This window comes from Oncorhynchus gorbuscha, linkage group LG01 (assembly GCF_021184085.1).
Source record: "Oncorhynchus gorbuscha isolate QuinsamMale2020 ecotype Even-year linkage group LG01, OgorEven_v1.0, whole genome shotgun sequence".
In the NCBI taxonomy this organism is placed as follows: Eukaryota; Metazoa; Chordata; class Actinopteri; order Salmoniformes; family Salmonidae; genus Oncorhynchus; species Oncorhynchus gorbuscha.
Genome location: NC_060173.1, coordinates 51,213,048 through 51,357,226, shown reverse-complemented (window position 1 = coordinate 51,357,226; position 144,179 = coordinate 51,213,048). Strand labels below are relative to the sequence as shown.

The following is a 144,179-nucleotide window of genomic DNA, read 5'->3' as shown; positions in this document are numbered from 1 at the left end:
TTCCTGTAAAGCTTAGATACGATCTAATGTTAAATACTGTTGAAGTAATATGGCTACAGGTTCATTTGCCTTACCTAAAGCTCATTCTTGTGGGAAGCTACTATAGACCACCAGACCACTAACAGTCAGTATCTGGATAATATGTGTGAAATGCTTGATAATGTATGTGATATCAACAGAAAAGTATATTTTCTGGGTGATTTAAATATTGACTGGCTATCATCAAGCTGCCCACACAAGAATTTAAAAAACGTATAGCTTATAGGGAAGGGCACTCAACAAGCACAGCACTTAGCCCCCATCATCATTTTATCATCAATTTCTTTCAGCCAATCATCAGTCATTTGTGTGTCTTGTTAGACTACAGTGCAGCATTTGACATTATCAATCATAGACTGCTGCTGGAAAAATGTATGTGTTATGGCTTTACACCCCCTGCTATAATGTGAATAAAGAGTTACTTGTCGAACAGAACACAGAGGGTGTTCTTTAATGGAAGCCTCTCAAACATAATCCAGGTAGAATCAGGAATTCCCCAGGGTAGCTGTTTAGGCCCCTTGCCTTTTACATTTTTTACTAACAACATGCCACTGACTTTGAGTAAAGCCAGAGTGTCTATGTATGCAGATGACTCAACACTATACAGGTCAGCTACTACAGCGACTGAAATGACTGCAACACTTAACATAGAGCTTCAGTTAGTTGAAAGGTGGGTGGCAAGGAATAAGTTTACCCTAAATATTTCTAAAACTAAAAGCATTGTACTTGGGACAAAACATTCACAAAACCTTAAACCTCAACTAAATCTTGTAATAAATAATGTGGAAATTAAGCAAATTGAGATGACTAAACTGCTTGGATTAACCCTAGATTGTAAACTGTCACGGTCAAAACATATTGATACAGTAGTAGCTAAGATGGGGAGCAGTCTGTCCATAATAAAGCTGTGCTCTGCCTTCTTAACATTATCAACAAGGCAGGTCCTACAGGCCCTACTGTTCAGTCGTGTGGTCAGGAGCCACAAAAAAGGACTTAGGAAAATTGCAATTGTATCAGAACAGGGCAGCACAGTTGGCCCTTGGATGTACACAGAGAGCTAATAATAATAATAATATGCATGTCAGTCTCTCCTGGCTCAAAGTGGAGGAGAGATCGACTTCATCACTACTTGTATTTATGAGATGTATTGACATGTTGAATGCACCGAGCTGTCTGTCTAAACTACTGGCACACAGCTCGGAAACCCATGCCAGAACAGACTATGGGAGGCGCACAGTCCTACATAGAGCCATGACTACATGGAACTCTATTCCACATCAAGTAACTGATGCAAGCAGTAAAATTAGATTTAAAAACAGATACAACAAATACCTTATGGAACAGCGTGACTGGGAAGCAACACAAACATAGGCACAGGCACATGCATAACACACACTATACAGACACATACACATGGATTTAGCACTTTAGATACAGTTGAAGTCGGAAGTTTACATACACTTAGGTTGGAGTCATTAAAACTAGTTTTTCAACCACCCAACAAATGTTTTTTGTTGACAAACTATAGTTTTGGCAAGTCTGTTAGGACATCTACTTTGTGCATGAAACAAGGAATTTTTACAACAATTGTTTACAGACAGATTATTAGACTGTGCCTTTAAACAGCTTGGAAAATTCCAGAAAATGTTGTCATGGCTTTAGAAGCTTCTGATAATTTAATTGACATAATGTGAGTCAATTGGAGGTGTACCTGTGGATGGATTTCAAGGCCTACCATCGAACCCAGTGCCTCTTTGCTTGACATCATGGGAAAATCAAAAGAAATCAGCTAAGACCTCAGAAAAAAATTGTAGACCTCCACAAGTCGTTCATCCTTGGGAGCAATTTCCAAACGCCTGAAGGTACCACGTTCATCTGTACAAACTAAAGTACACAAGTATAAACACTATGGGACCACACAACCGTCATACAGCTTAGTAAGGAGACGTGTTCTGTCTCCTAGAGATGAATGTACTTTGGTGTGAAAAGTGCAAATCAATCCCAAAACAACATCAAAGGACCTTGTAAAGATGCTGGAGGAAACAGGTACAAAAGTATCTATATCCACAGTAAAACGAGTCCTATATTGACATAACCTGAAAGGCAGCTCAGCAAGGGAGAAGCCATTGCTCAAAAACCACCATAAAAACGGCAGATTTTTTATTTATTTTTTTATTTCACTTTTATTTAACCAGGTAGGCTAGTTGAGAACACCTTTATTTAACCAGGTAGGCTAGTTGAGAACAAGTTCTCATTTGCTACTGCGACCTGGCCAAGATAAAGCGTAGCAATTCGACACATACAACAACAGAGTTACATATGGAATAAACAAAACATACAGTCAATAATACAGTAGAACAAAAGAAAACAAAAAGTCTATATACAGTGAGTGCAAATGAGGTAAGTTAAGGAAATAAATAGGCCATGGTGGCAAAGTAATTACAATATAGCAATTAAACACTGGAATGGTAGATCGGCAGAAGATGAATGTGCAGGTAGAGATACTGGGGTGCAAATAAATAAAAAATACCAGTATGGGGATGAGGTAGGTAGATAGATGGGCTGTTTACAGATAGGCTAAGTACAGGTGCAGTAATCTGTAAACTGCTCTGACAGCTGGTGCTTAAAGCTAGTGAAGGAGATGTGAGTCTCCAGCTTCAGAGATTTTTGCAATTCGTTCCAGTCATGGGCAGCAGAGAACTGGAAGGAAAGATGACCAAAGGAGGAATTGGCTTTGGGGGTGACCAGTGAGATATACCTGCTGGAGCGCGTGCTACGAGTGGGTGCTGCTATGGTGACTAGTGAGCTGAGATAAGGTGGCGCTTTACCTAGCAGAGACTTGTAGATAACCTGTAGCCAGTGGGTTTAGCGACGAGTATGAAGCGAGGGCCAACCAACGAGAGCGTACAGGTCGCAATGGTGGGTAGTGTATGGGGCTTTGGTGACAAAACTGATGGCACTGTGATAGACTGCATCCAGTTTGTTGAGTAGAGTGCTGGAGGCTATTTTATAGATGACATCACCGAAGTCGAGGATCGGTAGGATGGTCAGTTTTACGAGGGTATGTTTGGCAGCATGAGTGAAGGATGCTTTTTTGAGATATAGGAAGCCGATTCTAGTTTTCATTTTGGATTGGAGATGCTTAATGTGAGTCTGGAAGGAGAGTTTACAGTCTAACCAGACACCCAGGTATTTGTAGTTGTCCACGTATTCTAAGTCAGAGCCGTTCAGAGTAGTGATGCTGGACGGGCGAGCAGGTGCGGGCAGCGATCGATTGAAAAGCATGCATTTAGTTTTACTTGCGTTTAAGAGCAGTTGGAGGCCACGGAAGGAGAGTTGTATGGCATTGAAGCTCGTCTGGAGGTTAGTTAACACAGTGTCCAAGGAGGGGCCAGAAGTATACAGAATGGTGTCATCTGCGTAGAGGTGGATCAGAGAATCACCAGCAGCAAGAGCAACGGTTTGCAACTGCACATGGGGACAAAGATTGTACTTTTTGGAGAAATGTCCTCTGGTCTGATGAAACAGAAAATGGAACTGTTTGGCCATAATGACCATTGTTATGTTTGGAGGAAAAGGCGGGAAAGCCCTGAGCTCAATCCCATAGAACATTTGTGGTCAGAACTGAAAAAGTGTGTGCGAGTGAGGAGGCCTACAAACCTGACTCAGTTACACCAGCTCTGTCAGGAGGAATGGGTCAAAATTCACCCAACTTATTGTGGGAAGCTTGTGGAAGGCTACCCAAAATATTTGACCCAAGTTAAACAATTTTAAGGCAATGCTACTAAATATTAATTGAGTGTATGTAAACTTCTGACCCACTGGGAATGTGATGAAAGAAATAAAAGCTGACATAAATCATTCTCTCTACAATTATTCTGACATTTCACATTCTTAAAATAAAGTGGTGATCCTAACTAACCTAAGACAGGGACTCTTTACTCTGATTAAATGTCAGGAATTGTGAAAAACTGAGTTTAAATGTATTTGGCTAAGGTGTATGTTAACGTCCGACTTCAACTGTATGTGGTAGTGATAGAGTAGGGGCCTGAGGGCACACAGTGTGTTGTGAAATCTGTGAATGTATTGTAATGTTTCTAAAATTGTATAAACTGCCTAAATTTTGCTGTACCCCAGGAAGAGTATCCTTGGCAGCAGCTCATGGGGATCCATAATAAATACAAATAAAAATACATTTATGAGCTTAAATAAAAGATCCCAAAAATGTTCCGTACGCACAAAAAGCATATTACTCTCAAATGTTGTGCACAAATTTGTTTACATGCCTCTTAGTGAGCATTTCTCCTTTGCCAAGATAATCCTTTCCACCTGGCAGGTGTGGCATATCAAGAAGCTGATTTAACAGCAGGATCATTATACCTTGTGTTGAGAACAATAAAAGGCCACTAAAATATACATTTTTTTCACACAAAACAATGGCACAGATGTCTCAAGTTTTGAGGGAGCGTGGAATTGGCATGCTGACTGCAGAACAGAATTGCATTTTATCGATGGCAATTTGAATGCACAGAGATACCGTGACAAGATTCTGAGGCCCATTGTTGTGCAATTCATCCGCCACCATCAACTCAAGTTTCAACATGATAATGCACGGCCCCATGTCACAAGGATCTGTACACAATTCCTGGAAGCTGAAAATGTCCCTGTTCTTCCACGGCCTGCATACTCACCAGACATGCCACCCATTGAGCATGTTGCAAATGATAGTCACACCAGATACTGGATGGTTTTCTGATCCACTCTCCTGCCTTGATTGTTTTTTTAAGGTATCTGTGACCAACAGATACATATGTGTATTTCCAGTCATGTGAAATCCATAGATTCGGCCGAATTTATTTATTTCAATTGACTTGTATGAACTGTAACTCAGTACAATGTTTTAAATTGTTGCATGTTCCATTTATATTTTTGTTCAGTGTAAATAAGCATCAAGCAGTGTGTCTTGCACCCATTATACAGAGATTGCCAGTTTACAGAAAAGTACATGGTGCAGTGACGTGTCCTATAACGAGCATTGGTAGTAAATATGATAGGCTAATGATAAAGAAAATCTATACTTGCTTGTAGGTTTCTCACTTATGGGTGGCACAAATTGGGATATGGGGGAGGGGAATGGGAAGGGTACAGTATATGCAAAGTAAATACTGTGTTATTACCATAGTTTTAAAAAACAGTGTTTTTCAGACATTACTATAGTATTTACTGTATTCTACAGTATACTACGGTGCACATGCTTGAGGGATACTACAGTTTGTTATAGTATTCTACAGTATACTACAGTTAACTACATAATTCTATAGTAAGTACTGTAGTATTCTATAGTAAACTAGTATTTTTTCATGTGGGTGGTCATAGAGTTTAATTTCAATTACAAATATTCACATAGGCAATCACTTGGTGAAGACTATAGGACAAAAATCAATTGAATGCAACAACCATGTCTCTGTCACTAACAAACATGCTACTGGCTTCTCTCAAATTAACTTGAAAGGCACGTGGGAAATATGCAAATAAGTCTTTACACCCTGTTAAAACAACACCCAAAAACCTTTTTAGAGGTAAATCTTTTTGCCACCTAAAAGGAACAAAATGATTTTGTCACACTGGAGGTAACCTAAGAAGGTATGTATTTGTTCCTGTCCCCTAAGGTACACTATTGTCTCTTTTAAGGTACGAACCGCAAGAGTACAGTTAAGTACCTATAACTAAAAGGTACAAAGGGCATACCTTACAGGGTACCACTACAGTGACAAGTGTTTGTACCCCTTTAAGAACTAAAATAAACCTTTATTTCTGAGTGTATGTACTGTATCCAGGTTGTAATGAAAATGTGTAGGCAATGTTTATCCAATCAATTGGCTTGACAGTCAAAGAGTTGGAGAAACGCTACTACATGTAGAGCAGACGAGGATTGAAACGTTGGAGATCATGTTGTACTGTACACTTTCCTGTCATCCTTTGCCATAACTTTAAACATTGTTCGTCATTGGAGCGCCATCCAAACCACAGTCCATGAGATCACCCACAGAAATGGCTCTAGTCTAATACTAACAGCAGCTTCTATAAGGATGTTGGGTTACTTCCCAAACGGTACCCTATTCCCTATATAGTACACTATGTTTGACAATGTCCAAGGCTCTGGTCAAAAGTAAGACGCTATGTTGGGACTAGGGTGCCATTTGGGACTCATACTTAGCGTCTGTAAAGCAGTGCTGCTTATTGGCAGAAGAGGCCATATCCCTCACCACAGCTGGGGGTGCTTAGCATAGAACAAATGTAGTCTTAGGCTTGCTCCGGTAACACTCTTATATTTCCCCCATAAAATTGTATCATTCCTGGATTATATATTCCATGTTCAGAAAACGTTTTACCAGAGACTTTCTCGGACTGTGAATGTTAATAAATGTGAATAGTAGGATACGCAGAAAGCAATACTGCGGTTGGGCTGTGTTTATCGAGCATGGCAGTGGGTTAAGTGCTGAAATCATCTGTCGGAGACCCAGCCACCATAACCACGCAACCATATGAGTCCCAAATGTAGTTTTATAATGAGTACTGGATAGTTAGGTCTGGCTACCGAGTCATTCCAGCTCAAAAAGCACAAGACGATTTCGACACCCACCATCTACAATTTCTGTAGATGAAAAGAGATAAGCATTCCAGCAACATTTTGTTGAAAGTTGATGCACCTAAATTAGCTATTTCAATTTGTTGGATTCATGTAACGTTCAATAAATATAGTACCCAACTTGGACCAAGCGTCTTCTTAACAATGATTTTAATAAATTGTCAAAAGCCACTCACAGACCCCCCAAAACCAAGTATCAGTTCTCTATGTTTGACAAGTAATATGAAGCTGTGGCATAGTGTATTGTTTATTTGTATTTATTTTGGATCCACATACTCTTCCTGAGGTCCAGCAAAATTAAGGAAGTTATACAATTTTAAAAACATTTGTAGCGTAGACGGTTGGTTTAATAATAACATGGAGTTACAAAACAAGAGTTCCGGCAAGATTGAGAATCTGTCAACAACAACCAGAATAGTGGTAAAACCATCAGAAATGGGGAGATCCATAAGAAAGTCTATGGACAGATGTGACCAAGGGCGCTGAGGGAAGTGGAAGTAGTTTACCTGCTGTAGTATGCCGGGAAGATTTGGATTGTGTACATACCGAACATGAGTTGACATAGTGGGCGACGTCCTACGCCAAGGTGGGCCACCAGTATTTATCGGAGAGGAACTGGATGGTGCAGGTGATACCTGGGTGTCTAGGGGCAAGGGATGTGTGTGCCCAGGTCAACAACCAATCTCTCATCTCCTTGGGGACGTAGATGCGCTCTGGAGGGCAGGTGGCAGGAGCTAGTTCTCTCCAGAGCCTGCAGATGTCCACATCTATGTCCCAAAACATGGGACCAACGATACGTGAGGACCGCTTGATTGGCTGGAGGACACTCCCAGGACACTCCACCGATGTGTAACCACAAGGTGCGGGAAAGCAGGTGCTCCAGCATCCTGGTTCCCAGGCGGTGAGTCTCATCCTTGACCAGGAGATGGTGGGGTTATGGAGTTGATGTCACGGGAGGCTGAGGATGACTTTGTATATGGGTGCGGTGATGAAGAGAAGGCGTTCCTAGTGCTTGGGTCCCACATTGAAGGTGAGTGGTGCTTTGACATGAGTAATTGTGGTGGATCCCAATGGTCGCATATCCAGAGCTTGGACAGGAAAGGGAGAGGAGAACGGGTATGAAGTTAAGTTCAGGTAGGAGGCGAGGACCTGAACGATGAAGATCCCAGCGGCGCCGGAGTCCACTAGAGCTGTAGAGACAGATGGGACAGCCAGCGAAATTGAAGCCAGAAAGGGTTTGGTGGAAAGTGATGGAATACTCACGCCTACCCTGGGAGATGGAAGGTCACAGGGCCAACCCTCTGTTCTAGGGCCACCCCTCTGTTCTAGTGGTTAGGGCGCACCGGGCACCGCTGAAGCTGGTGTTCCTCCTGGCCGCAATAGGAACAGCTGTCTCCGAGAGTACCAGCTGTCTCCGGTGACAAGGAGAGGTGCGTGGCCCCTACCTCCACAGGTTCAGGCTCTGCCTCAGGACAGCCAAAGGAGAGGCGAGGTGGACACCAGCGCTCCCGAAGAAAAATAAAAAGTCACTCATCTCCCGCTCTGCCCTCTGGAGGATGGTTGGGTTCCTTTCATAGGAACCCAACTCATCCTCTCCTCTCTCCCAGACGGCCGTAGCCCACTCCAACGCCTGTCCAATCAGCAGGGAAATGACCGTAGCAACCTTGGACCTCTCGGGGGTGGGGGCTCCCGCCTGATAGGTGAAATAGAGGGCGCACTGGAGTAGAAAGCCACAGCATTTCGAAAGAGTACCGTCATACTTCTCGGAAGGGAAAGTCAGGCATCGCTGACCTGGGCGGACGGCTGGGTAGGCTGGGGGACTGGCTCACTGTGACGACCCGTGGTAGGAGGCCCTCCGTCAGAGGTATTGAGAACTTTGCTGGTGGTGTCCAGGTGTGCCTCATGATGGGGCGCAGGTGTGCATAATGAGGGTTGCCAGGTGTGTGTCATAATGGGTTGCCAGAGCCGAGTGCATTTTCGTTGCAACAATAGCCTTTGTTCATTATGAAAATCAATTGTGTGGTAATCGTCACAATTCAAGCCAGTCCTCCATGAAAGCAATTCAGTTTGTCCTGATAATGTATACTGGCCATTGCGGTGGGCTTGGTGTGGGGTTTGGGGTGTTTCGTGGGTAGCTTTTGACCATTTATTTGGATTGTTAAGAAGAGCTTTGGTCCAAATCTGATGTTGGGTACTATATTTATTGAATATTATATGAATCCCATAAATTAAAATGGCCAATTTGGGTGCAGTAAATTAGCTTAATGTCTCAGAGTTAATATTGTCTTTCAACAAAAATAACGTTGCAGGAATGATTATATTATCGGTTTCTAAATACAGAAACCCATTTCAGAAGAATCTGAGATTGTGGGTGTCATGGCTTGCTGAAATGAAACGACCCGACTGTTGTTTGTTCTAAGTAGGGGCTATTAGCACTACATGGTCCAATGAAATAGACCGTTATTGCACTGTGAGATTATAATGAACTAAGATATGCATTTATGGGCCTATTAATATGCACAAATACAGGATAAGCGACAACGCCTACTCCACACACAGTCCCCTAACGTACTCCCCGTTCACCCATGGTTACGTAAACTCCAACTCTGTCACGAAGTTTGAGTTCATTTGACAGTAATAATTGTCTGCATGATGAGTGCACTTTGGATATGGCTTTGGATTCATTTAGAGATGCCCGTTAGAGCATACGATAGCATGACGTTTAGCTTAGCAGCCAGCCTGGTCGCCCGTGTGTTATTCCTGCCCGTTTCTATTAATTATGTACGACTGGGCATCTGACCTTGGTTTCGGAAGAGAACATAAATCATTTCATCTTCAAACGAAAAGAAAGTCTAATAGCAATTAAAGGGGGAGTGTTAATTACATATTCACTTTCATCCCTGATCACACAGTCTAGCCTCAATGCTGCTGGCTCCCTCTTGTTGGATAAAATTATATCGAAACGATATCAAGTGTCCTGCGCAATAAATGTTGAAAGTCTAGATGCATTTTTGTTATATTTACTGTCCATATTTCGTCTGGACAAATTGTGGGTAATAGTGCAGAAAACAAAGCTCGTCAGAAAAACATTTCCCTTATGCTTGTTCACTTACAGTGCCTTTTTACTGACAAAGAGCAATACTCACATACAACAATTCAAAGTGGTTTACTTTGGAACTGTTCACTGTGTAACTACACTATTTAGTTTATAACATATTTATAAGCGTTTGCTCACCCATTTATCATTGCTTTGTTAGAGCAGCAGGACACACACACACACGCACACACACACACACACACACACACACACACACACACACACACACACACACACACACACACACACACACACACACACACACACACACACACACACACACACACACACACACACACACACACACACACACACACACACACACACACACTTTCTACAGATGTCTCACTATACAGCCCTACTAGAGCAGGGCATCCGGACCTGTGTTGAATGCTGTTCGAATTTCTGCAGTCTGGGGGAGCAAAGAAATGTCCCCCTCCTCTCGTATTGGCTTGTTGTCTTTGTGTATGAAAGAGATTTACATTGAGATGGTAACGTAAACTGCCATGTTCTATCACGGAGCAGCAAATCGGGACAGCTGAGGGGGTACTGATGCTCGCTCACAGACCGGGATACGGATCAGCAGCACAGGAGTATATGGAATTATGTACACCATCGCCCACTTTACTAGAGGAAGCCAGAAACACACAGGAACATTTAAAACAAATATGGGCTTGGAAAGAAATAAACAAGATAAAATGTGTAGACTTATAAAAACACCAGGTGAAAATTGTATCGGTTTCTAGAGGTGATGTGAGGCTGCATGTGAAATGTATGTATGTATGTATGTATGTATGTATGTATGTATGTATGTATGTATGTATGTATGTATGTATGTATGTATGTATGTATGTATGTATGTATGTATGTATGTATGTATGTATGTATGTATGTATGTATGTATGTATGTATGTATGTATGTATGTATGTATGTATGTATGTATGTATGTATGTATGTATGTATGTATGTATGTATGTATGTATGTATGTATGTATGTATGTATGTATGTATGTATGTATGTATGTATGTATGTATGTATGTATGTATGTATGTATGTATGTATGTATGTATGTATGTATGTATGTATGTATGTATGTATGTATGTATGTATGTATGTATGTATGTATGTATGTATGTATGTATGTATGTATGTATGTATGTATGTATGTATGTATGTATGTATGTATGTATGTATGTATGTATGTATGAGAGAGAGAGAGAGAGAGAGAGAGAGAGAGAGAGAGAGAGAGAGAGAGAGAGAGAGAGAGAGAGAGAGAGAGAGAGAGAGAGAGAGAGAGAGAGAGAGAGAGAGAGAGAGAGAGAGAGGATTTGAAATGGTCTATGAAGCTATTTCATGTGATGACTCTTGGTCACTTGTTAATAACCAAAAAGCCAAACAGTCAAAGTCCATATACATGAGCAGGTGACTTAGTTGTACTATCTGTTTATATGTACTTTATTAACAAAAGCTGTATGAACAACCTGTGATATAATAGAGTGTTTTGTACCAAAGTCAAGTGAGTTGCTGTTATCTGTCTTTAATGTGCAATGATGTCCTTAGACTATGTCCATTGGCTGTACGTAAGTTACTGATTGTGACAGCGTTTACAGGTCCCATTCCCAGAAACACAACCATTCCATTTAACACACGGCATGGGCCAACTAACAAACCGGGCTGTTTAATGTTTTATTGCAGGTGTCAAGTCAGGTCATGAGGGTTGTCACATGCATATCAGACAGTGGGTGTTTTTTTCTTCTCCCAGGGCTCGATAATTGGAGAAGGAATAGGCTACTGTAAAACATTTTCCAAAAATCCAGACTTGTCAAATGTTTACTGTGTTAATGAAAATATCTTTTCTGTTAAGGTTTTTACTGTACTTGGATGCCAAGCCGTAGTTACTCATTAAAAGTCATTATTACCGTATCTAGCATTCAAAAGAATACCCCACAGTCAGTTACTGTAAGCAGTTAGAGCAACAATCCAGAAGCCGAAATGCAATTCAGTCACTGTGTTGGCATTGATGCCGAGAGGAGAGCCAAGGAAACATATCATTCGCAATGTTAGAAGGAAGGAAAGAGAGGGAAGCGAGGACCTTGTATTCGGGGTTGAAAACCTTTGTTCAGAGGTTGGTTCTGGGGGGACAGTACTAAGTGGAGGAGACATGTTGTGGTGGTCTTTCAATGGTGAGGAGCCCTGAGGACAGACTGCCAAGGGAAGGAGAAGTCTACACAACACCGCACTGAAAATGTGTTATAGTTCCTCGCTGTCAAAATTGGCTTTGTTTTTGGAATTTTCAATGCTCTCTGATTCTTAGCAACCTGGGAATGTCATATGCGGTAAAAGGGGGTTACTGTGATGTGCTATTAAGCCACCCCTTACACGCTCCCCAAACCGGACGCGTCGCATGTGCGAGCATTGCAAAATAAATGTACACATACAGTTGAAGTCGGGAGTTTACATAAACCTTAGCCAACTACATTTAAACTCAGTGTTTCACAATTCCTGACATTTAATCCTAGTAAATATTCCCTGTCTTAGGTCAGTTAGGATCACCACTTCTGCTTTTAATTATGTGAAACGTCATTATAATAGTAGAGAGAATGATTTATTTCATCTTAAATTTCTTTCATCACATTCCCAGTGGGTCAGAAGTTTACATACACTCAATTACTATTTGGTAGCATTGCATTTAAATTGTTTAACTTGGATCAAATGTTTTGGGTAGCCTTCCACAAGCTTCCCACAATAAGTTGGGTGAATTTTGGCCCATTCCTCCTGACAGAGCTGGTGTAACCGAATCAGGTTTGTAGGCGTCCTTGCTCGCACACGCTTTTTCAGTTCTGCCCACACATTTTCTACAGGATTGAGGTCAGGGCATTGTGATGGCCACTCCAATACCTTGACTTTGTTGTCCTTAAGCCATTTTGCCACAACTTTGGAAGTATGTTTGGGGTCATCATCCAGTGTATGTATGTAAACTTCCGACTTCAACTGTACATGTTATTCAATCATTGTACGTGTGACAATGAGCATCTGTGTTGCCAGGTGCTAAAATAGGAGTTGCTTCTAAACTCAGCAAAAAAATAAATGTTCCCTCACTGTCAGCTGCGTTTATTTTCAGCAAATTTAACATGTGTAAATATATGAATGAACATAACAAGATTCAACAACTGAGACATAAACTGAACAAATTCCACAGACATGGAATAATGTGTCCCTGAACAAGGGGGGGGTTCAAAATCAAAAGTAACAGTCAGTATCTGGTGTGGCCACCAGCTGCATTAAGTACTGCAGTGCATCTCCTCCTCATGGACTACACCAGATTTGCAAGTTCTTGCTGTGAGATGTTACCCCACTCTTCCACCAAGGCACCTGCAAGTCCCCAGACATTTCACCGTCCGATCCAACAGGTCCCAGACATGCTCAATGGGATTGAGATGTGGGCTCTTCGCTGGCCATGGCAGAACACTGATGTTCGGATTCACATTTATCGTCGAATGAGTGAGCGTTAAACCGAGGCCTGTCAATGAGTCAATGGTCAGCTAAGAAAAACAAGGAGCACGGAAAACCATGCTGGTTGACTTGACAAGACGAACTGGCAACAGACAAACTGGGAACACCGGAAAAAATACCCAAGGACTAATGGGGAAAACGGGTGACACCTGGAGGTGGGTGGAGACAATCACAAATACAGGCGAAACAGATCAGGGCGTGACAACCACATGGCCACTGATTCGCTGCTACTGTTATTGTGACTATAATAGTAGCAGTGTAGAATGCCCAAAGTCACTACTGTAGTAGTCTTAGTATTAATAGTTAATGTAGTAGCTGTAGGACTGAAGCAGTAGAAATTGTAGAAGTTTCGTACGAGGAGCAAAAATAACAACTGAGGGAGTTTGACTTGAGAGCTGAGGATGTCCTAATATGGATCGTGTCACGTTCTGACCTTTATTTCCTTTGTTTTGTCATTATTTAGTATGGTCAGGGCGTGAGTTGGGTGGGCAGTCTATGTTTGTTTTTCTATGTTTTGGGGTATTTCTATGTTTCGGCCTAGTATGGTTCTCAATCAGAGGCAGGTGTCATTAGCTGTTTCTGATTGAGAATCATACTTAGGTAGCCTGGGTTTCACTGTGTGTTTGTGGGTGATTGTTCCTTCTCTGTGTTTTCACCAGATAGGACTGTTTAGGTTTTTGCACATTTATTGTTTTGTTAGTTATTTCATGTATAATTCCTTTATTAGAGAACATGAATAACCACCACGCTGCATTTTGGTCCGCTTCTCCTTCACCACAGGAAAACCCTTACAGATCGTGTATCTTTGATCTGCACAAACTGATCCATAAAACACAACTCACAAATATGTGAGAAAACTCACAAATGCAAAGCAAGTCACAAACGTAATTCAATTCACAAATACGGAAAATGTAGGTCACAAAGGTAATCTGTGGAGTCACAAATGTTGTCACATTCACAAAAACATATGACCATATGACTGTCTTAAATTGATTTGCTCGTCATCATTTTTATTTGTTTTGTGAAACTATATGGCCATGTGATTTTTATAAAAAAATTGCATTCTATGGATTATATTTGCATTTTATAGTTACATTTTAATAGAAACCTCTGTCCATAGTCATTCCTAACGTAGCTCTAGTCTTTTGACATCTGGCTCGAAATGCTGTTTCCAAAACAGTTTTGAATGTTCGAAACAGCGTTTCGAGCCGGATGTCAAAACACTAGCACTACAGTTTCAAGTGTGAATGTCGAGCGTAACATCCTTAGAAAGTAGTCTTCTGCCATTAGCCTAAATATTGGGGGTATTTCCCCCTAAATAAGTTATTAGAGCGTTTATGTCCAGTCTCAAACCTGAGACTAATTAGTGCACATTTCACCATTGGTTTGACAGCCAATTAAAATATGTATATTTATTTAGTACTACTTGGGTCCATGGTGATATGGTCGCCATATTTGGACCCAGAGGGATTTTAATTGCTAATATACACTTAAACATCAACACTGCATTAATATGAACATTTCTGTGGTCACAGTGTTTGGTCAGGGTCAGTAGAGGGTAAAACGTAGCTAAAAAATGGACAGCAAACTCTTTAATTGTTGTGTTGATGTTTTTATCTCTTTAAAAGTTTCGTTTTGAAAGGGTGACTGAAGAAAATCACTGCAAGTCCCTTTTGAAAAATACTTTACATAGCAATGGCAGTATATGTGTGTTCTTGCTCCTCTAATTGAAATGACTGGACTTCTGTAAAACGTGTACCTTCATTTCTTAACAGTTTGATAATGTACTGGAAATGAAAAACAAAGGGGATGATGGACACCACTCAGCAGACAAAATATTTAGAAAACTTTTACAGTGGAACTTACTTTTACCATCATGGAACTCTATGAGAATAAAAGGAGGAACTAATTGATTTAAAAACAAACGGCCATGCGTTTTGGCTTGGTATAGGCCTTTGTCAGGGTGTAAAGGTTTGAATGCCCTCATGGGGGCTCTATAAATCACCTTTGAGCCACCAAACTCAACTCTGGACCTCGAAGCCAGTTCCACTGCGTTTTTTAATTGTTGAAAAAATATATACTATGCTGCAATATTTGAGCAGGATCCCAATTTCAAACTCTCCAAAAAAGTGTTTAAAAATCTAAAAGCTGGCAATAATGGGTACTGACTGGGAAATTATGTTATGTAGTTTCGTGCAATAGCCCTCTGTGACTTTGAAGAATTTGTCTCTGAAAACTGTGATTCCTAAAAGATGTGTCTGGAGATTTGGTCAGCAGATTTGTCAAAAATCCTAAAATAATCAAGAATGAGCAGGGTCAACTATACCCCTTATTCATGTTCTCATTACATGTACTGCAACAAGACCACTCATGGTCTGTAAGGTTCTCTACTTTTGATTCAAACAAACAATATTGGAATCACCACGCTCACAACCATTAACCGTCAACTCCATCTGCCTGATAGATTAACATAGAATATGCATTTAGGTTCAAATATGTTACATTTAATTAGGTTATAGAGTCATAAAGCAACTGAGGACAAACTGAATTGCTACTGTGTATACCACTTGAATTAAGAAAAATGTCATTTCTGTCATCTCCGTAGAAACATTAACTCCGTCCGATTGCTGTCTAGCAACTCCGTCAGAGTGCTGAAAGATCTAATACCTCTTGGGGATTTTCAAATCAATCATTTTCCACATTTTACAATTGTTTGTATTCAACTTACATTTGAGTAAAAAATATGTCTGTTTTGAGTATCTGTTGTCAACTCATCTCAATATTCTTTTGTCAAACTAAACACTCTTCAACATATGCCTAAACAATATAACTAGTTGCTGTGCTAGAGCTAATGGATCATGTTTGCTTTATACATTTTATTTTATGTTCAACATCTAGGAAAACATGCCAAAACGCTAACAACATTTTCCCTGGAGTATTTAATAGTGTTGTAAAACAAAACCAAAAATCAGTTTGGAGATTAGTGTTACATATCTGAATAATCAAATGTTGAATGAGTCAACTTGATGGACGATAATTGTAAATGTAAATGCCTTATGGTGTCTGATGGAGTTGACCTAAATCCAGTTAGTTGCATTTTAGGATAAAATAGAGGTTATCCATTTACACGGTGTGACAGCTGATACTTTGGTCTCTCAAAATGTGACAAATATTGTTCATATTTAGACAAATACTTGTCCGCCTTTCAAAAATCCCTAAGCTCTAAAACAGCAACATTTTCTGTGTAAAATATCCTGAGTTTTGCATCAAAGAGCCATGTGAGAGGTGTTTAAGCACGCAGTCAAGAAAAGGTTTAGGAGTGTGGTAGGAACCTTTTAAAAGTGGTAGGAACTTATATCTGTTCCAGAGCTTGTAATGGAATACAACAAGAAAATGGGTTGGGACTTGAAATTGAGCTCAGGTGCATCCTGTTTCCATTGATCAGCCTTGAGATGTTTCTACAACTTGATTGGAGTCCACCTGTGGTAAATTCAATTGATTGGACATGATTTGGAAAGACACACACCTGTCTATATAAGGTCTCACAGTTGACAGTGCATGTCAGAGCAAAAACCAAGACATGATGTCGAAGGAATTGTCTGTAGAGCTCCGAGTCAGGATTGTGTCAAGAAATCTGGGGAAGGGTAGCAAAAAATGTCTGCAGCATTGAAGGTCCCCAAGAACATGGCATCCATCATTCGTAAATGGAAGATGTTTGGAAACACCAAGACTCTTCCTAGAGCTGGCCACCCGGCCAAACTGAGCAATCGGGGGAGAAGGACTATGGTCAGGGAGGTGACCAAGAACCCGATGGTCACTCTGACAGAGCTCCAGAGTTCCTCTGTGGAGATGGGAGAACCTTCCAGAAGGACAACCATCTCCTGCAGCACTCCACCAATCAGACCTTAATGGTAGTGGCCAGACTGAAGCCACTCCTCAGTAAAAGGCACATGACAGCCCGCTTGGAGTTTGCCAAAAGGCACACAAAGGACTCAGACCATGAGAAACAAGATTCTTTGGTCTGATGAAACCAATATTGAACTGTTTGGCTTGAATGCCAAGTGTCACGCCACAGAAACCTGGTAACATACCTACGGTGAAGCATGGTGGTGGCAGCATCATGCTGTGGGGATGTTTTTCTGCGGCAGGAACTGGGATGAACGAAGCAAACGAAGCAAAGTACAGAGAGATCGTTGATGAAAACCTGCACCAGAGCGCTCAGGACCTCAGACTAGGGTGAAGGTTCACCTTCCAATAGCACAATGACCCTAAGCACAGAGCCAAGATAACACAGAAGTGGCTTTGGGACAAGTCTCTGAATGTCCTTGAGTGGCCCAGCCAGAGCCCCGGACTTAAAATAGCTGTGCAGCGACGCTCCCCATCCAACCTGACAGTTTGAGAGGATCTGCAGAGAACAATGGGAGAAACTCATCAAATACAGGTGTGCCAAGCTTGTAGTGTCATACCCAAGAAGATTTGAGGCTGTAATCGCTGCCAAAGGTGCTTCAACAAAGTACTGAGTAAAGGGTCTGAATACTTATGTAAATGTTATATTTCTGTTATTTTTTTTATATATTTGCAAACATAAAAAAAATGTTGCTTCTTCATTGTGGGATAATTTTATGTAGATTGATGATGGGGGAAAAAAAACTCAATATATTTTAAAATAAGACTAATGTAACGAATGTGGAAAAAGATGAGGGGTCTGAATACTTTCCGAATGCGCTGTATATCTACAGTGACAGGAAGAGGGGAGCCAAGAGTGCGCACCAGGGTGTGGGGACTGATTTGAAAGCAGGTGAAGTTTAAAGGGCGCAAGAGAGGGTGTGTGGCGTGCCTCCGGAGTAGATGCAGGGCAAAGAGTGGGAGATGTGTAGAAACCTCCTTTGGGTGCTCTGCAGAATGGAGCCGTGCTTCCAGAAGTTCCATGACATGTTGTAGGCTAAATGCAAACACTAAAGTGACCGTGTGAAATATGCATTTGTCATACAAATATTGTATTGTTTCTGATCAGTTGTGTTTTATATCTTCATCTGATTCTATCTAATACTTGTTGCATTCACTGAATTGTTGTCAAAATAGGCTAATATTTCTACATTTTGTGTCAGGCATGGTCTATACTAAATCTTATTGAGAAAGGTTACTTACATTTGGAAAGTCTCTGAATAGTTGTTTTCATTTTTACATTGTTACAGAAGTAAGAATTGTTCACTTCAATAAAATAGCTTACGTTGTGTGGGTTTTGAAATACTTTCTGAATAAAACATTTTGAATTAATTATATTTATTTACATGTAAATAATATTTACAGTATAATATGTTATACTTGGTACATTTTGAGTGTGTCTTTTAGTCAAATTTACTACAATTTAATTTGAAATACTCTACATTTTTTGTTGTGTTAAACGTTTTCGATAGTGAGTGTCTACACAACCGAAGACAAAATCGGTGTTATTCCTATTAACATGAATGTGGTGTCGTTACATAAGAGGTTGTGTTCTGTAAACGTAAGTTAATTTGTAATTCTCATTTGTTTTTGAGCTATGTGTGAGACAATGAGCTTTATCTTGAAAATACTCAGTAATCTACAGCAGCATTCTGGAATTCTATTGGGGTCTCAATGGTTGAAATTGCATATAATCATATATTCTAATTAGATATCTAACTCAATACTTGACTGTCAAATTATCACCCAAGGTTGATGTATACAACAGAATAGACGACGAGACCAAAACCCTCATTACTCTTCGAGCAGCAAATGAGGAGTTGTTTACAGGGAAGGGGAATGCTGCAGAGCTGGGCTGGGAGTAAGTGGTGGAACGATATGGAAGTCTATCCTAACCACAACAAATGAAACTTTTAATGTAATAACTAATAAATAATGGATAAGTACTATAGTAAATGTATGAAACTGGTATGGGTCATGGAAATGTTTAATGTAATTGTAACGTCATTGTTTTTATCTTCTAAACTTTTTTTCTCTAATATTGGTTCAATTAATAAAATACGGAAACTAACTATGGTTTCCACAGAAAGTTAGAATGTTAAAACTTAAAATGTTATGCATGCCAACTTGAAAAAATGCTCAAACAATATCATATTGATATTGTCTTGTTATTGACCCTCATGATGGGGCTTGAAAACCCCCCCTACTGTAACAGGGACAAAACAGGGAGTGGCCAATGCTGAGACCTGGTTAAAACGAATGCACGAGGCAATTGGGGAAAGGGCCTCTATTTCACCACCTGTCCTGATTGCCTCGTGCAATGTAGTCCCCCACCTCAGCAGCAAAAGAGGTAAACCAGCCCCCTCCCGGCTCTCCACCCCAGGCAGATCCCAGCAAACCCTCCCCATGTCACTCCATCTACCACAGTGCAGCACAACGAAGCATCAGCTGATGCAGACAGCCCCAGCACCTCAACCACCAAGCGCACGCATGAAGTCTACAGAATGTACACCCTTAAGTTTAGGGAGAGTGAAAGGGATGAGGCCACGGCTAGAGTCCCACACAGAGAGGCTCCATGGTGTCCTTGACAAAATTGCAGATAAAGTCAAATGTAATGTAGTTTAATGTCATTATGTTCTGTTTACAGTCCTGTAAGCGCACACACACACACACACACACACACACACACACACACACACACACACACACACACACACACACACACACACACACACACACACACACACACACACACACACACACACACACACACACACACACACAACTGCCTACATACATATGAAATATTATAACAAAATAGATTTCATACAATTGTTAATAACTCAAATTAAAGTGTCTGTCTGTGTAATTTTTTACATGTTTAAACATCCAAGCTAGTTTCTTTATACTTTCTATGAATTCATGTTTTGCAAAAGTGCCTAAAAGTGTTACCCATGGAGAAGACTCAATACCACCGAATGAACAATAGTAGGTTATCGAAATTAATTTAGAGTAATACATTTTATACACCTTACAGAATGAGGCTCCATGGTAAAGCAAAAACTACAGCTTGATGAAACGGGTAACTTATGAAAACAAGTAACTTTAAAGCAGTGGTTTCCAGGTTGATCTGTGGGGCCATGGTGGGTACAAGCTTTAATTCCAACCAGCAACCCACATCTCTGGGTGGGTACAAGCTTTCATTCCAACCAGCAACTCACATCTCTGGGTGGGTACAAGCTTTCATTCCAACCGGCAACTCACATCTCTGGGTGGGTACAAGCTTTCATTCCAGCCAGCAACTCACATCTCTGGGTGGGTACAAGCTTTCATTCCAACCAGCAACTCACATCTCTGGGTGGGTACAAGCTTTCATTCCCACCAGAAACTCACATCTCTGGGTGGGTACAAGCTTTCATTCCCACCAGCAACTCACATCTCTGGGTGGGTACAAGCTTTCATTCCCACCAGCAACTCACATCTTTGGGTGGGTACAAGCTTTCATTCCAACCAGCAACTCACATCTCTGGGTGGGTACAAGCTTTCATTCAAACCAGCAACTCACATCTCTGGGTGGGTACAAGCTTTCATTCCCACCAGCAACTCACATCTCTGGGTGGGTACAAGCTTTCATTCCCACCAGCAACTCACATCTTTGGGTGGGCACAAGCTTTCATTCCAACCAGCAACTCACATCTCTGGGTGGGTACAAGCTTTCATTCAAACCAGCAACTCACATCTCTGGGTGGGTACAAGCTTTCATTCCAACCAGCAACTCACATCTCTGGGTGGGTACAAGCTTTCATTCCAACCAGCAACTCACATCTCTGATTCAACAACTTAAAGTCTAGGTGAATCTGGTGTGTGACGGACTGGTTGGATTGAAAGCTTGGACCCACACTCAATTTGTTTTAGAGGTATCGTGTATCAGAAATTTCAGGAGAACACAGGTAGTTTACGCAAATAACACATTTTTCTTGAAAAATAGTTTTTATTGTAGAAACAATTCAATGAGAAACAATGATAAAGAATAACAAGAAAAATTGATAGATTACTCCTGAGCCCTACACTACGAATGTAGTTTTAGGACTTAGCGAGGTAACTTTGGTCAACTAAGTTCACACACTCCTTCATTCCCGTCAAGCCACCTGGTGCATAGGGCAGCTACAAAGGCACTCCATTTCTGTCTGTCTCTGGCCATTTTCTCCAGGGCCCAGCCCTGCTGATGTTGATGAAGCTCGTCTCGATTGTACTCCGCCACGTTGTTTTGGGCATCTCCAACTTACATCTGCCCTCTGGAGTCCAATAGACAGCTATTCTTAGGGTAGACTATACTTTCTCAGGATGTGTCCAATCCATCTCCATTGGCATCTCTTGAAACACCGCTTCCCATTCATTTTCAATGGAACGGCGGGGGACCTTTGGCCTGCGCGAAGGAGGCGGTGAAAAAGTTAAGACTTTCCCAACTTTATGCAAATCACCAGCAGCGACCGCTGGGTGATGACCAATCATAGCAGCGTACATGTGGTTAAAAATACACTGCATTCAATTTGATAATGTTATACTTTCATTTAATACATTTAGTTTTTCACCTGTTTTCATTAGAGGAACTTGGCAGGAGAAAGTGGAAGAACCTCAGGGACACTTTAGTCAAGGAAAGAAATAAGGTGTGGGAGTTGAGAAGGAGTGTGGCCAGGGCAGTGCAACACCGGTCTGTGAACGTTCGATTTCAATAATTTGCTATGGACTCGCGCTAGTGTTCCAGTTTAACCAACATTCTTAAGCTGTTTTTCAGCCTTGGGTGAATTTTGACTCGTTCTATTGTCCAGCCTATAGATAGCCAGAGCAAATTTACTAAAACACTTGAATGTCCATTGAGAAATCACAACAACTATACCAGTTAGCTAAGCTAAGAATGACGAGAATAATCAAGTCAATAAACGTTGGGGAGTTAGATAGCCTATAGTTAATATACTGGCAAGTTTGATGTATAACTACTAATGTTAGGTAGCTAGCTAACATACCGGTACATACTGCTGTAATGATATGCTATGTGGTTCGTAAGGACAGCGTAACTAACAAATTGGAAGCCAACATAACGTGTAAGGTAACTAATTTGAAAAGTCATTACTTTATTACATTGAGTAGCAAGCTCACCCTTGGTCGTTAGGGCAAATCTGGTCTGTAATAGGGGGGTTTACACCTAGCTCGGCTATTAGACTATTCTTTAGTAAAGGTTGAATAGTCTATTGTTCAGCTATTAGCCCTCCTCCCCAACTTGCAATAAATTGCTGTTCCCAGCTCATTCCTTTCCCTCTTCCATGCGTCATCATTCTCAGTGGCTCGCTTGTGGGCATGCTGGCAGGATATGGCAGCATCTTTGGTTGTGGCTCAAGAATTCTGCATACAGTAGCACATTTGTATGAAGGTGTGGTTATTCACAGGCAAATTGTTATATGCTATGGAGGTGCGTTTGTGTCTTTTTGTCGAGAGCAAAACCTTTATTATTTTCAATCAAAAATCATTGTTATGAAAGCAACCTACGAAGATGGCCTCTCAGGTGAGCAGCTCTGGGCTGTTTGACATATCCTAAAAATGACATCTGCTGCTTTAGATCGAAAGGTCATATCTCAGTTATTGTTTTCATATCTATAAAAAAAAGCTGTTTTCTTTACTTTCAGAGAGCGAGCTGATCAAGGGGTCAAAACATGTAGATATTGCCAGATGTTCACTGTGTGAGGAACAGGCCGTGGAAGCTTTATTGCTGGCTTTATTGTGTCCATAACCAGAGGTAATTAAACTGTTCTGTGTTCTTTTTCTCCATCTCTGCCTGTTTTGTTGTACATGGAAAAAAAACTTTAAAACCCTTAAACCCTTAAGATGTCAGCTGCTAATTTTCAGATTTACACCACATAAACACAGTCATTTTCACTGCACTATCTGTTGCTGCCAAGTCCTGATTTCCCTGGAGGTTAGCCTTGCAATAACCAGACACATAGCCCTGTCACGTCCTGGCCATAGAGAGGCTTTTATTCTCTATTTTGCTTAGGCCAGGGTGTGACTAGGGTGGGCATTCTATGTTCCTTTTTCTATGGTTTGTATTTCTTTGTTTTTGGCCGGGTATGGTTCTCAATCAGGGACAGCTGTCTGTTGTTGTCTCTGATTGAGAACCATACATAGGTAGCTCTTGCCCACATGGGTTTTGTGGGTAGTTGCTTTCTGTTTTGTACCTGACGGAGCTGTTTCTGTTGCTCTTTTTGTTACTGTGTATTTAGTGTTCAATTTAATAAATGACGAACACGTACCACGCTGCACTTTGGTCCTCACCTTCTTCCACCAATGGCCGTTACAAGCCCTCTATATTTAAATGTTTCAGGTACACTCCAATAGGTGTCTGCGTCACATACAGTATCTTCTATTGTTTCTGTTTTTCAGCATAAAGTACTCTGTAGCCACTTAGTGCGGACACCAGGTGAGACCACTCACACACACAATAACAGTCTCTCTTCTTCACTTCATCCCTCTCCCCCTTCTCCCTAAATCCTCTAGGTTATATCAGCTGTTTTGGTGAACCCCTCCCGCATCTGAACTGGCTGACAGAAGGCACAGCATGATCATAGGAGAGATGTCATTTTGTCGGGTCAACAGGAAGTATTATTAAAGAGATGTTTTTCATTGAAATACAGAGATGTAGTAGTCCCAGAGTTAATGATCCAAGGTCAGTTTTGCATTTCATCTTCTTATTTATGATGACTGACCATGATAAAATAAAAAAAACAAGGCTCTCTATCCATCTGTCACTCGTCTGCAGGTATGTTTTGATGTGAGAGGATGCCAGTCCGGTCAACGCCACCTCTCCCGCTCTTAAGATAACCATCGGGCCAACTGGGGGCCCAAGGCTGGTTAGGCGACACCGCAATTGCGATGAACTGAGAGAATATTAGGGTAGCACTGTAATTCATGAATCATATGCTGTCTGCCGCTGTTCTTACCTCTTTCCCTTTGTCTTCTACACCTCTCTCCCCACCTCGTTTTATAATGCACACCATATGTGCATTGAAGTACAGATTGAACTTGTATTTATAATATATTACAATTACCATAATTATAATGCATATGTATTTACAACACCTGGATAATGAACCTCTTTCAATAAAGCGTTTCACATTCTCCACAAGGTTGAAATGAAGTATCTCATTGAAATACTATCCTGTGTCCGCAGATGAAGGGAGTTATATATGCATATTTTTTTCTGTATATATGAATTACAACACTGTTGAAGTGTATATTTGTAATACATACATGCAGACACAGCATCATTCAAATAATGGAGTTTGATATGACTGAAAAATAATGTCTCAGACTCTCATACCTGAACCGCAAGTTTACTTGCCAGGGAAGATTACATGATCAGTGAATATAATCAATGTACAGGCTACAATGTGGGAATCTCATGCGTGGTAATAACTACAGTACATGTGTATATAGGACTTGCATCCTTGGCACAATAAAGTTATTATATTCTACTCTTTCAACAGGCTTCATTTATTCCATTCAGACTTGGAAGTTGATACAACTATGATAGCTGAGGTTCATAGGTTCTGAACTAATATTCATACCAATCTAACGTTTTAGGGTCCATACACAGACACGCTACACATCCATAGGCATACAGTTATTTGTATCCTCCAGCACACAATAAGTAAATAGTTAGCTAGCTATGTTACTTCAGCTGCATTGCAAGGCAAGCTTACACTATTGTACATTAAATTTGCAGTAACGTAAGCTAACCCCATTCCGTACAAGTGTGCGCAACCAAGGGGCCTCCCTTTTATTCTTTGTCCCCAATGCTCTCCTCCTCTGTTCCACGGGTGATGTGGAGGTAAACCCAGGCCCTGCATGTCCCCAGGCATCCTCATTCGTCGACTTCTGTGATCGAAAAAGCCTTGGTTTCATGCATGTCAACATCAAAGGCTCCTCCCTAAGTTTGTTTTACTCACTGCTTTAGCACACTCTGCTAACCCTGATGTCCTTGCCGTGTCTGAATCCTGGCTTAGGAAGGCCACCAAAAATTCTGAGATTTCCATACCCAACTATAACATTTTGGGTCAAGATAGAACTGCCAAAGGGGGAGTAGTTGCAGTCTACTGCAGAGATAGCCTGCAAAGTAATGTCATACTTTCCAGGTCCATACCCAAACAGTTCGAACTACTAATTTTTTTAATTACTCTCTCCAGAAATAAGTCTCTCACTGTTGCCGCCTGCTACCGACCCCCCTCAGCTCCCAGCTGTGCCCTGGACACCATTTGTGAATTGATCTTCTGTTAGCTGACCTAAACTGGGATATGCTTAACACCCTGGCAGTCCTACAATCTAAGCTAGATGCCCTCAATCTCACACAAATCATCAAGGAACCCACCAGGTACAACCCTAAATCTGTAAACAAGGGCACCCTCATAGACGCCATCCTGACCAACTGGCCCTCCAAATACACGGCCGTTGTCTTCAACCAGAACATCAGCGATCACTGCCTCATTGCCTGTATCCGCTACGGATCCGCAGTCAAACGACCACCCCTCATCACTGTCAAACACTCTCTAAAACACTTCTGCGAGCAAGCCTTTCTAATCGACCTGGCCCGGGTATCCTGGAAGGATATTGACCTCATCCCTTCAGTTGAGGATGCCTGGTCATTCTTTAAAAGTAACTTCCTCACCATTTTAGATAAGCATGCTCCGTTCAAAAAATGCAGAACTAAGAACAGATATATCCCTTGGTTCACTCCAGACCTGACTGCCCTCGACCAGCACAAAAACATCCTGTGGCGGACTGCAATAGCATCGAATAGTCCCCGCGACATGCAACTGCTCAGGGAAGTCAGTCAGGAAAGCCAGCTTCTTCAGGCAGAAATTTGCATCCTGTAGCTCTAACTCCAAAAAGTTCTGGGACACTGTAAAGTCCATGGAGAACAAGAGCACCTCCTCAAAGCTGCCCACTGCACTGAGGCTAGGTAACACGGTCACCACCGATAAATCCATGATTATCGAAAACTTCAACAAGCATTTCTCAACGGCTGGCCATGCCTTCCTCCTGGCTACTCCAACCTCGGCCAACAGCCCCCCCCCCCCGCAGCTACTGCCCAAGCCTCTCCAGGTTCTCCTTTACCCAAATCCAGGTAGCAGATGTTCTGCAAGAGCTGCAAAACCTTCAAACTCAGTGCCTCTTTGCTTGACATCATGGAAAAATCCAAAGAAATCAGCCAAGAACTCAGAAAAAAAAATTGTAGACCTCCGCAATTTCCAAACGCCTGAAGGTACCACGTTCATCTGTACAAACTAAAGTACGCAAATATAAACACCATGAGACCACGCAGCTGTCATACCGCTCAGGAAGAAGACGCGTTCTGTCTCCTAGAGATGAACGTACTTTGGTGCAAAAAGTGCAAATCAATCGCAGAATAACAGCTACGGACCTTGTGAAGATGCTGGAGGAAACAGGGGACAAACATTGTACTTTTTGGAGAAATGTCCTCTGGTCTGATGAAACAAAGATAGAACTGTTTGGCCATAATAACCATTGTTATGTTTGGAGGAAAAAGGGGGATGCTTGCAAGCCGAAGAACACCATCCCAACCTTGAAGCACGGGGTTGGCAGCATCATGTTGTGGGGGTGTTTTGCTGCAGGAGGGATTGGTGCACTTCGCAAAATAGATGGCATCATGAGGAAGGAAAATTATGTGGAAAATTATGTGGATATATTGAAGCAACATCTCAAGACATCATTCAGGAAGTTTAAGCTTGGTCGCAAATGGATCTTCCTAACAGTCCCCAAGCATACTTCCAAAGTTGTGGCAAAATGGCTTAAGGACAACAAAGTCAAGGTATTGGAGTGGCCATCACAAAGCCCTGACCTCAATCCTATAGAACATTTGTGGGCAGAACTGAAAAAGCGTATGTGAGCAAGGAGGCCTAGAAACCTGACTCAGTTACACCAGCTCTGTCAGGAGGAATGGGCCAAAATTCACCCAACTTATCTTGGGAAGCTTGTGGAAGGCTACCCAAAACGTTTGACCGAAGTTAAACTATTTAAAGGCAATGCTACCAAATACTAATTGAGTGTATGTAAACGTCTGACACACTGGGAATGTGATGAAAAAAATAAAAGCTGAAATAAATAATTCTCTCTACAATTTTTCTGACATTTCACATTCCTAAAATAAAGCGGTGATCCTAACTGACCTATGACAGCGAAGTGTTACTGTGATTAAATGTCAGGAATTGTGAAAGCTGATTTTAAATGTATTTTGCTAAGGTGTATGTAAACTTCCGACTTCAACTGTATATTATGTAATATTTCAATATGATATGAATTATGTAGTGCTCATTACTTTAGACAAATTCATGCACTTAAAAAAGACACATTTGTATTTAGAATAGTTACAGTCATTTACATACTGATGTTACAAAAAAACATCCTACCAATATGCATCAGTAACCCTAACCCTATATTTAATGTTTTTAAAATACAATCAAGTATCTGGCAATATCTGTTAGACTACAGATTGCAGCTGTTAACCTTCAACCAAATGAAGAAGCAGCATACCCAAAAATGTGTTTTTAAATGGCAAGAGCACATACTTTAGAATTTCATCTAACTTGACACATTTCAGATTCAAAGTGATATCTGACAGAAAGAAGATTCCCAACTGTGATGATTTAACTGGGTAGTCAAAAAAAAGTCTGCGACAGAAGTGAACTGATTATATACAGTGGGGCAAAAAAGTATTTAGTCAGCCACCAGATACAAGCCTGGTGCAGGTCTACAATTTTGTTTCTGGTGTCCATTGACAGCTCTTTGGTCTTGGCCATAGTGGAGTTTGGAGTGTGACTGTTTGAGGTTGTGGAGATGTGTCTTTTATACTGATAACAAGTTCAAACAGGTGCCATAAAATACAGGTAACGAGTGGAGGACAGAGGGGCCTCTTAAAGAATAAGTTACAGGTCTGTGAGAGCCAGAAATCTTGCTTGTTTGTAGTTGACCAAATAATTATTTTCCACCATAATTTGCAAATAAATTCATAAAAAATCGTACAATGTGATTTTCTGGATTTTTTTCTTCTCATTTTGTCTGTCATAGTTGAAGTGTACCTATGATGAACATTACAGGCCTCTCTCATCTTTTTAAGTGGGAGAACTTGCACAATTGGTGGTTGACTAAATACTTTTTTGCCCCACTGTACAACATAGAGATCCCCTTTAATCAAAATTATATTTCTAACTAAACCTATACTGTCTTTGCTTTAGATGCAATTGTCACCAGTGACAACGTTGATGCAGAATCTGACTACATATATTTCCTTGTATTTACTTACTGGACGTGTAACATGTTGTGGAATAGAACCATCAAGGTGAAAAAAATAATCACTTTAGGTTAAGAAATGTCACTACAACCATCAGAGGTCATATGTTCCAACTCTGATATCCGTGCCATATGAAAGTGTGGACTTTTAACATTTTTAAAATTTGACCTAAGAAGTTTACAAAAGGAAAACCGAAGATAGTATCAAGGTGACCGTGCTGTTTCACATCATCACTTAGATGTATAAGGCCTTATGCTGCCCCCCCCAAGCAAAAAGGCAGTAACTGCTCATAGAGTGAAACTGAGAAAAATGTCTTCAGAGTTTTTAAATTGTCGAGCCAAATGCATTCTAAGTAGATCATTGTAGATGTAATTATCTATTGCCTTACTATGAGTACATTTTTAAAATTCAAGTTGACCCTGACCTCTGACATGACCTTTGACCCTTTAACAGCAGTTACTGCCTTCTTCCTTGGCATGATATGTTATAAGTTGCAGGCTAATACCAAAGCAAAGAGCAGTATCAGCCATTTTCATTTGTTAGTTTACTATACCTCTCATGTATGCTATTAATACAAGAGCAGTGCAATGTCTGACAATGTAACAGAGTTGAAACTGCATCCTTTGTGTGTCTTCCACTAAGATACCAGTTGCATTTACATAGAGATGTATGTCCTGCGTCAGTCACATTACATACTGTGTTTGACAAGTAGCCCATGTCTTGTTATAAGAATAAATGTGAAAAGCAGCACTGCAATTGTTTTAATTACATGTAATGATTACCTGTCTTGTAATATATAATGATGGAACATAGTATTACGTAGGGTAATACAACTATATAAAATGACCATGAGATGGCTAATAAAAACATTTAGTTGTATTTTTTAAAATTAATTAAATAAATAACAGCGTTATGAATACATTTTAAACATATTTACATGTTCCTATTCATAAGAGGACACAAATGACATTAAGCTACAATTGATAAAATCAGTGCTCTTCCATATTACTCCTCATCGTCAGCAATGCTGTTCACAGCCAAGTCATTCCAGAACTGCCTTCGATTTGCAGGCATCAGAGGACACATCTTGGTGATTATGTCCATCTTCTTGTACTCTTCTATCCCTCTATCCTGTGTATGTTATGCAGGTGAATGAGGACCCAAAAGCGACTTGGCGAAAACAGAGTCTTTATTCCAGTAAAGGAAATATGCAATACTCCTAGACAAATCGGAGCGGTAAACAAAGCATAAAAAACAATTCCACTCGTAATGACGAGGACAGACTGGAGACTCGACCATAAACTGTAGGTTGCCTCGGGAAGGCACTGACCGTAGCAGACTCAGACACCTGCTCACCACGCAGCATCTGAGGGAAACACGACACGACAGGGCGAGACAAAGACACAGCACGGTGAACAATATACAAGGATCCGACAGGACAGAAACGGAAGACAAGGGGAGAAATAGGGACTCTAATCAGAGGGCAAGATACGGAACAGGTGTGAAAAGATTAGATGATTGATTAGGGGAATGGGAACAGCTGGGAGCAGGAACGGAACGATAGAGAGAAGAGAGAGAGGGAGGGAGAGAGAAAAAAAGGGAACAAACCTAAAAAGACCAGCAGGGGGAAAACGAACAGAAGGGAAAGCAAAATGACAAGACAATATAAGACAAAACATGACAGTACCCCCCCACTCACCGAGCGCCTCCTGGCGCTCTCGAGGAGGAACACTGGCGGTAACGGAGGAAATCATAGATCACAAACGGTCCAGCACGTCCCGAGAAAGAACCCAACTCCTCTCCTCAGGACCGTAATGGAAAACGATAAAAAGGGAAACTAGGGTACTACTCTAAAAAAAAAATGAGACACGGGTAGAGAACTGAAAGCTTTAGAGCAAACAGGACCAAACAGGCCAGGAGAGTAACAACTAGGGACAGACTGAGACACAGCAAGGGCAGGAACAAGACCAGGAGAGATGCGGTGGCAGGGAACAGACTGAGACCCAGCAAGACCAGGAGCAGAAGCAGAAAAAAAATTACCAGACTTCTTCTGCGCGCAGTCCGAACACGCAGCCACGAAACGGCGCGTGTCACGCTCCTGAGTAGGCCACCAAAAGCGCTGGCGAATAGAAGCAAGAGTACCTCGAACGCCGGGATGGCCAGCTAACTTGGCAGAGTGAGCCCACTGAAGAACAGCCAGACGAGTAGAAACAGGAACGAAAAGAAGGTTACTAGGACAAGCGCGCGGCGGCGCAGTGTGCGTGAGTGCTTGCTTAACCTGTCTTTCAATTCCCCAGACTGTCAACCCGACAACACGCCCAACAGGAAGGATCCCTCGGGATCGATAGAAGCCACAGAAGAACTAAAGAGACGGGATAAAGCATGAGGCTTGGTGTTCTTAGTACCCGGGCAATAAGAAATAACGAACTCGAAACGAGCGAAAAACAACGCCCAACGAGCATGACGCGCATTCAGTCGTTTGGCAGAACGGATGTACTCAAGGTTCCTTTGGTCAGTCCAAACGACAAAAGGAACGGTCGCCCTCCAACCACTGTCGCCATTTGCCTAGGGCTAAACGGATGGCGAGCAGTTCGCGGTTAGCCACATCATAGTTACGTTCCGACGGTGACAGGCGATGAGAAAAATACGCACAAGGGTGGACCCCATCGTCAGTATCGGAGCGCTGGGACAGAATGGCTCCCACGCCCACCCCCGACGCGTCAACCTCAACAATAAACGGTTTAGTGACGTCAGGTGCAACAAGGATAGGAGCGGATGCAAAACGCTTCTTGAAGAGATCAGAACAACAATCATACAACCGGTGAGGAGGAAGGGAGTTGGTTCTGGACCGACTGAAGACCGTGCGCAGACCATGATATTCCTCCGGCACTCCTGTCAAATCACCAGGTTCCTCCTGAGAAGAGGGGACAGAACAAACAGGAGAAATAGCAGACATTAAACACTTCACATGACAAGAAACGTTCCAGGAAAGGATAGAATTACTAGACCAATCAAAAGAAGGATTATGACACACTAGCCAGGGATGACCCAAAACAACAGGTGTAAAAGGTGAACAAAAAATCAAAAAAGAAATGGTCTCACTATGGTTACCAGATACAGTGAGGGTTAAAGGTAGTGTTTCACATAATATACTGGGGAGAGGACTACCATCCAAGGCGAACATGACCGTGGGCTCCCTAACTGTCTGAGAGGAATGTCATGTTCCCGAGCCCAGGCTTCGTCCATAAAACAGCCCTCCGCCCCAGAGTCTATTAATGCACTGCAGGAAGCTGCCGATCCGGTCCAGCGTAGATGGACCGGTAAGGTAGTACAGGTACTTGACGGAGAGGACCGTCTAGTAGCGCTTATCAGTCGCCCTCCGCTTACTGATGAGCTCTGGCCTTTAACTGGACATGAAATGACAAAATGACCAGCGGAACCGCAATAGAGACAGAGGCGGTTGGTGATTCTCCGTTCCCTCTCCTTAGTCGAAATGCGAATACCCCCCAGCTGCATGGGCTCAACACCAGAGTCAGTGGGGAAAGATGGTAGTGTCGGAGAGAGGGGAGACAGTTAACGCGAGCTCTCTTCTATGAGCTCGGTGACGAAGGTCTACCCGTCGTTCAATGCGAATAGCGAGTTCAATCAAAGAATCCACGCTGGATGGAACCTCCCGAGAGAGAATCTCATCCTTAACCTTAGCGTGGAGTCCCTCCAGAAAACGAGCGAGCAACGCCTGCTCGTTCCAGTTACTGGAGGCAGCCAGAGTGCGAAACTCTATAGAGTAATCCGTTATGGATCGATTACCTTGACATAGGGAAGACAGGGACCAGGAAGCTTCTTTCCCAAAAACTGAACGATCAAAAACCCTTATCATCTCCTCTTTAAAGTTCAGATAATCGTTAGTGCACTCAGCGCTTGCCTCCCAGATAGCTGTGCCCCACTGCCGAGCCCGACCAGTAAGGAGTGATATGACGTAGGCAATCCGAGCTCTCTCTCTTGAGTATGTGTTGGGTTGGAGAGAGAACACTATATCACACTGGGTGAGAAAGGAGCGGCACTCAGTGGGCTGCCCAGAATAACATGGTGGGTTATTAACCCTAGGTTCCGGAGGCTCGGAAGACCCGGAAGTAGCTGGTGGCACGAGACGAAGACTCTGATACTGTCCTGAGAGGTCGGAGACCTGAGCGGCCAGGGTCTCAACGGCATGCCGAGCAGCTGACAATTCCTGCTCGTGTCTGCCGAGCATCGCTCCCTGGAACTCGAGAGTAGAGTAGAGAGAATCCATAGTCGCTGGGTCCATTCTTGGTCGGATCCTTCTGTTATGCAGGTGAATGAGGACCCAAAAGCGACTTGGCGAAAACAGAGTCTTTATTCCAGTAAAGGAAATATGCAATACTCCTAGACAAATCGGAGCGGTAAACAAAGCATAAAAAACAATTCCACTCGTAATGACGAGGACAGACTGGAGACTCGACCATAAACTGTAGGTTGCCTCGGGAAGGCACTGACCGTAGCAGACTCAGACACCTGCTCACCACGCAGCATCTGAGGGAAACACGACACGACAGGGCGAGACAAAGACACAGCACGGTGAACAATATACAAGGATCCGACAGGACAGAAACGGAAGACAAGGGGAGAAATAGGGACTCTAATCAGAGGGCAAGATACGGAACAGGTGTGAAAAGATTAGATGATTGATTAGGGGAATGGGAACAGCTGGGAGCAGGAACGGAACGATAGAGAGAAGAGAGAGAGGGAGGGAGAGAGAAAAAAAGGGAACGAACCTAAAAAGACCAGCAGGGGGAAAACGAACAGAAGGGAAAGCAAAATGACAAGACAATATAAGACAAAACATGACAGTGTATGTAGTGTCGAAGGTGTCTCTAGAGTGACTTTCTTCATGATGAAGTCAAGCTCTGTGAAGTCCTTTTTTTCATGGGAGACTTTGTAGAAGAGGCTCCTGGATCCACACTTCAACTGGATCTCAGCCATCTCTGCCAGCTTTGGTGCTGCTGCCTTCTTCAGCTTGACGATGGAAAGTCCAGCTTTCCATGCCAGGATGTTTTCCTTTTTCATTTCGACCACCTCCACCTTGCCTGCATTGGAAGTAGCGAATGGTGGAAACTGTCTGCACTCATGAAGGTGTGTCCTGGCTCGAAGAACTTGAGGGTGATGTCCTCCATCAAAGTTGAGTTAGCATTGACAACGCTCACCAGTGATGTTAGGAGGCACCAGTTTTTGTTTTGAGAAGTGCAGTTATTCACCCAATACACTGCATGCTTGACATCTCTCTCCCTCTCTCCCTAAGATAAAGCAATCTTCTCTGCCTTCCGACCAGCTGTTCCTTCCTGCCATACCACTGAGATAGTTTTCTTCTTCTTTTGAGACTTCTTTCCAATGGTGGCGAATGTCTCGTGATAGGCAACGATTCTTCTTGTGAACAATGCTGTTTTCACACCTGGCATGCGAGGGAGCATGATGACTTTTTGCATAACGTTCCTCACAGACCAGTCCTCAAGCCAATCATTCTGTCTGCCCTGCAGTCTTCTTCAGGTCCTCATATTTCCTACATTGCATGCAGTTGGGGTTGGGGATGATGAATTCAGGTGCTGCATGGCTGTTGTCTTGGCAGGCTTGTGTTCCCATGGCCTCATTCTCCCTGTGCTCCATCTTCAGATGATGACCCTGCACCAAACAGAGCTCGCACTCCTCCTCTAAATGCTTCACAAAGCTGATGTTCCTTCCCTTTACCGCTTGGGGTAGGTTTCGTAACCGCAGCTGGCATCTTTGTTCTTCTCCTTGTAGTCATTATGCATGAACCGAATATTGACGTCATTAGATGCGATGTGGGTCATGCTCTTGTCTGTAGTGGCTGATTTGGGGTTGGAACGACTCAATGTGTTGCAGGATTGGATTCATGTTCAATTTGCTCGCTGAAGCTTTCTTTCCCCTCTGATCCTTTGGTGGTGATTGACTTGGCCATCATTGTGACAATCAGCCTGTCATTTTTGGGATGGTAGCCCAATGTTGTCAGAAAAACACTTTGCACACCTGTTGTGCGGAACCGCTCTGGTTTGGAGACGGTACAGAATCAACCTGCTGCGTCGACTGTCAGTGCCAACAGCAATATTTTTCATGTCCTCTTCTCCTTATACTTCATCTCCCGATACTTTTCCCATATTTCCTTTTGTCTAACCTCTGAAATATTCTGAGCACATTGCCTCTTGCATTTGGGACCACGTGGCTTACCCATTGGTGGAATCTTGGATTTGTTGTTTGATAGGTTGTCTGGAGTTGTGTCTACGGGCTCAGCTGCCACTTGTACTGGAACATCCAACTCTGAAGGTCATCATCATTGGCAATTTATTTCTCATCTGATAGACTGATGTCTAAGGAGTCAGAGACCACCCACTGGTTCTCTACTTATTCAAATAGTGTTGACACTGTGACTTCAGTTAAAGGGGGTAGATCAGGAATCTTTGTTGGAATGTAGCCTTCAAACTCAACTGAAATAAATAGAGCAAATAATCAGGGACATGCATCCTAATGATTCTAATCTGTCATGGGTGATAATAATGAATACTGACATTTTGTGGTGTGCAAACATATGATCATAATCATTTTCAGTTATTCTATAATATAGGATATAATCCATGTTGATTTTATCTTGTGCAAACATTATCATATTAATTTTCACTGTCATAACTCAGTTCATCTATAAATATCATACCTGCTCCCAAAAATTCTCTTACATTTTCATCTTTATTTACAAATACAAAAACATTGCATGGATGGACATTGACAGGAATGAAACCTAGTATTGACGTGGTTGTACTGTACTAATACACTCTCACATGGCAACTTTGATCCGCATAGATACTAATCATCTACACTGCAGGGATTGGTGGAAGTCATGCAAAAATGTTTTTCTGCATTCATATGTAAAGATGGCACTGATGCAGACACATTGAGCACACGTTTGGCATGTCAAAGCTTGTTGTACTAATTACATATGCCACCAACAAAGGTGATGGATACAATTTGGGATTTTAACTTTCCTGACCGTGACAGTCATGCAATACTGGAATATAAAAGAAAGCCAGAAACCCTGAACATGTGAGTAGAGATATTATTGAGCTAGCAATGCTGTGTGTGCGCTCATCCCGAAAACAAGTGTGCGTGGCTTTTGACAATTCAGTATGGGGTGCCCGTCCAACTGACCGTCAGCTGGCTAGAGATCGTGTGTGTGTGTGGTGTAACTTTACGGATTCAAATAACCCATTGAATGTCAGAATACAACTATGAGGATTATATTAATTCTAGGTATAATAGATGGAAGCTAGTATAAACTGTTGATAATTTCTTATGGGAACATGTAGCACAAATCTATTGCTTCATGCTAATGCTAGCTAGGTAGGTTTTGACGTTTTGCCTAGGTTGCTGTCACTGGCTAGAAATCGTGTGTATGGTGTACTGATTCAAAGAAACCATCAGATGAAATTTCAGAATATAATTCATTATATGGGTAATAGATTGAAGTTAGCATCAATTGCAGATCTCTTATGAGAGTAGGCAGCATTGTTGGTGTTGGATCCTGTGTTTTACATTATAGGCATTACCATATTGTAATGACCCGACTAGATCATAAAGGAACAATTGTCCAGACAGAGGCTTGAGTTTACGAATTGACGGTTTATTACACCAACTTTACACAGGCTACTGTTTGGGCCGTAGCACACGCCAAATAGATGACACAAGCCAATCGTGACCTTCTCTTGTGAAGCCCAGACGTAAGAGAGAGAGAACAAAAGCTGAACCTGGTCTTAACTTCCAATGCTCCACCCCCCTGCCCAACCCCCCTCCACGCCACTCCACCAACCACCAGGATGCCCGGCATCAGAACATTCCAGGCATTCCCGTGATTGGCAGATAGCAGGTTGATTGACAGGTTGGACCCCGCGAACACCGTGTACTGGTCAGTACAACACAACCACCTCCTAGCCTAACACATAACACACAGCTGTCTGTGCGGGTCGCTACAATATATATGATTGAATATTATCTGCTGTTGGCTTGTGTGGATGTATGTATGTGTTATGCAACATAGCTGACTTGAAACATTGTTAAAAGTTTCAAGGCCATGGGCCTTTCTCATGATGGAAAAATACAGAAGACAGGTGGTCCTTCTGTAGCTCAGTTGGTAGAGCATGGCGCTTGTAACGCCAGGGTAGTGGGTTCGATCCCCGGGACCACCCATACGTAGAATGTATGCACACATGACTGTAAGTCGCTTTGGATAAAAGCGTCTGCTAAATGGCATATATTATTATTATAGGAACTGTGCAATGAGTTGGGAGGGGGCACATTCAGAGCGTGGGGTTGCAGAACAAGTGGTCTTTTGTTAGATAACAGGAGCCAGGTGCGAGATAACGGTATGAGCGCATGGATGTTCTTCACAGCAACAGTTACATCTATCAACAGAAGCGCCAAGAGGCGGGGACCCGCCTGAGCGCCTGCAAAAGGCTGAGCAAGTTTAAACCAAGCCCAGTCTCTACTCTGACAGGCCGGCTCGGAAGCCGGAACTACTACTGTCACCAGGGTATATTATAATATCTTTGTCAGGAACAAGTCAGTTCTCTGTTTTGCCCTGCGAGGTGGGACAGAGAGCCCGTATATACAAAAATTGCATTTACCACTTATTTCTTAGCTAATAAAAAATACATAGTATACAATCGGTGACTCAGTGTCATATTTATCCTGATATCAGATTCGAATTGACGCAACTCTAACATTAGTCTATGCTCGCTAGCTAGTTAGCTAGCTTAGCTTGCTAGCTAATTCATTTTGATGTCAGATCTACTTAGCTAGCTAGTTCTTAGCAGTGTCTGGATGTCAGCGTTTCAGAGCAAGTTCAACCATCATTTCCCCCTGGGAATGCTGTGCCATGGTGTTGTATTCCTAGATTAGCAAGGTATGTGTGTGTAGCTGTCAGTCAGTGTCATACAGGTTCGATTGCATCACTATCAGAATAAAATGATAAGATGCAAAGGTAAAACGCAGTAACTGCAGCCAAGGGCAGGTTGAAACCAAGCTAAAAGGCAGTAAGTTCAGTTACTGCCATTTACCTTGGTTTCACAGTAACTTTTTGCAGTTACTGCTAATATGACCCCCATTGTCTCCAAAACACAATACAGTAGAGACAGGATACTTGTCCACATGATTAAGCATGCATTTAATGTAACAAAAGTGACAACTCACTTTTCGACCAAATGAGCAGTTACTGCCTTTTCGCTTGGGAGGGCAGTATGTATAAGGACATACACATTGTATACCAAATTCTTATCCCCATAGAGCTGGCAAAGTGCTCTACAAAAGACACCAGCAAAGTCTTTAGCAGTCACACATCTGAACACAGGGAATGACAAGGAAGATTTGATATTGCAACTGAAAGGAGCATGAAATAATTGTACACCGGTGCACTCAAAACATTGTAAAGCACAACTGGCCCAGTGTATAACAAAAAGTGTCTGAATTCTGTAGCCTTCCACCTGTGTCTTTCAGCAACAGCCGTAGGCTTTATCAGAGGAGGTATAGCTTTTTAGAGAAAGTCGATTCTGAGACTTTACCTTGAAAATGCAAACCATATGCTGTACATTTATCACACCCAGCAGAGCCCATGTGTGACTTGATGCCTTTGATGAAAGTCTGTGCAGGGACATCACCCGTTACCTAACTAATTGTGATGAACAGTTGTTTCCCTTTAAACATAAAGCCAGAGTGTAATTGTTTTGCTTCTTCCACTAAATCTTTTAGATACACTGCCAATGAATTTGGTTTCTTAATGTTAAATCCTTGCATTAGTCCCAATAAGGGCCACAGCTGCATAGAATAACTTTTGAAAAGAGGAAGCCCATCAAAATTGAGTTGTAATTTCAACATGTACCTATTTGGGAGTTTCTGCCAAAGTTTGACAAGTGTGCCAAGATAGAGAATAGCAAAGTTTTTAAAAAGTGCCACCAGCAACCCTGTTAACACTTTAGCCTGTTGGTATTGAGGAGGGTCCTTGCATCTTTTGGCAAGGTTAGATGATGGAACCTCAGAATCGAAAGCAGGGCTGTTAACGCAACTAATGTTATGAGAAACAGCATTATTTTCAACATGAAGTGTAGACTGCTCTTGTTGGAATGAGGTCAGAAATCTTGATACGTTTGCAGTATACCTTCACCGGATGTTTGAAATCGCACTATATTCTGTAAACTTCTCAGTCATTTCTGACAAATGTCAGCTCTAAAACACACATTGATGAACTGAATTACTAAAGGAAAGTGACTTGCATTCATTCTTAGGAACCTTAATCACCTTTGTTGGCTGAATAGCTGGCTGGCTGCAGGAGGAAGAGCTGGGGCTCCTGTTGGAATTAGCTGGCAGGTTAGAGAGACAGAGCAGAGATTTGTAGGTGTCAATGTGACTGCATTTACTAAAACTGTCTGAATGATGTCTGTGAGTATAACAGAACTCATAATGGCAGGCAAAATCCTGAGTTGAAATCAAAACAGGAAGTCAGAAATCTGACCTTGTATGTATTCACCAATGAAATCCCCTTGTGATATGAATGATGTTGCACTGCCTAGGGGTTCCACTAGATGTCAACATTTACATTTAACATTTAAGTCATTTAGCAGACGCTCTTATCCAGAGCGACTTACAAATTGGTGCATTCACCTTATGACATCCAGTGGAACAACCACTTTACAATAGTGCATCTAAATATTTTAAGGGGGGGGGGGGTGAGAAGGATTACTTTATCCTATCCTAGGTATTCCTTAAAGAGGTGGGGTTTCAGGTGTCTCCGGAAGGTGGTGATTGACTCCGCTGTCCTGGCGTCGTGAGGGAGTTTGTTCCACCATTGGGGAGCCAGAGCAGCGGACAGTTTTGACTGAGCTGAGCGGGAACTGTACTTCCTCAGTGGTAGGGAGGCGAGCAGGCCAGAGGTGGATGAACGCAGTGCCCTTATTTGGGTGTAGGGCCTGATCAGAGCCTGGAGGTACTGAGGTGCCGTTCCCCTCACAGCTCCGTAGGCAAGCACCATGGTCTTGTAGCGGATGCGAGCTTCAACTGGAAGCCAGTGGAGAGAGCGGAGGAGCGGGGTGACGTGAGAGAACTTGGGAAGGTTGAACACTAGACGGGCTGCGGCGTTCTACCATCAATAGAAATTATAATGAGGCTTCTATGTTGTTGTGGGAGTGAATGATAGCAGAATATATCAGATGTCCATCAAGCAGCCATTTTGTGAGGCACTTTTCCCTCGTGGTAGTCACTTGCGTTCCGTTGCTCACGAAGAAAGAATTCTCCAGTTGGAACTTTATTGAAGCTATATGTTAACATTCAAAAACTTCTGTCATTTTCAGGGAACACTCACCTTGATTAATCAGAAGGAGTTTGTTAGCAGTTTGCTGTAAGTTAACAACAATATCTGATTGCTGATTATGAAACTGACCTAAACGTGTTAGAAATCCCTTAACGTTAGTCGTTGCATGTGTCGATAACCTACTCAGTCCTATAAATTAACGTTAGGCTACTGTTAACCTGCCTTTTCATACTGTTAACTTACGCGGCAGTAAAATACATTTAATTTACTTTTCTGCAGAATATTACAAAAATTATCCAGTTACTTAATGACCAAATTGGATAAGAAATAGTATTTTCCATTGGAAGATTAACGTTATATTGTAAACACAATCACACAACCACAGAAACACATAACATGAACGCACCCTGATTTCCCAATCATTTTACCAGATCATTTAGCAAACGTTACCACAAAACAAAATATCATAAATAGATGACCTTTAACGTTAGAACTGTCACAAAATATCATAAATAGATGACCTTTAACGTTAGAACTGTCACAAAATAACAATAATTAGATGGCCTGCTCTTTCGTTTCCATCTTAACAAAAGGGGCGTCTAATTATTGTTATTTTGTGACGGTTCTAACGTCAGAATACATCCGCACATACCCACATACTGTGCTTTCTATGTTCTCTGTGTGCTGTGTTTTTATCTTCCAGTTCCTTATATTTGAAGATTTATTATTTAGCTACTTATCCTTTATTCTAATGCTTTATCTATTTATAAAATACTATAAATAGAAAGTTGAATACTCATTATTTTACCACATTCCCTATCTGGAATAATATAGTGTTGTTGCAGTTTATTTAATTAGTTTATTGTTTTCCTATATATTTTTTTCTATTACAATTCCTACCATGGATGGTATTCCATTATTCAATTCCTCTATGGAATATTTAGAATAGCCATGGAGTAGTCTTGTAACATTTGGTTATTAATATATAGTTTATCGACTACAAGAGCTTCACGTTTCACTTTTAATCTATTCTCCATGATGAGTGGGTACAAAACTTTGTATGGTACTGCAATTCCCTTCTGGAAATGACCACTCATGCCTATTTTCGTGCCAGCGAGTCTTTTACCCAGGCTTTTAACCATTATTTTATCTATAAAGAATGCAAATTTGGCAACGATTGGGTGCTCATCTCTGTCCTATACGGTGTACACGTTCAAATTGGATTTTGTCGAAAACATCGCCTGGGATCTGAGCACTGTAAGAAAGAATTCTTTCACCACGATTTCAGGATTTTCGCCATTTTCTTTGATACCAGCAAGTACCAGATTTTCTCTCATAGATCTATTCTGTATGTCAAAGTAAGGCTTGTCTTAAAAACATGTTCTCCCTTATTAAGTTCATTAATACATGAGTGGTAAGTCATTACTGATGATGGTGGCTGATTTCCTTACGTGAACTGTAACTCAATAAAAAAAATTAAATTGTTGCGTTTATATTTTTGTTCAGTATACATGATAATATTAAATTGTCTTTATATTTCACAAAAATGTAGGTCCCAACACATAATAATATGAAAGTTAATTCTGACAGTGTGTAACTCTAAAATGTTGTATTCTATACCCATTTCAAGAGAAACAAGTTATAAATGTGTTTGATAAGATGAAAGATTCTCTCAGGGAACCCTATTTACATTTTAGGGGACCACACATGGGCCCCAGACCCCTGTACTACGAACCTCTCTCCCTGCTTGCAACAATGCTTCCTCTCTCTGTATCTCCTTTGTCTCCCTCATTATAGCTTGACTCAATACTCACTGTAAAGAAAATGTATTTTGTTTGAGAACCAATTTCTGCCCATCTTTTGATTATAGCTAGCTTAATTTAAGTAAACTGTTCCTGCTGAGGTCGGGCTCCGTTCAACGCTAGATTATATATATATAACCTTATCCTTCTAGCCAGATATAACTAGCTACTTGGCTAACAACCACAGACCTTGAGCTACCTAGCTAGACATCTGATTGAAATATCAGCACCTATTTACCAGTTGTAAATTCATTCTCCGAGAGTCAGGTTTTTGGGGGGGTTGAGGGGGATGTCTGTTGACACAGAAGGCATCGAGGTATGTTCATAAAATGTTTTCCATTGGACAGAGTGGCGAGTGAATGCGCCGTTAACTAGGCAAATCCGGAGGAGCAGGCAAACATAACAAGCATATGTGAATAATTTATGATTCCACTCGTTCGCAGAGGTAGGCGCGATTACAACTCAGATCAAGAAGCCTTCTGACCATTAATCAGCGCTGGGAACGCAATAATAAGTGGGTAAACGATAAATAAATGAATAAATAAATAAGAAAGGTGAGTAAACGCTATTTCCCAAATAAAAAGGTGAGTAAACAGCATTTACCCTCTACTACTACATCCCTGGATAGGTCTGACAAAACCATTCATAAACATGAATATCCTGCCAGGCAGGCTAGAATCTACATTTGCCCTGTATTTTAGCTATCAGTCAGTTCTGTACCTGCCTGGCTGAGTGGCAGTGTGGGTGGAATGAGCGAGCTTGCCAGACAACCAGAGCGCGAACCACTTGAGGAAATAAAACACTGTAGTCTGCCTGGATAGGATCCGCTCATGCAAGTGAACTAGCAACAATCCTTAATCTCCCTTTATGCAATTTGGATATGACTTGGTAGTACCCAACTCACTAAAAACAGTCAAAGGTCACGTGATGGAAAATGTTATGTTGGTGGTTTTCTATTTACCAATTTCTATTTTCTGTGTTTGTGCTTTTCTATAAAACAAATTTCTGTGTTCATGCAAGTGACTGATTGAATGAATCCTCACACCCAGAACCTTGTTTAGAGAAAGGGATATCTTAGTTTCAAGGTCTCAGCTTAGAGAGAAGAAGTCTCCTGAGGTATTGGTCTGTAACATGCATGACCCAGTATTGGTCGGTCACATGAATGAAGCAAACGTTAATTATTAATCATTTATGAATATGCTATATCATGCAAATATGATTTGTCTGCAGTATATAAGAGAACTAACGGGACTGCCCCGTTAGAGCTTCTGACAGATGTTCACTATAGTGCATTAAGGCTTCTTCTTTGGACTTTATATGGGGGTTGGCAACCAACTTTATGGTGCATTACCACCACCAACTGTACTGGAGTGTGGACCTCAGTTCAAAAGAGGCCTTTCTACTGACTCTGAAAAACACCAAAAGAAAGATGCCTTAGGCATGCTGCAGAAGAAGGAGGCATGAGGACTGCAGATGTGGCCAGGGCAATAAATTGCAATGTCCGTACTGTGAAACGCCTACGACAGCGCTACAGGGAGACAGGATGGACAGCTGATTGTCCTTTCAATGGCAGACCACGTGTAACAACACATGCAGTCCATGAGGAGGAGATGCACTGCAGTACTTAATGCAGCTGGTAGCCACACCAGATACTTATTGATTTTGACCCCCCCCCTTTGTTCAGGGACACATTATTCCATTTCTGTTAGTCACATGTCTGTGGAACTTGTTCAGTTTGTCTCAGTTGTTGAATCTTGTTATGTTCATACAAATATTTACACATGTTAAGTTTGCTGAAAATGCAGTTGACAGTGAGAGGATGTTTCTTTTTTTACTGAGTTTATATATGTGCCCAGCCCGGGAAAAAAAACATTATTCAAATAATAATTGTGCCATTACACAATTCAGTGCGTAAAACCTACCGCATAGACCTATTACGCACAGCAGAAAAGCATTTTAAGCACAGTTTTGAGATGTCTTTACTTAAATCAAACAAATTCGAGTAATCACCTTTTTTTGAGTGTTGACAGTGTTATTATGCATACTGGATGGACTGGTTACATTATGCTACACTCCAAACATTCTATCCATGAGTCTGGGAAAGAATGTATAGGCCTAGGCCATGCTGTTGGTGCATTGATTGTGCTTACAGAGTTACAATTAATAGTGAATTTGTATGAATTTGATTTTGAATAGCCAAGTAATAGGGCATATTTGACCTTTTCATAATTAATAGGCTGCCAAATGACCTAGAATATCTCACCACCGTGCGTTTTCATCTCCTCGCTCTCCTCTGGAGTGTGCAGGGAGAGGGGCTGTCAACAGTTTAATGACATATGTTTCATTGTGAAAACATGCTACTATCGATGTTCCCTAACAGATTTCACTTGGTTTCTCAAATTAAGTACTGGGTAGTTGCAGGACCAGGGTTGGAAAGCCCATGCCATACAGAGTTTGGGTGAAATATCACCTGTGCGGAATATCACCTGTCGCGCAACTAGAGGCTGCATGATCCTCAAATAGTGGTTGATGCATGTTGTGAAATAAGTGTGTTCTTATAAGCCCAGACATTTCTTTATGCCGTGTGAAAGCAGAGTTTTGATGGCTGCAATTAAAAAGAGGAGGATGGCAGCTGCTACTATATTTATTTCTCAGCTGCTAACATTAAGCACATCCTCTGCTATAAAACCGTATTAAAAAATGAACCACAGAAAGGAGCCTCGAGTGCATACGGATGCCATCATTTTCCCCCAGCTCCTGTTCCTGCCTATTTAATAATTGTACATACTAGTAAAGACGAGATTAAATTGAGAATAAAATAATGGCATGGGACTTATAATCATATCTTGTCTGCTAAATTAACTAGTCTACATCCTATGGCATGGCGCATAGCCAGTTTATTTATATTCTCTTCTTCTGAAATACATTTTCTTCATATGTGACACGTTACAGGAAACTAGGCGTATACCACTACTTCACATGAGAGCCTTTTGAATGTAAACTCTTTCTTTTAAATCAAAATACATTTTTTGGGGCAGAAATGCCTTCTCGAACATGTGAACTTTCATGTACCTTGATAACAAACGTATGTCTTCTGTAAATACTGTCTTCTGTAAATACGAATAAAATTGTTAAATTACAAGTCTAGTTGGTTTAGCCACAGAAATAGTCAGCAACCTTACCGCGAGCCATGATTGTCAGTGGAATTTGAGTATGACAGCTAAAGAGATGGAGAAAACATCTGTCTCAGGATTGCGTCTTCAAACTAAAGGCAACCATGACATCTGACAGGAGACGAGTCCATCCATGCTGTATATGGTTAAGATGGTCTAGCTAGCTACATTTTCAGATGTTACACATTTCTAATTGACATTGCTAGCTAACGTTACGTGTATTATCTTATTATGTGTATCTCAGAGCCATTTGAGATACCCCAAATTAACCTGAAGTCAACAATCCGATTAAAGTCAATATTAATCATCCGTGAGTCATTTAGGATTTAACTATTTATCATCAATCATGAAAGAATACAAACAGTTGTTATGCAATCTATAATCCCCATTAGTTTGATATTAAAGTCGATCAGTTAGCAAACAATGACTTTTCTCATTTCACCCTATCAATTGTCTTCATGTGTACTTATAATTAATTTCATTACATATTAACCATATCGATTGTATAATTGGCCTATGAGGATCCGTAGGGCCATGATCATTGACAATTCACATTACACAATATGTTTGAAGCGTGCGCTCCAAGCCACGCTCCGCGGTAATAACGATAAGCAATAACAGATGGCCCACTCCCCCGATCGATAGTTCAGATGAAAGGTAACAGAGTCGGTGGATTTACGCGGATTCATGGACGCACAGAACTTCTGGATCAGACGGAGTTAAGCAAGAGAAAGCAGTGAGATCAGGCGATGGCAATTTCCTCCTTTTATGGAGTTGTGATCTGTCGGACATTTCCACCTGACCTAATTAAAGCTCCTCTGGCCCAGCTGAGTAAATGGCAGTGAATTAAAGGATTATTCCACCAACTCCATGGGCCTTTTCTACACTGATCATACACAAGTCACAAACTAGCATGAAAAAGTAAATCATGTCTAGAAAATAACCATGACACGAATACACAATCTAGTGGGCTAAATGTGGGACATTCAGAGTCAGTGAGGGTCAGCGTTTACAATCAACACCACAGCCCGCGTTTGGCTGGTTAGCAGTGCTAATCCTCTTATGAGAGTCTCACTTTCAATACTATACATTTAGCATATTCATTCTCAGTTTACACAGCATGTTTCAAGTTGTGGACTTTATATCTGTGGAGAAGAAGGAGACCGACGTTGTGCCTTCATCATGGGTCCAGGATGGCATGAGCTACTGGCCCCCTTTATATATCCACAGAACGGTGCACAAGGGCAGTGAAACGGAAAGCACCTGGGTTTGTTTGATGTGAACGTCAGATACACTAGAGGTGAGTTAATGTTATATTTGCAGTCAACTACTTATAACTGACGTCAACCTCCTGAGACAACAACATGTATCTGCAATCTAAACACAATACATTAATATTCCCTTACAGACACATATGAAGAGGCTCGCCGTAGGCATCCTATGGCTGTGGTCCGATCTGATCTTCAGACTGAGGAGGAGGATGACCGCCCCGTATATATGAAGAGAAAAGGAAGGTATACTGTAACAACTATATAACAAATATGATTAAAAAAATATATATACTTTTCTCAGTGGATGGCCTAAATATCCAGCATATGTTTACTTCACTTGTCATTCTTATGAGTTCAATAACCTTATATTTTTACCAGGTAAGTTGACTGAGAACACATTCTCATTTACAGCAACGACCTGGGGAATAGTTACAGGGGATGAATGAGCCAATTGTAAACTAGGGATTATTAGGTGACGGTGAGGGGCCAGATTGGGAATTTAGTGAGGACACCAGGGTTAACACCCTAACAATAAGTGCCATGGGACAGGAAACCCATTTAACATCCCATCTGAAAAACAGCACCCTACACAGGGTAATGTCCCCAATGGCACTTATTTGTCCCCAATTGGGATATTTTTTAGACCAGAGGAAAGAGTGCCTCCTACTGGCCCTCCAACACCACTTCCAGCAGCATCTGGTCTGCCATCCAGGGACTAACCAGGACCAACCCTGCTTAGCTTCAGAAGCAAGCTAGCGGTGGTATGCTGCTGCTAATGTACCTGGAATTTCAGATAGGCCAACAAGGATTGAGCTAAACAGAACTGTGTTCTGTTTTGTATTTTTGCAGCAATTCTTCGTGAGATCTTAACCTTCATAGAAATGATTAAGCAACAGCAAAAGCTGGTTTTGCTGCAGATGCAAAAGCTCCAGGCAAACAGATCAACCCTGGATGAGGTTCCAGATCTGACAGACCTTTGACTTCCAATGTCCTTGCTGGAAGGGTTGAGGAGAGTTGAGGGCCAACTTTCAGATCAAGACATAAAAAAGAACCTGGTATGACAAGATATCATTTTGTATTGCTGAAAAGTAATCAACCAATCCACAATCTGACCCAAGATACCATTTCAGCTTTCTTCAAATTAGTATTACATTCATCATATACAAGTTTAGTTTTTTCAGTCCGTCCATGTATTTGGTACTGTCTTGAGGGATTACCACTAAGGAGAATCTTTGGAGAATCCTCTCAAATCTCCTTTCAAATGGCCTGGCCATGAAAATGAGTTGGAGAGGGGCCAATGGGGAAACAGGCTTTTGAACTTCTTGCCTTAAAAAGTATTGTTATCGGTAAGTTTGCATGGGGCAGAGAGGCATAATGTCACAGAAGTGATTAATTAAATAAAACAGGCAAGCATGTCAATTTGATTGTCAGCAGGGAAGTTCATTATCACAACACAGTTTTCAAGGCAGGAAGAATATAATGAAATGGAAATATTTCACAAAAACCCATTGATAAAACAATTTTGTAGGGATAGGAGAGTTGCATATACTATGAGTCATATTTCAGGCTGTATCTCAATAAGTGTTTTATTTTCTCTCTAGCTGATATTTACAAAGGTGATGTGTGTCGCAGACATTCTGAAGTTCCCGATGTGGAGATAAATCCATCCACTGACTGACATGGATGGAGAAAAAGGAGAGAGCGAGTGAGAAGTGACCAGACCTTGGAGGAGTGATGGAGAAAACTGAATGCCTACCAGAGCTTAAATATAAAGAAAGCTTAAATAGACAAAAGACATCAAACTACTTCTCATGGTTTCTGTGATCAAAATTTTTAAATTAACATTTAAATATAATTATTTGAGTCTTTCCTGTTTAAGTAGTATTTTAGTATTTTGATACTTTGCACAAGGCAATTGATCAGCATGAAACACTTTGGATGGGTATAATTTGTACGTATAAAATGTATAATAGTAATATTTAAAATTACTAAATCGGGTAATTTTGTATACATTTATTTAAATTTGCATCGGCAGAAAGAAACGACCCGATGTACTTCTATAACCTTACAAATATTGTCACTTGTTTGCTTTCTTGAGTAAGGCAGCTCCAAAATGCAGGTGTTTCAGCCTAGCTCATTGCTCTCTGTGGTGATGGGGCAGCCAGTGGAAAACACAGAGCGTAGGGGTTGGTAATGTTCTCTAGTTGTGCCGTGATTGGCTCAGTGTTCTGTCAGTCATGGGGACACTACGTCACTGCAAATTCTACTGGGAGAGCTCGAAAATTCAAGCATCTTGGCTGCTGCCATAGAATTACATTAGTAGTGCCGATCAAAGAAGGCTCAAGGTCATTGGCCATGGATAAAATGACATCAAATCACGTTACATCAAAATCTAGACAAGCAGTCATAATCGAGAATGAAGTCATCAATCTACTAGCAAATCCTTTTCAAACCTTGTCATATGAAGAGAAATTATAGATAAAACGTATCGGTGCTCATCGGCCATTGGACATTACACAACAAGTTGGAAATCGCAAATTCAACAATGAGTGGTTTTGTAGGAATCAGTGGCTAACTGCTGTTTTGGAGACATGTAATCTAATCAAATGTTATTAATCACATGCACCGAATACAACAGGTTACCTTAGAGTGAAATGCTGAGTACAACAGGTGTAGTAGACCTTACAGTGAAATGCTTATATATGAGCCCCTAACCAACAACGCAGTTTAAAAAAAATACAGATAAGAATAAGAGATAAAAGTAAAAATTAATTAAAGAGAAGCAGTAAAATATGATAGTGTTGATGTGAGCCATGACGAGCCTTTCAAAGCACTTCATGGCTACAGACGTGAGTGCTGCGGGTCGGTAGTCATTTAAGCAGGTTACTTTAGTGTTCTTGGGCACAGGGACTATGGTGGTCTGCTTAAAACATGTTGGCATTACAGACTCGGACAGGGAGACGTTGAAAATGTCAGTGAAAACACTTGCCAGTTGGTCAGTGCATGCTCACAGTACATGTCCTGGTTATCCTTTTGGCCCGGCGGCCTTGTGAATGTTGAGCAGTTTTAAGGTCTTACTCACATCGGCTGCGGAGAGCGTGATCACAGAGTCTTCTAGAACAGTTGGTGCTCTCATGCCATTTTCAGTGTTATTTTCCTCGAAACGAGCATAAAAGTAATTTAGCTCGTCTGGTAGGCTCGCGTCACTGGGCAGCTCTCAGCTGTGCTTCCCTTTGTAGTCTGTAATAGTTCCCAAGCCCTGCCACATCTGACAAGCGTCAGAGCCGCTGTAGTACGATTCTATCTTGTATGTCTGGCGGTGTAGCAGCTCTCGTGAGAGAGGCGTGGCTCCAGACCTTGGGCCCTCATTAGGCCTTATGAAGGGATATAATGCATCATTAATAATTGAACAGTCATCTCCTGTGACATGGTCTCGCTTTGATGAGCCAAGTTCTACCTTTGGCGTGGCATGTTACACTTGTTCTTCATAGTTTTTTCTGGTCACATTAGCACAGTAGTGAAGCCGAGTTTCAATGGAGTCAGTTCCTGAATGGATACTTGTCTTGACAGTGACAAACCAAAACAACATTCCATTAAAAGATGTGCTCCCTTTATTACAGTATATGCATGCTATACAATGTCATTTATTTTTTAAATATATATATATTTTTAAACAGTTTCACTGCAGATATTGTGTTTTACGTTCCATTTACGTTTCTTAGTAGCAAATACAATGTTTGAGATCCAAGGCGAGATTGTAAAATACAATATGATCAATTTCAAAGAACTTTGTTGCCAGATAAACCTACTTCAGGAGTCGTCTTCCGCTCCAAACAGTAACCTATTTTATTAACTCCTCTGAACTAGGGAGGTTTAATTAGATCATGTAATCAAATACCTTGACAATATACTGTTTGTGCCACAAACTCATTATACAAATTCTTATCTGAAAGTAACAGAGCACAATAGTCATTTCTAATATATTAACAACTGGTTAAATTGGCAGCTGACAAGATGTAAAATAGGCCGTCAGTGAAAACTTTGACAAACTGACTGATTTAAAATGATGAAGGAACTGACCAACAAGCTGTTCATTTCCAACACCTACAGTGTGTTGGGAGCCTGACACTTTAGAAGGTAGACTCGGTGAAACTATGTTGCAACGAGCAGCACCTCAGATATTGAGATGAGCACGATGCTGGACTATACAGCCACACAGTTTCTGCACATGTGCACAGGTTCACTTCAGGTTGTTCACAGTGTGGTAGCCAGGGCACCAAAACAGTGGAGAAGTTGAGCCTTGCGCTTCAACGCTGTTTACGTTCTGCTGCTACGTCATATCGCTGAGTCTACCTTTAAAGTGTTCTTGGTTCATTATCTGTCACTTTGAATTTAATTTCTAGCACCCACAGTGTTAGGAGCCTAACACTTTAAAAACAGCTCTTGATTCATTATGGGTAACTTTGTAAAGTTCCAACACCCACTGACTTTTTAACACTTGGTTGAATGATGGTCCCATATGTACACTGTGGGTGTTAAAAACACTAAGGAGATTTTGGTACTAATTCATGAATGCTTCCATCATGTACATTATTTTAGCTTACCAGCTTGTCCTCGAATTTTGGTGTTTTGTACTCTGAGAATGGAAGTTCTGAAATGACTAACGGAAATTCCGTTCATGCTCAGATTTTTTGGTAGACAGTCAAGGCGTGTTTTGGGATATAGGGACTGATTTCATCAACCCTTCCTTTGTCTGTGTTTTTAAGTCTCAGGCTGAAGCAAAAGCTCACTGCGACTACCCCAGTACCTGTGCACCAGTGGAGGCTGCTGAAGGGATGACGACTCATAATAATGTCCAGAACAGAGTCAAACACATGTTTAATACCATTCCATTTACTCCAATCCAGACAATACTATGAGGCAACCTCCCCGCAGCAGCCTCCACTGCTGAGCACCCAACCTCTCTGCTCTGGCTCTTCCTATACAAAGCTCTCTTCCATGTTGGAGCACAGCAGGAAAGAGTCCACCAGTCTGGGCTTGATCAGCTGCTGGTGGTCGGCGGCTTCAATGCTGTCTGGACACCCTGCCGCCAGCCTCCTCAGGGCAGCCTGCAAAGCACAAGGAGAGGAATGGATCAGTGAAGACACTCAACACCTATTCCAATGACTGCACTATAGCACATGACATAGCATAAAATAAGATTGATCATTATAAATACACAGGTAACTGACAAAATGAGCGTTGGGCCTCCACGAGCAGCCAGAACAGCTTCAATGCACTTTGGCATAGATTTTACAAGTGTCTGGAACTCTATTGGTGTTCTTCCACGAGAAATTTGATAATTTGTTGTTTTGTTGATGGTGGTAGAAAACGCTGTCTCGGGCACTTCTCCAGAACCTCGAATAAGTGTTCAATTGGGTTGAGGTCTGGTGACTGAGACACACAACCTTTAAACCCACTATGCTCTTTTAAGACCCCTCTTTTAAAGTCACAGATCTCTTCTTCTAGCCATGGTAGCCAAAATAAATGACATATTTATACATGGCACCTTCTGTAGCTCAGTTGGTAGAGCATGGCGCTTGTAACGCCAGGGTAGTGGGTTTGATTCCCGGGACCACCCATACGTAGAATGTATGCACACATGACTGTAAGTCGCTTTGGATAAAAGCGTCCGCTAAATGGCATATATTATTATTATTATATTACTTAATTGCTCAATTAACTCAGGAACCACACCGGTGTGGAAGCACCTGCTTTCAATATACTTTGTATCCATCATTTACTCAAGTGTTTCCTTTATTTTGACAGTTACCTGTAGGTCAATAGACTATAGAACTAGATATGGCTGATTCGCAGATATACAGTGCCTTCTGAAAGTATTCAGACCCCTTGACTTTTTCCACATTTTATTATGTTACAGCCTTGTTCTAAAATGGATTAAATAAAAGAAAAAACATCAGCAATCTACACAATACCCCATAATGACAAAGCAAAAACTGGTTCAGAAATTTTGGAAAATATATATTTTTAAAAAACAACGTATTTACATAAGTATTCAGACACTTTGCTATGAGATTCGAAATTGAGCTCAGGTGCATCCCATTTCTATTGATCATCCTTGATGTTTCTACAACTTGATTGGAGTCCACCTGTGGTAACATACATTATTTGGAAAGGCACACACACACCTGTCTATATAAAGTCATGTCAGAGCAAAAACCAAGCCAAAAGGTCGAAGGAATGGTCCTTAGTGCTCTGAGACAGGATTGTGTTGAGGCACAGATCTGGGGAAGGGTACCAAAACTGAGCAATCAGGGAAGAAGGGTCTTGGTCAGGGAGGTGACCAAGAACCCAATGGTCATTCTGACAGAGCTCTAGAGTTCTTATGTCGAGATGGGAGCACTCAACCAATCAGGTATTTATGGTAGAGCGGCCAAACGGGTTAGGGTTAGCCAATCCTTAGTGAAAATGCACATGACAGCCTGGTTGGAGTTTGCCAAAAGGCACCCAATAGGCTGACCACACCGCGAGCGCTGCAAAATAAATTTAGAAATTCATCTTATTCAATTATTGCATCCACACTGCTCGCGCGCGCCAACAAGTGTCTGTGTTTGCAAAGGGCTAAAATAGAAATGGGTTCTATTTCTGATGCAGATCGCGCTGCAAGTCCTGCCTCTCCCATCTCATTGGTTTGTAGAAGCAGGTACCCACGTGCCATCTCCTCATTGGTTATACCCACGTGGGTGACTGAAGACGAATGAGGTCAGTGGCGGTAATGCACCTAATTTATGAACGTTGCCAATCGCAATATAATGTCAAGAGAAGAAAAAGCCTGGAAGGTTGAGAGTGACTAGAAACAATTCGGTTGACCATTTTATGTGTTGACTAATTGTAGGAGTACCTTGGGCATTTCAGGTAAAATAACAACTCAAAGTTTATATCACAGGACAAATTAGCTAGCAACAGCAAGCTAGCTAAATAGGACAAATTAGCTAGCAAGTGCAAGCTAACTAGCTAAATTGCCATACATGTTTAATGCTTTTCGACCTGTCCCCAAATTAATGTCATTGGTTCAGAGTTTGTTTTGATATTTTAATCTGCATGTCGTGATCGCGTTTGGTGTGGGGGAACAAAATACATTTATGCACGATGGTGCACATGCGCAGCCGGTTTGGGTTTCGTGTAAAGACTCTCAGACCATGAGAAACAAAATTCTCTCATAAAACCAAGATTCTTTGGCCTGAATGCTAAGTGTCACGTCTGGAGGAAACCTGACACCTGACACCATCCCTGCATCATGCTGTGGGGATGTTTTTCAGGGACTGGGAGACTAGTCGGGCTTGAGGCAAAGATTGAACGGAGCAAAGTACAGAGAGATCCTTGATGAAAATCTGCTCCAGTGCGCTCAGGACCTCAGACTAGGGTGAAGGTTCACCTTCCAACAGGACAATGACCCTAAGCACACAGCCAAGACAACGCAGGAGTGGCTTCAGGACAAGTCCTTGAGTAGCCCAGGCAGAGCCCGGACTTGCCCCCGATCTAACATCTCTGGACAGACCTGAAAATAGCTGTGTAGCAACGCTCCCCATCCAAACTGACAGAGCTTGAGAGCATCTGCAGAGATGGGAGAGACTCCCCAAATACAGGTGTGCCAAGCTTTTACCGTCATACTGAGTAAAGGGTCTGAATACCTGTGTAAATGTGATATTAGCAAACCCGTTTTTTTGCTTTGTCATTATGGGGTATTGTGTGTAGATTGATGAGGGGAAAGGCTGTAACCTAACAAAATGTGGAAAATGTCAAGGGGTCTGAATATTTCCGAAGACACTGTAAATACTTCAGCTACTTGCTGATGGGCTGAGGATTGACTGACTCTGCAGTGCATGACTGCTTCAGTATTCTGCATTAAAACAGAGGCATGGCAGTATGAAACAAAATTACAGTTCTGCAGCAGGGGAATACCACATATTTCCATTTCAGATAACAACATTATCTCTGAAAGCCAACCCTCTTTGAAGGCTGGTTCAAGACCTACAATATCTCAATTTTACCCCTGGCAATAATGATTTAAAAAATTTGCCTATTAAATTGACTTGATTACAGCAAACACTGTAAAACAGTGAAGGAGAGAGCCATCCATCAGTCTTAATTAAGGCTATGACTCTTATACACAGATCTAAAGAGTTCTTTATCTAGCCTGTGATCTGGCCAATTATGAGCAGGATGACTGAATGATAAAGGATGAACAGGAATATGTATGATATGTGCCTATTTAAGCATACCCGGCTACATAGTGGGATCTCCTTATAATGAGAAGACTGGTTCAGATGCAAGGACTGCAGTGTCTTTCAACTTTGCCCCATGGACATCAACCTCTCATTACTTACATCTAAGTAATTAGCTACACTTATGCACTATGCCCTGGAAAGATATTACTTCAGAGTGCTGTACAGGTATATGGGAAATATACATAGCAGATGCTTTAAAAATGTACATAAAATACACATTCAAACACATTCTCAGGAATATCACTATTGTACACAGACAATCATACTAACATATACTCAAAGATCTAGTACATACCAGACATGCAACCAGTACAGAGTCGCTGTTGTTCCTCTCTGCTGGTGAGCGACACAGTTCGATTAGTCGAGGAACAGCTGGAGAAATGAAAGACCATGGTTAGTTTAGCATGGTTAGTTTGTGTTGCTGATTGATCCACATAAAGTTCCTTTGATTACTGTGATTTACGGTTGGATTCAATCCATATCGCCGAAGATCCGCGGTATAGCGCAATTCAAATTTAAGGTAATTTCCGATTGAGCGTTTATCCTTAATGCAGTCTCCACAAACATTACTTGGGGCCCCACAAGGGTGGGTACTCAGTCCCCTCCTGTACTCCCTGTTCACCCATGACTGTGTGGCCATGCACGCCTCCAACTCAATCATCAAATTTGCAGACAACACACACAACAGTAGTGGGCTTGATTACCAACAACCACGAGCCTACAGGGAGGTGGTGAGGGCACTCGGAGTGTAGTGTCAGGAAAGCAACCGCTCACTAAACAAAACAAAGGAGATGATTGTGGACTTCAGGAAACAGCAGAGGGAGCACCCCCCTATCCACATTGACGGGACAGTAGTGGAGAAGGTGAAAAGCTTCAAGTTTCTCAGTGTACACATCAGACAAACTGAAATGGTCCACCCACACAGACAGTGTGGTGAAGAAGGTGCAACAGCACTTCTTCAACCTCAGGAGGCTGAAGAAATGTGGCTTGTCATCTAAAAACCTGAAACATTTACAGATGCACAATTGAGAGCATCCTGTCGGGCTGCATCACCGCCTGGTACGGCAACTGCACCGCCCTCAACCACAAGGCTCTCCAGAGGGTGGTGCGGTCTGCACAACGCATCAGCGGGGGCAGTCCTTCTGTAGCTCAGTTGGTAGAGCATGGCGCTTGTAACGCCAGGGTAGTGGGTTCGATTCCTGGGATCACCCATACGTAGAATGTATGCACACATGACTGTAAGTCGCTTTGGATAAAAGCGTCTGCTAAATGGCATATATTATTATTATTATTATTATAACTACCTGCCCTCCAGGACACCTACAGCACTATATGTCACAGGAAGGCCATAAAGATCATCAAGGACAACAACCACCCAAGCCACTGCCTGTTCACCCTGCTACGATCTTGAAGGCTAGATCAGTACAGCTGCATCAAAGCTGGGACCGAGAGACTGGAAAAACAGCTTTTATCCTAAGGTCATCAGACTGTTAAACAGCAATCACTAACATTGAGTGGCTGCTGCCTACATACAGACTCAAATCATTAGCCACTTTAATAAATGGATCACTAGGCACTTTAAATAATGACACTTTAACAATGTTTACATATTGTAGCAGGTTCAATGGTGTGAGGTGTCCACATCACCAAGTTCAATAACCAAACACCCAAGGAGCACAACGAGAATGCAAAATTTGGTGTTTGGCACAGTGGGGAAAAGGGGGGAATTCACCAACCATTTCACAGTCCACAATCCGTTTTCGTTGTCCGTTCCATTCTCCAGGGGTAATCCTAAAACTCGGGTCCTCAGCCAAACTGGTTGGGTACACAGTGGGGGTAATCAGACAGATAGTTGTCTCTTCTCACACCCTCTCCCATTCTCTGCCCCTTTGTGCAGGCCGCTCCGTCCTTTATCCCCAAGCACTCCCTGGGTTAATGAAGTCCATACAAAGCTCGGGGGTGGAGCAAGCAAGCAAGGTATCTCCTTTCAATCAGCACTCCTCCCCCCAGATCCGGGATGGAGGGGCGGTCCAACTCCCTAGAGCATCCCTTCTGGAGAGGGCATCGGCATGTTCATGGGCAGCAGCTGATCAGTGTACGACAGAGAAAGCAAAGGGCTGTAAGGATAGGAACCAGAGGGTGTTCTTATTCCGTAACATCCTAACTAGGGTGAAGTGCCGTCCCAATAGGTAATATTTCAGCGTCACCAGGTGCCCACTTGATCGCTAGACATTCTTTCTCCACAGTGGAATATATTTGTTCCCACGGCAACAACTTCCGGCTAATGTACATGACTGTGTGGCACTGTGATAGACTGCATCCAGTTTGCTGAGTAGAGTGTTGGAAGCAATTTTGTAGATGACATCGCCGAAGTCGAGGATCGGTAGGATAGTCAGTTTTACTAGGGTAAGCTTGGCAGCGTGAGTGAAGGAGGCTTTGTTGCGGAACAGAAAGCTGACTCTTGATTTGATTTTCGATTGGAGATGTTTGATGTGGGTCTGGAAGGAGAGTTTGCAGTCTAGCCAGACACCTAGGTACTTATAGATGTCCACATATTCAAGGTCGGAACCATCCAGGGTGGTGATGCTAGTCGGGCATGCGGGTGCAGGCAGCGATCGGTTGAAAAGCATGCATTTGGTTTTACTCGCGTTTAAGAGCAGTTGGAGGCCACGGAAGGAGTGCTGTATGGCGTTGAAGCTCGTTTGGAGGTTAGATAGCACAGTGTCCAATGACGGACCGAAAGTATATAGAATGGTGTCGTCTGCGTAGAGGTGGATCAGGGAATCGCCCGCAGCAAGAGCAACATCATTGATATACACAGAGAAAAGAGTCGGCCCGAGAATTGAACCCTGTGGCACCCCCATAGCGACTGCCAGAGGACCGGACAGCATGCCCTCCGATTTGACACACTGCAGACGGTCCCCAGCCATTCGATTAATTCATAAATTCGGGGCATGGCTTGGGCGTCAAACTTTGAGAGTTCTTTCTAAAAATCAGTTTGAGTTACCTTTCTAAAATCATTACAGAAGCAAATGGTGCCGTCTGGTTTCAGCACCAACACTATGGGGCTGCACCACTCACTATTCGATTATATCAACTTTTAACATTGTTTTTACCTCGGTCTTAACAGCCTCTCTCCTTGCTTCCGGTATGTGGTAAGGTCTCAACTTCACCTTTTTCCCGGGTTCGGGGATGATGCTTTGCTTTACCAGATTGGTGTGTTCTGGTTCACTGGAGAACACATCCTGGTTCCGGCCGACCAACTCCCTCAACTCGTGCTTCTGTGCTTGGTTCAGCTGCTCACACAGTGGCACATCCCCCGGCTTGGTCTATGTGGTAGCCTTCTTCGGGGAAATAGAGTACATCACATGCATTCCATTTCTTTAGCAAATTCACATGGTAAATCTGGGTCAGATATCTACGTCCCCGCTGTCTGACCCTATAGTTAACTTCACCCACCTTCTCAAGGACTTCGTATGGCCTGTTCTATTGGGCCATAAACTTACATTCTGAGGTGGGGATCAACAACAACTCTGTCTCCTGGCTGGAAGTCCCTTCATTGTGCCCCTCTGTTGTACACCCGCACTTGGGCCTCCTGGGCCCTGCAGCGTGTGTTCCTATACCAGGGGCCACAGGGTTGCCATCCGGTTTCTCATGTCCTCCACGTGCTCCACCATGGTTCGGTGGGGCGACGGTTGCTGTTCCCAGGCTTCTTTAGTCACGTCCGGCAGTCCTCGGGCTCGTCTCCCATACAGGAGTTCGAAGGGAGAGAATCCTGTTGAAGCTTGGGGCACTTCTTGGCTCGAGAACATCAGGTGGGGAAGCAGCTGGTCCCAATTCTTTATGTTTGCCTCCATCACCTTGTTTTGCATCTGCTTCAGGGTTCGATTGAATTGTTCCACCAACCCATCGGTCTGCTGGTGATACACTGAGGTGAGCAACTGGGTTATTTTCATTAGTTTGCATAGAACCTTCATGATTCGCGACATGAACATGGTGCCCTGGTCGGTCAATATCTCATCGGGAATGCCTACTCGGGAGAACAGCATAACCAATTTACGTGCGATTCCCTTGGTGGCCATGGTGCGCAGGTGAATGGCTTCCGGGTAACTGGTGGCATATTCCAGAATCACTAGGATGTATTGGTGCCTTCGGTTGCTCTTGGTTAGAGGTCCCACGAGATCCATTGCGATCCTGCTGAAAATGGACTGAAATAATGGGTAGGGGGATTAAGGGGCATCAAATGGGGTTTAGGCACCACCTTCTGGCACTCTGGGCAACTGCGGCAGTAATCTTCCATTGCTCTCTTCACCCCCAGCCAGTAAAATCGTGCCTTGAACCTGTTTAAGGTTTTTTCCACCCCAAGGTGATCCCCAAGAAAGTGGGAGAGCGCCAACTGCAGGACAGATGGTACAAAGGGACGGGGTACCAACAACAACGCCATACATTCGTCATTCTTCTTCACAACCTGATATAGCAACAACGGGGGTAGGTGATTTGAATTACCCCCTCCATGTGCTTTCCATCCACCATGGTCACCTGCTAAAGAGCACTGGCCAAGTTGGGATCCTTCAGTTGGGCCGTGCCGAACCGCTAGAGAAGTGGGCTCTGGCGCCACCTCATGGTCCATCGGGAACATGTCTTCTAGACTCGCCACCTCACCCTCCAGTCTGGCTTCACCCGAGACGCCCTCTGAGAGGGGTTCTGTTGAAGCCTGGGGGTCCACTTCCTGGAATCCACACATCTGGGCATCCGTCCTTCTGGCATCCTTCCCACCTCTCCGACTTCTGGTTCCCTCAGTTCCTCACGTCTCCGGACATACTGGTCCACGGTTGGTCGAACATCGGGAAATCCCTCTCGGTAAGGCCCGGCACAGGCAGGTTTGGGACGATTCCCACTGGCCCCGTGTGTTGTCCCTTTGTCATTGTCCCTGAGGCCGAAGGACATTTCTTGCTGTCCAGGAAGGGCGTTGTCTCGGGGAGCTGGCTGTTGTTGATCCCCCCAACCTTGGTCGGGGTCCCAGCGTGGTCCTCCACTCCTTCAGGCGAGTGGAGGGTTCCGCCTTCCGTGATTGTCCGCTGTGCAGGAACTCCAAAGCCACCTGTTGTCCTTTCAACAGTTCCACCAGCTGATCTGGGCTCTGCGGGTTAGCTAGGTTTTCTAACTTTTTAGCTTCGAACAGGAGAGAGCATAGAAATGTATCTATGACCTCTTTCTCAATGGGCGTGAGCATCAGTGATTCAGCAGCTAGCCAGCTCCTGGCCAGTCTAATTTGATCATGCATTTACGATCGGGGGAATGCTGTAGCATCATATGCCCAATCATGGAATCTTTGTGCACTGCTAATCAGGGTGTAACCATACCGGCGCAGGATTTCCTTTTTCAGCCCCTCGTAATGCGTCTCCTGGTCAGCTGTCAGATCCTGATAGGTCTTCAGTGCCACGCCTAACTGGAAGGATGATAGCAGACTGGCCCGTTGCTCATGGGGCCATTTCTCCCTATCCGCCGTCCTCTCGAAGGCTTGGAGATAAGCCTCAATGTCATCAAATTTAGTATAAACCTACTGGGTTTGGAACGAGAGACTGCTGCGCCTCTTCTCACACTCTTCTCACACTCTTCTCACACTCTTCTCACACTCTTCATAACATACTTGACCCTCTCCATTCTCTGCCCTTTTGTGCAGGCAGCTACCTCTTTTATCCCCAAGCAGTCCCTGGCTTAATGAACCACAGGCTCGCCTCGTTGGGGCATGAAGTCCATACACGGCTCGGGGGTGGAGCCAGTGGGCTGCAAGGTATCTCCCTTCAATCACCAATCCCCTCACCTCTCCCTGCAGTCTGCCACAATATCTTACATTACTCATCTCATATGTATATACTGTATCTTATAACATCTATTGCATCTTGCCTATGCCGCTCGGCCATCGCTCATCCATATATTTATATGTACATAATCTTATTTCATCTCTTTAGATTTGTGTAGTTGTTGTGGAATTGTTCGATTACTTGTTAGATACTGCTGCACTGTCGGAACTAGAAACACAACCATTTCGCTACACTCACATTAACATCTGCTAAACATGTGTATGTGACCAATAAAATGTGATTTGATTTGCTTTGATTTTAAATTTCAGTCATGCAGATCTTCCACAATATGGATTGAATCGAGCCCTTAAGAGAGCCAAAAAAGGCTTGAAAGGTAAGAATTTTGTCTAGTAAAATCAGTCCCTATAAATAGATATCCCCCTAGACCGAACTTCTGTTGCGAGTTGGACACATATGCGTTCATCACACCAAAATGTCTCAAAAGTGGGGTCATCCCAGTCGAGATCTTGAGTGCAACTAAAAGCAAAAGGCCAAAAGAGTGGTCTAAATGCTATACGCTTAGGTGGCAGAGAAGCCAATGGCCTATGAAGTAGCGTAGCCTCTTCTGTAGCCTGTCAACTATGTGTCTGTTTATCCCTGTTCTCTCCTCTCTGCACAGACCACACAAACGCTCCACACCGCGTGGCCGCGGCCACCCTAATCTGGTGGTCCCAGCGCGCACGACCCACGTGGAGTTCCAGGTCTCCGGTAGCCTCTGGAACTGCCAATCTGCGGTCAACAAGGCAGAGTTCATCTCAGCCTATGCCTCCCTCCAGTCCCTCGACTTCTTGGCACTGACGGAAACATGGATCACCACAGACAACACTGCTACTCCTACTGCTCTCTCTTCGTCCGCCCACGTGTTCTCGCACACCCCGAGAGCTTCTGGTCAGCGGGGTGGTGGCACCGGGATCCTCATCTCTCCCAAGTGGTCATTCTCTCTTTCTCCCCTTACCCATCTGTCTATCGCCTCCATTGAATTCCATGCTGTCACAGTTACCAGCCCTTTCAAGCTTAACATCCTTATCATTTATCGCCCTCCAGGTTCCCTTGGAGAGTTCATCAATGAGCTTGATGCCTTGATAAGCTCCTTTCCTGAGGACGGCTCACCTCTCACAGTTCTGGGCGACTTTAACCTCCCCACGTCTACCTTTGACTCATTCCTCTCTGCCTCCTTCTTTCCACTCCTCTCCTCTTTGACCTCACCCTCTCACCTTCCCCCTACTCACAAGGCAGGCAATACGCTCGACCTCATCTTTACTAGATGCTGTTCTTCCACTAACCTCATTGCAACTCCCCTCCAAGTCTCCGACCACTACCTTGTATCCTTTTCCCTCTTGCTCTCATCCAACACCTCCCACACTGCCCCTACTCGGATGGTATCGCGCCGTCCCAACCTTCGCTCTCTCTCCCCCGCTACTCTCTCCTCTTCCATCCTATCATCTCTTCCCTCCGCTCAAACCTTCTCCAACCTATCTCCTGATTCTGCCTCCTCAACCCTCCTCTCCTCCCTCTCTGCATCCTTTGACTCTCTATGTCCCCTATCCTCCAGGCCGGCTCGGTCCTCCCCTCCCGCTCCGTGGCTCGATGACTCATTGCGAGCTCACAGAACAGGGCTCCGGGCAGCCGAGCGGAAATGGAGGAAAACTCGCCTCCCTGCGGACCTGGCATCCTTTCACTCCCTCCTCTCTACATTTTCCTCCTCTGTCTCTGCTGCTAAAGCCACTTTCTACCACGCTAAATTCCAAGCATCTGCCTCTAACCCTAGGAAGCTCTTTGCCACCTTCTCCTCCCTCCTGAATCCTCCTCCCCCCCTCCCTCTCTGCAGATGACTTCGTCAACCATTTTGAAAAGAAGGTCGACGACATCCGATCCTCGTTTGCTAAGTCAAACGACACCGCTGGTTCTGCTCACACTGCCCTACCCTGTGCTCTGACCTCTTTCTCCCCTCTCTCTCCAGATGAAATCTTGCGTCTTGTGACGGCCGGCCGCCCAACAACCTGCCCGCTTGACCCTATCCCCTCCCCTCCTCTCTTCTCCAGACCATTTCTGGAGACCTTCTCCCTTACCTCACCTCGCTCATCAACTCATCCCTGACCGCTGGCTACGTCCCTTCCGTCTTCAAGAGAGCGAGAGTTGCACCCCTTCTGAAAAAACCTACACTCGATCCCTCCGATGTCAACAATTACAGACCAGTATCCCTTCTTTCTTTTCTCTCCAAAACTCTTGAACGTGCCGTCCTTGGCCAGCTCTCCCGCTATCTCTCTCTGAATGACCTTCTTGATCCAAATCAGTCAGGTTTCAAGACTAGTCATTCAACTGAGACTGCTCTCCTCTGTATCACGGAGGCGCTCCGCACTGCTAAAGCTAACTCTCCTCTGCTCTCATCCTTCTAGATCTATCGGCTGCCTTCGATACTGTGAACCATCAGATCCTCCTCTCCACCCTCTCCGAGTTGGGCATCTCCGGCGCGGCCCACGCTTGGATTGCGTCCTACCTGACAGGTCGCTCCTACCAGGTGGCGTGGCGAGAATCTGTCTCCTCACCGCGCGCTCTCACCACTGGTGTCCCCCAGGGCTCTGTTCTAGGCCCTCTCCTATTCTCGCTATACACCAAGTCACTTGGCTCTGTCATAACCTCACATGGTCTCTCCTATCATTGCTATGCAGACGACACACAACTAATCTTCTCCTTTCCTCCTTCTGATGACCAGGTGGCGAATCGCATCTCTGCATGTCTGGCAGACATATCAGTGTGGATGACGGATCACCACCTCAAGCTGAACCTCGGCAAGACGGAGCTGCTCTTCCTCCCGGGGAAGGACTGCCCGTTCCATGATCTCGCCATCACGGTTGACAACTCCATTGTGTCCTCCTCCCAGAGCGCTAAGAACCTTGGCGTGATCCTGGACAACACCCTGTCGTTCTCAACCAACATCAAGGCGGTGGCCCGTTCCTGTAGGTTCATGCTCTACAACATCCGCAGAGTACGACCCTGCCTCACACAGGAAGCGACGCAGGTCCTAATCCAGGCACATGTCATCTCCCGTCTGGATTACTGCAACTCGCTGTTGGCTGGGCTCCCTGCCTGTGCCATTAAACCCCTTCAGCTCATCCAGAACGCCGCAGCCCGTCTGGTGTTCATCCTTCCCAAGTTCTCTCACGTCACCCCGCTCCTCCGTTCTCTCCACTGGCTTCCAGTTGAAGCTCGCATCCGCTACAAGACCATGGTGCTTGCCTACGGAGCTGTGAGGGGAACGGCACCTCAGTACCTCCAGGCTCTGATCAGGCCCTACACCCAAATAAGGGCACTGCGTTCATCCACCTCTGGCCTGCTCGCCTCCCTACCACTGAGGAAGTACAGTTCCCGCTCAGCCCAGTCAAAACTGTTCGCTGCTCTGGCTCCCCAATGGTGGAACAAACTCCCTCACGACGCCAGGACAGCGGAGTCAATCACCACCTTCCGGAGACACCTGAAACCCCACCTCTTTAAGGAATACCTAGGATAGGATAAGTAATCCCTCTCACCCCCCCCTTTAAGATTTAGATGCACTATTGTAAAGTGACTGTTCCACTGGATGTTATAAGGTGAATGCACCAATTTGTAAGTCGCTCTGGATAAGAGCGTCTGCTAAATGACTTAAATGTAATGTAAATGTAAGTTGCCTCTAGACACTAATCTTGAATAGGTTTAGCATTTTCCCCACTAATTGTGAAATTTACAATTGGGGGAGGGGAAGCTAATCCTAGATCTGTACCTAGGGGAAACTTGACGCCAGAGCAATGGCCTATACCTTGCAGCTGGATGGCTGTTTGGGCCACGTCCGGGTCTCTGCTCAGACGGGCCAGTGTGACAGCGGCTTTCTGCTGGACCCGCTCGCACGCCGCGCCCTCCGATGGACTGGAGGAGGATGGCTTCTCGCCCAGCAGCTGGAGCAGTCTCTCAATACCTAGCAAACAACAGACACGCTATCAGAGGACGTAGACACACAACACAGACAGTCAGAGGCCATAGACCAGGGATCATCAACTAAATTAAACCGCGGGAAGATTGTTTTCCTTGAGCGGATGGTCGGGGGGCATGAACATAATTACAAATCATTTGTAGACTGCAAATTGACCGCAAGAAGCCCAAACAGATATAATGTTTGACTAAAACATAATAATTTCAGACCTTGTTTACATTTGTATACGATCCCATCTCTATTATGCATAGTAATACTTGGGAACAGATTTCTTAAATTAAAATAACTTGAAGCTGATTTCCTGGGATTTTTACAGTATTTTATATCCAACAATAAAATCAAATAAATGTATACATTTTTTGGGGCTCAGAAAACTCGGGGGCCCTGCCGTAGACCATGCCCGCTACTGGCCGTTCTCCCGCCATAGGCAAGGCCAAAAATTGCAGCCCTCCTATACCCTGCAAATCTAGAATAGTCCCAGTAAGCATAATTATGTTGAAAAGATGTTTAACATATATATATATATATATACACTTAACCAAAATATAAACGCAACATGCAACAATTTCAACGATTTTACCGAGTGACAGTTCATACCTGTATAAGGAAATTATTAAATTCATTAGGCCCTAATCTATGGATTTCACATGACTGGGCAGGGGCGCAAACATGGGTGTTAATAATTTTTGGGGGGGAATTCGTTTTTCCCTACAAAAGGGTTTTATTACAGACAGAAACACTCCTCAGTTTCATCAACTGTCCGATTGGCTGGTCGCAGATGGTCCCGCAGGTGAAAAAGGTGTGGAGGTCCTTGGCTGACGTGGTTACACATGGTCTGCGGTTGTGAAGCCGGTTGGACGTACTGCCAAATTCTCTCAAACAACGTTTGAGGCAGCTTATGGTAGGGAAATGAACATGCAATTCTCTGGTAACAGCTCTGGTGGACTTTCCTGCAGTCAGCGTGCCAATTGCAAGCTCCCTCAAAACTTGAGAGTGGCACAGCGGTCTAAGGCACTGCATCTCAGTGCTAGAGGGGTCACTACAGACCCTGGTTTGATTACAGGCTGTATCATAACCAGCCGTGATTGGGGAGTCCCGTAGGGTGGCACACAATTGGCCCAGCGTCGTCCGTGTTAGGGTTTGGCCGGGGTAGACCGTCATTGTAAATAAGAATTTGTTCTTAACTGACTTGCCTAGTTAAATAAAGGTAAAATAAATATTAAAAACTGACATTGGGTTGTGTAACAAAACTGCACATTTTAGAATGGCCTTTTGTCCCCAGCACAAGGTGCACCTGTGTAATGAGCATGCTGTTTAATCAGCTTCTTGATATGCCACACCTGTCAGGTGGATGGGTTATCTTGGCAAAGGAGAAATGCTCACTAATAGGGATGTAAACAAATTTGTGCACAAAATGTGAGAGAAATATGCTTTTTGTGCATATAGAACATTTCTGGGATCTTTGTTGCGTTTACATGTTGCGTTAATATTTTTGTTCATTATATTTTCCAGACGTTGAAGTTAGGTTAATTTTAAGTTCTAAACAAAAGGTGAAAACACATGTTTTCCAGACATTGAAAATACGTATTTTCCGGATGTTGAAAACAGGTTCATTTTTCAGTTCTGAATGAAAGTTGAAAATACGTCATTTATAGATGTATTTTTTGGACCAAATCAAGACCGGTCCAGACCGGACCAAATCTGAACCAAACATTGACGTGTATGTTTGGGCCAAAAAAATTATGTCTGGACAGGACCAAAAAAAGATGTCGCCGTCAGCCTGTGTTTACTGGGGTGTAGCCTACAGTGTCAGCCTGCTACGGAATTGTATAAATGCCCATCCATATGGTAGGGTTACCGTTTGTAAAACAGGCATTGCATTGCCTTATTTATTCCTGATTTCTGGGACTAATCAATTTGGCTATTTAAACTCTGAATATCAGCTACCCAACTTTATCATTAATTATCCTGAGCTTATTTGCAATGTGTTTACACAGAGGGAAATGCAGAAGTATTTTATTTTTCGCTATGAAACTACTGATTCATGACAATTTAGCCCACAAGTTGAAACTCCTAGACAGCAGTTGTGAGTATCTTTATTGTCCATTCCATATTGTCCATTTGACTTTGACCTGTTTGTGCACTATTTAGGTTATTTGATCGGAGAAACGTGCATGTAAGAAAAAAGTGTGCACTGCTTATCACAGGGCAGTATCAGAAAGACCAAATGCCACTGGTTGAGAAAAATTGTTTTGGGGCAGAGTTATGTGAGAGTTTTATGTGTTGTTACAGGTGCGTCGTTTGTCAATTAACTTGGAAAATAACGCCCTCGTCAATCTGCCACCCTAGGCGGCCGCCTAATCCTGCCTCATGGGCGGGCGGGCCCTGCAGTAAGAGGACGTAGACACAGAACACACAGAATATGAGAAAATAGACAAACGCAGAGGCAAGGGCTCAATAGAAAACAAACAAGAACAGGTTCGACGACAAAACTAATAGGGCTGAAGAAGCGGTCGACATGATCAAAATGTGGGTTTACGTTGCCATCTTGAGGATTATAACTGCAATACAATGGATGGGTTCTTTCCCCTTTAGCTGTCCTGTGGGATTCTGTCATTTATCTGCAATACTTTTGATAGCATTCTTTGATATTAATCCATTTCTCCATCATGACCAGTAAACACACGTGTGGAGATGTCAATTGTGAAGTCATCCTCATTCAGTGCCTTCCTGTATTATACTAATGCTCAAATGTTTATTTTACTCTACTGGGCCATTTACTTTATGTTCATATTCTTATATTTGATTATTTCTTATTGTTGAGAAGGAACCTGCAAGTAAACATTCCACTGAACTGTATATACCATGTGTATTCTGGACATAACACTAATAAAACTTGAAATTTGTAAGTCGCTCTGGATAAGAGCGTCTGCTAAATGACTTAAAAGTAATGTAATGTAAATGAAACTTGAGATATCAAATACTGTTAAAAATGTGTTTTATTTGCATACCCTTCTCTTGTAGGACTTCAGATGAAGACTGCTCCAAAACAGAGAGGTTTGCCAAGATGGTCACCACCTGAAAAAGGACCACAGTCAACAGGGCATGTTATACCAGAGATTTGACCACGCTCAACACATTTTAGCTATGGATCAGTGTGTCCTCTACCTGGTCTTTAGAGTAGGGAGTATCCACTCTTTGGCGGTCTTTGCAGGACTGGAGGAGGATGTGGATGGCGTTGAGCTGGAGAAGGATCTCACAGGCCATGCTGTCGAAGAAAGTGATGTTGGCAAGGGCAGCAGACGCCAGGAGGAAGACCTCGCCACAGGAGGCACTCTCGCACAACTCTGGAAGAAACGCATGCACGCGTTTATCTCCGGAAATCACCTCGACCTCATCTTGACCTTACATTCATAGCTCCGTCGATGAATTTGAGAGTGGTCACATTTCTGCAGCCCCACCCCAGGACAAAGTTAGCTGCCGTTCTCTTGTTTTTCGTATTAAAGAGTGGGCCTTTAAAGTGTTTCCGAACGAATAATGATCCAGCTCAAGGACCTTTGGCAATATATCAAAGCCCTGAAGTACAGCAGCCATGCACTCACTGATGAGGGCGGTGACGATGTCCTGCATGCTCTCTAAGAAGCTGCCCAGGTGCTGGGTGGAGGTGTGGTGGGGCGAGGTGATCTGGGCCACCACGGCCGCTGCCTCTGCCCTCGCCGCCTCAGCACTGTTCCCGTCGGTCAGGATGTCCGCCAGGCACAGGATCCCATCCACCTAGAGTATAGAAGGATTGACACGTTGCACATTCTGTTATGTCAAATCATCTCGTGACATAAGGGTGACACGACAACTTGGCAACTGGTTCAATGACATCCAACCAGTGGTGGGAAAAGTACCCCATTGTCATACTTGAGTAAAAGTAATAGAAAATAACTTGCGTAAAAGCTCAAATATACTTAAGTATCAAAAGTACAAGTATAAATAATTTCAAATTCCTTATATTAAGAACCAGGTGGCGCCATTGTTTTTGTTTATTGTTTTTTTAATGGATGCACAGAGGCACACTCCAACACTCAGACATAATTTACAAATGAAGCATGTGTGTTTAGAGAGTCCGCCAGATGGCAGTAGGGATGACCAGGGAAGTTCTCTTGATAAGCATGTGAATTGCACCATTTTCCGGTCCTGCTAAGCATTCAACATTTTTGGCAGTCAAGGAAAATGTATGGAGTAAAAAGTATATGATTTTCTTTAGGAATTTAGTCAAGTAAAGGTTACTTCAGTTGACAGAGCATGTCAGAACAAAAACAAAGCCATGAGGTTGAAGGAATTGTCCATAGAGCTCAGAGACAGGATTGTGTTGAGGCCCTGATCTGGGGAAAGGTACCAAAAAATGTCTGCAGCATTGAAGGTCACCAAAAACACAGTGGCATTCATCATTCTTATATGGAAGAAGTTTGGAACCACCAAGACTCTTCCTAGATCTGGCCGCCCAGTCAAACTGAGCAATCGGGCGAGAAGGGTGTTGGTCAGGGAGGTGACCACGAACCCAATGGTCATTCTGGCAGAGCTCCAGAGTTCCTCTGTGGAGATGGAGAACCTTCCAGAAGGACAGCAATCTCTGCAGAACTCCACCAATCAGGTCTTTATGGTAGATTGGCCATACTGAAGCCACTCCTCAGTAAAAGGCACATGACAGCCTGCTTGGAGTTTTCCAAAAGGCGCCTAAAGGACTCTCCGACAATGAGAAACAAGATTATCTGGTCTGATGAAACCAAGATTGAACTCTTTGGCTTGAATGCAAAGTGTCACGTCTGGATGAAACCTGGCACCATCCCTACGGTGAAGCATGGTGGTGGCAGTTTCATGCTGTGGGGATGTTTTTCAGCATTAACGACTGGTAGACTAGTCATAATCGAGGGAAAGATGAACAAAGCAAAGTACAGAGAGATCCTTCATGAAAACCTGCTCCAGAGCGCTCAGGACCTCAGACTAACCATCCAACAGGACAATGACCCTAAGCACACAGCCAAGACAACGCACAAGTTGTTTCGAGATAAGTCTCTGAATGTCCTTGAGTGGCCCATCTAGAGCCCGGACTTGAACCAGATCGAACACCTCTGGAGAGACTGGAAAATAGCTGTGCAGCGACGCTCCCCATCCACCCTGACAGAGCTTGAGAGGATTTGCAGTGAAGAACAGGCGAAACTCCCCAAATACAGGTGTGCCAAGCTTATAGCATCATATCCAAGAAGACTCAAGACTGTAATCGCTGCCAAAGGTATGTCAAGGAAGTACTAATTTAAGGGTCTGAATACTTATGTAAATGTGATAGTTAAGTTTTTTGTTTTATATAATATAATAATATATATAATATATATAATAATTATATACATTTGCAAAAATGTCTAAAAACCTGTTTTTCTTTGCAGTTATGGGGTATTGTGTGTAGATTGATGAGGAAAAAACAATATTTATTTTTAGAATAAAGCTGTAACGTAACATAATTTGGAAAAAGTCAAGGGGTCTGAATACTTTCTGAATGCACTGTACATGCATTTGGCCTTGTTTCGACGACGGAGGTCATTAGAATAATATCCAGCATGCTTTGAAAGTATTAATGTTTCCATTTTGGTCACTTAGCTGACACTCTTGTCATAACATAGCGCCATCAGACTTCTGATACCAATGTAGGGTGAAAAGGGGAATTGCAGTGAAAAAAATGGTATAGAAAAGTATTTTGAACATACAAATTACAGGTCTCAAAAAGTTTCAAACGTATCTTGTCACAACATACATTGGATTCTAGTTCATTCAGGTGAAATACAAATGACAAAATACTCAAAAGTAACATACATATTTCAAATATATGTAACATAAATACTGCCCACCTCTGGCCATGTACAGAGCCACATATGATGTAACAAGCCCCGAGCAGGCGCCTTTGATTAACCAAAGAATCCCTTTATAGTAGTTGTATTTTTAGGCGGTCCAGACAGATTGTTAAGTGTCGGGGTCAACCTGGGTGAGACTTATTAGCTCTGCCGATAAAGCCATCACAATTAAACAACACCACTCCAAGCTGACTCCGGTTGTCAGTCGAACAGTGTTTCCTCCAACACATTGGTGTGGCTGAAATCCGGGTTAAGTGAGCAGTGGGATAAGAAGTAGGCGGCCAGGCAGGTCATGTTTTGGATGAGGCGTGACTCGCCCTTCTCATCTACCCGAGCCAAGAAACCTAATTCGGGGAGAAAAGGGGGTGAACAAAAATAAGATGGTGGCCATACCACCTGGCGACGCAGTGGTGTAAAATTAATTTAAAGTACTACGTACATTTTTTTATTATTGGTATCAGTAATTCAATTGACTATTTATATTTTTTTGCCAACTTTTACTTCACTACATTCCTGACACCTGAAAGTACTTGTTACATTTTGAATGCTTAGCAGAACAGACAAATCGTCCAATTCACACACTTATCAAGGGAAAACCCTTGGTCAAACCTACTGCCTCTGATCTGTCAGATTCACTAAATACAAATGCTTCATTTGTAAATGGTGTCTAAGTGTTGGAGTGTGCCCCCGGCTATCTGTAATAAAACATAATAAAAACGGTGCCGTCTAGTTTGCTTAATATAAGGAATTTGAAAGGATTTGTACTTTTACTTTTGATACTTAAGTATATTTGATCAATTACATTTACTTTTGATACTTAAGTATATTTCAAACCAAATACTTCTAGACTTTTACTCAAGTAGTATTTTACTGGATGACTTTCGCTTCAGCCATTTTCTATAAAGGTATCTTTACTTTTACTCAAGTATGTAAATGTGTTACTTTTTCCACCACTGCTGGAAGGGAGACCGCCTGGGAATACCAGGTGCCGTAAGTTCCTCCCCAAAATGTCTGGATGTTTTTGCCCTGCTTTTATCTTAATTCTGATTGTACGTTGTTTAAGATGCCCGAGGGTTGTGGGTGGGTATGTGTATGTATGCGTGTGTGTTGTGTGGTGGGGATAGGCAAACTAAGAGACATACATAACATGTTTGTGTGTGTGTGTGTGTGAGAGAGTGCACATAAACACAAGGAATTTGAGTCAAATGAGGAGTGTCTGTCTATACAGTGAACTTTGTCATCCAGGTTTGGAAATAAAATCTTTATCCACATGGTGGCAATGTTGTACAGACAACTCTGGTACACTTCCCACTGCTACACTAAACCATTTTGACCTTGTGTCTTTGAGCAGTGGTGCCAGTGACCTAGCATATATTAATTAGTGCCCAAATATACTATGGATGTAATTTTAAAATGTTTAATTCATATTAGCACAAGATGTTACCTTAAAACAAATAACATGTACAACTCAGCCTTTTGAAGGATTTGAAAGTCTAGTCTGTACGAGTAGCGAGCAAATGACAACACAGGGCACGCAAACAGAAAAACATTGAAGTAATTGGCACTTTTTGCTTTTATGTCTCAGCTTGAGTAGAATCGTTTGAGGGAGCTCATACAATCTATCCCTCATAGATTCACCTGTCAGTCCTTTCCTGAAGACCATCACTGTGAGCTTCATGATAGGGCAACTCCATATTTCTGGCTCCTAATTCGTCACCAGTGTGCCAACATAGCCCATTGAAGCGGAACAATCCACCTCTAACTCCCGTCTTCCTCAGCAATATTCTGCACTGAGATTAACTTCTCATTCATATTTTGCACCCCGGGTCTACTCCGGGTCTTTTCCTACAATTGTTTCTCATCGTATGGAAGAAGACACTCACATGGCTTGATTTATGGCAGTTTTGTAGCCTAATAACAAATGTCTACTACCTACTTTTTGAAAGGGGCATATATAATAACTTTGTTCTGAAGTTAAGCTGCCCAAAAAATATGTACTTTTTGTCAGTGTGGATTTTGTCTCCGAATGCAGTAGACACTCAACCAAGCTCCACGACCATGGAGGTTAAACTTCATCGTGATCATTTGTGATATCTTAGGGCTCTATTCAATATGTATCACTGAAGCATTGCAGATTGCGCAGGGTTTACCAAAGGAATGCAGTCTCCGCTGACGCGGAAACATTGCCTTTAAATTTCAATCAAGCTGTAACACTGAACTTCCACGAACTGAATAGAGCCCTTACTGTTTTAACCACCTGCCCCAGCAGATGTAAACAAACAGTTTCCAACCAATGAGATAAAAAGGTGGGAATCAGTCTCTTTCCTCCATCACCCGGCAACTGCGACAGGTGTGGTTGTCTCGGTTCGTAGCATCAACTTCAGCAACAGTTCCCCCCTGGAGGCATTGGATCTAATCTGGGGCCCATTGTCGTTCTTGTTCTGTCTGGCGTTTCTACACCTGACTGCCTCCGTTCTCCAAGCTGCTCTTTGAGCAAACACAGACGCCAGTGTGGCATCATTAATCAGGGAATGGGATTGTATTTGTCTTTCATGGCTGCCACTGGGTTGAGATACTTTGTGTTTTTTGTGTATTCTCAAAAGGAGGGGGAGGGGGAACACAGAAAATACTGTTTATATAGGTCGAAAAGCACGAGAACTTGCAGGCGTGCACACTATGCATTCAAACACACACACACCACACGCACATCAACTGTGTCTCGGTCCAGTGGTCTCTTACCAACCTAAAATTCTTACTTGCAGAGCAAATTGAAACGCAACGTTACATAAATCAATCTGCAAAGAGCCAATGGTGAGCAGCGAAATAAACGCTCCTTTGTACGGTGTCTGTGAGCTCCTGATCAGCGAGCATCGCTCACATGGCCAAGTCTCCCGCTACTATCATTGTTAGCATGTTTTCACCTGTGAAAATAAACTTGCGCCCCTGTGAAAATAAGCCATGCCTGTGTGAGGCCTACAGTCCCAGTGTGTATTAGTGGAGCATTATACCTGCCCACAGGGAGACTAAACATCTCCCACCAAAGCTCTCACTCCAGCAGACCAATGGAAAGAAGTCTGTGTTTGTCTGTCTCTCAGCCTGTCTGGTCTGCCTTTCTGCCTATCCTCTGCTGCTTATTAGTACAAACATTTTAGTGTATGGATGTACAGAACCAGTCAAATGTTTGGACGCGCCTTATTCAAGGGTTTTTCTTTATTTTTTACTATTTTAGAGTGATGGAGTGAGATGGTTTAGGATGAGTTGGACCGCAGAGTCAAGGAAAAGCAGCCAACAAGTGCTCAGCATTTGTGGGAACTCCTTCAAGACTGTCGGAAAAGCATTCCAGGTGAAGCTGGTTGAGAGAATGCAAAGAGTGTGCAAAGCTGTCATCAAGGCCTAGGTGTGTCCAGACTTATGACTGGTACTGTATGTGTGTCAGTTTGTATCTGCATCCATACGTTTCTGTGTAAATCCTTTTGTTTGTGTATCTGACACCAGTAGTGGTGTCCAACCACACCCCCAACCAGCACCTGGGCAGCTTTCTGGAGTGCATGCAGGACATATTCCACTGCCCACATCTGTGAGTACCAACCTCTGAATGTGTGTGTGCGCTAGTGTCTACATGTTTAAACGCTGCACTACAGTACCTCCTCTAGCTGGTTGATGCCCTCCTCCACGCAACATATGGAGGCCACCGTCCTCAGGGCATGTGCGTAGAGGTCGCTGAAGCAGTCCTGCCGGCAGATCTTAAACAGGGCCACCACAGCGCCCTCCTGTGGACAGACAAAAACAACACCATTAGCATCATTAGCATCGCAAACAATGCTTAGTGCTAAACAAGCTAGCCTGAGCTTATGTTAAACGAGGGTTTGATATGTTCAAGGGTCCGAGCACAAGGTTTTGACATGCTTCCTATAATGGTTGTTTATGTCGTTTGCATTGCAGATTAGGGTAAGCAAACATAAGCAGTCCGGTCATTTCCACATGCAGCCATTTCCTCTCACAAAAACACTTGCTGGCAGAATTCTATTCACCATGGAGATTGATAGAATTACCTGCAAGACAAGGCCCTGTAACTACCACCATTATCCTAATAAGGCCCATTATAGGAGGTGGTGGTATGTCTCATGCACAGATAGGGCCACACAGCCAAGCCTGGAGTGGCTAATCGTCCTGCCCCTACACCCTAAACACTCTTACCTTCTCTGCCCACGCAATACATTCCCTAGAAAACCAAACATTTTAGCCAATCGCCAAGCAGCATTCTTCATTCAATCTTCCACCCATTCTGAAGAGCGAAACTCCAAAACAAGTTATTATTTGTCAATCTAATGGAGGAGGGCTGTAATCGTTTCATCACTTTTCTGTGACGCAGTTGTTGATGTGAGCCCTCAGAGGTTTAATGCATTTTTTTTCAATTGAATTGAACCTTTAGTTGACCAGGTAGTCCCATGTGATGAATAAAAAAAGTTTTGAGGAGAAGAAAGAGGTTTACCCATTTGCTTTATATTTAAATATCACATTATACAACTCAATGGCATTCTGACGTGTGTTTGTGAGAGTGGATTCAGAAAGAAAAAGGCATTACAGTAGACCTACCACACATGCAAGTGTATGAAGTATAGCACGAGACTAACTCATGAAACAGCTGATGATACATTTATGATGTAAAGCCTGCATGGCCTTTCGCCTTTGAAGGAGTTGAAAAAGAGTGAACTCCATCTAAATCAATCAAGGAAATGGTGCCTCTCCAACACAAGATTTGAATGAATCCATGATTCATCCACGATTTATCCATGAAGCTGCCTTTGACATGTTAACATATGGTTTGTCTCTGGGAAGCCTAATGATACATTTTAGCGAATAGAGACAGAAAGAGAGAGAGATAGATAGATAGATTTCACGCCCCTAATGATAAATTTTAGCGAATAGAGACAGAAAGAGAGAGAGATAGATAGATAGATAGATAGATAGATAGATAGATAGATAGATAGATAGATAGATAGATAGATTTCACGCCCCAGCTCTTTCTTTGTTTCAAACGGCTGCAGGAGAGCCAAGATGTAGATTTGTGGAATCTGCAGACATGGCCGACATTTAGATCCATATACTGTACATAATCACAGAAGGTAAACAGCAAGACAGTGAACTCCCATTAAATCATGATGTGGTCTTACTTCTTCTTCCTGTGACACTCCAATGTACAGTACCAGTCAAAAGTTTGGACACAGCTATTCAATCAAGGGTTTTTCTTTATTTTAAAAATATTCTACATTGTAGACCAATAGTGAAGACATCAAGACTATGAAATAACACATATGGAATCATGTAGTAATCAAAATATATTTGAGATTTTTCAAAGTAGCCACCCTTTGTCATGTATTGTATTGTCATGTCTTGTCCCTGTGCTTTCTCTTCTCTTCGTTTCCCCCTGCTGGTCTTATTAGGTTTCTTTCTCTCTCTCTATTCCTCTCTCTCTCTATCGTTCCGTTCCTGCTCCCAGCTGTTCCTCATTCTCCTAACGACCTCGTTTACTCTTTCACACCTGTCCCCTATTTTGCCCTCTGATTAAGTCTCTATTTCTCTCTCTGTTTCTGCTTCTGTCCTTGTCGGATTCTTGTTTGCTGTTTGCTGTTTGCTGTTTGCTGTTTGCTGTTTGCTGTTTGCAGTTTGCTGTTTGCTTTGCTTTTGTTCCGTCCAGTTGTATTCTGCCTCGTCACCAGATACTACGTGTGAGCAGGTGTCTCTATCCTCTACGGCCCGCGCCTACCCGAAGGGACCTGCAGTCTGTTGCCGCTAGCCCTGCAACTCTCCTCAACAACTAGAAGGGGGACTCTCCTGTTAAACTAGAGGATTTGTGTTTTCCCTGTTTGGACTTCCCCTGTAATGATTGAGGATTTATGTTTTCCCTGTTTGGACATTAAAAGACTCTGTTTCCGTTATATCGCTTTTGGGTCCTCACTCACCTGCATAACACCCTTTGCCTTGATGACAGTTTTGCACACTCTTGGCATTCTCTCAACCAGCTTCACTTGGAATAATTTTCCAATAATGGTAACTCTAATGAACTTATCCTCTGCAGCAGAGGTAACTCCGGGTCTCCTTTCCTGTGGCGTTCCTCGTGAGAGCCAGTTTCATCATAGAGCTTGATGATTTTTGCAACTGCACTTGAAGAAACTTTCAAAGTTCTTGAAATGTTCAGGATTGACTGACCTTCATGTCTTAAAGTAATGGTGGAATGTCATTTCTCTTTTCTTATTTAAGCTGTATTTTACGAAATAGGGCTATCTTCTGTATACCACCCCTAACTTGTCATAACAACTGATTGGCTCAAACGCATTAAGAAGGAAAGAAATTCCACAAACAAACTTTTAACAAGTCACACCTGTTAATTTAAATGAATTCCAGGTGACTACCTCATGAAGTTGGTTGAGAGAATGCCAAGAGTGTGCAAAGCTGTCATCAAGGCAAAGAGTATCTACTTTGAAGAAGCACAAATATAAAATATATTTTGATTTGTTTAACACTCTTTTGGTTACTACATGATTCCATCTGTGTTATTTCATAGTTTTGATGGTTTCACTATTATTCTACAATGTAGAAAAAAGTACAAATAAAGAAAAACCCTGGAATGACTAAATGTGTCCAAACTTCTGACTGGTACTGTATATGCACCAAAACACAGCTCTGTCTATTCTCCTCATACTAAATCAAATGTCTTTCTTTCATGGCTCAATTCATATTTAGGCTAAGGGCCAGACTCATGCGTGAGTCTGGCAAGGAAGCAGGGTGTGCATTGACATGAGTGAGCGCTGCCTGTATATACTGTGCAGAATGAGCAGACCTAGAATACATAATGGATTGGTGGGAGGATTTAAACAACGGTGATTGAAACACCAACAGACAATTAATTATACAGTAACATACTCCAGACAGACAGGCTGGGCTTCGCACACACCCTCATCTCATGGAGTCAAGTTAGCTCCCTGGACACCTGATTGGGTTCCAGTACACTCACCGGACCTGCTGCATCCAGCTTCTCATCTCGCCACTGCCAGACTTTATCGCAGACCGTTCTGCAGCACATCATAGACTAAAAGCACATCTATCAACAGTTCCAGGAAAGCAGGGGGACAGAGGGGAGAGGAAATAGATGGCAAATGGCAGATATTCAACAGCTAAAAAGAAGGGGGATGTCAGCGCTACCAAGGCACAAAGATGACAGAGGAGCTTGACCATCCACCTGGGAGACAAAGGCTTTCGAAAGAAAGCCGAGTAATTACATTCAGATGCCAACAGATGTTTTTATTCATTAGCCCCATTGGCAGCCATGATTTCTTAACCAGCCTTCTGAGGGTTCTCAGAGTGGAGAGAGATGCTGTATGGGGGAAGGTAGCGCGGAGTGATAGGTAAAACAGTGGCAGGGAGGCGGTGTGATCAATGCCCAGTCCTAATGGTAACTGACACTATTGATCTCATCTGGCAATGAGGGAGGTGTGTGTGTATGAGTGTGTGTGTGTGGGGGGGGAGGGGGGCTCAGTCTCCCACCCGGAAAATTCTTATCAAGAGCATCCTGGAAGCGTCTGGTTGGCTAATGGCCACATGGACATAGTGTCTGGCCTGTCCACTCTTATCTCCTGGAGCAAATTACTCTTTAGCTATAGAGCTTATTATGGTGGATGGGTGCCTAATCCCAAATCAATCCCTAGCCCCTTTACGACCTGCAAGGAAGAGTGAACAGGGACATACAGGGGCCCAGGGATCTGTTTTGGATTGGGCCAAGGGTTCATGTGGAAGGATGGGGAAGTTGATGGCTGAGAGAGGTGGGACTGTGTTAACATGGGGATGTAGCAGGGCCATGTTCATTTGGCACCAAACAGAAGAAAACAGACTGAGACAGGGAGGGACTACTTGCACTTGTCCAATAAGAAACGCTCTATTTCTGTTGCATAATGTTTTTGGGGGGGGGAATCTGTTGCGTGTCCTAATGAAAATGACCTAGACCATCATCCCCTCCCATAATGGTCTTCCTGTGTGTATGCAGACACAAGGGTGCGTCTGCCTGAGGGGTGTGTCTCACCTTGGCGATGATTCTGCAGAGCTGCGGGCCGTCCTGGGTGAGGGAAAGCAGGTTGCTGATGGCACTGCCGATGGTGTACACACTGTCTGATGACTCAATCTGCCTGATCAGGATCTGGAGAGGACCCCGGGACCGACACACACACACACACACACACACACACACACACACACACACACACACACACACACACACACACACACACACACACACACACACACACACACACACACACACACACACACACACACACACACACACACACGGAAGTCACTGGGATTGACATCTCTTTTCAGCAAGTGGGAAGCAGCAAGTTCAATTTCAATGAAAGGAGGAAGTTTTGGAAGATCAATAGTAGCACTAATTAATGACTGTATTGTGGATCGCACTGTGGTTAAGTTTATATGCTATATTATATACAACAAACTCAGCGTCATTTCATTATCTGAATACAGGTTTCATTTTCTATTGAACTCAGTACGCAATTCCTTATTACCAGTTCATACTCCACACTATTGTGATCATTCAAGTAGAGGCGAAAGTCTAAACCAGCGATGCAGGAATGATGTAATCCCATATTAGACTTGGTAAATGTTTACCTTTGTATTCACCCTTCCTGAACTGTTCTGGTTTGTTTTTAGTCTCTATAACAATACATCAGGGAGACTAACGAGCTCGCCAGGAATGGGTCTGATTGTGGAGTGTTTGTGTGAGTGGCTATCTATCAACCACGTCAAGAATGAGTAAGGCATGAACACATCATTGTCCTTTTCTGTCCGTCAACGGTACAAGTCAAGTCAACTATTCTCTGACAAATTAGTTTATGGTTTTTTTTTTTTTTGTCGGACAGTCGTTCGTTGTCATTCATCCGGCAACAGATGACTTCTATTGAGTAAGCATTGGCTCCATTCGAAATTCTAGGAATCTAAATCCCAGTGTGCCAATGGCCTAAGTAGGTCAAAAGAGAATTCTGGGTGTAGTCAAAGCCTCATACCTGGATCTCATTGGCCAGGGCCATGTCAATCATGTGGCTGAACGAATCGCTGACATCAGTGAGGATCTCGTGAATGGCCTCCCTCATGGACTTCAGGAAGAATTCATCCTCGGTATGAAGGCATCTGGAGAAGAGAGGGCAATGGTTTGGGTAAACCTTGAACATAAACACTTATTTAGCTACTGTGTTCAAATGTGTACGACAATATTCAGAGGTCATTAAGAGTTTTTGTGTGAATGTTTTACCTCTCTGTTATGGTGGTCAGCTCCATGCACTTCTCAAGCAAAGACTTCTCATACTGCACTCAAAGAGGAGAGACACATTTCAAGTTCCAATAAGACAAACACACATTAGACACAGACAGTAGAACACTCACACGCACACATAGACAATACACACACACATGCACACACAGACAGTAAAACACGCACACACAGACAGTAAAACACCCACACACAGACAGTACAAACATACACACACAAAGCCGAAGCTAATGCAATTCTCCAGTCACGGCGGATGATCAGCTATATGTAACAGAAGCGGAACCTTCACATCATCATTTTAAAATGGATGAAGTGAGTGTACTCCGTATCATACGTTGCAAGTGTGATTCCACTCGACGGGAAACCTGCATGAACTGCTTTAGGGTAAGGGCCATCAGTGGTGGCTAATTCGTGTCTTCAGCAGCCCGTCCAAGATGGAACCAGACGGGTGGCTCTCAGAGACTCATTTTAATATCATTTTTGTCTGAATTTCGCTCTGGGCATGAATAGCGTATGGGACCTATAATAGGGACTATTTACATGCGGCAAATGTACAAGAGAGTATTCCGGAAGTCTTTATTCATTTGTCCCTCTGGTGTTACTGACTAAGAGCCAAGCAAATGCAAATACAGTAGAATCACACAGACAGAAGATGGAAGCGCGTAGTTATGGGTCAACAATACTCCTTTTGTGTCAAACGAGTGAGTGAAGGAAGTAGCTAAACTCCTTTAAAAAAAAGCCGGTTCTCATCCCCCCCAGAAGAAGGCCACCCACTGGGCACACACTGGATGAATCAATGTTGTTTCCACGTCATTGCAATTAAATGAAATTGAACCAACGTGGAATAGACAATGGGCAGTGCCACAAACACCGAACCTTCTCTCTAGAGTTTTAGACCACCCCTCCATCCTCCACTTGCTCAACCAGCCCAGTCCACCCCTCCTCCATCCTCACCTTCTGCATCTCTGCGGGGGTGTTGCGAGCGGTGCTATACTCATGCACCAGCGAGCGCACGTGGCAGTTTGCCCGGACGGCGGTGCTGTGGACCCGCTGCCAGCGGCCCTTCTCCAGCCGCTGGAACATCTTGCCCAGCTCGGTGCTGACCACCAGCGCCCGCCGCAACAGCGTCTGCAGGTTGTTGCGGGCCACGTGGTCCCCTGTGGCCACGATGAGTTCGCCCTGGGTGTCCTCCTCCACGCCGATGGGCTTGGCCTGCAGCACGCACATGCACTCCACCTCCGTCATGTGACGCAGGTCCTCCATCCAGCGCTGCACCGAGTCCACCTGGAGCGAGTGCATCCTGCTGCATGCACACACGTACGTACAGGCACACACAAGCACAAACAGGTAATGTGAGTATGGACCAGTGGTCACCAACCTTTTCTGAGTCAAGATCACTTTCTGAGTCAAAATGCAAGTCGAGATCTACCTCTTTGATTTTCTTTTACATGACTTTAAAAAAATGTAAGCCTATGCAACATTAACCAATTAAAAACTGTTCTGTGCCATTGAGGTTTGTGCAGTAGGCTATAGGCCCAATACATTATCACTTTATATTGACTATGCTTGAATTGCCCTGCCAATGTTGTTATTCTGCGACCATTTAGAAATTAAATGTAAAAAAATGTAGGTATATGATCGCACTGGTAATAGATCATTTGTTATATTTCTTGTGTAGCACAGCTAAGTGAGCATAAGAATTGACGTTTTGTTTATGGGCTGATGGCCTACATCTGATGGTTAGTCTGAGCAGAGGAGCAGCGGTGAGGCTGCCTCTCACCCGACTCGCTGCCCCTCCGCCCTCCGTCCCTCCGCTGAGAAAAGGGGACGCGGTCTTCCAGCTGATTGCGAAATTAAAGTTGCTCTGCCTCATGCACCAATTCATGTTGTTACTCCAATGACCAGAGAAAGTGAGATATTCCTCGCTATTAAAAAAGCCACAAGCCACGAATAATAACATAGCAAGCTTATCGGAACACTTTGCTCTACTTATTCATTGCAGCTGCAGTGCTGGTTGTAGCGTGTGGAAGTAGGGAGAATGTGCATTTTATGGTTTATAAAGATGTTGAACAAAGTGTTGAAATTGTTGAGTAAGAACTTGAAGTTACACATAAAAACAGCAGCTCTTTGCTGTATTCGCTGAGTCTCTCTCTTGTCGTGGTTTTACATGTTTTGAAATCTCACAGTATCGACTTTGCTGTGCGTTTGAGGGTTCTTTTTACAGTCTACGGCTCGAGGAAACTGTGCAGACACAGCGATCTGAGCTATCTGATTGGCCAGCGGTAGGCCTTTAGGTGCATTTGATTTGCTCCCTGGGCCTGCCGGGTAGGCGGAGTTCCACTTCCAGACACATGAAATGGTTTGAAATGCGAACATTTTGTTTTGCCGGCTCCAGGGCTGCTGAATCAAGTGCACCTACCTCCAACAGACGAATACAAAAAAAGGCTTTATTGGGTTTTTTACAAAAAAAATGGTGATCGACTAGGAATACCTTGGTTCGTGACCAGTGGTTTAGAGCATGCACATCTACTTTTGGTAGTCATGATAGAGATAGTATCACATATTTGTAACTTGTCCCAATATTGCTACTCCAATGAAACAAGCATACTCGGATATCCTCACACAGGTACGGGCCGAGACGGTTCAAATCTAGGTGTGTTTTTGTTTTCGAAACTTTAGCCTAGCCATAACCTTAACCACTTGCTAGCATGCCTAAACCTAACCTTTCCCTAACATGCCTAAACTTAACCTGGTGCGCTTGCATTTACTGTAAAAAAAAAAAGTGTCACGCCCTGACCTTAGTATTCTTTGTTTTCTTTATTATTTTGGTTAGGTCAGGGTGTGACATGGGTGATGTATGTTTTTTTTGTTCCTGTCTAGGGGTTTTGTATGTCTATGGGTGTTTACTAGTCTAAGTGTTATGTATGTCTATGGTTGCTTAGATTGGTTCTCAAATAGAGGCAGCTGTTTATCGTTGTCTCTGATTGGGAACCATTTTTAGGCAGCCATATTCTTTGGGTATTTCATGGGTTATTATCTATGTCTATGTGTTAGTTGCCTGTGTCAGCACTATATTTAGCTTCACGCTCATTTTGTTGTTTTGTATAGTTTGTTTAATGTTCGTCTTCATTAATAAATTGTTAAGGGATTTTTAATCAATAATGACTAATTATGTATACATTTCAATCAGGACTGACTAATCAGAATACTATTATGTTACTGTATAGATGTATGAATTTTCTTTTAATCCTAGTACTGAATATAATGTGTGTAATTATAATCAAGAATTAGAACAATGACTGTCTGTTCCTTGGTAGGAACGAATGAACTTATCGTCAGACTGGCTAGAATGCTTATCTACACAGGGAGGCTTTGGCCTGGTCATAAATTATCTATACTGTGGGGGTAGATGTAGGAAGGCTTGAGAACTATACTGCCATTGTACCGGAGTGGAGGAGGGACGAGACAGTTTGAAACCTAATGATGTCATTTTCAGTTTATAACCTGTTGTAAATTGTATCATGTTCAGTACTCTCGAGAATAAACGCTAGTGCTTGATTTTGAGACTGGTCTCCGCCCATTTTATGCAAATAAGTTCCTTACAAATCCTTAGAAATGGGCTGAGTGTATTAATTTAATTGGGTATTAAACATATAGGAATTTAATTCCTCTAACATAAATAGAAGATGTATTCATATCCTGCTGCGCCTTGGTCTCCTCCGTACAACAAACGTGACAGAATAACCCACCATAAAAGGACCAAGCAGCGTGATAAGGAGGAACAGCGCTTTGTGGAATCATGGACTCGGGATGAAATACTGGACGGTAAAACATCCTGGACCTGGGAGGAGGTAATGGCAGGGGACAAGACCATGCCATGGAAGTAGGTGGAGAGAGCACAGGAGGAACGGCGACGATATATGGGTACACGGCTAGCACGGAAGCTCGAGAGGCAGCCCCAATAAAAAAATTTTGGGGGCACACGAGGAGATTAGCTAAGTCAGGTAGGAGACCTGAGCCAACTCCTCGTGCTTACCGTGGTGCTTACCGTGGGGGGCGTGTAAATGGTCAGGCACCGTGTTATGCAGAGATGCGCACGGTGTCTCCAGTGCGCATTTCTAGCCCGGTGGACTCTATTCCAGCTCCTCGCATTTGCCGGGCTAGAATGGGCATCCAGCCAGGAAGGAGGGTGCCGGCTCAGCGCTCCTGGTCTCCAGTATACCTCCATGGACCAGGATATCCTGTGCCGGCTCTGCGTACTGTGAATCTGCACAGCCCAGTGCATCCTGTGCCAGCGCCCTGCATTTGCAGGGCAAGTATAAACATCCAGCCATGATGGGTTGTGTCAGCTCTACACTCCAGACCTCCAGTGCGCCTCCACAGTCCAGTAGATCCTGTGCCTGCTCCCCACACTCACCCTGAGGTGCGTGTCCCCAGCCCAGAACCACCAGTGCCAACACCACACACCAGGCCTCCAGTGCGTCTCCAGAGCCCTGTACGCCCTGTTCCTCCTCCCTGCACTCACCCTGAGGTGCGTGTCCTCACCCCGGTACCACCAGTGCCGGCACCACGCACCAGGCCTCCAGTGCGTCTTCAGGGTCCAGTACTCCCTGTGCCTGCTCCTCGCACTCGCCCTGAGGTGCGTGTCCCCAGCCCGGTACCACCAGTGCCGGCACCATGGCCTATAGTGCACCTCGCCAGTCCAGAGTGTCCGGCGACAGTACCCAGTCCAGAGCGTCCGGCAAGAGTACCCAGCCCAGAGAGTCCGGCGATGGTCTACAGACCGGAACCTCCTACGACGGGCCGCAGAGCGGAACCTCCTACGACGGGCCGCAGAGCGGAACCTCCTACGACGGGCCGCAGAGCGGAACCACCTACGACGGGCCGCAGAGCGGAACCTCCTACGACGGGCCGCAGACCGGAACATCCTACGACGGGCCGCAGAGCGGAACCTCCTACGACGGGCCGCAGAGCGGAACCTCCTACGACGGGCCGCAGAGCGGAACCTCCTACGACGGGCCGCAGAGCGGGACCTCCTACGACGGGCCGCAGACCGGAACATCCTACGACGGGCCGCAGAGCGGAACCTCCTACGACGGGCCGCAGACCGGAACCTCCTATGACGGGCCGCAGACCGGAACCTACACCGACGGGCCGCAGACCGGAACCTACCACTACGGGTCGCAGTCCGGAACCTACCACGACGGGTCGCGCACCGGAACCTCCTATGACAGGCCGCAGACCGGAACCTACCACGACGGGCCGCAGACCGGAACCTACCACTACGGGCCGCAGTCCGGAACCTACCATGACGGGTCGCAGTCCGGAACCTACCACGACGGGTCGCAGTCCGGAACCTACCACGATGGGTCGCAGTCCGGAACCTACTACGACGGGTTACAGTCCGGATCCGCCAGAGTCTCCCTCCAGTCCGGATCCGCCAGAATCTCCCTCCAATCCAGAGGCGCCACTCACTCCAGACTCAGTCCAGTGGCGTCCTCTAGACCCTGTCTAGGGGTTTTGTATGTCTATGGGTGTTTACTAGTCTAGGTGTTATGTATGTCTATGGTTGCCTAGATTGGTTCTCAATTAGAGGCAGCTGTTTATCGTTGTCTCTGATTGGGAACCCTATTTAGGTAGCCATATTCCTTGGGTATTTCGTGGGTTATTGTCTATGTCTATGTATTAGTTGCCTGTGTCAGCACTATATTTAGCTTCACGCTCATTTTGTTGTTTTGTATAGTTTGTTTAGTGTTCGTCTTCATTAATAAATAGAGGATGTATTCCTATTACACTGCGCCTTGGTCTCCTCCGTACAACGAACGTGACAAAAAGGCTATTACGAATCGGAATCAGACAATATTTATGTTTCTTGTGAGACGGAGTTGATTCTTCCATATCCATACAAAATATATAGACTGATTGCCCATGAAATGAGATCTCGTCAATGCTGCCCTAGCCTTTAGTTGATATCCCCAAGAGCAGCCAAGTTTTCAAATCAAATACCCAGGGATCTCAGAATCAATAGTGTGGGAGCGAGGTCAAATACCCACCAATAACTGGTGGTGTTAGGACTCGTTAGTCAAACCTATTATTTCACCTCGGTGGAGAGACTGCATTATCCACTGGGTCGAAAAAAACAAACAAAAACCACTGAGCACACACTGGTTAAATCGATGAAATTACGTTGAACCAATGTGGAATAGACGTTGAATTGACGTCTGTGCCCAGTGGGTTCTTTCTCTTCAGGCTTATTGAACCTAATGAACGTGGGCTTACTGGAGGCTTTCAGAGGGGTTTCTCCGGATGAGTGAAATCAACCCAGTGTTAAGGAGGCTGAGAGGTTGATCGCTACAACGCCCTCCGCTGCTTTGAGTAAACAAGAGGGTGGAGGTTCACCAATCTGTATTCTACGCCAAGCTTTCCCAAACCCGGTCCTCAGCTTGATGATGAGTTCATTGAATCAGCTGTCTAGTGCTAGGTGAAAAACCAAAACGTGCAGCTCTTGGGGTCCCCAGGACTGAGTTTAGGAGATGCAGTTCTACACGAAACTCTAGACTATCTGGCATTCATGGTAAATACTGAGTCAATGAGTTAATCTGGATATTGCATCAGGGTTAGGGTTGCAAAGGGAGGGTATATTACTGGAAACTTTCGAAGCTTACGTATATTTCAAGGATTTTATGTAATCTATCACAACACATCTATAGTGGCCCTTTTGGGTACTTCAGATTTGTACAAGTGTCTAATTATCTCTGGCCCTCTGTGGCCTTTTATCACATGGTTTATATTTAGAACAATGTTTTACATCTTTGTCATTCCATTTTTTTTCTTTCATGTTGAAATAATATTATTAAATTATTTCATATATTCATATATGTGATGAGGCTCAAACAAAAGTCATTGCAGCCAAGATTATAATAAATTGTCCCAAGTAGAGGTTTGCGGCACTAATTCCAAAAATAGTCAAGGTAAAAATATATCCACAGGGACAACGCGCAGGATATCAAAGTTATATGCGTAGTATTTTGATTTATTTAGAGCCAGCACATAAATACCCAAGACGAAGTCGAAATGTTGGGTGTAATGTATAATGCCATAGTTCACGTCAAACTCATTCCACGGAGGGCCGAGTGTCTTGCGGGGTTTTCGCTCCACCCTTGTACTTGATTGATTAATTAAGGTCACAAATTAGTACGGAATTACCCTCACCTGGTTGTCTTGGTCTTAATTGAAAGGAAAAAACTCAAATCCACATACACTCAGCCCTCCGTGGAATGAGTTTGACACCCATGTCATAGTTGATTAGATGCTGTCATGTTCTGACCTTTATTTCCTGTGTTTTGTATTTAGTTAGTATGGTCAGGGCGTGAGTTGGGTGGGCAGTCTATGTTTGTTTTTCTAGGTTTTGGGAATTTCTATGTTTCGGCCTAGTATGGTTCTCAATCAGAGGCAGGTGTCATTTAGTTGTCTCTGATTGAGAATCATACTTAGGTAGCCTGGGTTTCACTGTGTGTTTGTGGGTGATTGTTTCTGTCTCTGTGATTGCACCAGATAGGACTGTTTTAGGTTTTCTCACGTTTGTTGTTTTTGTTAGTTATCTCATGTGTAGTTTCTTTATATATTAAAGAACATGAATAACCACCATGCTGCTTTTTGGTCCGCTTCTCTTTCACCAGAAAACCCTTACAGATGCTTTAATAATTTATACTTGAATAACGTTTTAAAAATGTATCCATATAGCATTTTATATCTATGTCCAAATTGACCATGAGTTTCTAGTAGATAGACCATATGGTTCAAGAGAAAATAGCCTAATCAATTAAACACGTTCAGAGAGTGCCTTAGATTCTCTTTTAATTACCAAAATTACGGAAGATTCGGTAACTTTGGTAAAATACCGGAAGCTTTACATCTTGTGTTGACAAAGATCTCTAATAATACCCCAAGCTCATTGGGTGTTTGGGTGCTAAAAGGAAGCATCATTGTGTGCGAACTTTAAACAAACAAAAATCCAATTTGAATAGTCAAAGCCTGCCTTTGAGACAAATGTAGAGCTGAGTCACTGTGGGACCATGGTGATGATGGATGATGATGATGTATGTCTATTGTCTGGTATCATGAATTTTATTGACCCATAGGAACAAACACTGCCTGTATTCTGTCTTTACGCACGTATCGAGTTTCAGCTTTTAACACAGAGCTGGGTAAACATTGTCGTGCCATTGAGAAGGCACGGTTCCAATCGAGAGTATTTTCAGTATCAGTCACTATGAGTGTGCCTGTTTACTAAAGAAAACCATCCATTTGTTTTATGAGGTCAGCAGTGGTGTGGTATCTGATTCCACCAAACTATTGTCTGATGTAGACGGAAATGAGTCATCATTCAATGACACATAATTGAATATACCCCCTTTTGGAATATCTACATTTCGATTGAGTTAATGGTTAAAATAACTATACTCAACTATAAACAAGTGTCATGTTTTCATTATCACTACAGAATGGCAACGTTGTTGTAAATACAAGTGTACGTATTCTCCCTTTTTCTACATGTTTCTCCCTTTTTCTCTCTCTCTCTCTCACACACACACACACACACACACACACACACACACACACACACACACACACACACACACACACACACACACACACACACACACACACACACACACACACACACACACACACACACACACACACACACACACACACACACACACACACACACACACAATCAAATCCTAACTCTTGCACTTTGGGAATTGACATCGTCCTCCGCCCTGTCACTCGTCTCCTCGGTGGGGTGACGTGGGGATGCATTATGGGAAGCTGTAGGCAGAGATTTCCGACATCATCCATAATGATGAGGTTCACCGGTTCAAATAGCTATCCCACAAACCCACTCACTTTGGAGAGGAGATATGCTCTCATTTGCTTCCTAATGAAGAGAGGTGCTACTCCCAAGGTCAAAGGTCACACTCTCAAAAGGTGCCATGTGATTGATTTCCTCAATTGGGAGAGACATGACGAAAATAGGCCCAGCTCTTGAGGAAAAGAGGAGCAGCTCTAACTCTCTCAACTCAAGAGCTGGGCCTTGTCTCTCGGACATGTAAAAGGCAAAAATAAAATGCTTCCTTTGAAGGCCCAGATAGAGTTGCTGATGCCGATAGTGTCCCTAGACAATTAGCACCGGAGAGCTGTGTGTGTGTGCGTCCACATTCTAATGGTTTGATGGTGCCCCCACCTTCATGCTGCAGAGACACGACACAGCCATGGTTGCTGGAAACTGCACCCCACCAGGTCACCCCGGCAATCAGATGGGCAGCACTCCTGCAGCCCCCCTGGACCCCCCCTCTCGACAGAGTGGACGCTAATTAGTAATGTGTCACGGGTGACAGGGAGATTGGAAGGGTCAGGGGATTTAATTGCCTGCCATTTGTTTCACAAGCCCTGCAGAGATGCCCTCGCAACATTTTACCAGGTGAACATGACTCAATGGTGTTTTTTAAAAATGACTAAAACAGGAAAATGGCCATGTTTGGATTTCTCCCGCAATATCATGCCATGCTTACATCTTATGCTGGCAATGATCATCTTTAAAGTTTACTGACTGAAATCGCTGTTTTCATTAAACACTATGAGGGACATTTCTCTATCTGTAAAAAGGTCCTCTCAACATGACCATAGCATTTGAAATAAATCACTGAATCTAAAATGGATTGGAGTAGAAAAGCTGGTGATTGTGTCACATGCAACACATTTTCCAGCTGATGTATTTAAATCTGCATTTAAATAATTGCCACCTTCTTACATTGTAAAAAACAAATAGCAAGGAGCTATCATTCCCGCTACAATATTGTGATTATCATCATGATCTGAAGCGAGTTGTTCTAAGGTTCAGACAGAAAATGCACAGTCTGGGAATTTGCTTTTAAAACCCACTTGGCGCACATAGACACAGTACAAGTCCAGATCATTTCGTAATTTAAAAAACTAGAGGTTCCAGAATTACATGAATGTATACACACAAAACCTCCAGTAAAATGACCCTACCTTCGCTGAAGCAAATCATAGTAATAATAGGTGTGTTTTCCAAAAGGGAGTGAAAAAGCACACTCCAGTTTGCGGGAGATGACAAATATTTACATAGGGGGCCAGGGATCGTGGCTGTGTTATCACAGACCGGGGACTGTGAAGATGAGGCGTCCCTCTCCGCCTCTGGAGGCTGGGGGGACAAGGGAGAGTCGTTTACACAGTGGTTGGAGTGTAAACACACTCGAGGCACAGTGACAGAAATACAGAGCCGGCTCCCGGAGCCTGGAAAACTATGGGCTGAGATACATGGAGACATGATGTATGTTCGTGGGATTGGGCAGTGAGGAGGTGGGGTTATGTTACAGCCTGAATTTAAAATGGATTAAACGGAGATTTTGTGTCACTGGCCTTCACACAATACCCCATAATCTTAAAGTGTTTTTAGGAAAAGCTGAAATGTATTCAACCCCTTTGTTATGGCAAGCCTAAATAAGTTCAGGAGAAAAGATGTGCTTAACAAGTCACATAATGCATTGCAAGGACTCTGTGTGCAATAATAGTGTTTAGCATGATTTTTTAATGACTACCTCATCTCTGTATCCCACACATACAATTATCTGTAAGGAACCTCAGTCAAGCAGTGAATTTCAAAAACTGATTCAACCACAAAGACCAGGGAGGTTTTCCAATGCCTCACAAAGAAGGGCACCTATTGGTGGATGGAAGAAATATATCACTTTGAACATGGTGAGGTAATTAATTACACTATGGATAGGGTATCAATTCACCCAGTCTCTGCAAAGATATAGGCGTCATTCCTAACTCAATTGCCGGAGAGGAAGGAAACCGCTCAGGGATTTCACCATGAGGCCAATGGTGACTTTAAAAGTTACAGAGTTTAATGGCTGTGATAGGAGAAAACTGAGGAGGGATCAACAACATTGTAGTTACTCCACAATACTAACTTTGATGACAGAGTGAAAAGAAGGAAGCCTGTACAGAATAAATATATTCCAAAACATGCATCCTGTTTGCAATGAGGCACTAAAGTAAAACTGCAAAAGAAATTGGTAAAGAAATGGGGATTCTAGCATGTATTGACTCAGGGGTGTGAATACCTATGTATATTTATGAGATATTCCTGTATTTCATTTTCAATAAATGTGCAAACATTTCTAAAAACATGTTTTCACTTTGTCATTATGGGGTATTGTGTGTAGATGGGTGGGAAAGAAATCTATTTCATCCATTTTGAATTCAGGCTGTAACACAACAAAATGTGGAATAGGTCAAGAAGTACGAATACTTTCTGAAGGCACTGTACATAAACATTAAAATATTTAACGGTTACATTTATTATCAGTGCTACTTTGAAAATGACATTCTTAAATGCTAAATTGAAATGTTAAAATGAGAAATGCATTTAGGGCCCTCTAAAGGCTAGGACCGGCCCTGTCTGTGTGTGTGTGTCAATGCCCTGTATGAGCCTCTGAGAATGATGCCACAGAGCATAGTACCGGCTAATAGGGCCCAAATGAATCGCGGATAGTAAATAAGCTCCATCATTCCTCCCTGGTTCCATTTGCGCTATAATTGATGTTAATGTGTCCATTGCGTCTGACAACACAATCACAACATACTGTACATTAGAGTAGCGCCATTAAGTTACACGAAGCCCAAAAAATTAATATAGACCATTTCACAGTAGAATAGGCCTTGACTGTGAGCTTTATTCCTAATCTTTATGACTGTGATAGACAGAAATAACAGTGTAATATTATATCATTCGGATTCTGCACACAGAGCATGTCTCGGCACAATGAGCTGAAGAGAAAAGAAAATTGGAGAAATGTATTTCGCACAATGAATTGCGGAGGTGGAAAGGAACTAGCAGTTATAAATAGAGGACAGCAGTCATTTCCAGTGTAGTTCGTAGGCGGACTATACTATCTAGGGCCCCAGTAAGAAAAATTACGTTGACGACAGGTGCATTTTAGGTGCTGAATTAAAAGGTGAAAAGTGTTGCGCTCCACTTTCTGGAGGACCGAGTTTTGAAATCAGTGAAATTAGAGTATGATAGCTAAAACACTTGTCTCTGGATTACATCTTCAATCTAAGGGCAACTATGGCATCCGTGACAGGAAGAAGCGTCCAACCATGATGTATGTGGGTAAGATAGTCTAGCTTGCTATATTTTCAGATATTACACATTTCTAATTTTGACGTAGTCTTTTCCTTTCAAGTTAAAGGGTACTGTTACCTAGCTAGCTAACATTAGCTGGCTTTCTAGCTAACTTTACGTGTATGATCTTATTATATGTATCTCAGAGCCATTTGCTTGGTTAGATATGGCCTAATGTTAGTTAGCTAACATTGAACCTGGTTGGTTAGCTACCTGCAGATTCATGCAGGGTAGTAATGTCATGAGTTGGGATTATGGTTCATTGTTTAGCTAGCTAGCTACATGTCTTAACAAAAGACTCCACTATGCAAGTAACCATTTCGGTGTGTTCGTATATTCAGTCTGGCCATCTACTCCGATTTCAGAGCACTCTCATCTGAGTGTGCCAGAGCGCAGAATAACTGATGAACGAATGAACGTCCATTAAATATGGCCGGTGTCAGTAAACTTCGGCAAAAAATCATAATTAAATTGTTGCCAGCAGCACAGGTACAGTCACCAACGCTCTGGGTAACATAAAAACAGCCTAACCAGCTGTTAGGGTGAGTAAAATGGGCAGAATGAGATGTTCTCTAATTTGTGTCTGGAAGTAGCTAGCAAGCTAGTGAATTAGCCAGTTAGCTTGGGTGCTTGACTGCCGTTTCATAACGCTCGAATCAACCCTACTCTTGGCCAGAGTGTCCAGTGTTACGCCCGAGAGCAAAATACTCTGAATTTACAAACGGACAATCTGACAACACAGTTGCAGTCACCAACGCTTTGGATAACATAAAAACAGTCTAACCAGCTCTGCGAGGACGAGTAATGTTCAGTGAGATGTTCTCTCATTTGTGTTTGGAAGTAGAAAGCAAGTTAGTCAGTTAGCTTGGGTGCTTGACTGCTGCTGTTGGTACAGAACGATTGGATCAACCCTTAAAGAGATGGTTTGGGCTAAAAATTAAGAAGAACAATACTGAATGGTTGTAGACAAAGAAGAGCTCTCCAGTTGGTACCAAAACATTCAGAGGCCATTTTCTCAAAAGTGAGGTTACAAATGTAGCAACTTTCAAAGCAGAATTACTTTCCCATTGTTCCTCACATTCAGTGTATGACATACCTTTTTGTAGATTTGTGTCTCTGCTTTATTCCAATGTTTTAAAAAAACACAATTTCAAATGTTGCTACATGAGACTGAATCAAGGCATGATGTTCAATATATTCCAATTTACAGAATAAACCAACAGGCCACATCAACGGTTACAAATCTGAACAAACAATAGATGTTTGTTTTTTTGTTGTTGTTTTTTTAACCTTTAATTTACCTTTATATAACCAGGCAAGTCAGTTAAGAACTAATTCTTATTTTCAATTACGGCCTAGGAACAGTGGGTTAACTGCCTGTTCAGGGGCAGAACAACAGATTTGTACCTTGTCAGCTCGGGGATTCGAACTTGCAACCTTTCGGTTACTAGTCCAACGCTCTAACCGCTACCCTGCCGCCCAATGTCTAGGCAATGTTTCACAAGTTTGAACATCACATTACAATACGGCACAGTTTAGTACAGTAAAGCACAGTATGGTACAGGAGAGTCAAGTTTTATTCAGTAGAGTACCGTACGGTACAGTACAGAATAGTTTCATTTAGTGGAGAAGAGTAATAATAATAATAATAATAATATATGCCATTTAGCAGACGCTTTTATCCAAAGCGACTTACAGGCATGCGTGCATACATTCTACGTATGGGTGGTCCCGGGGATCGAACCCACTACCCTGGCGTTACAAGCGCCATGCTCTACCAACTGAGCTACACAGGAGTCCACTACAGTACAGTAGAGTTGAATTAAGTAGAGTACAGTACAGTAGAGTGCATTAGAGTAAAGTAGGGTACAATAAATACAGTACACTATACTTTGCTTTGCTTTATTTTACTATGCTCTACTGTATTGTACTGCACTATACTCTACTGTACTATACTCTACTTTCATTTACTGTACAGTGTGCCGTAATGTGAGGTACTGTGCTGTCCAAACTTGAAATATAGATATCTATGTAAGACTGGTTCAGATTTGGTCCAGACTGGACTGTTTGGGCTAAATCAAGACCAGACTGGACCAAATCTCAACCAAACACACAAAAAAAGGCAGGTGTATAAAATATATTTTTATTTCACCTTTATTTAACCAGGTAGGCTAGTTGAGAACAAGTTCTCATTTGCAACTGCGACCTGGCCAAGATAAAGCATAGCAGTGTGAACAGACAACACAGAGTTACACATGGAGTAAACAATTAACAAGTCAATAACACAGTAGAAAAAAAAGAGAATCTATATACATTGTGTGCAAAAGGCATGAGTAGGTAGGTGAATAATTACACTTTTGCAGATGAACACTGGAGTGATAAATGATCAGATGGTAATGTACAGGTAGAGATATTGGTGTGCAAAAGAGCAGAAAAGTAAATAAATGAAAACAGTATGGGGATGAGGTAGGTAAAATTGGGTGGGCTATTTACCAATAGACTATGTACAGCTGCAGCGATCGGTTAGCTGCTCAGATAGCAGATGTTTGAAGTTGGTGAGGGAGATAAAAGTCTCCAACTTCAGTGATTTTTGCAATTAGTTCCAGTCACAGGCAGCAGAGAACTGGAACGAAAGGCGGCCAAATTAGGTGTTGGCTTTAGGGATGATCAGTGAGATACACCTGCTGGAGCGCGTGCTACAGGTGGGTGTTGCTCTTTGGGATAGTGTAGCCTACTAGCCTTCCTCTTGATAGCTAACCTACGAAATGTGCAATGCATATAACAAGGAACATACAGTATAACAGCAGCCACGTCAATAATCAAACCATTCCCCTTATGTTTGAGATGTTAACTATCTCTCACCACTCTGCGTAAAGTGTCAGATTTCTCCAAAGTGGAATCCTTAAAATAGGCAATGCGGGTTCTTCTTTCAGCTTCCTCGCTAAAAGCAGTGCTTCTTGGCAATCGTCACAAGCTTAACTTGCGCTGAGGCCCATATACGGTGACAGGGATGCATCAATGTCTCAGGACAACCCATCAGATGCAGAGAGAGAGAGAGAGAGAGAGAGAGAGAGAGAGAGATCAACCTCGAGACTAAACTTTTTTCATTTCATTGCACCCTGAGTCTGTGTTTTGAGAGCTAAATATAGCACTGCCCGGTGCTAGCATAGCATTAGCATGTTGCTAGCATTCTCTCTGGTGTGACTGATGCGCTGTTGGTGTGTCACGCAATTGCATCACAGAGACAAACTTTCAGGCAGGCACAGAGAGAAAAACACATTCAACTGTCAACGCCAGTGCTACGCTATTTATAGTTGCGACTATGTGTATGTATCACTATATTTCAGTGCTTGGGTGCTTTCGTCGATAAGCGCTGTATGGTAAACAGACGAGTAAAGCCCAGCGGTGTTGGGAGGACCACCTGTCTTCGATCAAGCGCGGCGCGAATTATCGGGCAGGAGGAACTCGCATTGCAAGCACCAAGCTCTATGGGAGCCACATGGGACCATACAAATACAATCCCCAATTGTGAAACCTCCGCCTGGTACGTTACAGAAACTCAGTGATGCATTGGGCTGTGTAACTCTTCAAATGTCTTTGGAGACGGAATTCAATTGATAAGCGGCTAGTTTGGCTGTGCTGTGGGAATCACAACCGGGGCAGCGAAGGTATGGCAATTGGAAGGTTCCAACCCCAAGTAAGGGCAATCGACCAGGAGCCAGAGGCAAACGCTCTTAGACTTCTCAGCAAAAGATTTCTACTTAGGTCTCCAATAAGAAAACCTCTATTGTAGCATGTGAACCCACATGTGCTTCAATGTCTGGTTTGCATGAATGGCATAATATAATGTCTGGTTTGCATGAATGACACCATATAATGTCTGGCACCACATATGAATATTATGCAGATACCACAAGAGAACCACATTCAGACAGTCCGAGGGAAAATGTAGGCTGAATGAGCTGTGAGATTTTGAAGAGCAGGTCAATGATGCTTTGGAGAAGCAGAGGAAACGGAAACAAGGAGACTCTTGTCCCACACAAATAAATAAACATGTATACAAAATGTAGTAAGCAAGAATGCTAAAGTATTCTTATTGGGTTCTGAACATTAAATACACATGAATGGAAAATCGTGCACTACATTGGCAGGTAGCCCAGTGGTTAGAGCGTTGGGCCAGTAATCAAACGGTTGCTGGATTGTATCCCAGAGCTGACGAGGTAAAAATCTGTCGTTTTGCCCATGAACAAGGCAGTTAACTCACTGTTCCCCGGTAGGCCGTCATTGTAAATAAGAATTTGTTCTTAACTGACTTGCCTAGTTAAATAAAGGTTACATTTGAAAAATGTAATTACATTTGACAAACAGCCTTTGCCACAATAGCAGTGCTTGAGCTGGGAGGTTCCAAATGAATACCAAAAAAAATGTCTAGTCTTTCCTGTTTATGATAGCATTGTAGAATGGAACGGTATGAGTGATAAGAGAAGGGATGAAGAATCCACTTTGGTAACACTTTATTTGGATAGTCCATCTGTAGATGCTCTACAGACTATCAGTAACATTTCAACTAACTATCTACTAACCCTAGCCCTAACCTTAACCCTTATCCTAACCCTAAACTAAACCCTTACCCTAACCCTTTCTCTAAACCTAACCCTAAGCGTAACCTTAGCAACAATTGCTTTTCAACAGATACACGATATATATACAAAAGTATGTGGACACCCCTTCAAATGATTGGCAGGTGTATAGAATCGAGCACACAGCCATGCACTCTCCATAGACAAACATTGGCAGTTGAATTACCTTACTGAACAGCTCAGCCGTAAAGTGGTCGGCCACACAAGCTCACAGAACGGGACCGCTGAGTGCTGAAGCACGTTCAAATCGGCTTCAGCACTCACTACCGACTTCCAAGCCACCTCTGGAAGCAACGTCAGCATAATAATTGTTTGTTGGGAGCTTCATTAAATGTGTTTCCATGGCAAGCAGTCGCACACAAGCCTAAGATCACCATGCGCAATGCCAAGCGTCGGCTGGAGTGGTGTAAAGCTTGTCGCCATTGGGCTCTGAAGCAATGGAAATGCTTTCTTAGGAGTGATGAATCAACCTTCACCATCTGTCAGTCCAACGGACGAATCTGGGTTTGGCGGATGCCAGGAGAACCTTACCTGCCCCAATGCATAGCACCAACTGTAAAGTTTGGTGGAGAAGGAATAATGGTCTGGGGCTGTTTTCCATGGTTCGGGCTAGGCCCAGTGAAGGGAAATCTTAATGCTACAGCATACAATGACATTCTAGGCGATTCTGTGCTTACAACTTTGTGGCAACAGTTTGAGGAAGGCCCTTTCCTGTTTCAGCATGACAATGCTCCCGTGCACAAAGCAAGGTCCATACAGAAATGTTTTTTTTTCGAAATCGGTGTGGATGAACTGAACTGTCATGCACAAAGCCCTGAACCCAAGCCCATCGAACACCTTCGGGATGTTCCAACATCTAGTGGAAAGCCATCCCAGAAGAGTGGAGGCTGTTAAAGCATCAAAGGGGGGACCAACTCCATAGCCCATGATTTTGGAGTGAGATGTTCGACAAGCAGGTCCCCAGATACTTTTGATCATGTAGTGTAGTTTGTTGATAGATGCTCTACAGATGGTCATACTAACCAACTTTATCTCGGTGCAGAGCCGAACCATATACATACCGACTGTCTAAATAGTCAGGAAAACAATACTTTCCTGTGGATATTTTGTCAAAACTTTAGAGCAGCTGAAGGATAAACTGCACAGACAAGCACCAAAGTTCAAAGGTCATTTTATTTAACAGTCTGGCTTCTAAGGAACATTTACACGATTTTGCATACAAATGTTTCAGGCTGTATTAGAGTTGCAAAGGGAGGGTATTACTGGGAACTTTCAAAGTGTGCTTTTCCCTTTGGATATATATTTTTACATGGACTCTTTTTAGAATTAGCACCGCAAACATCTACTTGGAACAATTTATTATAATCTTCCCTGCAAGGACTTTTGTTTGAGCCTTATCAAATGTCAAATATTAAATAATAAAATAAGATGATTATAATGTCAAAAATACAATATAACCATCAACTTAGTGAATGCCATTGGTGTTTAATATGAAGGAGTTTTCAGCATGAAATATCATTTTTTTACACACATTTATTTGACTTGTTTGTTGTCAATGTGCTGGTGGCAGTTTGTAAAGAAAACATCTATAGTTGGAAGACTTGCAGAGTAAATTGAAAATAATAGTTCATTAGATGCTTTTTTCATTAATTAGGCAATTAGGCAATTTTCTCTTGAACCATATTGTCTATCTACTAGAAACTCATGGACAATATGGATACCATTTATGAATTTGAAAAAAAGTGAGTTATTCAAGAATAAATTATTAAAGTTACGATAGATTGCAATAGATTTTCCTTTAATTACCAACATTACTGAAGATTACGGTAACTTTGGTAAACTACTGGTAGCTTTGCAACCCTAGGCTGTATATACCAATTAATTAGCCTGCTGTGCTTTGATGATCGAGGTTGTCGCATACACTCCTCCTGAAGTAGCACATGGGATAAAAATGCCCTGGCCCGAGACTAAGAGACGGTGATTGGGATCTGAGGTATGAGGCAGACATCTGACTTCCAGATGCTTCCATCAGCGCAAAGCAGACTGACAGCTCTAAAGTGCAGTCCAAGAATGGGCTCCACACACACACACACACACACACACACACACACACACACACACACACACACACACACACACACACACACACACACACACACACACACACACACACACACACACACACACACACACACACACACACACACAAACACACAGTAGGACTATGCACGCTAGCACACATAACATCATCTGTAAAAGAGCACACACACACATCTGGCTGATTATGAAACTGCTGGTCTCCTGGCTGCAGTGCATGACATGGCCTCTTTCAGGCTTGAACCTAAGGCAGAAGGTGACCAACCAATCAGTTTGCATGCAGGGATAGTGTCCTCTGTTACCTTATAGAGTCTATTTCAGTGTATGTCTATGTAGATGTTTTTGTGATATCTGCATATGTGTATGTTCTTTTTTTATTCCCATGTGTATGCGATTAATTTGAATCTGATTGAAAAGTAAGTGTGTGAGAACATGTCCCGTGCATTCCTGACTGTCTGTATGTGAGTGCCATATGTTGGAATCTTCAGAATACGAAACAGTCCTCGCAGTGCATTTGAATGTATTTGCGTGCATGGAGGTCTAATCCTAGACTGTGTGTGTGTGTGTGTGTGTGTGTGTGTGTGTGTGTGTGTGTGTGTGTGTGTGTGTGTGTGTGTGTGTGTGTGTGTGTGTGTGTGTGTGTGTGTGTGTGTGTGTGTGTGTGTGTGTGTGTGTTTTGGCAACTCAGAGACACATCCCACTCTAACAGTTGCAGGGTGGTGATGCGTTCGCTCTCAAACCCAGGCAAAGACTGCATAATGACACCATATATCCCATGTGTTTTTAGACCCATTTACAGATCTGAATCTGAGGTTATTTTATTACCAGTATTACTACTATTAGTAGCAACAGTGTACACAACATTATTGTGCCTTTGTGTAGCCTATATGTGTGTGTTATTGTGCATGTGTGTGTTTGTATTTGTGTACTCATGCGTAGGTTCTTGCGCTGTTGAATGTGTGTGCAGCCGTGTGTGTGTTGGTGTGTGTCTCAAGAGACTGATGCGAGGCTGACAGTCCCATAGATACAGACAAAGCATATTATGTCATATGTGCACCATGCGAGTCATGTGCACTTACCTCATTGGAGATGATGAAACAGAGCTACTGTGTCTGGAGCTCTGAGGAGTGGCCATTCTGGAGCTCTGAGGAGTGGCCATTCTGGAGCTCTGAGGAGTGGCCATTCTGGAGCTCTGAGGACTGGCCATTCTGGAGCTCTGAGGACTAGCCATTCTGGAGCTCTGAGGAGTGGCCATTCTGGAGCTCTGAGGACTAGCCATTCTGGAGCTCTGAGGACTAGCCATTCTGGAGCTCTGAGGACTAGCCATTCTGGAGCTCTGAGGACTAGCCATTCTGGAGCTCTGAGGACTAGCCATTCTACCTGTGTCCATACCACTTCAGCACAGCACCTGCAATAAACAACATTAGATTATTATTAGACCATCCAAAGTCACACATTGCTATTTTCTATCAATTTCACCATTTGGTAGAGTAAGTAATACACAATTTATTGCATTTTATTCCACTTGAACACGAATTGATACTTTATTAGAATCCTAAATCGAACATTTTAAAAGAAGGACCTGAACATTTTACATAATCATACACAGACAGATGCACACACGCGCTGACGCACACACACACACACACACACACACACACACACACACACACACACACACACACACACACACACACACACACACACACACACACACACACACACACACACACACACACACACACACACACACGGCCTCTTTGGCTGTGTCGTTTCCACGGCACCGTACCCACTACAATCTCTCCTTATTGATCTGCATCCAAGCCTACTATTCTTTTTTTTTACCAGAGTAATTCAATTATCAATAAAGCCCCCGTTTTAAATAGCTATAGGCCCCGGTGTGCCAGTGGAATAATATTTCTTATCTTCTAATTTATTGGCTGGCTGCCAGCCAGTAACTCTCCACTTTGAACCCAGGCAAGGGAGCTGAAGTTCTTAAGTGCCTGCAATTTTATTCTGCATTTTTATTGATGTATCCCATTTAGATTAGTCCATTTTTAAAACCCGCTGTGGCATAAGGGGGAGGGGGGGGGGTCCCATATTATAATCCATTTAGTTAATGGCATCCTGCTGTGGAATGATTACAGATTACAGATGTCATGTTTACTGTAGGACTTTGATCAGCACATAGCTACATATGAGACTCATAGTCAACTTCTCTGGCCCAGTGACTTGGAACAGGGTTAGCCACCGTGGTTTGGCTTATGAAATGGTGAGTGTTGTTGAATCAATAGATGTGAATAACCCCTTTTATACCACTTATTTCATTCCCGACAGTCACAAATGAACATGCACAGCTCCCCTGGTATTCTTTAAAAGTGGGTGAAATTGCAAACATAAAATTTGTGCATAAGTGTGCCCAATTTGAATAGGGGCTGTTGAACAATTGTTGCCATTATGCTGCTCAGTGGCAGAGTCCCACCTGTTTGCATGTTATTTTGGCATTAATAAGTGTCACATATCAGTTTGCGTAACGTAAACTATCAAAATAAAGAAAGTCGCACACTCCATGTATAAACTCCCAGCAATTGAATGGGTATTTACCAGCGTTTCGGCATCACTGTGAGGAAGGCACAGTTTATTCACCGTTAGTTAGAACCTCCACACAATTTTTTTCTTCTGGGTGTGCGCCAGCTCATGTTTTTTTAATCTACATATCAGTTTGCAAACAATGTAAAAACATTTTTTTTAAATTAAAAAGCCGCATACAAACAAGGTCTCTTTTTTGCTTTCTTGGTTAAGGCAGCTCCAAAATGCAGGTGTTTCAGCCTAGCTCAGTGCTTTCTGTGGTGGTGGGGCAGCCAGCGGAAAATACGAAGTTTAGGGGTTGGTAATGTTCTCTAGTTGCGTCTTGATTGGCTCAGTGTTCTGTCACTCATAGACACTACGTCACCGTAAATTGTAAGGGTAGAGCTAAAATATTCAAGCCTCTTGGGTGCTGCCATAGACTTCCATTAGAAGTGCCCATCCAACAAGGCTCAAGGTCATTGATCACAGATAAAAGTACATCAAATCACGTTATATCTACCTTAGCTTTGATTGGACTGATTATGTCAACATCCTACTTTCAAAGTCTTAGCTAGCAAGCGAAACAAGGAGTCATCATCATGCATCAAGTCAGCAATCTACTGGGAAATCCTTTTCAATCCTTGTCATATGAAGATAAATAATAAATAAAACGTATTGGTGCTCATCGGCCACTGGACATAAACATTACACAACAAGTTGGAAATCGCAAATTCAACAACGAGTGCTAGGGCGCCACTGCAGCCCAAGGTTCGATCCCAGGCTATGTCACAGCCGCCCGTGACCGAGAGACCCATGGGACAGCGAGCAATTGGCCTAGCGTCGTCCGGGTTAGGGGAGGGTTTGGCTGGCCGGGATGTCCTTGTCTCATCGTGCTCTAGTGACTCCTTGTGGCGGGCCGGTCGGTCGTCAGTTTGACAGTGCTTCCTCCGACACATTGGTGCGGCTGGCTTTCAGGTTAAGCGAGCAGTGTGTCAAGAAGCAGTGTGGCTTGGCTCTTGACCTTCGCCGAGTCCGTAGGCGAATTGCAGCAATGAGACAAGATTGTAACTACCTATTGGATATCACACTAAAAGGTTCAATACAACTGGGAACTCAGATCAAATTAGCTCTGACTGGGAAAATACAGATATTTTTGGAGGAATGGTCATCCAACTCTGAATTCCAAGTAGGGATTTGGGCCTCTTTCTAGAGCCTACAAGTACATTTCAAAAGTGTTGAACAACTAGTTATATTGACTACGTCCGTCCTAGCTCGCTCATTAATGTCTTAATCGAAATTACGGATCGCCTCTTATCCGCTCTTTGTCCCCTTATGCCATAGTTTGTAAATCTCAATTGTCAGTAGAAACTACATTTGTTCAAACAAGTCAGCCATATCAGCTATATTTTTATTAAAGGCTGTAAATGAGTCTGAATGAACTGTTTCGCTGACAGACAAGGCTCCGCTGACAGCGAGGTGTAGCAGTGGTAAGGTGTTGGGACTGCTGTTGGGACTCTGCTGTTGGGACAGATTAATGTAGGCCCTAACAGTTTGTCGGCACGGTTTGTCACCATTATAGTGCAATTAATGTATTGTTTCGTGTTGTATAGTTGCTTTGCTGGCATTCATCAACGAAACATTTTATTACCCCACCAAGGATTACATGCTAAAATCGCCATTGTAGAGAGAGAGAGAGAGAGAGAGAGAGAGAGAGAGGTGAGTACTGTTTCACTGCAGTCTTGGCACAGCAAGTACAGTACAGAGAGGGCAAATCTGATATCATCACCAACCAGGATTTTATCCAACATTTTGTGAGTAAAGTACATGTCAGATTAAAAATGTATCAAAGTTATTTTTATCTGCACTATGTCATCACGCACAGCCTTTTATCCACAACAAGTCAGTTTGATGGAAACACCTCTGGTGGGAAAATGCACATATTGTTTTTAAGCACATTTTAATACATTTTAATACTATGAAGGGTGAGATTGTTGCAGCTGTTGGTAGATATCATCCCCTTTGTTTTGATAGGAGGCCAGAAAACCGTCACAGAGGTCAGAGGTGATTGTAAGAGAGGGGTTGTCCAATGGGCGGAGAGGTTTGTTGATGATCGAGAAGAGCAGTCTTGGGTTTCCTTGTTCATTCCTTATGATGTTGGAGAAATAGGCAGATTTGGTTGTGGCAAGTAAGTCCTTGTGGTCTTGGTAGGCCTCCTTATGGACAATAAGCCCTGTCCGTGTGTAGAGCCATTCTAGTCGTCGTCCTATGGCTTTCATGGCACGCAGCTCAGGAGGGTACAATGGCGCTGGGATGTTGACGGAGACCACCCTTGTTTTAAGGGGAGCCAGAGCATCCAGGTGGGAGGAGAGCTCAATGTTATAATGAGCCACCAGGTCAGTCACTGAGGATACATGAGGTTCAGGGGTGTCATGTGATTGCATATCCAAGCTGTGTTAATCCTTTTTATATTTCTCGAGGTGTTGGTGCACTTGTTGGCTTGGGCATGGGGGCGGGCACACTGAACAGTATGGCCTCATGGTCAGATATGGATTTGTCCAGACCTGACAGGTTGGAGGGAGCCATGCCTGTTGTGCACACAAGGACAAGTACATGGCCTCTGTCATGGGTGGGGAAGTTTACATGCTATGTAGAGTTGAAGCAATCCAAAAGGGCAGTAAAGTCTCCGGCAAAGCACATCCTTCAGAGTCCACATGAATGTTAAAGTCCCCTAACAATAGTTTGGCAGGACACAGGGAGCTCAGCTAACTCAGAAAGAAAGACTGGAGAGGTTTTAGGTGGCCGGTAGATGAGGACTATAAGCAGTGGTTGAGGGACAGATATTGTACAGGCTATATGTTCAAAAGAGGTTGCCTGGAGTACATGTGTGACTTTGACCTTCGAGTCAGACCAATGAAGGACAGCAAGCCGACCTCTACGACCCAGAGCACAAGGTTTGACAAGGTAACCGTAGCCAGGTGGTGTTGCTTGGTTAAGCAGGTAATAGTCATTAGGTTGTTGCCATGTCTCTGTTGGGCACAGAACATCAACACATTCGTCCACAATAATGCCACTGACGAGTAGGGCTTTGTTGTTCAGGGATGAGTATTAAAAAGAACAAAACTGGCAGGTGACTGGCGAGTGGAGTGGGCTAGGATGAATGGGCTTTTGGGCAATGTTCTTAAATTGTTGCGGTCAATACTACAACATTCAGCTGCGAGAGGAGCAAGAGAGGGAGGCATACAGTTCTGTGTGGACTCTTTTGGCTTATTAATGGATTTCTAAACGCCTCATCATCTTGGATGTTTGAGTTTTTTCCGCAAGGATTCCAAAGTGGAGGAAGTACATTTCTGAGCTCCTTACTAAGGGTTTGTTCTATCCTTTTGAGACTAAGATGGAATCCACTTGAGTAAAATATGTGAGTGTCTCCCATTCCTGTACTTTGTGGTCCTTTGTAGTCCTCCAGGAGATAAGGTGAATAACTTCAATGCAGGTATTCATTGAAGGAATTCAAAAGAAAACAAATCAGCTGGCTAGCTAGACTTTGTTGATAGGAAAAAGTCACGCTTCGTATCCGGTTTCGACGTCGAGATTCAAAATTACTAGATTAAAATCCTTAAGAGTCAATCTAATGAACATGATGAAAAAAATACCCATCGAATCCACCGCATCCGCCTGGCGTCATTCCGCATCTGTGGTGGAAAGTGGCATAGCTATGGCGCTGTTTGTCAAACCTGGAAATGCCCCGAAAATTCTTCTTCTCACAAAATTGTCTGTAGTGTCCAAACGGTTTGGCCTACTAACTCGCCTGAAGGTAACCCAGACAAATTAATGGGAGCGTGGAAGCATTTTTTGTGGCAACAAAAATAAGGAGATAAATATGTTATATATATAAATATTTCCTGAGCTTATTCCTTATTTTAAAAAATGCCATTTGGGACATTGTGAGAAAGATTGGGGCTGCTGGCAAAGGGTCTTCCTGTGAAGCGACGTCGGGGATGGGGTTTTCTGAGGCCGGGAGAGCCGAGTGAGACTCATTCCGGTTTTCTTTGGCAGTGTTCAGAGTCCGGATTATCCCTGGTTGGCTCTGGAGGGTTTTCAGAATGTGAGTCAAATGACATCAGTCCGTGGCAGCCTAAGTCCCCAGCTTTGTATTTATAAGGGGTGAGTGAAGCATTTGTGGATAATACGCCTTTGACGGAGCTGTGTCGTAGGACGGCAGATCACCTGGGGGTGGATTGGCTGTCTTCTCCCCCGCTGTTACGAATCCCTTTTGGCCCGACAGTCTAGGGGGGATGGTAATGAGACCCGTAACATAACTCATGCAAATTATTATTGTGACAAAGTAAAAGTGTGAACGAAATAACCACGACAACAGAAATCTACCGTCAAACTCTAGGTTTATTTATAAACACACGGTAATGGGGGGAGCAGGAAAAGGGGCTGAGCTGGACCCAAGGAAAGAAACAATAAGTATTCAAAAACACCCCTAAGCTAGACTAGCCTACTTTAACAACAGCTAACTAACTAACCAAAAATACAGTGGGTGGTGGTCCGCCCAGTTCTAACTAGTGTATTTAACAAAGTTCACCTACGGGTAGTGTATGCCCATGGGCGACTTGTCTTGGTTTCCCCCTTTTCCCACCAGCAATCAAACACAAACACCATAAACAAAAACAATACTCACAGGTGATGACAAAGTGCTATGAGGTGCTTAAACAAAAGAGAGGTTAAGACATAAAGCGAGAGTGAAACACAGAGACCTACAGACATGGCATTTACAGAGAGATTGAGCTGAGCTTTGAGCTGAGCTGAGCTGAGCTAAACTGAACAAACAAATGATGGGGTTTTTAAACCATGGGGAAGGAACTGTGATAGGTCAGGAAATAGGAGGAGGTGTGTCTTCTGATTGATGATTGATTGTTGACTGATTGGGGAGTGATGGTTTTCACCTGTGAGGGGAGAAGGAGAGAAAAGAAACACACACACAGGATACACACACACACAGGATAACTGTATCCGTAACACCCGCAGTGGAATTACTCCAGGAATTAGAGGTCGTTTTTTACCGTCTTGGTGCTTCTGGGCAGCGGTGGACGTCTTGGCACAGACACCATTCTGGGTCGAAGGAGTGTGGGATGAAAGCAGATCCCCCCCCGCAGCGCAGGGGAAGAAGCAGACCTCGCGACCATAGGTGGAGGCTGGGGGCTTGTTCTTGGGGGCCTACTCCCCATGCATTTAGAGTGACAGCAGTGCTACCAAGTGGCTCGTCAATGGGGGAAAGTTGCCAATTTGTCAGTGTGGGTCGGGTATCAGAATGGCTGTACCACAAAACATTGTTTCTACCCAAGGTTCCTCTCTGTTCAGGGGTATCAAGAGTGCGGTATTGTCCAGATGTGGGCATAATAAACAGTTTCTTCCCCACATTTGTCAATAGTGGTGGATATTTTAAAAAACATGAGAGAAAAAAACAAAGGATCCCAGTCCTCAGAGCAGCATTCTGCAGCCTTCAGGAGATAATGTATGGGAGACTGGCAGCGTGCTCCGTCCAGTGGCGTTTCACCATGGCTGATGAGGACAGTGACAAGGGGGTACAGTCTGCAGATCGCTGTGCTCCTCTTTTTTTGTGGCGTTATTACGTCAATGATCTCCGAGGTCATAGCGCCTGTCTTAAGAGAGGTGGTCCCTGGTGTCAAAAGTACAGAGCAGTTGGTACAGCCAGTAATTCTTAATTCCCAACAGCGAAGGAATATTGCGTCCCATCCTGGACTTCAAAATGCTCACACTTCGCAGGCTATTGCAGTCGGTGGGTGTGGCGTATGACTTCCTGGTTCTGCCTTTAAGGCTCACCCTACTGCCCTGCACCTTTTCTATGGTTGTGGAGATGGCTTTGGCACCTGTGCAGTGCGAGGGGGGATCAGCATATTGGCCTATCTGGATGATTAGCTGAACATAGCAGAGTCGAGGGAACAGGTTCAGCTCCACACTGCCAAGCTGGTTTCCCATTTTCAGTCTCTGGGGTTCATAATTAATTCAAAGAAAAGTTGTTTGACTCCGGCTCAGCGCATTCAGTTTGTAGGGCGCTGCATTTAAATTATCTAGAGCTAATAAAAGTGTTTTTTTTAGAGCTGATGCTTTTCCTTCTGATGTTGGATGGACAGCATATTGGCCTATCTGGATGATAAGGTACTACAATAGGATGGTGGTGGCTCATATGGAGCAGTGCTTATTTTTTAATATTTTTTTTACCTTTATTTAACCAGGCAAGTCAATTAAGAACAACTTCTTATTTTCACTGACGGCCTAGGAACAGTGGGTTAACTGCCTGTTCAGGGGCAGACCGACAGATTTGTACCTTGTCAGCTCAGGGGTTTAAACTCACAACCTTCCAGTTACTAGTCCAACGCTCTAACCACTAGGCTACCCTGCCGCCCAGTATGTCTAACGTATCTTCCCGGATCTCTCAACGTGGGTGCGGATCTACCTTTCTAGGGGGGATCCTAGCTCTACGCAGTGGAAACTGCAACCCTCGGTGGTTGCCCAGACATAGGACCGTTTCAGCAGAGTCGACGTAGATCTTTAAGTATCACGAGAAAACTTGCATTGTCGTCTGTTTTTCTCAATGAGCGATCTGGCTGGGCTCTCTGTTGGGAACCGATATTTTGGAGTATCAGTGGCCTCGGACCCTGCGCTATGATTTTCCCCCGGTGGTCCTGATTCAAGCCACCGTGGAGAAGGTCCGCCAGGAGAGTCTGTTATTGAATCTTGTGGCTCCTTGTTGCCCCAGACAACCCTGGTTCCCGGAGATTATCCACCTGTTGGGCGGGGACCCTTGAAGGGTTCCGTGTCATCGGCGCATGGGAGAGTTTGGCACCCACAACCACAGATCTCTGTGGGGTTGGGCCCTGAAAAGGTTGAATTTGACGGATAGTGATTACGACTATGCAGTCGGGCTTCTGCGCCCTCTACGAGAAGGTTATGTGCATAAGTGGCACATGTTTGAGGTTCTTTGGTGGACATTTTGATGTTCTTGCATTAACTTTTTGAGCTGGGCCTTTCTTTTCCCACATTAAAGGTTTATATGGCAGCCACCTCGGCGTGTCATGAAGAGATTGACGACTCTACCCTGGGGTCTCATCCCCTGGTGGTGCGGTTCCTGAAAGGTTGTGTCGGCTCAGACCAGTGTCTAAGCCTATGGCACTGACCTCAGGGACCTGACTTTGGTCCTGGACACTGTGTGAGCCTCCGTTTGAACCATTGGAGTCTGTGGACCTGAAGGTCCTTTCCTACAAGACTACTACGCTAATGGCCTTGGCGTCGGCCAAGCTCGTTGGGGATCTCCACAAGCTAGTAGTACACCCTTCCTGTTTGGAGTTCTCACATGGGGTAGGGTGCTTTCCAAGCAGCGTCGTTCCTATTGGATTGTGACATATATCACCCTGGCATACGACAGCAAATGACAAGGGTTGCCTAGCGGTGTGTGGTAAACCTTAATCCACTAGGGGTGTGGCTGCATCTTCGACATAGTTCAGGGGCATGATGATTGGTGATATGTGTGATGCAGCGAGTTGGGGTTCCTCACATACCTTTGTGAGGTTTTATTGCTTGGATGTAACTGCTCCAGGTGAGGCTCATAGGGTTCTTATGGCAGTGTGCAGGAGGAGCATTTATTCGGGTTAGCAGTGTTCCCTGTGGATTTGAGCCTTGGGCTGTCTTGGGGTGCGGCAACGCATGAAGTGAGCATTATCAGGATTACCACAGTTTGCTGTGGGTTTGAGCCTTGGGCTGCCTGGGAGTGCCTGAGTACACCGTTTCCAGGTTACTGTAGGTTCCCGTGGGTTTGAGCCTCGGCCTGCCTAGTTCATCGATTGGTCGATAATATGCAGCCGAGATTGGGTTCTTCACCAAGTCACGACAAGGGTTCTGTTTTGGACTTGCGGTTCCTTGCGATACGTGTTCTGACATGTCAGGCTCGCAAGGTAAGTATTGTTTTCGGAACCATGAGGTCTATGGACTGTCAGTGCGCATAGCAGAGTTGCAGCAGGTTCTGATTCCATATATGGGCTCTGACAGTTCAGGCCTCATGAGGCGCTGACAGCTCAGGCTTCTCGGGTAAGTTAAGCACATTGTTACTCCTGAACCTATTTAGGCTTGCTATAATAAAGGGATTGAATACTTGACTCGAGACATTTCAGCTTTTCATTTTGAATGAATTTGTACAAATTTCAAAAAACAGAATTCCACTTTGACATTATGGGGTATTGTGTGTAGACCAGTGACACGGAATCTCAATGTAATCAATTTTAAATTCAGGCTACAACACAACAAAATGAGGAAAAAGTCAAGCAAGGGGTGTGAATACATTCTGAAGGCACTGTAGTTGCTCCGCTACCATCTAGAAGGCAGAGACAGTACAGTACCCTGCCCTGAACCTTAGAGAATGCTGGCATATGTACTGTACATACTGTATTTTATTCATGACTCATCCTATATAACGTCTGCTGTTCACACCTTTTCTATTCATATACTGTCCATACTGTCTATACACACATCATTCACACAAATATATATTTATAATCCGGACTGACATTGCTCGTTATGATATGTCTTACTTTCTTGTTCTTTTTTAAAAATGTTATTGTGGATTATGCGTGTATTGTTTTGTATTGCTAGATATTGCTGCATTGTTGGAGCTAGAAACATAAGCATTTCGCTACACCTGCGATAACATCTAAAAAAAAAACGTTGTACTGCGCACGACCAATAAACTGTGATTTGATTTGTGACTTGCACAACATGGTACTATTAGAACACGTCAAAGCTCTGACATCTTGGTATTTTACTGACTTGAAATTATAGTGCTGCTGAGGTATTTTCCTAACGTTCCTCAGAAACCATGTCTCAGTGTTATTTTCAAGTCTAAAAGGAAATCTGAGTGTCCAAATGGCTTCCTGCCCGTGCCATGGAGAATGTGGTCGGCTCAGGTGCAGAAACAAAGGACACTTCTGTTTTAGCCGTGTCACATATGGGGTAGAATAACAACCGCCTAGCGGTTTGTGTGTCTAAGGGCTGCTGAGGGAAATCACTCAGGTGTGCACTTTCATTTATTGCGGCACTTGCAGTTTGTGTGTGTGTGTGTGTGGGTGTGTGTGTGTGCGCGCGCGTGTGTGTGTTGTCTTATGTGGTATCCATCTCCAGCGTGTATTGTCAGCCCCTGCACTGTGCATGAGATCCATCTCGCTAATTCACCACAAAATATTCAATTCCTTAACCGCATGGGGTAGCAAACCATGTGACATACATTGCACTAAAGGTTTATGCTGATTACTATGAAAGTCCTGAATGTCGGCCATTTAAAAACTGAGCTACCGTACAATTAGCAGAGTCACTGAGACACCACACAGTCGTTGCTATTTTCCTTTATTTGGTGTAAGATACTGCAAACAGTTCCAGACAAACATGTCATTGTCTGCAGGCCTCAATGTCTGTGGTCTTAATAATTGCAGAGTCACAGTTAGCAATACATTTTCAGGACTTTTCAATGCTTTGTGGGGGAACATTAAGCCCATTTCAGTCTTTACGTGAAACCACTGCCTGTATTCAGCAATTGGGTCCACAAGCCAAAAACATAAAGCAAAATACAGCCCTATAGAGCTCCTCATTAGTTTGCCAGAGGAAGTAAAATAGCATATAACAAAAGAAAAATCGGGATACTATGCAGTTTAAGAAGGAAAAGCCCACTTACCATCTAATAAAAAGCTTAAAGTTCAGAGTGGTGCGAGACAAATTCCTCAAACCAATCCCACAGCTCTGTTTTCCCTTGGGAGAGTGGGTTCCCAGGAAGTAACTAACTAGCGCAGCCATCTGACCTCCCTGGCCTTTAAATAGACATGATATGCCCCGTATGGGCGACTAGACGGCATAGTGTCCTACCAGTCCTCTAATTGAGCTATGAGAGGAGGTTCACAGGAGGAGACTGTGGTCACAACCTCAGCTACGAGGCTGTCATCGGGAGGGGAAGGCCTGGGAAGGATGGGTAGGATGGCTGGGTGGGTGGTGGGAACATGACGGCACTTTGCTCTGCTCTGGCATTCCAGTCCCACACACAGTGGGCTGTCTCAATGTGGGCCCTGTCCTCTCAGACCCACAGGGCAGCACTAAAAGTGCCTGTTCACAGTGACTGAAGCAGCGAACAAAAGCTATAGGCATGCTAGCAACAAATGATAGTTATGCTGGAAGAGACTACGGTACCATGCAACCCATGGTGATATAAACACCAGCATGGTGGGCACGGGAGGAGACAGTGTTAAAAGAAACAAACCGGTATATCAAAAATGCTGCTAGCTACACCATAGGTGGCTAAGCAGATTGACACCAAATAGTCAAGGACCAAATAATCAGTGGGCTAGTTGGCACACTGAACAATCTGCCCTAGGTTTAAAAATATTGCAAAGATCAACAGGTTCTTTCCAGAATCCAAAATCCCCTCTAGCTGATATCTCAAGAGAGTCTAAAAGTAGATCATTCCCCAGATAACAGTGGTATTTTTGGTTTGAGTTAGCTTTTTCCCAAACTAGCGGTCGCCTTATTTCAAAATGGGGTTACGAGAGAAACTGAAATAAAATGTAAAGAAATTCATAGAACCGGGGATATGTCAGTAATAAACAGAGCAGTTCTGTTTTCTTCCTACAAATGTGGCTCTACCTTTTGAACAGTTTAAGCTACAAAATATTATAACCCTGTCACTGGAAGATCAAACTGTTTTGCTCTACAATGCCCACAAGCCGCATAGGAGTCAGAGTGGACAAAACCAGGCACTAAATCAGACTGGGGGAAAAAAGAACATCGTCAATGATAACTTTATTTTCTACACAGAAGATCATACATAATTATTGCCTGATGATCTTCTGAACTTCCCGATACCTTTCTGATTGATTTCAGTCACTTCAAACCATACTTCCTTCAGATTGAAATACTGTCAAAAGTTCTGTCAGACTGATTTGTAATAGACTGTCATAGTCCATTGGCCATTGATTACATCACTTTTTTTTACATGGTGGGGTAGTTAGTTTATCAAGTTGGGGTCACGGGCCAAAGCGTTTGAGAACCCCCTGAGTTAGCTTATGGCTTGCCAATGCTAACAGAGGGGGGAAATTACTAGTTACTTACTTTAGGCCAATGGACTGCGGTAACTGCTGGTAAGTTTTAAACACACGTGTATGAAATCACTGAGCATAACTATTAAGCCATCTAACATCTATTCAAACTACAGGATCTAGGCACTCATGTTCTCCTGCACATTTATCACATCTAGGAATCTCCATCCTACACACTGCTGCCACATGACCATAAGCTTTACACCTAAAACACTGTAATGGATTCAGGACAAACACACAAGTGATAACTGACTTTATCTGTTAAAGACTGCATCAAAACTCAATAGTACAGACAGTGTCTTCTCTGTTTCACCACGCTCCCCACTGGGTCTGCGTCGCACCAATTGGCGGGCGTCACAGACACCGGGAATCTTCAACTTCAGTTGATCCTCCTCAACACTTAATGCCACCCCAGTTATCACTCCTTTTAACGGCGCCCTGCTCCGGAGAGGAAAGCAAGTCACAGTTCTTGTCCCCAGTCACGTGGTGTGGTGCACGCTCCCTCTGGACAGCAGAAATGCAAAAAATCTACACGATTCCACTTCAAGTCACTTTCACCAACCCAACATTCCCCAACCTGCTTTCCACCCAACCTGACACCACATATGGATATGCCAGAAGACAAGGATCCATTCTCTCCAAAAAAATCTAACTTCTACTGGGCCAGAATCATGTTTGTCATCATCAGGAAGAGGCTCAAACTCAGCGGTCTTCACCGGACTTGCCACCGCAGTTAATTCATCCTCACTCTCGTTTACATTCAATTTCCTTCTGTTGCTCTTCCAAAAGTTCTGTGTCATCCACCACTCCATATTCACTCAAAACATGTTCCACTTTTCTCCTTTTTTTCTGTCCACCATCTTCTTCTTCATCAGATCTTCCAGAAGGCTTGTGGATTCCCTCATTCCATATTTACTTCTAAAATGTTCCACGTTTCTCCTTTTTTCCTGTCCGCCATCTTAACTTTAAAGAGAAAGTACCACAATATATCAGAAGTCTGATTCACTGAGGACAAGTTTAACTTTTTTTGTTGAAATACTTCTCCATTCGTCGAGCAAGGGAGAACTGTGAGGCTTCATATTAAGAAAAGAAAAGCTTTGATGTTGTTGGAGCTCAACTCTGGTAGAGCTGGGGTGGCAGCCCGTTGACACAAGCAGAGAACATACAGTGCATTCGGAAAGTATTCAGACCCCTTTCCACATTTGGTTACGTTACAGCCTTATTCTAAAATGGATTACATCATTTATTTTGCTCATCAATCTACACACAATACCCCATAATGACAAAGCAAGAAATGTTTGCAAATGTATTCAAAATAAAAAACAGATACCTTATTTACATAAGTATTCAGACCCTTTGCTATGAGACTCGAAATTGAGCTCAGCTGCATCCTGTTTCCATTGATCATCCTTGATGTTTCTACAACTTTTTTAGAGTCCACCTGTGGTAAATTCAATTGATTGAACATGATTTGGAAAGGCACACACCTGTCTATTTAAGTTCCCACACTTGACAGTGCATGTCAGAGCAAAAACCAAGCCATGAGGTCGAAGGAGTTGTCCGTAGAACTCCGAGGCATGATTGTGTTGAGGCACAAATCTGGGTAAGGATACAAAACATTTCTGCAGGTCCCCAAGAACACAGTGGCCTCCATCATTCTTGAAATGGAAGAAGTTTGGAACCACCAAGACTCTTCCTAGAGCTAACTGGGCCAAACTGAGCAATCGGGGGAGAAGGGCATTGGTCAGGGAGGTGACCAAGAACCTGATGGTCACTCTCCAGAGTTCCTCTGTGGAGATGGGAGAACCTTCTAGAAGGACAACCATCTCTGCAGAACTTGACCAATCAGGCCTTTATGGTAGAGTGGCCAGACAGAAGCCACTCCTCAGCAAAAGGCACATGACAGCCCGCTTGGAGTTTGCCAAAATGCACCTATGGACTCTCAGAACATGAGAAACAAGATTTTCTGGTCTGATGAAACCAAGATTGAACTCTTTGGCCTGAATGCAAAGTGTCATGTCTGGAGGAAACCTGGTACCATCGACTACGGTGAAGCATGATGGTGGCAGCATCATAATCTAGGGATGTTTTTCAGAGGTTAGGGTCTGGGAGACGAGTCAGGATCGAGGGAAAGATGAATGGAGCAAAGTACAGAGAGATCCTTGATGAAAAATACTTCAAATATGTTCAAACCCCAATTTGCACCACTTCTGTTGAATCACCCATATACTACAATTATGTGCCCTGTCCTGACATTCTTCTCTTCCTCCTCCTATTCTCTCCTGTCCCTCTTTCTCTTTATCCCCCTCTTTATTTTCCCTCTTCTGTCCTCCCTTTCTCTTCTGCTCTGTTTATTTCCTCCCTACTTCTATCTCTCCTCCCCCATATCATCCCCTCCTCTCTCTTTCGCTCTTTCCCACATCCCTCTATCCACAAGTCTCCCTCGGAGAGAGAGAGAGCACACTGAGAGTTGGCCTCTACCTGGCTCTGGATGACCCCCCCCTCGCCGACCTTCCCCTCCCCTACCTTCTCTGCTATGGAGATGGAACTCTCCGAGTAGGAGAGCCTAATTAGCCCTGACACTCCTGTATAGTGACTCACTTTGCACAGGACGCATCCTCCCTCCCTCCCTCCCTTCCCCTCCCCTCCTCCCTCGCATGTCCCCTTAGCTCCACAGCTCTTTCAACCTACAAAACAGGAAGCAGCGACTTTCGATAACAGCAACTTCAACAAAAAACCTGGACCCCCCCCCCAATCACCTCCCCCAATGCATTCTCCCGCCCACTCCTTCCCAGCATCGCTCCGTGCGCCTCAGCCTCTTACATCTACAACGCTCCTGAACTCTATCCGTCAGCATCCCCAGGCAGGCAGAGGCATCTCTCAGGAAGACGTCAAACGTTCTACACCTTTTTGTGTCATTAGCTGCACAGTGAGACTGCCTGTGGAAATGGTTAGTGCTATAGGTCCTAAACTATAATAACTACCGTATCGAGTTATTCTTTGATAGCGATAAGGGGATTTTTTAAAGTGCACTTGCAAGACCATATAATAGGCACTTGGTGAAAATACAGTGCACATGAGATAAAGAGGTTCTAACCCAGCGTTTTCCCAATTGGTCATGGGGACCCCAAGCACTACACAGTAGATTCAAATGATCAACTCACCATTAAGCTTTAATTATTTTAATCAGCTGTTTAGTGCGAGGGTAAAAAACGAAATGTGCACCCTTTGGGATCCCCAGGAACGCTGTGCCAACCCTTTACATGAATTAGGTGTGCTTGCTGAAGGCAAATGATTTGTATTATTATAATTTGATTTATTCAGAAGAAGAAGAACAAATTCACCATCAGCAGCCTCGCGGCTGTGCCGCAGTCACTAGTAATACCAATACTATTACATTAACTACCACTACTACCACCACCACTACTGTCACAGTCCCCACTACTTCCCCTACTAGCCCACTATAACAACTCTTGAACTGTTCGAGCTCGAGACACCAAACCAACTTTCACATGTTTAAGCTATCTGTTCGTATCGAATCAATCAATCAACCTTTCCCTCTACCTACTTTTTCAACTATAATTAGTCACCACCATTACTACGGCAGACACTATCACTACTATTTCTTATTTCAAATCTGTAAATATTTTAAAACAAGCTAGCAAGCACACCACATCTTCAGGAAATGTACTTCTCTAGTTCTAAATTCTTTTCAAGTAGACCATATTTGAATATTGTCAAATATATCATAAACCCTTAGTTGTCAGGTAAAGTTTTCAATTGAATGGAGTGTATCTCCTCGTGCACCGGAAAAGCACTGTTTACGTGAAGCTAAGCTGACTGCGGGAGCTGTCAGTGCTTTCCGTGGAAGGTCCCTTACTCTGTTTGACTGCTCTGTCTGAAATGATTGAGTGGCACTTTGAAGGCTATATTATTTTGACAGGCCAACTTAAAGGCCTCATGTGGGCGATGGGAGAATTAATAAAACATGGCAGTGTTGCTATTTCAACAAAAGCCAAGTTTAGACCAACTGTAATATAAATAGGGAGACATGTTGAATGCACACAGTGGATTGTTCACTTCCTGGATTTCACATTGCACACCATTTTAATAGAAAACTGAGAAATGAAGTGTCAGAGAACTTTTCAAAATACAACTTTATTTACTTTACTGTTCTTTAGCAGGTTTATTTGACAGGGACAATGCTCGTTAATCAACATTTACGTAAATGTGCCAAGGTTAGCCAGCTGTCAAATTTGAACGGTAGTCTTTGGACAGGAAGGTAAAAGTACTTCCTGTTGTTTGGAAAGAGTGATTTTAAATATTTGTTGTTTAGTGTGTTTGAGAACGACCCTCAAAGTTACGTTTATATGAGTAGAATAGTGCAGAGCAACAACACAAAAAATCCCGGTTGCACTTTAAGCTACCTCTTAGACCGACAGTGCATTCGGAAAGTATTCAGTCCCCTTGACTTTTTCTACATTTTGTTACTTTACAGCCTTATTATTAAATTGATTAAATTGTTATTTTTCCTGATCGATCTACACACAATACCCCATAATTACAAAGCAAAAACATATTTTTAGAAATAAATAAAATATTACATTTACATAAGTGTTCAGAACCTTTACTCAGTACTTTGTTGAAGCACCTTTGGCAGCGATTACATTCTTGAGACTTCTTGAATATGGTAATCGGAATATCCAGTAGGTCATAAGATCCATTTTAGAGTAAAGCTGTAACATAACAAAATGTGGGAGGTCAAGGTGTCTGAATACTTTCCGAATGCACTTCATATATAGGTATGGATAAAGTGACTAGGCAACAGGATAGATAATAAACGGTAGAAGCAGATTATGTGATGAGTCATTTTTGTTGTTGTTGCAAAAACAGTCAATGCAGATAGTTAAATAGTTAACAGATAGCTACCCGGACTAACTATTTAGCAATCTTATGGCTTGGGGATAAAAGCTGTTCAGGATCCTGTTGGTTCCAGAAGTTGTGCTTCGGGTACCGCTTGCCGTGCAGTAGCAGAGAGAACAGTCCATGACTTGGGTGTCTGGAGTCTACTATAATAAACAGGAAGCAGCGCAGGTCCTAATCCAGGCTCTTGTCATCCCCCATCTAGACTACTGCAACTCTCTGTGGGCTGGGCTCCCCGCTTATGCCATCAAATCCCTGCAATTTAGCGAGAATGTTGCAGCCCGCCTGATGTTCAACCTTCATGAGTTCTCCCATGTCACCGCTTCTTCACACATTCAACCCTCCTATGACAGGAAACCTTTGATACATTTGAAAAGGTTATCATAACATGTGCTACAAAGAACGCAGTCTACCTATTTAAACACCCTTAAGGCCTGGCCTATGTGTGCAAAATGCGCAGGGCACTCAAGACACGCATATCTGAACATAGGAGTAGTATCAGAAACCAAGATCCCAAAAGTCTAGTCACTATGCACTTAATGAGGTGGCAGATAGCCTAGTGGTTAGAGCGTTGAGCCAGTAACCGAAAGGTTGCTAGATTGAATCCCCGAGCTGACAAGGTAAAAATCTGTTGTTCTGCTCCTGTACAAAGCAATGTTACTAGGCCGTCATTGTTCTTGTATTTGTTCTTAACTGACTTGCCTATTTAAATAAAGGTTAAATAACTTTTTTTTTTTTATGTTGCCTCATTAAAGTACATGGGTATCGAGCATGTCAAAGTCCCGAGGAGAGGAGGGGGACATCATTAGATATTCCGATTGGAAACCATGTCGCCAAAAGGACAAAATGAGGACTTATTCTAAAATGTATTAAATAAATTCTTCTCCTCAGCAATCTACACATAATACCCCATAATGACAAAGCACATTTTTTGCTAATTTATTACAAATAAAAACTGAAATATTACATATACATAAGTATTCAGACCCTTTACTCAGTACTTTGTTGAAGCACCTTTGGCAGCGATTACAGCATCAAGTCTTCTTGGGTAGGACGCTACAAGCTTGGCACACCTGTATTTGGGGAGTTTACAATTCTTCTCTGCAGATCCTCTGAAGCGCTGTCAGGTTGGATGGGGAGCATTACTGCACAGCTATTTTTGATGTTCCATCGGGTTCAATCAATTTAATTTACCACAGGTGGACTCCAATCAAGTTGTAGAAACATCTAAAGGATGATCAATGGAAATAGGATGCACCTGTGCTCAATTGCGAGTCTAATAGCAAAGGGTCTGAATACTTATCTAAATAAGGTATTTCTGTTTATTATTTTTTATACATTTGCTAAAAAAAATGACTGTTTTTCGCTTTGTCATTATGGGGTATTGTGTGTAGATTGCTGAGGATCATTTTTTTAAAATCCATTTTAGAATAAGGCTGTAATGTAACAAAATGTGGAAAAAGTCAAGGTTGTCTGAATACTTTTCCCGAAGGCACTGTATAAATTATTGTTTTTGTGCTGCCCCTTTTTTACTTAAATATGTTTATACAACGGGTGGGTCTAATCCTAAATGTTGATTGGTTAAAACTGAATTCCAGCCCGTGTCTATACCACATGTTACCACCGGCTATATCTATGATGTTAAAATTACTATTTATTCTGTTCCATCTGACTGCGCAATCCACTGTTTCATTAGCCCAGCCAAGCAATTTATAAACTAGATCTCCACTATAAAAAGCATCTAGACATTATTTCACAATTCTTTTAGACTAACATTCAGTTTTCAACAAAGGAGATTTGCACAAAACGTGTTTTTCTCACCGACATTTGCAACATTGTTTCAATATTCAAATTCGGTCTCCAGCTGTCCCATAGTAATGAACGAGTCAGGACGAGACAGACAGACAGATGGACGGACGGACGGACGGACGGACGGACGGACGGACGGACGGACGGACGGACGGACGGACGGACGGACGGACGGACGGACGGACGGACGGACGGACGGACGGACGGACGGACGGACGGACGGACGGACGGACGGACGGACAGACAGACAGACAGACAGACAGACAGACAGACAGACAGACAGACAGACAGACAGACAGACAGACAGACAGACAGACAGACAGACAGACAGACAGACAGACAGACAGACAGACAGACAGACAGACAGACAGACAGACAGACAGACATGCAGGCAGCGTTTCTCAGCCAGTCGAAATCATGAATCAGCTGGCAATTTTATGGATATACACAAAAAAAATGTAAATTGAAGAAAGGTCAAACAAAACCAAGTGCAGCTAGTTTGCAGTCTTTCCATGTTCAGTTTGAAGTGACTGTGTTACTGTAGCTGTGATGTTGGCTAGCTCCTCTGAACAACAGTGTCCTGACAAGTGAGCACATTTTCTATGCCAGGCGAAATCGCACCTCATTAGCTCATATGTTATGGATGCATCCAAATAAATGTCACTAGAAAACAGCTTAAACAAACGCAAATGCAGCTACTGTTCTGTTATTCTGGCCGACTGTAAGTTAGTCGTAGTTGTCTAGCTAGCAAGCAAGGGATAAGAACGTTGCCAGCCAGTATGGCAATGGAACATTTAGAACGAACGACTGGGTCGTGTCCATAGATACAGAACAAAGACTGAACGACTGGGTCGGGTCCATAGATACAGAACAATAAAGAACGAACGGCAGGATCGTGTCAATAGATAGAGAACAAAAAGACTGAACGATTGGGTAAGGGTCTCTAGCAACCGAACCGATAGGATGAACGACCAGCCGGCTTGGCTAGCAACCCTAGATTTGTGCCGGGACTATGTATTGTGGAAAAATGAACAAGTATGAATAAATTCATCAAAGTAACGTTTTTAATGAAAATATGTCAATCATTATTTGAATATGTTAGTAACTCATTTAAAAGTGATAATGCCCTCAAAGCTGACGTTTTGAGGATACAATGGCAGGGTTTGCCGGCCGAACGACTTCGTCTCGGGCCTAACACCCGTGCCAATATATCCTCCAAACACCGGCCTCTCGGCCGAATTGGTGCTTGTTTTAGGTCTATAAACATGAGTGTGGTACACTTCCGGTGAAGTAACCTGACAAAGATCATTGTAGGATCGAAACTCTGTTTGTTTATTAAATAAAGGTACACGGTGGAGATCATTAGGCTCCATTTATTTTTTTAACTACTTTTTTCATCCCTGCACCGCACAAATGATGTGTGTTTGATCAAACTTGACTAATGAATTAAAACATATCATGATGTAAATAGATTTCCTAAGTTTGGAGACATGTTTTTTTTTATTGTTATTTTATTGGGGACAGCAATTTGCATCACTTCTATAGAATCATCCATATAGGGAAACCAAGTTTCATTGGTGAGACTGCAAGAACACAAGTGTGTGAATAGGGGAATAAGGGATGCAAAGAGAGGGAAACAGGGGAGAGAGAGAGAGATGAAGCATATTGGGATGTATTTTATGAAGTAAGGTATATGAGCCCCTTTCTGCCTAACTTAAGTGGCCCATTACGGAATGAAGGAGAGAAAAGGAGGCTGCTATCAGAGAAGAGAAAGATGGATGTCTGACATATTAAGTGTGCGTGTTATCCCCAGCTGACAGGTGGCACTAAGTATGAACTTTACTCCTATCACTCTTTTCATATCCCTCTCCTCTCTCACACATCGCTCAACTCACATGTATTGTACGTATCACGATTGTTTCATCAACTTGGTCTCATTTGTATTTGTATTTATTAAGGATCCCCATTCCCCCTGGGGTCCAGCAACAAACATTAAGACAGTTATAGTATATAGAGTTTAAAATATTACATGATATTACATTTCCTAACACCCAATACATTTAGTGTATTCCCTCAGGTCACTAATCCATTATCACATATTTAGAATACAACATCCATCTGTACATGTGTGTAGAGAGAGCATGTCTTATGTGAATGTGTCTGTGTTTCACAGTACCCGCCGTTCCATAAGGTGTATCTTAATCTGTTTTTTTTTCTTCAATCCAATTCTACTGCTACAGTTACTTGATGTGGAATAGAGATCATGTAGCCACCCCTCTGTGTAGTACTGTGCGCGTCCCACAGTCTGTTATTAATATATAATAATAATAATATATGCCATTTAGTAGACGCTTTTATCCAAAGCGACTTACAGTCATGTGTGCATACATTCTACGTATGGGTGGTCCCGGGAATCGACTTGGGGATTGTGAAGAGACCTCCGGTGACATGTCTTGTAGGGTATGCATGGGTGTCTGAGCTGTGTGCTAGCAGTTTAAACAGACAGCTCTTTTTTATTTTTTTATTTTACCTTTATTTAACCAGGCAAGTCAGTTAAGAACAAATTCTTATTTTCAATGACGGCCTAGTGGGTTAGGGGCAAACGTTCAGGGGCAAACGACAGATTTGTACCTTGTCAGCTCGGGGGTTTGAACTCACAACCTTCCAGTTACTAGTCACACGCTCTAACCACTAGGCTACCCTGCCACCCTACTCTGTGCTTTCAGCATGTCAATACTTCTTACAAAAACAAGTAGTGGTGAATTCAATCTCTCCACTTTGCGCCATGATAGATTTACATGCATATTATTAATGTTAGCTCTCCGTGTACATTTAAGGGACAGCCGTGCTGACTTATTCTGAGCCAATTATAATTTTCCAAAGTCCCTCTTTGTGGAACCTGACCACACAAGTGAACAGAAAATAAAGCCTGTAGGACCTGTCTTGTGGATAGTGTTGTTTAAAAGGCATATCAGCACTTTATTATGGACAGACATCTCCCCATCTTTGTTACTGTTGTATCAACATGTTCTGACCATGACAATCCAGGGATAATCCAAGTAATAGTCACCTCAACTTGCTAAATTTCCACATTATTTATTATAAGATGTAGTTGAGGTTTAGGGTTCAGTGAATTATTTGTCCCAAATACAATGCTTTGAGTTTTTTAAATATTTAGGACTAAAATATTCCTTGCCACCCATTCTGAAACTAACTGAAGCTCTTTGTTAAGTGTTGCAGTGATTTCACTTGCTGAAGTAGCTGACACCTATAGTGTTGAGTCATCCGCATACGTAGCCACACTGGCTCTACTCAAGGCCAATGGCATGTCATTAGTAAAGATTGAAAAATGTAAGGGGCCCAGACAGCTTCCCTGGGGAATTTCTGATTCTACCTGGCTTCCATTAAATAACACCCTTTATGTTCTGTTAGACAGGTAACTCTTTATCCACAATATAGCAGAGGGTGTAAACCCATAACATATCCTTTTTTTCCCATCAGCAGTCTATGATCAATAATGTCAAAAGCCCCACTGAAGTCTAAGAATATAAACTCAGCAAAAAAAGAATCGTCCTCTCACTGTCAACTGCGTTTATTTTCAGCATACTTAAAATGTGTAAATATTTGTATGAACATAACAAGATTCAACAACTGAGACATAAATTGAATAATGTGTCCCTGAACCAAATAATGTGTCCAATTCAAAAGTAACAGTCATTAAGTACTGCAGTGCATCTCCTCCTCATGGACTACACCAGATTTACCAATTCTTGCAGTGAAATGTTATCCCACTTTTCCACCAAGGCATCTGCAAGTTCACTGACATTTCTGGGGGGAATGGCCCTAGCCCTCACCCTCCGAACCAACAGGTCGCAGACATGCTCAATGGGATTGAGATCTGGGCTCTTCGCTGGCCATGGCAGAACGCTGACATTCCTCTCCTGCAGGAAATCATGCACAGAATGAACAGCATGGCTCGTGGCATTGTCATGCTGGAGGGTCATGTCAGGATGAGCCTGCAGGAAGGGTACCACATGAGGGAGGCGGATGTCTTCCCTGTAATGCACAGCGTTGAGATTGCCTGCAATGACAACAAGCTCAGTCCAATGATGCTGTGACACTAATTCGAATCCGACCATCACCCCTGGTGAGACAAAACCATGACCCGTCAGTGAAGAGCACTTTTTGCCAGTCCTGTCTGGTCCAGCGACGGTGGGTTTGTGCCCACTGCCTTACAACAGGTCTTCAAGCCCTCAGTACAGCCTCTCTCAGCCTATTGCGGACAGTCTGAGCACTGATGGAGGGATTGTGCATTCCTGGTGTAACTCGGGCAGTTGTTGTTTCCATCCTGTACCTCTCCCACAGGTGTGATTACAAGTGGTCTGCAACTGCGAGGATGATCAGCTGTCCGTCCTGTCTCCCTGTAGCGCTGTCTTAGGCGTCTCACAGTACGGACATTGCAATTTATTGCCCTGGCCACATCTGCAGTCCTCATGCCTCCTTGCAACATGCCTAAGGCACGTTCACACAGATGAGCAGGGACCCTGGGCATCTTTCTTTTGGTGTTTTTCAGAGTCAGTAGAAAGGCCTCTTTAGTGTCATACGTTTTCATAACTGTGACCTTAATTGCCTATCGTCCGTAAGCTGTTAGTGTCTTAATTAACGACCGTTCCACAGGTGCATGTTCATTAATTGTTTATGGTTCATTGAACAGGCATGAGAAACAGTGTTTAAACACTTGACAATGAAGATCTGTGAAGTTATTTGGATTTTAACAACTTATCTTTGACAGGGTTCTGAAAAAGGTCTGTTTCTTTTTTTGCTGAGTTTTGCTCCTACAATCTTTTTATCATCACTTTCTCAAAGCCAATTGTCAGTAATTTGTGTAAGTGCAGTGCTTGTTGAATGTCCTTCCCTATAAGTGTGGTGAAAGTATCTTGTCAATTTGTTTACAGTAAATAGCGTTGTATCTGGTCAAACACAAAAAAATAAAGGTTGGTAACAGGCTGATTGCGCGGCTATTTGAGTCTTTAAAGGAGGCTTTACTATTCTTGGGTATTGGCATTACTTTTGCTTCCCTCCAGGCCTGAGGCCACACATTTTCTAGTAAGCTTAGATTGAAGATATGACAAATAGGAGTTATTATCCTCAGTAATTTGCCATCCAAGTTGTCAGACCCCGGTGGCTTGTCATTGTTGATAGACAACAATCATTTTTTCACTTCTTCCACAATCACTTTACGTAATTCAAGCTTTCAAACTTCTCTTTCATAATTTTATCAGTTATACTTGGATGTGTAGTGTCAGCGTTTGTTGCTGGCATGCCATGCCTAAATGTGCTAATCTTGCCAATGAAAATGGCAGTGGTTTTTGATGGAACTGAGTTAGCCTTTTTGCCCAAAATTTCATTTAGGGTGCTCCAAAGTTTTTTATTATCATTCTTATATAATTATAATTTATCTTTGTTTCATGGTGTAATTTTTCATTCAGTTTAGTCAAATGATTTCTCACTTTGCAGTATGTTTGCCAATCGGTTGTGCAGCCAGACTTATTTGTCATTTTATTTTGCCTCATCTCTCTCAACCATTCCATTTTTAAATTCCTCATCAATCCACCGTATACAATAGCTGTAGGATCAGCAGAGGACATACATTAGGTTACTTACATTCTGTCTTCCAACGCCCCTGGGATAATGTACATTTGCTGAAGCATTCAGCGACACAATGGTAGGGATTAACTGAGCTGGGCTTGGGTCATTGATAAGTCATTGTCTCAACGCAGGCTTATAAATGCTGTGGAAGGATGCAGGAACCCAAACGATTTGGGTGAATCGCTTTGGTTCCAGAAGGTATCAAAATGGTCAATATATTTGATACCCACAGAGCTGCAACAGTCTGGTAGCCAGTTATGGAGGGATAAAAGTCTGCTGAAACGTTCAATGCCATGATTTAGGGAGGGTAGAGGGCCAGATATTATGCGACATTTGTTGGTGTCAAGCAGAGACCCAATCAGTTCTTTCAAATCCATCTTCAGCTGTTCTGAGCTGCTCTTTATAATGTCATTGAATCCCACATGCAATATGACAGACTCAATTTCCCGATACAGGTTTAAAAATGTTTGGGTGCAGCTTATTGATGGCTTATACTCGTGCTCCTGGATATCACAAGGTTTTTGCTCCAGGGACTGAGACATTTCTCACCATAGAACTGTCCAATAACAACACGAAGGGGATGGAGAAATCCGCCCATTCCTACCACTCACACAATTCGTTGAACCTTTCACGGGCCCATGAGAAGTAGGATAGTGTACAACCGCTGCTTCTGGCAATAGGTCCAGACCTCCCACAGCAAACAGTCCACCAGATCCAGAATGAGGAAGAGGAGCCAAACTCGATGACGAAGCCACCGCTGGAGTCAGTGTAGTTGGAGTCATCACAGCTGTCGCAGACACAGGCAGTCCCAGCGATGAAGGCACAGGTAGATCAGGCACCAGTGCAGAGAAGCTATTCCTTATGTCAATCTGATCCGAACCTCTTGCAGCCAATCCAGTCCCCATAGCAGCATGCCGCTGCCTTCGGTTTCCACGACTTGTGACATGGGACCAGTGCTGATTGGAACAGTCTTCTTGCTGTTCTCCATCTACTCCTCTACAAGATGGAGAAGGAGAAGCAGATGGAGGTGACTTCCTTGGTAGGCAAGTTCCAGGGAGCACAGGCCGTTCGGAGAGGGACTGATGGCGAGGCGGGGAAACATCCATCAGGTCTGAGCGGCGTCCAGCCACAGGAGTTGAGAACGGGAAAGTTCCAATTTGTGTTTCCCCCATAAGTTCACACAAAACTTAGATTTGCTTGCTAAGCATAGCCACCTCATTCCTGTAATTCTCCGCTAGCAAACAATTTCCACATTGGAACTCTGGATTGTCAATATTGTCCCAGACAAGAACGTAATAAACACAGCTTCTACAGCGCTGGAAAACTTTGTTAGCTATTCCAGGCGAAGGGGGCTCCATTGAAACCTAGCTAGCTGGTTAGTTGGTAGCAGGTGTTGACAAACACTTATGAACAAAATGAAAATAAAACCAAATCAAACTTAGGAAAAAACAGCAACAGGTCGAGGCGCAGGAGGTCTCGGAGTTAGCTACATTTATTGTTTCCTAGTGAATACATGCATTCCTTGTCTGACTTGACATGGATGCATCTGATGTCCCATGTTTGTCTCACTCCTGTCTCTCCATATTTAAAATAATATATATATGTATTTTATGGAATTTTCAGATTGTATTGAACAGGTAGAGAGGTTGACAGATAGCGAGAAGTTGTGTCAAACGGCAATAGGCCGGATTTGAACCTATGCCGACACTATAGAGGCTGCAGCATACTGCTAGACCAGCCAGGTCACTTTCCTTCACTGCCCTGAATAGCTTTCTCTTTTGCAACAAAGGCAAATCAGGGTTTTCTGGCCTTTCGATTGTGACAATTTTGTAACTGTCACACACACACATAGAAAACACAATCTTCGCACACCGCACAAAAGTTCTAGTTCCACTTCTGGCTACACACAAAAGATCTGTAAAAACACACCGTAATGAGGCTTTGGAGAGAGTCCCGCAGATTTGGTTTTCTCTTGTATGCCACAATCATTCCTAATTGCCCTCTGGAGCCTTGTTAGTCACCAGTTTGGGAGAGGACAACTCAACGCTCCAGTCAGAGATTGATTTGACTAAATAAGAGGACATCCTTGTATGGCCAAGTCAGGCCGACAGTGGTCTACCAAAAACCATGTGAAGTATTTGGCCCCCGGAGAATCATTTCCAAAGGCATCGTATCAGAGGACCAGTGGTCTGCTGCCTATAGTGGTCTGCTCTCTCCCTAAGATCTCATAGCAACCTGCTCTCCTTATGTAACTCGGAGAATGAGATAAGCCTGGGTCAAGTTACATAGACACGCTTGTGCACACACACACAGACATAGACACAGACACAAATGCATAAACACACACACACACACACACACACAGTCTAGGATTAGACCTCCATGCACGCAAATACATTCAAATGCACTGTGAGGACTGTTTCGTATACCATACAAAGGCACATAAACACAAGTGTGCTCTGAGGTCAGCTGCTCTGTTAAACGTCACGCTAACAAGCATAGACAGATACGCTACAAATTATGGAACCTCTACTTCAAAGTGAGTGTAATCGCAAAGTGTTTCCCAACCATCTCATCTGGTTGGACACCATGAGCCAACGATTCACCCTTTTTCCAAATACAACTCGGGCCTGTAAATATGGTCCTTCTGTAGCTCAGTTGGTAGAGCATGGCGCTTGTAAAGCCAGGGTAGTGGGTTCGATTCCCGGGACCACCCATACGTAGAATGTATGCACACATGACTGTAAGTCGCTTTGGATAAAAGCGTCTGCTAAATGGCATATATTATTATTATTATATATTAAATATCCCAATAGCTTTACCACAAGGCTGCTCAAACAAACACACTGTCATTTTAATACTTAACGGTCAATAATAAAAAATAAAAAATCATTGACTTAAAAAAATAGTGGATGATGTAATTGCCATACCTTCTGAAAGATGACCGGCAAGCCAAGAGAAATATCCGAGTGCATTCTAAGATCCCCCGTCCATCAAAAATAGTGGGCTAAATACATATAACGTGAGAGAGAAGCCGCGCCACAGCCTAACACACAGCTAATAGAGGCCCTGAATGGCTCTAAGCAGCAGGGAGACTACAAAAGTCGGAATCTGCTTCCCAAATGGCACCCTATTCCCTATATGGTGCACTACTTTTGACCAGGGCCCATTGGGCTCTGTCCAAAAGTAGAGCACTATTGTTGGCAATAGTGTGCCATTTGAGACACACTCTTAAGCTGCAAATGAATCCTGAGCCTCGGTCCAATGGAGGAGATTGTTGCTGTACCTGACACCGAGTAACGGAGGGGAGAAAAAACACAAGGAGCGTCTTATTAATAATGAATGGGGTAGAGAGAGATCGAACGAGACCACATAACACATGGCACATAGGTGACAGAGTCCTGTAATACAGTCATTATTGGAGACCAGTTATCACATGGTCAGGTAGTGGGGTAGTGCACTATTAGAAAAAAGGGTTTAAGCAATTATTATGAGCCATCCTCCCTTCTGCAACCTCCACTGGTTCCAAAAGGGTTCTTCGGTTGTCCCCATAGGAGAACCCTTTTTGGGTTTTGAGGAAAACCCTCTGTGGAAAGGATTCGACATGGAACACACAAAAATTCTACCTGGAACCAAAAATGGTTCTCCGAAAGGTTCTCCTATAGGGACAGCCAAAGAACCCTCTTAGGTTGTAGATGGCACCTTTTTTTGCTAAGAGTGTATAGTCAACTTGACACATGCTGGTATTAAGGCCTTTGGGCATGAAGACATCACCTGATGAATAAGATAAGATGGCTTTGAACTGAAAATGTGGCCAGGTAACAGCATTGACACATTTGTACTGAACATTTAGCCAGGTAACGGTACCGACACCATTTGAGACCGCCTGAATTCACAGGCATTGATGAAACAATGGCCACATCATGAAAAGAAAATCTGGCACTAATGCGCCACAGCGTAATATTTCTGGTAAGGTTTTATGAGATTGGTGTGTTCGTCTCCCATGCCAAGAAAGAGATCAAACCAAAAGGTCCTTTGAAGTAAATTGTCATCCATCGCAGAGAACACCATTTTGGTTCAATCTTCTACTGTAAATCTCTTCCCAATGCCTTTGGAGTTGCCGCGACACTGCTCCCCCAGGTAGATTGAGTGCCTTTGCAATAGCTTTGCCACAGTTTGCTGCATGTGAGAATGGCAGATCTACAAAACACAGGAGTCAAGAGCAATCAATCCATAGGCCAGATTTACTGTACAACCCGCTGTCCATCCATCCATCCCCACCCACTGACACCTGCCATGTAGATAATGCCCCTCATATCCCATGCACAAACCATACGTTTGTACTGTGTGGATACTGTGTTGGGTTCCTCATTGGGTGTGGAATCAATCCTACATTAAAGGGACACACAGAAAGCTTGAGGGCATGAAAGTGAAAGAAGGGGAGGAGGAGAGGGAGGGGAAAGGGCGGGGCAGTACGATTCTTTGCAACTCGGAAATGATTCTCCGGGGCCCAGCTGGTTGACATTAGAGGAGGGGGTGAATTGTGTGTGTAGGTGGAGAGGGGGGCAAGTCCTATGCCCAGTCCTTACTCGTGCCAATAAACACAGGCATCACTTCAGAGCCGAGCCAAGGTAGAATTCAGTTTTTTTTTGTGGGGGGGGGGGGGGGGGTGTTATTCCACCACACAATCAAAAGCCCACGGTAAATGGGGCACGCATTGGGTCAATGAGATAAGTACATTTAGTCTGAAAATTCGCTGGGCATGTACAAAACCCTTGGCACATAACCGCTAAGCACATACGCCACTTCAAAAACACCTCTGGTGTTTCAAATTAAACGTGTGTGTGTGTGTGTGTGTGTAGAGGTCGCACACTCAGTCTTGTCTCGTTTGATGTGAACAGGCACATTGCCAGAAGGTAAGGTACGGGCGGAGATCATGAGAAACACACTTCTTCATTCGCTACCATTGCTAAAGGACGGACCAGCTTGTAAAGGAAGCCGCGAGGGAGCACAAGTGAGAGGCCACAGAAACTAGAGAAGAGAATGAGGAGGGCTGCATCCCATATGTCACCCTATTCCCGTTATAGTGAACTACTTTTGAATAGAGCCCTATGGTCCCTGTTCCAAAGTAGTGCACTATATAGGGAATAGTGTTCCATTTGCGATGCAGGTGAGAAGTCTCCTCTCAAGACTCCCTGAGGAACCCTCCACTGCAGCAACACTCGCTGTAAGGAGGAGATAGATAGACATGACCCTTATATGTACTGCACACACACAATGGATTTCTATGTTCACCCACTCACTCAACTGAAAAGTTCCCCTACTCCATCTCCCAATAGTCCAATACAAAAGACCTTCCAGCTCATAGACCTCTTCCACCTTTCCAATCAGAGCTTAGAGAGGGGGGGTTTAGAGACAGGCAGTGGAGGTAGAAAGGGAGAGAGGGGGAAACAAAGGAGGTAGGGAGAGAAAGGGAAACAAAGGAGGTAGAGACAGAGGGGGAAAGACAAGAGGTACAGAAAGAGGCAGGCGAGGTAGCTAGAGAGGGGGTGGGCAGAGGAGTAACATACTGTAGGAGGAAACTCCCCACTGGGCAAACACTGGTTGAATCAATGTTGTTTCAACTTAATTTGACAAAGTATTGTGACGTGGAATCAACATGGAAAATACATTGTTTTTTTTTAAAGTCACCAACTACAGTAGTACTGTTTTTTTTCTCATTTCAACCAGCGTTGTAAACATTGAAATAAGGGTAAAACTTCAACTTAAATATATTGACTTCACATTACTAATTTGTTGTTAAAATAATCATCAGAACTATGTATATGTTGAAAGTGCGTTGAAAATTCCACGTACAAATGTAAAAAACATTTCCATATTTTTCATCCTATATTCTGTCATGACGTGACTATCATTAATGTGATGACTGCTATTTATCGAATAATTAACTACTACATTTAATTATTACTCGATTCAATTGATCATGTAACAATTAACTAATTTGGAATTTGAGGCACCACGGGAAAAGATAGAGTTACTATCTCCTGACTTAAACTCTAAAGATTCATAAATATCTCTTACATCAATGACAGTCAATTATTTATTATTACCTCATCAGTCTCATTCTGATTGCCGCAATATCCCTGGATCCACAAGAACCCTAGCTTTTTGAATATTCAGTACTACACCAATTTATTTATTTATTAACTAACTAAATAATAAAGTTTTTTACAATCGCTTAGACACTAAAAGTGGTACTTGAGGCACACTCAGTGAAACCATTAACTAATTATCTAATCTTCAGACCAAGTCCGCAAAACTGCAAGCACATTATCGGCTTTACACTCAGTTTGCTATTGTAAAACACACATTTTGCAAAACACTAAACACAGTTCATTAGACACATCATTCAAAACTAACAGGTCTTGTGTTTTGTTTTGGAAACACTTCCATTCAAAATGCCACACTCATTTACCGATTACCTACACCCGGTGCTCGCTCACGTGTGAAAACACTAATAGCAAATTTCTTCACTTAGAAATCAGAGCATGTGGTCAACCGTGGTTTGAGTTTCAGAGAGGTTGGGCAGAGGGTCCAGCCTAACTTGAGCCGTTACACTGCAGAAAGTGTCATCCGGACATTTCGAAATGAGAGCACGTAAGTAAACCTACGTGAATATGGTCATTTCAAACAACAGCATACGTTTACGACAACTGCAACACCACATCACTGACAACACAACATTCAGTAACATAAATAGGGTGAGTCTCCTGAAACGCCATCAGATTCGTATGAAAGAGCTCTACAGAGTACCATTTGAGCGGAATTCTGACAGAGTGAAATAACTGTGCTATGAATACGTACAAGTAAGCTATACTATCCTGTCATTGGTATTGTATTCCAGTGTATTGTGCTACATATTGATTGCTCTGTCTATTCATACTGTCATAGAATAATGTTTTATCTGTTTCAGAGAGCTATGGAACTAGATGCTGCTGCAGTGCATCGTGATTTAGTTTACGTTGATGAGGTCGGTTTTAACCTAGCTAAGACAAGACGCAGGGGAAGAAACCTCATTGGACACCGCGCCATCGTCAATGTCCCGTGGTGGCAACATCACATTGTGTGCAGCCATTAGTCGGAACGGTGTCCTTCATCATCATGCCAGTCTTGGTCCTTACAATACTGCCCACATTATCACCTTCCTGGACACCCTGCATAATATCCTCATTCCCAATGACCAGAGGAATGGGCCAGAATGGGCCAGAATGGGCCAGAGCAGTCCAGGTTTGTTGTCATCTGGGACAACGTAAGTTTCCACCGGGCCGCTCTGGTCTGCAACTGGTTCATTGACCATCCGCAAGTTTTGATGCTCAACCTGCCACCATATTCTCCATTTCTAAACCCAATAGAAGAGTTATTTTCGGCGTGGCGTTGGAAGGTATACGATCGCCAACCCCACCAACGCATACCCCTTCTCCAGGCGATGGAGGAGGCCTGTGGTGACGTAGACGAGGGGGCGTGCCAGGGCTGGATACGCCACTCCAGACGCTACTTCCCCCACTGTTTAGCCAGAGACAACATCGCTTGTGACGTTGATGAGGTGCTATGGCCAGACTCAAATAGGAAACAGAATACACCCTAATTGTTTTTTTTCTTTACAGTAACAAGCCGATTTGTTTATATTCTACTGTATCTGTTACTGTTCATCCCAAAATTAGGATAAAAATACAATGTTTTGAGAAAGAAACACATTGTATTTCCCTCCCCTTGCATTTCTGTTTATAGTGTAAATATATACTGAATATGCATACATACTGTATATATTTGTGCACATACATGTACGTGTGAGAGCTACGACAAACTGCCGTGGACTCTGTACACTGAACACTGCTGAACATGCAAAAGACACAAGATAATAGTGTTTCACATTTGTCACATCCGTGTGTAGTTGGCGTATGTAAGAGCTAGTCATTTGATGGTTTGCGTGTAGAGTTGACGCAAAAACAACGTTTTGAGAAGAGTTCAAATAGTTTTTAATGAAGTGTTTGGTTTTGCAAGAGATGAGTGACGTGTTGCATGTTGTGTGTGTGTGTGTTTTGAGGTTTTGTGTGTAGAGTCTAGAGAAAAGGAGCCATAGTTTCAGAAATCACGTGTAAGCAATTGTCAAAAACTGTAACACAGAATACCGTACACACTTACATGAGGTAAAAGTCCCTCGTGAACTGACACGATATGACAGCTTGTTACACAATGGAAAGGGGGTGGGGAAAGAGCGGGAGAGACAAAGAGAGTGGACTTAGATTTTGAAACTACGCTCACTGTAATATGAATACACAACTGCACAACTGAGCAAGAGGACAAGTACATTACAGTGTCTAGTTTGAGAAACAGACGCCTCACAAGTCCCTAACTGGCATCTTCATTAAATAGTACCCGCAAAACACCAGTCTCATCGTCAACAGTGAAGAGGTGACTCCGGGATGCTGGCCTTCTAGGCAGAGTTCCTCGGTCCAGTGTTCTTTTGCTCATCTTAATCTTTTATTTTTATTGGTCAGTCTGAGATATGGCTTTTTCTTTGCAACTCTGCCTAGAAGGCCAGCATCCCGGAGTCGCCTCTTCACTGTTGATGTTGAGATCGGTGATTTGCGGGTACTATTTAATGAAGCTGCAAGTTGAGGACAGTTGAGGACTCTGTTTCTGAAACTAGACACTCTAATATACTTTTCCTCTTTATCAGTTGTGCACCTGGGCCTCCCAATCCTCTTTATATTCTGTTTAGAACCAGTTTGCGCTGTTCTGTGAAGGGAGTAGTATACAGCGTTGTATCAGATCTTCAGTTTCTTGGCAATTTCTCGCATGGAATAGCCTTCCATGTCTATTCGCATGGAATAGACACAAGTTTCAGAAGAAAGGTCTTTATTTCTGGCCATTTTGAGTCTGTAATTGAACCAACAAATGCTGATGCTCCAGATACACAACTAGTCTAAAGAAGAACAGATTTATTGCTTCTTTAATCAGAACGATAGTTTTCAGCTGTGCTAACATGATTGCAAAAGGGTTTTCTAATGATCAATTAGCCTTTTAAAATGGTAAACTTGGATTAGCTAACACAATGTGCCATTGGAACACAGGAGTGATAGTTGCTGATAATGGGCCTCTGTGCGCCTATGTAGATATTCCATAACAAAATCTGCCGTTTCCAGCAACAATAGTCATTTACAACATTAACAATGTCTACACTTTCTGATCAATTTGGTATTATTTTAATGGACAAAAAATGTGGTTTTCTTTCAAAAACAAGGACCTCGTTGTGTATTCCTTGTTTAAATGTTGATAGAAAAAAAATGTATGTTTTAATCTATGTCATTGTTTCAATGTCATGCTATCAACCTAAAAAGGAGGTATATTGAAATAAAATGGTAAGGCACAGTCCAACAGTTCCTGCCTGAACATTGACTCCTACTGGTATATGAAGGGTAATGCACTTCAGTGAGATCAAGTCTACCATTCAAATACCAACCCCGGCGTACGCTGCTTAGCTTTGGAAACAAGATGTGCTCGATTCAGCTGACCTATCAGGTCAACACATTGATCAGCTTCCATACTCATTTGATAGACTACCTAAATAACATTAAAAAGTAACTAAGTTTTCTTACACAAACTGTATGTGAAAGTACATTCGGAATGAGGTTTATGTAGGCTAAATAGACATCTGATTTGCTCAAAGGACAACATTTCAATGTTAAGCTAACTATGCTATCATTCGTCCATGGTTGAATGGATCTTTGGAAGTAGTTAACATTAGCCCTATAAATTGAATGTCAAATTCATTATATTAATAATACACTTTTACATTTGGAAATTGTTTTTATATATGTTATTCATGTATTTATACCCTTGACTTATTCCACATTTTGTTGTGTTGTAGCCTGATTTAAAAATGGATTTAAAAAATAATGTTCAATCCACCCATCTACTGTACACACGATACCCCATAATGATAATGATAATGTGAATGTTTTTATATTTTGGGGAAAATGTATTGAAAATTAAATATATTAAATATCTAATTTACACAATTATTCACACCCCTGAGTCAATACTTTGTAGAAGCACATTACAGCTTTCAGTTGTCTTGGTTATTTCTGTATCAGCATTGCACATCTGGATTTGGGGATTTTATGCCATTCTTTATTTTATTTTACCCTTATTTTACCAGGTAAGATGACTGAGAACACATTATCATTTACAGCAACAACCCGGGGAATAGTTACAGGGGGGGGGGGTCTCAAGCTCTGTTAGCTGTGGATTTTCAATGGGATTCAAGTCTGGGCTTTGGCTGGGCTACTCAAGGACTGTATGCATGGGCTCGTTGTCCTGTTGGAACGTAAATCTTCGCCACAGCCGGTGGTACTCTGACGCAGGTTCTCATCAAGGATTTGCCTGCGTTTGGCTCCATTTATTGTTCCCTCTATTCTTACCTGTCTCCCACTCGCTGCCGCTGAAAAGCATCCCCATAGTATGATGCTGCCACCACCATGCTTCATGGTAGGGATGGTGTTAGATGAGGTGATGAGCTGTGCCTGGTTTTCTACAGAAATAGCCCTTTGTATTCAGGTGAAATAGTTACATTTTTGTCTCATCAGACCACAGGGTATTTTGCCTAATGCTCTGTCTTTCTGCAAACTCCAGCTCTAGGCAGAGTTTGGTTTGTTCCATACGTTTGGAGAACACTGTGCTCTTGGAAACTTTCAACACTCTAGAAATGATTTTATATCCTTCCCAGATATATGCCTCATCACATTTCTACCTCCTTGGACTTCATGGTTTAGTTTCTGCTCTGACATGCACCTTCAACTGTTGGACCTTATATAGACAGGTGTGTTTCTTTCTAATTCATTACTTGACCACAGGTGGACTCTAATCATCTTAAGGATGATCAAAGGAAATTAGATGCACCTGAGCTCCATTTGGAGTGTCATAGCAAATTGGTGTGAATACTTATGTAAATGAGATATTTCTGTATTTCATTTCCAATAAATTTGCAAACATTTCTAAAAACATGTTTTCACTTTGTCATTATGGCGTATTGTGTATAGATGGGTAAGAAAATAAAAAAGATTCAAGATTTAATGAATTCAGGCTGTAACACAACAAAATATGAAATAAGTCAAGGGGTATGAATACTTTCTAAAGACACTGTACTATCCAAGCAGTGTTGATATTTGGTTGCGTTCACAATATCCTGTTTGTATATAAATTAGTTATTGATATGCAGGATTCACGTCTCCATCTCAACAAAAAATCTATCAAACTTTAAATGCACTTCAAATAATGTTTGATTTGATAGTACTATTTTTCAACTTGGATTTTTTTGGTTGAGATGGAGACATGAAACCAACATATTAATAACAACCAACCGTCCTTCATATACACAAGACAATATGCAAAGGTAAAAGTGTTTTATTAATATTACGCATTTGGCATCCTATTTATAAGGCTAATGGTAACTACTTCTAAACTTCTAAACATCCAATTCAATCAACCATGGATGAATGATAGTATACCTAGCTTCGCGTTGAAATGATGGTGTCCTTTGTTGGGAAAATCAGATGTCAACGTAGCCTACATAGGAGGACGTCTCATAATAATGGCTGGTATGGCGTCAATGGAATGGTATTAACCACATGAAAACCCATGTGTTTGATGTGTTCGATCCCGTTCCGTTGAGTCCGTTCCAGACATTATTATGAGCCGTCCTCCTCTCAGCAGTCTCCACTGGTCCACGTGACAGCTCAGCTGAAAGTAACACAGTTTGCTTCCAAAGCTAAGCAGGGGACAGGGGTAGTCCCCTGCTTCAACCAGTGTGCGCACCACTACGCCGAAAAGTATACGTGCACTCTCTTAATTGAGCTCCACAATGGGGAGAGCCTCCACTGAGTCACAAGCTCCCTTTCTCTCGCCGATGCATCAACAGCCCAACTGTCCACAATAAAGAAACCAGAGATGTCCAACGGTTAATGCCTGTCATCCATATTTGTGCTGCAAATAAAAATGACAGCAGAATCTCATGCTTAACCTGGGCAGGCCCATTAGGTAACGTTTGTCTGCAATTGATTAGGTGTCTTGTCTTTAGCTGGTTAGCAGTTAGCATGTAAGCGGAGGCTAGCTCATGTAATGCTAGCCTACTCGTTTATTATTAGTGACAGACACAGGCATCTGGCTCCATGTGGAGGGCAATACATTGAACTCCTTCCCGGGGTTAAAAGTCAACAGCTGGGAGTCAACCGGCTTGTTGTCATGGCAATGCCTGTCTGGAATGTTTCTAAAAATGGGAATTGTTCTGGAATGGGCCCGGCTCTCGTCTCTGCTTTCAATTGATCCGTCGAGAAGCTTGATGAAACCGAACAGAAGACCAAGTTTGTTTTTGCGTATGGAGTTTCATGTAGGGACGTTCTGCTAACCTGGCAAAGTATTGTCATGACTAATAGCAGCATGACTGTGTCTTTAAACACAGCTAACCACTTCAGTTGTTGCCAACTTTTGAAACATTTGCAATTCATCAGGGATTGCACTAACTTACTCTTTTGGCAGTGGACGTTTCCATAAAAACATGTCAAGAGAAGAGAAAAGAGGTCTGACAAAGTTTCAGAGCGTATTCTGACTTTGAGTCAGGCTTGAAGGAGAAATCTGTGAAACCTCAGAGTAGGAGTGCTGATCTAGGATCAGGTCCCTTCCTGTCCATGTAATCTTATTTATTATGACCTAAAAGGAAAAACTGATCCTAGATCCTACACTCTGAGACTGAGATGCTTTATGAATACGGGCCCTGAGAAAAAAACACAGTATTAGCTTGGGTTGGAAATGTGAAGACGAGAGCAGGCCGACACCATGTGAGCGATGGATTAAGCCAAGGGACGCCAGACAGCAGGGAGCGAAACCCGAACTGGCCTCGCCTTGACTCACGCTTCGGCCACACAGATGCAAGACAGAAGAGGAGAGACGGAGAATAACAACCGGGAAGGATGGAAAGTAGCCACTTGTGGAAAAAGATACTTGCCACGTCCAGACACAGCTAAAAACGTGAGTCATGGGCATGGCAAAATGCTAACTGGAGGCCAATCTCTTATCATCAAAGGTCAGAATTCATGGTGATAGAAAACAACAGCTCGCCAATCTAAGAAGATAACCATAAAACATTAACTCTTATGGGCCAGTTTCCCAGTCACAGATGAAGCCTTTTCCCTGGTCAAAAAATAATAATTCTCCATTGAGAAATCTTTTTTTGTCCTGGATTAGGTTAAATCCGTGTCCTTTTAATCCCGCCCTTTCATGGTATATTTAGTATACTTTTATTGACAAGGATATTTGAACGTTTTTATTATTTTAAATGTTTCTGTAAAGCTTCGAACTCCATTTATTACCTGGAGGAACCTACTCTGGTAGCTTAGCTACAAGAAGCACCACGTTTCCAGCTAAATTATACATTACAATAAAACAGTGGGGTAAAGTACTCAAGTAGTACTTTAAAGTATTTTTACTTAAGTAGTGTTTTGGGGTATCTTTACTTCACTATTCACATTTTTAACTACTTTTACTTTTACACTGCATTCCTAAAGAAAATAATGTACTTTTTACTCCATACATTTTCCCTGACACCCAAAAGTACTCATTACATTTTGAATGCTTAGCAGGACAGGAAAATGGTCCAATTCACACACTTATCAAGAGAACATCCCTGGTCATCCCTATTGCCTCTGATCTCGCGGACTCACTAAACACAAATGCTTCGTTTTTAAATTATGTCTGAGTGTTGGTGTGTCACTGGCTATCCGTAAATAAAAAATAATACAAATAAAATGTTGCCGTCAAGCTGAAACATAATGGGTTCCAATTATAGTATTCGTCACTGGACTCAACCACACCCACAACAATCGTGCTATACCCATGATCTGACAAAGGCGACGACAACACATTATCCCATCATAGCTCTCTTATGATGAGTAGTTACTACGGGTGGAGGGTCATGAAAGAGGAGAGAGGAGTTTTTTTCAAAAAGTTGAAGCTACCAATTATCCCACCCATAGAGAGAGGCTAATTAAACAGTATGGTAGTAGAGTCAGGAGCCAGACCTAGGGGCCACACCTACACGGTTGGGTCACGTTAGTTAGTTAGGCACGCCACTCCCCTTCCCAGCTGTTCAACAGGCCTGAGAAGAATGAGAGAGACTCTCTTCTAATGTGGCAGGCAAGCAGCCAGTGGATCCAAATAACACACAACCATGAACGTATGCATGCACGTGGCATACACACACACACACACACACACACACACACACACACACACACACACACACACACACACACACACACACACACACACACACACACACACACACACACACACACACACACACACACACACACACACACACACACACACACACACACACACACACACAGACCTATCATTGTTGCCTACTCATCAGTATCATTAGCATCACTATAATCACTGTCATCTTCCACAGCAAACAAAGCTGGCGTCCACGTCCACCCACACCCACTCCACAGATTTACAGACTCCAGCCAGCCGTGGCCTCTCAGTGGTTTACAGCCCGGGCATGACTCTGGAAAAGCACACACAAAGCATATTTTCTGTGGAGGGAAACAGGGAGAGAGAACTGGATCCACTGAGTGGTTTGGCCTGGCACATATTGCTCTATGAGAGGAAGGGTAGGCCATGATGTTGTCTTGTTGGCAGCATTTGGCAAGTTGGGGGATGTATGGGCGAGGTGGGGGCGCAGTGAGTTGGCAGTATCTCTGTTAGGGCACATGATTCCCTGTACTGTTACGAGCGGTGTGAATCTTTGTCTCTCAGTTTGACTGTGCATAGAATAGCACTTACTATACCCAAACACTTCTCAAATACAGTACCAGTCAAAAGTTTGGACACACCGACTAATTTTTTTGTAGAGTAATAGTGACGACACCAAAACTAAGAAATGACACATATGGAATCAAGTAGTAACCAAAAAAGTCTTAAACAAATCAAAATATATTTTCTATTTTAGATTCTTCAAAGTAGACGCCCTTTGCCTTGATGACAACTTTGCACACTCTTGTCATTCTCTCAACCAGCTTCACCTATAATGCCTTTCCTACAGTCTTGAAGGAGTTCCCACATATGCTGAGCACTTGTTGGCTGCTTTTCCTTCACTCTGCGGTCCAACTCATCCCAAACCATCTCAATTGGGTTGAGGTTAGGTAATTGTGGAAGCAAGATAATCTGATGCAGCACTCCATCACTCTCCTTCTTGGTGAAAAAGCCCTTACACAGCCTGGAAGTGTGTTGGGTCATTGTCTTGTTGAAAAACAAATGATAGTCCCAATAAGCACAAACAAGATGGAATGGCGTATCTCTGCAGAATGCTGTTATAGACATGTTGGTTTAAGTGTGCCTTGAATTCTAAATAAATGACTGACAGTGACACCAGAAAAGCACTCCCACACCATCACACCTCCTCCTTCATGCTTCACGGTGGGAACCACACATACGGAGATCATTCGTTCACCTGCTCTGCGTCTCACAAAGACACGGCAGTTGGAACCAAAAATCTCAAATTTCGACTCATCAGACCAAAGGACAGAATTCCACTGGTCTAATGTCCATTGCTTGTGTTTCTTGGCCCAAGCAATTGGTGTCCTGTAGTGGTGGTTTCTTTGGAGCAATTCAACCATGAAGGCCTGATTCACATAGTCTCCTCTGAAAAGTTCAAGTTGAGATGAGTCTGTTACTTGAACTCTGTGAAGCAAATATTTTGGCTACAATTTCTGAGGCTGGTAACTTATCCTTTGACGCAGAGGTAACTTTGGGTCTTCGCTTCCTGTGGCGGTCCTCATGAGGGCCAGTTTCATCATAGCGCTTGATGGTTTTTGTAACTGCATTTGTAGAAACATTAAAAGTTCTTGACATTTTCCGGATTGACTGACCTTCATGTCTTAAAGTAATAATAGACTGTCGTTTCTCTTTGCTTATTTGAGCCTGTTTCGTGCCATAATATGGACTTGGTATTTTACGAAATAGGGCTGTCTTCTGTATACGACCCCCTACCTTGTCACAACACAATTGATTGGCTCAAACGCATTAAGAAGGAAATAAATTCCACAAATGAACTATTAACACCTGTAAACTGAAATTAATTCCAGGTGAATACCTCGTGAAGCTGGTTGAGAGAATGCCAAGAGTTTGCAAAGCTGTCATCAAGGCATAGGGTGGCTACTTTAAAGAACTCAAATATAAAATATATTTTGAATTATTTAACACTTTTTTGGTTACTAAATTATTCCAAATGTGTTAATTCATATTTTTGATTTCTTCACTATTATTCTACAGTGTAGAAAATAGTCAAAATAAAGAAAAACCCTTGAATGAGTGGGTGTGTCCAAACTTTTGAGTGCTACGGTACATTTGAATGACAACACTATTATAGATATTGTAGCGATGGGATGGGTTGCCTGGTAATAATGGTAGAACAAAATTTAAGTGATAGTCCCACTTTCAACAATAATCTGTTCTGCTTTGTAATGCACCGACCTTTTACCTTTGTAATGTTATTACTTTTGTTCTTGCAACCTAGAATTAACCAGGTGGCGTGCCGAGAATCTGTCTCCTCACCATGCGCTCTCACCACTGGTGTCCCCCAGGGCTCTGTTCTAGGCCCTCTCCTATTCTCGCTATACACCAAGTCACTTGGCTCTGTCATAACCTCACATGGTCTCTCCTATCATTGCTATGTAGACGACACACAATTAATCTTCTCCTTTCCCCCTTCTGATGACCAGGTGGCGAATCGCATCTCTGCGTCTGGCAGACATCGGTACACTATGTTACAGTGCTGTTATGTAGTATTTACAACTGCGATGCCTGTCTGTGATTTAGGCAAAAAGTTACTCCATTAAAATATCAGTTTTGGCGCTACCACCGTGCGCCCCTGACGGACACTAACTTCATCTCCAGTTAAATATCCTGACCTGCAGATGAAGATAGCATTGCCATGGGAGACACTATTGTAATGTGGCTTACAGAGTCAATGAATCAACTAACACAATAACAGCGGTAAACAGTGAGAAACGGTCTCAAAGATGCCCTGAGCTCTCTATGAGCTTCGAGGTGAGTGAGCAAGAGGCAAATGATGCCACCCAGGACTTAGTCAGACACCAGGTAGTAATAGACAATTCTCAAATTTATCCCATTGTGACGTCACTTATCTCTTAAAGAAGTACAGACAACCTCACAAGAGCCGTCTTCTGCGGATCCCCCCCCCCCCCCCCAGGGAGTAAACACGAGGGGAGTGTTTGCCAGACTTACCCCAGCCAAAGGTCAGCGTCGTAAAGGTTAAGTGTCCCCAGGAGTTTTCATTGTCGAGGAGCAAGCCTCTACCAGTGCCCTGCGAGCTCCTCTCTCCTCGCAGCTTAACTGAGGTACTGGTAGCTCAACTGGAAGGAGCTCCCTCGGTCTTTCGTAAGGATTTGTGACCTTAAGGTTTTTCTTGGGGAGAAAAAGCCCACATCCCTCTGTCAGTCAAGCAGCGGAGCATAGTTTCAGCTGGGCGGCCGTCCAAACAGACATGAAAACTATTCTATTTCTGTCTGCCATATGAGCCGCAGCACTGTATTTTGGAGAGAATTTGTGGTCAAGCATGTAATTGCTGAGTTGACCAGTTATGGCGAAATGTAATTGTAGACCTCATCAGATTTGTGGAGAAACTGCCAAGTGAACAAGGTAGAGGACTTTTAAAGTCCCACAAAAACAAGGGAGACCACATAAATAAATGAGGAACTGGGATCCAGATGTGGGAACAGAGGGAGGGGAGAAGAAGAAGAAGAAGAAGAAGAAGAAGAAGAAAGGGGGTGAAAAAAAGAGTACTTGCCATCGCAGCAGAATGAAATCGCATTTCTGACACTGCGAAAGGGTGTTTACCTTCCTCTGAGAAGTCACAGGAGAAAAAGGGGTTTTGGGAAGGTAAGAGGCTGTGGCTGTGAGTGTGTTGTTTCTGGAGTTTTACCGTGAGCCTTTCAGGGTGTCTGGTTGCACGTCAGGGTTGGAAATGACTACCTCCTGGAAAAATTGGTAGCTTTAAATAAGAGTCGGGTGGTTTGCGTTACGAGGAAACACATGGCGGGTCTGCATTACTTCTTGCTAGGGCCTAGAGTTTTTCCCGGTCTGGTCACAAGGTCCGCAGAAACTCCTAGCCATAGTTATTACACGTTTGAGTGAATGATTGGTCGGTTATTTTATTGTATTTTTTATATATATTTTTTAGGCAAGTCAATTAAGAACAAATTCTTATTTACAATGACGGTCTACACCGGCCAAACCCGGGCCAATTGTGCTCCGCCCAATCACGGCTGGTTGTGATACAGCCTGGATTCGAACCAGAGTTTCTGTAGTGATGCCCCTAGCACTGAGATGCAGTGCCTTGGACAGCTGCGCCACTCAGGAGCCCTAAGGTTCAGTTATGTGCACTATTGCATTCATACATGTTCGTATATATGCAAGAGCATGCACGCACACACACACACACACATACAAGGGTATCTGTTTTATGGTATGCCGTAGTGTAGGATTAATAAGTATTGAGTGTCAGATCATCTGAGCCAAACATGCTAATTTCCTCGTAAATTTTAGCTCATTTCCTGACATTAGCAACAGGTAAGTGTTTGAAGTCACTGTATGTGAGTCACATTGTAAGGTGTGAAGGTAATCCTCACTTATCCTGACTGTTCAATTGACTGAATCAGCATCAAAGTCCTAGGTTTTGAAACAAGAGTTGGGTCTTTGTATACAGTACCAGTCAAAAGTTTGGTCACCTACTCAAATCAAAATATATCCTTCAAGCCACCTTTTGCCTTGATGACAGCTTTGCAAAGCTTTGCAAACTTTTCTCTCAACCAGTTTCATGAGATAGTCACCTGGAATGCATTTCAATTAACAGGTGTGCCTTGTTAAAAGTTAGTTTGTGTAATTTTTTTCCTTCTTCATGCGTTTGAGCCAATCAGTTGTGTTGTGACAAGGTAGGGTTGGTATAGGTAAAAGACCAAATCCATACTATGTCAAGAACAGCTCAAATAACCAAAGAAAAAAAGACAGTCCATCATTACCTTAAGACGTGGGTTAGTCATTCTGGAAAATTTCAAGAATTTTGAATGTTACTTCAAGTGCAGTCGCAAAAACCATCAAGCGCTATGATGAAACTAGCTCTCATGAGGACCACCACAGGAAAGGAAGAGCCAGAGCTACTTCTGCTGCAGGGGATAAGTTCATTAGAGTTACCAGTCTCAGAAATTCCAGCCCAAATAAATGCTTCATAGAGTTCAAGTAACAGACACATCTCAACATGAACTGTTCAGAGGAGCCTGCATGAATCAGGCCTTCACGGTCTAATTGCTGCAAAGAAACCACTACTAAAGGACACCAATAAGACGAGACTTGCTTAGGCCAAGAAACACGAGCAATGGACAATAGACCGGTGGAAATCTGTCCTTTG

General features: G+C 43.0%; 1 protein-coding gene across 3 annotated transcripts; it reads right to left on the bottom strand.

The window, feature by feature from the left end:
• Positions 1–49,812: 49,812 nt before the first annotated feature.
• Positions 49,813–142,387, bottom strand: LOC124039276 (protein inscuteable homolog). 3 transcript variants are annotated; one of them, XM_046355208.1, is made up of 13 exons: positions 142,001–142,387; positions 99,608–99,936; positions 80,523–80,871; positions 79,551–79,603; positions 79,306–79,429; positions 78,312–78,425; positions 73,879–74,004; positions 67,943–68,114; positions 67,509–67,687; positions 67,352–67,418; positions 64,170–64,325; positions 54,808–54,884; positions 49,813–51,332 (listed from the first exon to the last, which is right to left on the bottom strand). In XM_046355208.1, the coding sequence occupies exons 2-13, from the start codon at positions 99,916–99,918 to the stop codon at positions 51,204–51,206; spliced, it is 1,857 nt and encodes a 618-aa protein (XP_046211164.1). In that variant the 5' UTR covers positions 99,919–99,936; positions 142,001–142,387; the 3' UTR covers positions 49,813–51,203. The 3 variants fall into 3 exon arrangements, with proteins under 3 accessions (XP_046211164.1, XP_046211179.1, XP_046211172.1); XM_046355223.1 differs by lacking the exon at positions 142,001–142,387 and adding an exon at positions 127,561–127,703; XM_046355216.1 differs by lacking the exon at positions 142,001–142,387 and adding an exon at positions 110,839–110,979.
• Between the last annotated feature and the right edge of the window lie 1,792 nt (positions 142,388–144,179).

Coding starts and splice junctions, on each gene's coding strand:
- LOC124039276 (XM_046355208.1), bottom strand. CDS start 99,918: ATGGACACAGGTAGAATGGCTAGTCCTCAGAGCTCCAGAATGGCTAGT. Junction 80,872..99,607: donor GTTTCATCATCTCCAATGAG/GTAAGTGCACAT, acceptor GTGTGCATGCAG/CAGGATGCACTCGCTCCAGG. Junction 79,430..79,550: donor CTGACCACCATAACAGAGAG/GTAAAACATTCA, acceptor TCTCTTCTCCAG/ATGCCTTCATACCGAGGATG.